The sequence below is a fragment of the Salvia hispanica genome, chromosome 1 (genome assembly GCF_029641045.1).
Source record: "Salvia hispanica isolate PSC_SH4W2 chromosome 1, Shi_PSC_v1, whole genome shotgun sequence".
In the NCBI taxonomy this organism is placed as follows: Eukaryota; Viridiplantae; Streptophyta; class Magnoliopsida; order Lamiales; family Lamiaceae; genus Salvia; species Salvia hispanica.
Window position 1 is genome coordinate 22,948,000 of NC_142692.1, and position 144,179 is coordinate 23,092,178.

At 35.3% G+C, this 144,179-nt stretch overlaps 7 protein-coding genes and 3 pseudogenes across 14 annotated transcripts; 4 read left to right on the forward strand and 6 right to left on the reverse strand.

Annotated features, from left to right (window-relative positions):
* Positions 1–8,668: 8,668 nt before the first annotated feature.
* On the reverse strand, positions 8,669–9,686 carry LOC125218139 (NDR1/HIN1-like protein 1 pseudogene; annotated as a pseudogene).
* A 6,391-nt stretch (positions 9,687–16,077) lies between these two features.
* On the reverse strand, positions 16,078–17,329 carry LOC125185164 (uncharacterized). The gene is made up of 2 exons (XM_089069071.1): positions 16,291–17,329; positions 16,078–16,202 (listed from the first exon to the last, which is right to left on the reverse strand). Exon 1 carries the CDS (start codon positions 17,285–17,287, stop codon positions 16,502–16,504), a length of 786 nt encoding a protein of 261 aa, XP_088925197.1. The 5' UTR covers positions 17,288–17,329; the 3' UTR covers positions 16,078–16,202; positions 16,291–16,501.
* Positions 17,330–19,184: 1,855 nt separating this feature from the next.
* CTF7 (protein) lies at positions 19,185–21,777 on the reverse strand. Its single transcript, XM_048127197.2, has 6 exons — positions 21,217–21,777; positions 20,752–20,974; positions 20,587–20,676; positions 20,438–20,506; positions 19,879–20,216; positions 19,185–19,610 (listed from the first exon to the last, which is right to left on the reverse strand). The coding sequence occupies exons 1-6, from the start codon at positions 21,384–21,386 to the stop codon at positions 19,472–19,474; spliced, it is 1,029 nt and encodes a 342-aa protein (XP_047983154.2). The 5' UTR covers positions 21,387–21,777; the 3' UTR covers positions 19,185–19,471.
* A 297-nt stretch (positions 21,778–22,074) lies between these two features.
* Positions 22,075–32,178, reverse strand: LOC125223651 (uncharacterized). Of its 3 annotated transcripts, none has more exons than XM_048126896.2 (19): positions 32,053–32,178; positions 31,732–31,805; positions 31,434–31,629; positions 31,046–31,215; positions 30,721–30,870; positions 28,285–28,425; positions 27,581–27,641; positions 27,074–27,390; positions 26,599–26,730; positions 26,263–26,370; positions 26,063–26,149; positions 24,812–24,934; positions 24,573–24,693; positions 24,376–24,498; positions 23,895–24,029; positions 23,607–23,746; positions 23,326–23,466; positions 22,916–23,209; positions 22,075–22,805 (listed from the first exon to the last, which is right to left on the reverse strand). In XM_048126896.2, the coding sequence occupies exons 2-19, from the start codon at positions 31,786–31,788 to the stop codon at positions 22,713–22,715; spliced, it is 2,589 nt and encodes an 862-aa protein (XP_047982853.2). In that variant the 5' UTR covers positions 31,789–31,805; positions 32,053–32,178; the 3' UTR covers positions 22,075–22,712. The 3 variants fall into 3 exon arrangements, 2 of the variants coding, with proteins under 2 accessions (XP_047982853.2, XP_047982855.2); XM_048126898.2 differs by having other exon boundaries at positions 31,732–31,812; positions 32,053–32,136; XR_007176754.2 differs by lacking the exon at positions 22,075–22,805 and having other exon boundaries at positions 23,069–23,209; positions 23,326–23,425.
* A 10,125-nt stretch (positions 32,179–42,303) lies between these two features.
* LOC148933452 (uncharacterized) lies at positions 42,304–43,709 on the forward strand (annotated as a pseudogene).
* A 2,318-nt stretch (positions 43,710–46,027) lies between these two features.
* On the forward strand, positions 46,028–46,723 carry LOC148933453 (uncharacterized). The gene is made up of 2 exons (XM_089060181.1): positions 46,028–46,166; positions 46,266–46,723. The coding sequence occupies exons 1-2, from the start codon at positions 46,028–46,030 to the stop codon at positions 46,721–46,723; spliced, it is 597 nt and encodes a 198-aa protein (XP_088916307.1).
* Positions 46,724–53,573: 6,850 nt separating this feature from the next.
* Positions 53,574–58,301, forward strand: DGD1 (UDP-Glycosyltransferase superfamily protein). Its single transcript, XM_048123684.2, has 7 exons — positions 53,574–54,346; positions 55,234–55,266; positions 55,503–55,590; positions 56,124–56,617; positions 56,736–57,002; positions 57,118–57,467; positions 57,676–58,301. Exons 1-7 carry the CDS (start codon positions 53,708–53,710, stop codon positions 58,196–58,198), a joined length of 2,394 nt encoding a protein of 797 aa, XP_047979641.2. The 5' UTR covers positions 53,574–53,707; the 3' UTR covers positions 58,199–58,301.
* A 29,876-nt stretch (positions 58,302–88,177) lies between these two features.
* LOC125219836 (BEL1-like homeodomain protein 1) lies at positions 88,178–91,858 on the forward strand. 4 transcript variants are annotated; one of them, XM_048121910.2, is made up of 6 exons: positions 88,178–88,309; positions 89,113–89,184; positions 89,339–90,139; positions 90,217–90,590; positions 90,680–90,740; positions 90,828–91,858. In XM_048121910.2, exons 3-6 carry the CDS (start codon positions 89,381–89,383, stop codon positions 91,524–91,526), a joined length of 1,893 nt encoding a protein of 630 aa, XP_047977867.1. In that variant the 5' UTR covers positions 88,178–88,309; positions 89,113–89,184; positions 89,339–89,380; the 3' UTR covers positions 91,527–91,858. The 4 variants fall into 4 exon arrangements, with proteins under 4 accessions (XP_047977867.1, XP_047977868.1, XP_047977866.1 ...); XM_048121909.2 differs by lacking the exon at positions 88,178–88,309 and adding an exon at positions 88,413–88,684; XM_089062430.1 differs by lacking the exon at positions 88,178–88,309 and adding an exon at positions 88,737–88,847.
* Positions 91,859–93,948: 2,090 nt separating this feature from the next.
* On the reverse strand, positions 93,949–108,770 carry EMB2016 (mRNA methyltransferase EMB2016). 3 transcript variants are annotated; one of them, XM_048120476.2, is made up of 30 exons: positions 108,555–108,770; positions 108,251–108,355; positions 107,114–107,202; positions 106,774–106,897; positions 105,312–105,974; positions 104,779–105,147; positions 104,451–104,555; positions 104,133–104,312; positions 103,450–103,591; positions 103,190–103,371; positions 102,928–103,013; positions 102,796–102,844; positions 102,459–102,525; positions 101,906–102,387; positions 101,724–101,823; positions 100,625–100,758; positions 100,089–100,156; positions 99,799–100,015; positions 99,464–99,679; positions 99,186–99,341; positions 99,030–99,083; positions 98,735–98,949; positions 98,566–98,635; positions 98,109–98,437; positions 97,121–97,283; positions 96,636–97,035; positions 95,653–96,524; positions 94,820–95,566; positions 94,662–94,733; positions 93,949–94,307 (listed from the first exon to the last, which is right to left on the reverse strand). In XM_048120476.2, the coding sequence occupies exons 2-30, from the start codon at positions 108,323–108,325 to the stop codon at positions 94,287–94,289; spliced, it is 6,447 nt and encodes a 2,148-aa protein (XP_047976433.2). In that variant the 5' UTR covers positions 108,326–108,355; positions 108,555–108,770; the 3' UTR covers positions 93,949–94,286. The 3 variants fall into 3 exon arrangements, with proteins under 3 accessions (XP_047976433.2, XP_047976432.2, XP_088918539.1); XM_048120475.2 differs by having other exon boundaries at positions 95,653–97,035; XM_089062413.1 differs by having other exon boundaries at positions 95,653–97,035; positions 108,251–108,376.
* Positions 108,771–117,445: 8,675 nt separating this feature from the next.
* Positions 117,446–130,644, reverse strand: LOC148933454 (uncharacterized; annotated as a pseudogene).
* Positions 130,645–144,179: the final 13,535 nt, after the last annotated feature.

Below are 144,179 nucleotides of genomic sequence, written 5' to 3' on the forward strand. Positions count from 1 at the left end.
TGCTTTGTTCTAGCATGTAGAACAGGGTTACTTGCCAATGCAATTGTACTCATATTATCTATCCAGACAATAGGAGTCTCCAAAAGTTTCACTTGAAGTTCATCAAGTAAAGACTTTATCCAGCTGATCTCACAAACTGCATGAGCAAGGCTTCTATACTCTGCTTCTGTACTTGATCTCGACACCACTGCCTGCTTCTTTGAACACCAAGATACAAGATTATTTCCGAAATATACACAATACCCTGTTACTGACCTTCTATCATCCATGTCTGCTGCCCAGTCCGAATCAGAGAAAGCCACCAATTTGAATTCTGACTTTTGCACATGAAGGCCATAGTCCATTGTTCCAGCTAGATATCGAAGTATCCTTTTTACAGCTTTCCAATGAGAATCAAGAGGAGAAGCCATGAATTGACTTACTTTGTTTACGCTGAAACTGATTTCGGGTCTGGTGATCGTAGCATATTGCAATGCTCCAACTGTGCTTCTATACAATTTTCCATCTAAGAAAGGATCTCCTTCATTCTTGGACAGTTTGAGGTTGGCCAGCATTGGTGTAGGGAATGGTTTTGAATCAAGCATTTGCACTTTTTCCAATAGCTCTCTGATATAGGATCCTTGGCTCAAGTGAAGACCTTGAGCTGTATAGACCACCTCAACACCCAAGAAATGTTTGACTTCCCCTAGATCTTTCAAAGAAAATTGTTGAAGAAATTACTTGTTTAATAGCAGATGTAGAGGAGCCTGTGATGAGCATATCATCAACATAGATTAGAAGATAGGTAACCTCTTTTCCACAAACTCTGAAAAACAAGGATGTGTCAGCTTTAGATTGGGAAAAACCAAGAACCAAAAGAGCAGCTTGTACAGTTGAAAACCAAGATCTTGATGCCTGCTTCAAGCCATACAGAACTTTATTTAATTTGCATACAAGGGTGGGATCTCCTTGCTCAAATCCTAATGGCTGCCTCATATAGATATCCTCTTTCAAATCACCATGTAAGAAGGCATTGTTAACATCAAGATGAGTAATATTCCAACCATATGAAGCAGCGATGGAAAGTATTAATCTGATGGTTGTGGGTTTAACTACCGGACTGAATGTCTCGGTAAAGTCAAAACCAGGCTCTTGAGAAAAACCTTGTGCTACCAACCTAGCTTTATGTCTTGCAATACTCCCATCTGCATGTTTTTTAATCCTGAAAATCCATGTATTTCCTATCAGATTCTTGCCAGGTGGAAGTTTAGTCAAGATCCAGGTTTTGTTTCTAAGAAGTGCAAGAAATTCTTCAAGCATAGCAGCCTTCCAAATAGGGATTAGAAGAGCAACAAGGGCTGATTTTGGGATACAATCCAGACTAATATGGAATGTTTTTGGTTTAAAAATTCCTGCTTTGCTCCTAGTAGTCATCTGATGACAAGGTTTGACAACATCAGAAACTGGATCTAAAGAAGTTGAAGGTGGATCAATGGGTAATGGGGCAGTAGATGATGAGGAAGATGGGAGGGGAGATTCAGATTGAGCACTAGGAGATCTTACAGCTGCAGATGTGAGAGAAGTATCAGGCCTGTGCAAATTTGGTGGGGATGAGGAAGAAACCGGGAGTTGTGAGGTGTGTGGTGGTATTGAAGAAAGAACCGGTGCAACTATTTGTATAGGACTGAGATCAGATGAGGGAGAAGAAGGAATTGGATTTAAGGCAGGTGTATTATGAGGAAAAATGGACTCATCAAATACAACATCTCTGGTAACAATGAGTTTACCGGTTGGAAGAAGAGTTTTGTATCCTTTGTGTGACGAACTGTATCCAAGAAAAGTTGAGGGTGCAGACCTAAAGTCAAGTTTATGCTTGTTATATGACCTGATGAAAGGATAACAGAGGCAACCAAAAGGCTTGAGTTCAAGATAATTTGGTTTTGTTTTGAAGAGTGATTCAAAAGGAGAGATAGAGTGCAACACTGGAGTTGGAAGTCTATTTATGATGAAGACTGCAGTAACAAAGGCATCATCCCAAAATGATTTTGCAAGACCTGATTGAGCTAGTAAAGCTAAGCCCATTTCAACAACGTGTCTATGCTTTCTTTCAGCAAGACCGTTCTGCTGTGGAGTATAGGGACATGATACTCTATGTATAATTCCATATTCCTGTAGAAACTTTGATAAACCTTGGAACTCTCCTCCCCAATCACTCTGCAAGATCTTCAATTTAGTGTCAAACTGAATCTCAGCCATAACTTTAAATTGTTTAAAGACTTGTTCAACTTCTCCTTTGGACTTCAACAAATATAACCAAGTATATCTACTAGCATGATCAATAAAAGTCACATAATATTTGAATCCATTTCTTGAAATAATGGGAGAAGGTCCCCACACATCACTGTGAATAAGCTCAAGAGGTTTAGAGTGTTGAGTAATGGAATCCATATATGGTAATCTATGACTTTTTGAAACTGAGCAAGGAAGACAAGTAGTAGAGTTTTTCATTGGATGAAAGGAGATATTACAATGATTAAGAGCCTTCTTAACAACATCAATAGCACAGTGACCAAACCGTTTGTGCCAAAGATCTAAGCTAGAGATGGCTGAACTAGAAACAGTAAAGGCTGAATGAAATACAGAATCAGAACATGATGAGCTAGAAGCAGGAACACTACTTTGGCTCTTATTTTGAAAAACAGGAAGATTTCTTGGACTCTTGATACTTGGAGATGTTTTCTGGAGATAAAAGTGATATAGACCACCATCAAGTGTGCCCTTGAGAATGATTTCCTTGGATACCTGATCTCTCACCAAACAAAAAGAAGAGTGAAATTCAAAGAAGACATTGTTGTCTTTGGCAAACTGAGATACACTCAACAAATTTTTGGAAATTTGAGGCACATGAAGAAGATTATGTAAGAATAAAGTCCTAGAGGCTGGATTAGAAGCAGACCTAAAGGTAGAATTACCAATCTGAGCAATATGAATTCCATTACCATCACCTAAATGTAAGAGCTTACCTCCACTGTATTCTGTAGCTGCATTCAGATTTGAGTAGTCATTGGAGATATGGTTTGTTGCTCCAGAATCAGGATACCAAGATGATGTTGAAGATGCATCAGCTCCAAACTCAGAGGGAGGATGATGAGAAGAGGTGTTCTGAAACACATGTTGTCCTCGGGTGTGTGCAACATGAGCAGCAGGGGTGTTGGAAAAATGAGACTGATTTGGTTGTGTTCTTTGCTGAGAAGGAGCATTATCATATCTATACCAACACTTATCAGCTGCATGACCTGGTTTTTGGCACAGTTGGCAGGTGAGCTTGTTGCTTCCAGATCTGCCACCTCCTCGGCCACCTCGTCCACCCCTTCCCTTGAAGCTAGAAGATCTCCCTCCATCGTTTCTGTTGCTGAAGTTTCTTCCACCATCATCTCTGAAATTAGAATCTCTCCTTTGGTTGATGGACTGAGCAAGATTTGCTGATGGGAGAGAACCATCAGAATTTGTGGTATTCGAGCTTGTGCCTTCTAACATGCTCTCAAAGCTCAAAAGGATTGAAGTAGCTTCCTGAAGTGAACAAGCCTCAGCTCTTGAGGTGATAGCCACTATCACTGGGTGATAATCAGTTCCCAACCCAGATAGGATATGCATGATATGATCATCTTGCAAAACTCTGCAACCTGCTGCACCAAGAAGATCACAACAAGTTTTAACTTTGTTGAGATATGCTCTCATGGACAAACCTTCCTTTTTAACGGTTTGAAGCTGCAGTTTATACTGCATGATTTTTGCTTTAGACTGACTTGAAAAATTTGCTTCCAAAGCTTCCCAGATGTCCTTGCTTGAGCTTAGACCTACTACTATCACCATTGTGCTTTCTGTAAGAGATGATAGAAGCCAATGGGATAGCCTATGATCTTGCATATTCCAGTTGATAAATGTTGGATTTAAGATAGCTTGAGTGGATCTGGCAGGAGTTATCATTCTGGGAGGTGGCGTCTGCTCTCCAGTTAGATAACCTTCAAGTCCATACCCTCGCACAGCGGATAAGACATGTTGTTTCCAAATGAGGTAGTTATCCTCAGACAACTTTATGGACATGGGATGATTTTGGGGAAAAACTTGCAGAGATGCAACATTAGAGCTGTTGTATAGTTGCTCTCCAGATCCAAATTCGTCGCTTTCAGCCATAAGGATATAAAAAAGAGTGAAAGAGAAAGGGAAAGAAGAGGGTGAGAGCCTAGGATCAAATCCTAGGCTCTGATACCATGATAGAAGTAGCCAATAAACTCATTAAGCTACAAAATTTAATGTAACAGGAGAATATGAGAGCTCGGAATAGAGTGCTTGACTGATGATGTTTCAGATTCCTTGAAATGAGTTTTCTTTACATCTCTATATATACTATGATTTGGAAGAGACTAGAAGCTCATCCTAAACCCTAGCTAAGCTACCAAACAAACCAGCTAAATGCCAAACTAGAGTAACTGAAAACTTAATGCAATGCAGTACAAAATGGCAGGAGCTCTTTATCTTCAAACTAGGATCCTTTAGTCAACACTTCTTTCCACGTAGGATACATTGGATGAGAATTCATTGATGACATTGCACACTCTGCCACTTCTTTGTTAGCATGAGCAATATCATGCTTCTTTTCCTTCACCTTGATCATATCTTGATTTGTATTCAAGGTTGTTGTGCTAACATATACTAAGTAATATTTACAATGATTTCATATTTTTTATAGGAATGATACATATATGCAAGCTAATGCATGTTTATTTTTATAACAAAGCTAGTACTACTTGAATATAAATAATAATATTATTTATTTTATTATAAAAAATAATATTAAATGATATTAATATTGAAAATATTAAATTTCGCCCCTCCATTTTTGGAGTCTAGATCTGCCAATGAATGCAGCCCCACCTAGCGGCCAATCCGGACGAGGCTGCATTGTCAATGCCCTCAAGATGAATTGAACTACAGTTTATTTCCTAAAATATCAACTTATTTAAAAGAGTGATGCTAAATGGCTATAATGTGGCCAGTCATAAAAATAAAATATTAATAAAAATCTGTACATTTAATGCTAATTTACTTGAAGGTAGGTCATCTTAAAAGTATCATTTTTCTAAGACTGTTTTAACCTTGTTTTAACCTTGTGCATAAATAGGGGGTAGAGTACAATTAATAAATAATCTTGGAAATATTGAATTGTGTATATGTACGTTTCTTTTGTTTCATACTATTTCTTTCGGGTTTTTCTCTTTTCTTTGTACTTTTATTTATGTTTTAATATATTATTATTTAATTTTTATATATAACTACTTTTAAATTAGAATATAAATATATTCATGATATTAAAATTCTATAACTGGTATTTAGATTCACTTACAAATGAAATAATTTAAACTATATTATATTTAACATTAATATTTAAATAACTTATAAATAAAATAAATGTAACATTATACTATAAAATTATTTTATATAAAATTAATTCAAATGTTTTGAGGAAAGATTGTTCCTATATTAAAAGTGTAACATGGTATATTGAATATATATTATTATTAAGTAATATATGGTATATTGAAAATATATTATTATTAAGTAATATAGTACTTTCTCTGTCTGCGAATAGGAGTCTCGTTTTTCCATTTTAGTCCGTCCGCGAATAGAAGTATTTATGAAATTGATGGATGGAGATTAATTGACATCTTTAAAATAAATTTGTGCAGTTAAATTTGTATTTTAAGTGTAATAAGGGGACACTTAATAAGAAAATATTTTATATATTCTTGTTAAAATATAAATAGTACAAGTAATTTGGGATGAGTCCAAAAAAATTGTAATAATATTAGACGGATGTAGCAGTAACTAGCAGTAGTAAATTGTACAATGTGAATTATCATTTCAAGGTACAAATGATACAATAAGGTCCTACAAAGCAAGGAATATCATTGTTATAAACAAACTCAATAATACAATATCATATACAATTGAATTTAATACTATAATATATTGAAATTCACAATCACAAAAATTGAATCAAAGATTAATGGTATTTCCACCTGAGATTGGAAATATAATGCAAATAAATAGTGTACAAAGCAAATTAGTTATAATGCAATCCGTGGAAATTTGCTTACAATTTATATTATAGATAGTTTATTTCTCATTATTGATAATTTATTTTGCAACATATACCGTCTATATCTATAATGTAAAAATAAATTTTATAATGCAAAATACACAGTATACAATGCAATCTACGGAAAATTCACCTACGATGCCTACTAATGCTTTGCTCAATAACATTATTATTTTGCATTGTATGTGTCCTGTGGCAGCTTGAAATTGGAAGGATGTTAATTATTTTTGAAGTATTGAATTAATTAATATTTATTATTATATAATAACTATTTTAATATTGATCTAATAATACATATATTTATTATGATACCATATTCAATATAGTTAGAAATCATATTAAACTAGATGACTATATTATAAGATAATAACAACCATAACCATACCAATAATAATAACAACTAATCAATCGGCACCTTTAATTGTTCAATTTAGTCCAAAATCAATTGAAACAATCAATTATTCAAATAAATCTATTAATACTAACTATTGATATATAATGAAGGAAAAATGATATGCTACATGCCTTGTGTAAGAATCTTATACGAACATCTTCATTGTTTAATGCACATTTAGTATTATTTGTTTTATTTTATATAATTAATTTAATTTTAATATGTTAAAAATATTATTCATATTTTCAATTCTACAAAATTTATAAAAATTAAAACCACATTTTTTTTGTTTTTTTATTCATTGATGGTTTAGTGCTTAATTTTTTAACTTTCATTAATGATACAACATTGAAAATTATACGAATTATGGTTGTTATATAAGTATATAATGAGTGTCATTAGTTAATATTGTTAAGTTGTTTTATTAAATATATGACTCACCGTATTCAAAATTGTTCGTTAAATTCTACTATGATATATTAAGACAAATATTTAACAATATAATTGTTCAATCAAAATTAATTTAATCCGAGAGATCGAATATAAGTGGAAATCAATCGATTAATATGTGTTAACGTATTTTATAATGTATAGTCTAGATTAATAATTTAATTATGTTAAAGTATGAAATAGAAATATAATGTACTATATATACCAATATATCACATTATAAGAATAAAAAAGAGCGTATTATCTTAATGAAATAATATTATTACTATTATTTACTTATATTTCTCTTTGACTGATTTTAATAAATATAATATTTTTTAAAAATTTTATTTTACTTGAGTCTAGTGATGAAATATTCACTTTATTTAATTGAGATAGGCTAGATAAACTAAAATTTAGAAGAAATGAGAAAAGGAATAAAAGCTGGGAAATTTGCTATACTTGAAAGATATGTGAGAATAGACCAGTGGAGAAGCTATTCTTTTTTATTCTTCGGCGAAGAAGTAAGGATGAATAAATGTATTAAAGATTTGTAGTTATTCAATAGTGATCGGATAAGTAAATGCATACTATAAAAATGACAATTAAGTGAAAACACTAAAGCACTCAAAACTGAACTTAATATATTTAATATTTTAGAAATTTAATTACTATTATACCCTTGTGTGGCCGGCCATGATGTGGCCAAATAGCCTTTCCCTATTTAAAATATCAACTTATTTTCCCAAAATATCAACTTATTCAAAGATTAAAATCATTAAAGCCTGGCAGGATTACACTTGTCAAGTGCCGGCCCACTAGTGAAGTAGAGCGGACTTCTACCGGGTTTAGTGGTTAGACTTAGACCATGCTCTAATTGGGCCTTTTGTAAACTTAGAATTGGCCTGGGCCCAAGCCTGACCCAGCCCAGTAGAAACCCACTGTGTGCTATGATTAATTCTGTCACAAAATATGTCTATATTTTTTTTTATCATGCGTATCTTATTTTATGAATAAAATTTAAAATGGGAGTATTTATTTATAACGTAGACTTGTGTGGAAAAATGTCTAGGAACTCGATTTTAATATTTGTCTGTTCCATCAGGATTTTAGTAGTACTACTACTATTTGTGTGTAGTAGACTTATTGAGTATAAAAAAAGAAAAGAACGAAATAAATAACCAATTCTCGTGTCCTTTAAATAAAAATGTTAATCTCTTTATTTTATTATCTTCCACATTTTATTTTAATTTCTTATTTTAGTCTTATTCTCGTTACTGTTGAAATTGAATAACAAATAGCTACGACTGCGAGCAGTTTTCAACAACTCTAAAGCACGATCACTTTATATTCAACAACCCTAAATTGATGCTAATAATTTTTTCCACACCGATGGTGATGGTATGTAGACAAACTTTAAATGGTGGAAAATCACATGGATTGGTCACATAAACAGCTCATACATGAGAGTGTTTATACATAAAAACCACCACTTGCGAATAATAACTCTAAAATTGTAAAATCACTATTTAAATCACAAGAGACTAGAGTGACGAATATTATCAAATTTCATAAACATTACTTAAATCAAAAGAGAGTAGAGTGCAGACGAAGCAAGTGCAACAGTCAATAGCGTATGCAAAGGGAAATAATAGAAAGTGCCTCCTAATTCATTAATAATTAGCTAGCCTCCACTAAACACCCACTTCCAAAGAACCAATTATTGCATAATCAACAATTAACAAAACAGAATTGTCATTACATAGATATACAGAATTTATTCACAAGCAAAATGTACAATCATGTGCTCCTCTGTAAACAAAAGCAAGAAGCGGAGAAATACAAGTAAAAGTGAAGATAAAAATCGGCGTAACATTTAATTAAATACGGCCTGTGGTTCATCATTCATCAATATGTGTGTTCAATTATAAAACATAAGTAAAATAAAATAAAAGTGATGATTGTGAGAGTCAGACACTTACACTACAGCTCTGGGAGAGCTGATACTTAACGCCGGCGCCGACGATGATGCCGTTGGCTTTGCTATTTCCAAGCGGGATATAAGCGGGGCAGGAGACGTGGAGGTGATAGCGGCCAGAGACGAAGGATCCGACCTTCCATTTAACGCGGGCGTCAAGTTTAACGGTGAGTTTGATGGCGCCGTTAGACTGGTCCTGGGCGAGGGCGAGGCCGTTGAAAGGGGCGACAGGGACGTCGTTGCCGTAGACGAAGGGAGACCAGATGTTGAGGTCCTTGTGGCCCTGGTAGACGGGAGGGATGGCGGTGTAGTAGGTGATCTGCTGGCTGTGGTAGGTGGCGAAGGCGTCGAGCTTGTCGTAGTAGACGCCGATGTTGGAGTTGGGGTTGCGGGAGAGGACGGTGATCTGGAGGGTGGTGGAGATGACGTTGGCGGCGGAGACGTTGAGGGCGAAGATGGTGGCGTCTTGGAGGAGGAAGCGGGGCTTTTTGGGCTGGAGGATGGCCCAGATGATGAGGATGATGAGGAGGAGGATGAAGTTGAAGACGAGGAAGCACGCGCACAACTTGCGCACGCGCTTCTGCCGCTTGCTCTTGTGGTGGCTGCACTTCTCCGACATGCCGATCGATGCTGATAAGATTCTTATGTGCTCTGCTAATACTACTAATATAGGATTGATATTGATATGCTGGAAACGAGTGGACGCTCTTTACGGATAATGACTTCCCCACTCTGTTTAATCGCCCTTCTACCTGTGTATTGTGTATTCGTATACGTCCATCACTTATCTTATTAAACTAACTTAATTTATAATAAATTTAAGCACAAAATTATGTAGCACCATGATTTGTTTATTTATGCATATAAATAATAATTAAAGTACTAGAAGTATCAATAGCTCTACTAGAAGGCTGGTAGCAGGTCACATCTTTTAGGAGTAGTAGTGAGTAATTTAGATGAAAAGCTGTGACTTTATTTAAGGAAAGGAAATGACTAGTCACTAATTTCTAACATTATTGAAAACTTTAAATACTCACAGCTAAAAACAATTGACTAATTGTGCTAAGGTCACATGGAACTTTAGAGGAAATAACGTTTGGAACCTAATGTCTCATGGGGCACATGTTATTCGAATTTTCTTGTTCTTAATTAATTTGTACTCTTATTAATTACATTTTGTATATTGTAACTCATTTCAGGAGTTTGCGAAGAGCTATTGATCTTTGTAGTGTTTCACTTGTAAAATTCATTTGTTATATTTTACAATTGTCGATATTGCTTCGATTTGTATTGTTTACCTTACCATTTCAATCAAAGATTACAAAAATGATATATTATCCACATATACCCGCAGGTTTAGCATTATAAAAAAACAGAAAAGTGAGAAAAGCTTTCTCCACATTCGGAGAATCTTATGGAAGAATCAAATTTAACAATAAAATAATTAATTGCAGTCATTTGGGGAACTGGCAGCCTGTATGCGTTCGATCATGGAGTATTAAATAGATTATCATGTTTATAATTTACTATAAACCTTTAGACGTGTAACTACTTTTAATTTCGTAAAATGAAATAAATAACTATATGTAGTAGTAGTATTTGGCTTAAAGATATATTAAAAATATATATTGATTACAAAAAGTACCATTTTTAAAAATTATCAATGATTATAGTATACAGTTTTCTTATTACTAGTATTATGCAGAAAATTAAATAAATTAAGGCTCGAGCTTATCCTACCGACAATGCCTTTGCATCCTCGTATGCACTAACCCCGGCCAGAATTCAGAAATACCATGAAATTGCAACGCAAATTGTACTCCACATATAGTAGTGAGTCTAGTGACTGTTTTTAATTTATTTTTACGATGTAAATGCTAGGATCATCGACTGTTATATTAGTTTGATATTGTCCGCTTTGGGTCAAGTTCACACGGACTGGTTTTGGGGTCCCTTTCATCCTGGGCCCGACTCTAACTCGAGTTTTTCAAGGCCCAACCCTAAATGGAGCTCATCCAGGCCCGACCCAAAGCCACTTGGGCTCTGATACCACTTGTTAGGACCGTCGACTACAACATTAGTTTGGTATTGTCCGCCTTGGGTTAAGCCTGCACAAATTTGTTTTTAGGTCACTCCCAAAAGACCTCAAACTAATTGGGGTTGGACAATAATTATACACATCTTTTAACTTCCCCCACTCATCCGACGTGGGATGAATTTATAACCAACAGAAAAAACTAGGAGTACAATGAAAACAAATTCAATAGAGCAAGTTTTGTGCTTGTTTAAAATATGAGGGCAGGGGATTGGGGAGTGTAAAAAACACACACAAGTTACAATATGTGTTTATTTTATTTGCACAAATGATGTTTTTTTACCACTCTTAACTATCTAGTTATAAAAGTACATTTGTTGGCTTTATATCGCACACGAAAATACACACACACACACACATGCTTAGTGAAAGAGATAAACGTATGGAATTCTTTTGTTAGTCACTACTATTGTTATTTATAGTAATTTGCTTTGCCTTTTGTCTTGCCTTTGTGGCCTACCGTTTGATCAATGTGGAATAAATAAACAGCCGTCCAAATGGACTTCGAAGTTTCGAGACGACAACGTTCGAATTTATTGTATACATGTGAAAATGTTTGTACATTTGCCGGTTACATGGCAGAGAGTCTTCGTCAATGAATATGTGACATAAAATTAGTCAACAAAAATTAAAAAGAACAAAATTGCATATATTGATATTCATTTATTTCATATAGAAGTAGTAAATTGCATTTGCTCCCACACGTTGAAAAAAATTCCATGAATAACGACGCGTGTTATTTCGTGTAGTAGGGGCCTTTAAATGAACATATAATCAGTGCACTTTTTGCTTACCTTTTTTCGAAATTTAATACTTTCTTGCATCTTATTTTGGGTAAAAAGCAAACCTAGTTTCTTTAATAATATAGAATATAGTTTCGGCTTCATAGATGATTACACGCCACTAGCATAGTGGGCTGTGATTAAATGGCGTTCCCTTTTTAGAATTAAAACGAGGTGGAAAAGCTAGTACTATAATACTAGCAAATAACAGGATTTATTTGTACTTGTTATTAATATAAAAAGTTTTTAAAAATGAGGGAAAATAAGTAATTTTTAGAAGAAAATAGAAGGAAAACGAGGTGGATAAGGAATCTAGGGAGGGGAGACACTATGCTAGGATATCCCCACAAAATGGCAGCTTCCATAATAAAATTTAACTTTAGAAAAACAAATCACAACCATAGTTTTACAAACAAACTGATCCTAAAATATCTACTATGTGTGGTATTAGTGCAGTCACATTAACATCATGCTTTCAGAATAATAGGAACTTGTGATAAACTTTGTTCAACTACTCTTCTACACTATTCCATCCAACTATTATTGTAATCTTTGAATTATAGAGCCGGTTATTATTGATTCATCACCTTAATTACTTAATTTGTTAAAGCAATCACTAATATCCAATAACATGATCTTGAATAGTATTTACTAAAATTATGTGAACATTGATGTTGGAGGTAGACTGCGCAATATTATATTAGAAGACTGTTGGTACAAACTCATCCCACATTGGATGAGTGACGAAAGTTGGAAGAAGTATATAAGCGTTGTCCAACTCCAATTAGTTTGAGGTCTTTAGGGAGCGATCCAAAAACAAATCCGTGCGGTTTTGATCCAAAGTTGACAATATCAAATTAATGTTTAGTCGACGGTCCTAACAAAGACCCCTTATTGAAGGGGCCGAAGACAGTAGTGTGAAAAGAGTTCTAAATAATTTTTATCCACTTGTATACATGCCTCCTTCACTTTAGAGAGAGATTTTGATATATTTTTGGAAAACCTCATTCGAGAGAGAGTTCCTTCACATTGTTGGATGAACTATTAGCTTCAGAATTCTATGGCAATAGTTATGATTATATTGTATATCAGTCACTTTGTAGAAATATGTTCCTAGTTTAGTAGTATTAGTTAGTAATCGAGCTTTTGTAGATGGTTTTCCATGATAAAAGTTACAAGAGTTGTCATTATCTTTGTAGAAATGAAATCGTTGGTTCCATTGAAGATTATATATTCAAACATTTCTTATCCTTCCTTGTCTTCTATAATTTCTATACTTGTTTTAAGATTTTATTGGGCTGAATCTCATATTCTTTATGTTGTTGGGCTGAGTCTTGGGCTATCTATGTCGTACAAGGATTCACTCACATAATTTTGCACATTTTCTCTTCACAAAATATTGTAATCTATGGGCCCTAATTCTCTACAATAAATATCGTTACTTTCAATCTACGGCATGGGCATTGGAGTAATGAACTTAATCTCTTTAATCTAATTTAATTAATTCATAATCTAAGTATAATTAATTAATTAAAATACCATATTTTAATGTTTTCTATAAACCTTTCATATACATATTTTTCAGTTTCTTATATCTTTGTAATCTACTATAAATCTTTCTTATACTAATTTTTTAATTTTCTGTATAATATCATTTTATCGATTACATCCTTTCTACATTTTTTTATCGATTACGACCTAATCATATAGGTGACACAGTTATAATTTGGTGGGTATGAAGTTCTGGTTGATGCATACTGTGGCAAGACTTTTAGTGTAATTGGGACTTAGGAGTCATAAAATTCAGGTGGATATTCGTAATTATACCATCTCCATCGATATACTATAAAACTCAAACCCATTTTCCAATATATATCACATCGAACAATAATTTTATTCTAATAATTTACACCAAACTCAAACTAAAAGAATATTTTATATGCACTTAATTACTTTTCATACTTTTTCAATTTAATTTAACATATTAAGTATTAACCCCACAACACTTTTTCAGTAATTTATACTCCCTCCATTCCATAGCAATGGAGACGTTTCTTTTTAGCACGGAGATTAAGAAAAATTGTGTTAGGTGAATTAAGTAAAGGGAGAGTAAAGTGGAAAATGAAAAAGGTAGATAGATGAAGAGATAATAAAGTAAGAGAGAGTAAAGTAGGTGTGAAAAAATGTGTTGACTTTTATTTAAAAGGAAATGACTCTATTACTTGGAACGTACCAAAATAGTAAAATGACTCTATTACTATGGAATGGAAGGTGTAGTATAAATTAATAATTTAATAATATTTATATATTAACAAATACTTTAAATTACCCCAGTTATTAAATGTTTAATAATTTAATTACTAAACTATCAAACATTTAAATCACCCATCTTATAATAAGAAAAACCAATTATACCAGCCCAATTTTAAAGGCCCACTTTAATCAATTCAATAAGCAAGACAGATTTTAAAGGCCCAATCGACGATGCAGGCAAGCTATTTATTAATTCTCTCCTGCCAAAAAATACAACGCAGAGTAGGGTTGGAACTTGGAACGCAATTTTTCAAAAAGGTTCTGCATTTGTGAATGGTGTATACCAAATATGGGTCTGCATTGTTAAAAAATGCAAAAAAATTGCGTTTCGTGTTGCGATTTGGGGAACGATTAGAGATGATTCTTTGCCCAAAAATGAGTTTTGGGGAATCGGATCCTCTGCTGTGCCCCTTGGCACAGCAGCAGCTGCTGTGCATTAAACGCAGCTTGCAACAAATGAAACGCAGGTATGTTTTGTTTATTCTTTTTATTTCCTTTTCCATTCTTTTACAATTTCATTCCTTTTTTCTTTTCTTTTACACAACATGATTTCGTATGAATTTATGGTAGTTGCAAGATTTAAGTTGTTGAATAATGTCTATGTCGGCAATTAATTCAGGCACAAATACCCATATTAAATCTTCATTTGTAATTTAATTAAATAAAGAAAAGCAAAAAAGAATGAAAAAGGAATGAAATTGTAAAAGAATGGATAAGGAAATAAAAAGAATGAACAAAACATACCTGCGTTTCATTTGTTGCAAGCTGTGTTTAATGCACAGCAGCTGCTGCTGTGCCAAGGGGCACAACAGAGGATCCGATTCCGAGTTTTGGTGGGAGATAATCTTACTTAAGTATTTAAGTTAAACTTAAACTCTTTTTTTTAAAAAGTATATGTCATATCAAAAATTATTTTTACTCTAATCATTTACACCAAATTTAAATTTAACACCATTTTTTAGTCTCACAAAATTTTGGCATTAGAGTGATGTTCCGTAGAAAAATGTAAAATGGATTTGAATTTGCATTATGATTGAAAAAGTTTTTGAAAAAAAAATGAGATTTGATATATGAGTGAGGTAGCCCTATGAGTTAGTATATAATCTGGACGTAGGTACTATACTGAGGTGAAATTTAGATTAATACAATTAAATAGATTTTTTCCACTATTCTATAATATGTATTTCTTTCCGTCAAAATTTAATTTTTTCCATTATTCTATAATATGTATTTCTTTCCGTCAAAACCTGACATGTTTTGTCATTTCGACGGCCCAACATTGAAGTACATTTTTTTTAAATAAGGGAACAACATATTACTTCACTAACAAATTACAACTCACATTCTATCGTTAAACTAGTAATATATAAAAATAAAATTTATACTTTACTAACTTTTTTTACTCATTTTCTTTATAAAATTAAATAATTTATTAAAATTCATGCAAGTCACAATTTATAAGGAGGTAGTAGTATTTATTTGGTCACCATTTTATCAAAGATAACCGTGGTTACATTTTTTCTAAAATATACGTTACATGTATCTCTTACAATATGCAATGTGTTTTCAATGGGAGCAAAAAATAAGTCCACTTATAGTATTTAAATATAAACGCAAAGAAGTTTTTGGAAATGTTAAGTCTTAATTTCACGATGCAAGAATTAAAAACGAGTTAATCTTTTGGCTCAAAACGAATTTCATTTAGACATGGAAATTCGTGGTAAAGATCCCACAATCGAGTAGTACTATGTTGGGTAGAATTGTCAAATAAAAATATCCATCATGTTGACATGAATCGTGGGGCCATTTAGAAAGCGCAAATCAATTTAGAATTTCCAACTTTCTAGTAACTCACTCACTCCGGCTCAATAATCAATATTAGTATTTTAATTATTTTTTAAAATTCGAAAAAGTGATGGATCGAGCAAAATGATTGGGGGAAAACGATTCAAAAAAACAAAAGGAATAAGAGAGATTTCTACCAACATCGGCCAAACGTAGGCACCAAAACGAGGGCAATGTACAGAATCCTCCTCCCTACTACTTCCTCTGTTTTCTACTAGTAATACTTTCTACAAATTGAAAAACAAGACAAGATGAGAATTAAAACCCTAATTTCATCCGAGATTCAATTCCAATTCTCGGCAAAAAACATCCAACCTTCTATGGATTTGACGAAACAATCAACAAACTCTGGCACAATTCCTTCACACATTTCTTGAATGGAGGTCACGTGTATAAACCACTCCGTGTTATGCCCAATTGAACCACAAAAATTCTTAATTCCACTTCACCCAATTCCATCTCTGAATCTGATCCTAAAACGTAAATAAAAAGAAAAACTAAATCGTGTAGTATCAGAGAACATGCCTCAAGGAGCCGGATTATTCGGCCGACAAATCGGCCCCAACGGCGCGGGCAGCCAGGTTACTACGGCGTCGTTTGCGCAGGGATGAAACGACGGCGTTTCCCCATTCTTCTCCGCGTTCACACACTCCTCACAATACACTTTACCAGTTTCAGGTTTCGTCATCATCATTGCCCAAGGATGATGGAAAGCATACCAATCATCATAATTAGGGCCAAGATCCATACCCGTCCCCGGAGGAGAGTTGTGACCCGAACTCCGGAAATAAGCAGCGTCCAAATTCCCCCTCGCCATTGCCATTTCACAATTCACTCTCTCAGATCCCAACCCCTGCAACCGCTCGTGAAACGGAACCTGCTGATTTCTCCGGAGCAATATCAGATTTTCCGGCGCCAAATGCATCGCCGGCCGGGGAAACTCGCTCCCCGGCAGTAAGTCGGCGAGGTCGAGCCCGGTCATCGCCTTCTCCCTCCGATTCCTCGACTTCCTAGACCTCTTCAGCACGACCAGGAAGCAGCACTCCTTCTGACGGCAGATTAGAGCGAAGTTGACCTTCCCCGTGATCGGAATCCGGCGGCGGTCCTCCGAGAACGGCGACTTAGGGTTCTTCCTCCGGTCGACGAGGTAGATGGAGATTTGGTTGGGGGAAATCCCGATCTTCTGGCTTAGCATGAGTTGAAACGGCTTGTACTCGAGCGTCGGATTGACTCTGACCTCTCCGATGTTCATCTCCCGCTCGCCGTCGAAAAACACCACCGGAAACGCCGGACCACCGCCGCCTTCCACCATATCGTCAGCCTGAATTAAAAAGGGGGAGAGAATTTTGATCGAGAAATGTGGATATGGAGCTTATATATAAAATGGGAGGTGGGACGCCAAGGGTATTAAAATATGGCGGTGGGGGTATTTTGGGAATAGAGAAAGAGGAAACGCAGAGTTCGTGCAGTAGCTTCGAGAGAACGAGTAGCGGAAATTCCTTGGCCTCCAAGCAATAAGTCTATTCACATTTCTCATTTTAAATATTTATTTATTTTGTTTATACTCTTTTTTATCGCAACTCTGTTGTAAGCATATGTTGATGGACGATTATGCCCACAGCCTTCAGTATTTTGACTAGAAAGTCCATGTTTTTTCAGACGCAAGTGTATTGCTAGTTTGGTACCGCTTACCACGTCTCACAAAGTTGTCTTTGGTGTTCCATTTTTCCAAAATCCACACTATAGTAGTATATTTTCATTTTGTTTGCTTATATAGCCTATAATTTCTTTATAATTATTTCATTGTTGGTTGATGGATTCGGTGGTTTTGGATATGATGTCTCCACACTATAATCTTTACGTCATGAATAATGAAATTTAAAGAGAAAATGTATTTCTCTACTATTTAGTTTTGATTTTGTATAAAAGAGTGTCTATTCAAGAATATTTAGGCAGATAAACCATTTTATTTCAATAAAGAAATATAAGATTCAGTCCTCTAATTGAGAAAAAGCTTAATAGCAAAATGATAGTGATTTCCACTATAATGATAGTATAACTGAAAGAATCAAATAAATTCTCATTTTGAGACTCATTTATCTTAATATAAAAAAAAAAATTCTTCCTATATTATTCTCATTTTCACACGAGACCAGTAGCCAAAAAATGGGGTAGAAGAACATAGGTAACTAGACAAAGGGTAACTTTACTCTAATTTTATATAAAAGTAAAATGAAAACCCAATTGAAAAAATATTGCACAGGCGATAAGGCCCTTTCTTTAGTAATGATGCAGAGATTAAATAATGGCAGTGTTATTGCTGTCAAATTTCCCCTACTGGGCTAAGGTTTTGGATTCAAAGCTGTACATTTTAGGTAAAATCTGGTAATACACAATTGCATCGAAAATGAAGTTCAGTTTCATCGTAGCTTCGCCTCATGTCGCAACTGGAGAATAGATTTTTCACAGTATATTAAGTTCCCATACTTCAGATAAAAGGAGCCTCGAAAAGTTTTTTTTTAAAACTTAAATGCTCACTTAGTATTAAAGAAAAAAAAATGACCTGTTTCAAGTTTCAACAGACAACATATTTGATTGGGGTAAATGTGTAACGCCTTTTCTTACAAACCATCCATTATCCATACAGAAAATTGCATCGAAAATGAAGCTCAATTTCATCTTAGTTTAGCCTCTAATGGTCATAAAATGGAGAATGAATTTTCACTGTATAATTAGTCCTGATATTTCAAATAAATGGAGAGCTCGAAAATATTTTTTAAATTAAATGCCCATTTATTAAAGAAAAAAATTTCACTCGTGATACATTATAAATTTACCACTACATACATTATGAATATTAGGAACACAAATTGAAACTCGAATGTAGACACAATAAAAAACAATACAAAACACTCTGCCTATAAGCCTATTGAATATTGATTTTAATTCAGATCTTAAACCCTCACATATTTGTTAATTGTAATTTGTAATATTCTATAGGTAGTAAAACGCAGCGACGATGTATCAACCAGTGGAATATTCGAAATCTTTAAATTTGCTCATTAATTTCTTTGGAATTTACTTTAGTTACAAAAAACAGGATAAGAACATGGAATCTTCCTTGACTGCATTAAACATCTAAATAGTGTTCAATTTGAGAATAAATCAGTTAAAGAATTAGTGATCTACACAGGGTAAAGTAACAAGTAAGAGGTCAAAGGAATTTATTTCTTCATTTCATTGTGAAATTATCAAGTCATTACCTGATCAAACACGACAAACTATTTCAAACAGATTTTTCTAACTATCATAAAGTTGAAACTAAGATATTTCAATTTTCAACATTCAAAGAATCTATATTCCTTGTTCAGTAAAACTGAAAAATAGGACCATATAACAAAATTGGGAAGGAAAACTTAAAAAGGGAAGTAGCAAGACTAGATTTGGAAGAAGCTTTTGAATGGATCATAACTTAAAAAGAAAATTTAAATAACCTCTAGTCCATATTAGTGGTCGTGTAGACCAAAAAAGAATTTGTTCTTGTGTAGCTGGACATCAAAGCTTTCCCAAGCGTGGTTGGTTGAGAAAATGCTAAATCTGTATGGTTGAGAACCATGCTTGTGCAGAAACTATTCCTGTGACAAAGAAAAATCAATATCAAATTATGATTCTTAAGAATCAAGAGCGATGCACAAGCAAAAGTGAAAATTAGATGGTTGATTCAAGATATTGAAGATTTGGTCATTTTATAGAGCTTTGTTGAGGTGTAAAAAGCAAAACATCACCCTTACTTTTAGTTATATAACTTGTTTTCTTTCGATAGAAACTTGAGAATTATGATATTTTTCTTTTTAACTAATCTAATGAACAATAGCATGAGAACTGAAAGAACAACAAATTTACCTTGCTGCATCAAGCAAACTTCTAGCTATGTTCTTTCTTCTGTTAGAAGGAGAGACCCAAATGGCTCTAATACCGCAAAGAGCTGGTACAGCCTCGTTCTTGCACAAAACCATTCCATCATGAGTTCCTTCGTCTGGATGTTTATAACGTTCCTTTTTTATGACTTCCCTCTGTAGACTAACAACACCAAATTGAAGGGTGGAAGAGGTGCTCTTTTTTTCCTTGACAGGAAGGTGACTTTTTTCACCCAGTGAGCTTGAGAGTAACTTGTAGGCCTTTACTATTGGCTCGGCAACTAGACATCCACATACTCTTTGCGATGAAATAAATAGATATACCTGTTATCATACAAAATGCATATGTTTCATGCTACTTGCAAACTAGATGCCAAGAAGTTATTTTGCATTACATATGAAGTTTTGAGATTCTGTTTTCAAGGAGAAGAAAATTGATAACCAAATTAACAAAAGATCCATCACTGTTCTTGATGCTTACACAATTACTAATTCTTAATATCATGAAGAATTAAGCATTGGAGAGCATAGTATATTTTGGATACCTTACTCTGCTTATTTAGTATCCACCCCTCTCCAAGCTCTGTTTCCATCATCCTCACAACATCTTCAACCTGCATTCATACCAACACAACCACTAGAGCTCCCAAAAATGAAGAGTAAATCAAACATAAGCTCTTTATCCATCCAGTACCTTTTTGAACTGAGACGGAGGATCACCATCTTGCACCAAGATTATGCGCCCCTTGTCAAGTTCATCTACAACTCTTTCATTGCGCCAACCCTTACGGTAAAATAAATACCCCATTTCATTTATAAACCAAGCAGCATATGAAAAGAAAACACAAATTACAACTACCTTAAAAGGTAACCCATGGGTGTAGTTCTTGTGAAATGTTCTGTGGACCTTTTCATCTTCTTCATCACCAGCAGCATACTGAAAACTACACACTTTACAAGTATGCAATAGAAAATCTGACTGTCCAACTTTTAAGAACATCTGTGCATAATTTCTCTTCTTATTTAGAACTTGGCTACTCTTGCCTTGCTTCAATTTGGTGTGCTTGTCCTCAAGTGTTTCTCTGCAGATAAATCGTTTTTAATCATAGTGGCCATTTGCTAACCTATTCTATAAGAGTTGTAGAAAATTTCCCCCCAAAAAAACTAAAAAACAGAGAACAAATATGCTAAAACTGCAAGAGTGCAAAACCTCATTGAATTCCCCCAAATTAAAACCCTTAGAAGGTTAACACCCACATAGATTAATCGAATGTATCTAAACGAGATAAATTCAAGTGATATGCAAACAAACGACGAGAATTACCCTTCTAGACGAGCAGAATGCGAGCGTTTACTGGAGATATCGGATTCTGTTTCTGCGGTTGATTTTCCGGCAACAGCGTCACATAAATCAACGGAAAATGGAGATGAATCCGGAGATTTCGGTGGGTAAGAAGGCGAGGGCCTGAAGAAAGCGTTGATCTTTGGCTGCATCTCCGTCGATTTAGTTTAGCTTCTTCAATTTGTTTCGATGTTAGTGTTGCAGAGCCGGTGACTATAAAGCATTATTTCATTTCGCGCCAAAATCTTTTTCGCGTTATTATTACAATAAAATCACAAAAAAAATAAAATCGTTTTTTCGCTCAAACAAATCGAACCAAAACCGAATTCACCGAAAAATAAAAAACCAAGCTAAACCCGAATTGTGTGAAATTTCAGAAAAAACGAAAAACCTAAATGAGTACTATATCAGAATACAAAAGTAATTAAGAATTCAAGTTTATGGAAATAGTATTCAATATTTGGGAGGTTGCATTTACTTCTTTTAGTAAATCTCAATGAACGGAAATGGGAGGGAGGGCGACGGCGTGGAGAGCTGGTGGTGAAGGGAGGCTCCAGCGGGCTAGAGTTGGAGACAATTCAGATTTCAGTGATATAGATTATACTATTATTCTATTTTATTTTTGTTATTACTATTTTCATTAATACATTTTATTAACTTATTTCATTCATATTTTATTATAAAATTAATAATAATATTACTACTAATATTATTTGTATACTACAGAAATTTTTAAAGATTTTTTTGGATAAATTTGAAATATCATTTAAAAAATATCATATTCAATGGAGTACTTGTCAAAAATAAATGCTAGAATCACCATCTTAAGCACCAGTTGACTAATATAAACTGAACATAATTTGAATATTGTGTAATACCATCAAATAATATATTCAGTCCTTTGATCGTATTGTCTGCTCTTTAGACTGGGTAATCTACGAATAAAAAATGGTTACAAATGACAAAAAGTGTAACCATCTCTTTATAGCATACGAACAAAATTTTCCTAAGCTTAAATTCTAGGTTGAGGAGACACTGTGACACAAACTAGCTCGGGTTAAGAAAAAAAATTAATGGCTCTATCTAAATCAAAATATGCACATTACTGGCTGATACATACGAGAGGAAAAGGTGATTTGCTAAACAATGAAAAGCATCCGAGATGTCAACTATGCGATTTGCATTCAACGACGCCTCAGTCCTTGAGGTATATGGATGGTTGGGTGTACATGTAGTTGGGCGGCCTGCAGGCTGAGGGCTTTTATCGGGCATGACTTCTCCTTGTTGATCAAGAATTCTGGGAGAGAACTACAAGAAAAAGTTCACCGAGAGACATTCACAGCAGAAACCAGCTCCCTCCTTCACGAGATTCATTCTACTGTAAATAAACAACAATTGGAGGAACGTGGCTTGGAGAACTTAGTCGAAAGATAGGAAAGATGGTACTTTCTCCCTTCTCCGGAGTGATAGCTATACTGCTACTCAGTGTTGGTGATTGCTCTCAACTGATTGTATGCCCTCTCAATGTTATACCTTTCCTCCAAAGTCATGTTTGGCCCTTCACCACAAGTCTATTCACAAGTAAAAAGAGACTTTATTGTGGTGTCATAAATAATTTAGGGCTTTGGATTGGAAAAGAAAGTATTAAAATTTGAACTGTAAATTGAAGCAACATTCGTACCAGTACGTTGAGCATATTCTGTAACACACTTGCCATCTCAATCTTGCACGATGGAAGAATCTGACGGACCTTGACGTCTTCATACATCAGAAGGAGTACTGAGGCAATGCTACATATTGTATTCGAACGATCAACTGAGGAACTAGCCTCAGATACCCAAGATCCCATCACATTTAACACAAGACTTAATAACCTTTTGCTCCCATAAATTAGATAAAAGCAAGGTAGTAAGTAATATTGTCTTCTTTTTACACTGATCACAGACATTGAATCTTCATCATTGTACCGAACATTCTGCACCGAAAAGGCATAATTGAACTTATACAAATAACTAAATAAATTGATGATGGTGAAACTAGCGGAAAAATATACCAACTTTAAAACAAAATTTTTTTAGGAAAAATACTTACAGATAACACAGAGGTCATGTATTGTGGAAGAACATGGCTCATGCTCACAACACTCAGATCCGAAAGTCTTGACGGCTTTGAGTCAAGTGTGAGAAGCAATCTGACAAAGGCGCACTTATTGTCCAAAGGTATATCCGAACACTGATAAATAATAATCGAATATAAAAAGTTATTTTCACCACTTAGTTCAAGAGAAAGTGAGATAATCTAAGAACTAAGTTAATATGATCCATGGAGGGAGTTCAAAGAAAATAATCAATATGGGAAAAGGATTAACATACAATTTGATCGACAATTATCTTCTCCAGCATCTGCAAGACAAGATTATCATCACCAATCTGTGACAAAGATGAACAGACAACTCTAGTAACATTCTTAAATGTCTTCCAGTGTGATTTCCCATCACTCTCAGTGACTGGATCTGCAAATAATGACATATAAGTAAAATAAGAAGCATATACAACAATTTAGACAAAGAAAGATAATTTATACTTTTCCCTGCAATATACTCCAGAAAATTTCAACAAAATTTCACATCCCGAAATGCTACTCCCAGAAAAATTAGTTACCTGGATAAACTTGAAACCGTGAGAGTAAAGTGACATGGATACTTATATAGTCTGCTACCAGGATATGCCCAGCTCTAAAGGAAGATTGCAGAACTTCAAAGATACGGGAAATGAATAACGGCTCAAGAACATTGCCTGGGTATGAGACAAAGCAAATCTACACATTAATTATACTCTTCAACAGTCACAGTCCCAAATTCTATAGATATATTCTTCTTTACTAAAATTCAGAGACAACATCTATATCACTTCGATGTCCTTAAGATAAATAAAGCAACAAAAAATTTTCCTTCATTTTTAACAGGATCAGCAAACAAATCTACTCCTATTAACTTGCTGTGAGATTGTTATCGGCTTTGTTCCACCTCAACCACTTTATTCAACATATCCTCCTTAAAAGAGGACTAGAGGAGAACAAGCGGGAGAGTATTAACAGCATAAAATGTGAAACAGTTACAAAATGAAGTTCAACAATACTTACATAAGCAACATGAAACAAGTGACTGCAGAAGCAGAGAGTCCATGTAAGAGAAGTAATAAAGGCAACAAATGGCAAGCTCCTTAATATCTCCTGCATGCCTTATGAAGGGACCAAAGCATTTGTCTACAAAACAGAGTATTACAGTCAGCACATGGAGAAGGATAAAGAAAGTATGAAGAATGGGTAGATGTATATACCATTTTCAACTAGTTTGCAAAAGAAATCTTTAAATCTAAACTGCAAAGTATCAAACTCTCGTGAGAATGGAGAGTCAAGTGGAGCACATTGCCCTATGTACAAAAGAAGTCGTAACACAGCCTGCGGAAAGAACAATTACTGATAAAGGATTCTGGTACTGATAATAATTATATAGCTCATCAGTAGAAGTATTCAGGAGAAAATATTAAAGCATTACATTTACATGCCAGGAAACTACCTTTGAACATGCAGGACTTTTGTCATCTAACAAAATCAGCAGTGAAGGAAGATCCTGTATCCAACTGATCTGATAGGATAACAAAGAAGGATCACTCTCATCAAGGTAAATTGAGCTCCTTCCCTGTTGCACCAATACATTTAGGCTCATTTTTTCTAGAATATAATATACTATGTTAATAATACTTCATCACAGTGAAAGTATATAATAACAAAACAAAATAGCAGTATTAAAATTAGTATACCATTTTGACACACAACAGTATTATTAGAATATAAGAGTGTTAACTTTGTTAATAATACTTCATCACAAAGTGAAAGTACTATATAATAACAAAACAAAATATACTAGTATTAAAATTAGTATACCATTTTTTGACACACATCAAGGTAAAGTGAGCTCCTCCCTGTTGCACCAATACATTTTAGCTCATATTTTTCTAGGATATATTATACTCCAGTACTTTGTTAATAATAATTCATCACAAAGTGAAAGTATATAATAACAAAACAAAATAGTACGTATTAAAATTAGTATACCATTTTGACACACATGAGTATCATTTATTTACACTTCATAGCAATCTATCATCAAGGTCTTCAAAATTAGACAGGTGAACTTTGGCTGACTGGCTGTTTTATTATACTCTCTCCGTCAGCAAATAGGAGTCCCGTTTTTTCATTTTCGTCCGTCCGCGAATAGGAGTCTCGGTTCACTTTTACCATAAATGGCAATAGAGTCCCACATTCCACTAACCCATTCCACTCACATTTCACTTAAAACTAATATATACAAGTGGGTTCCATATTCCACTAACTTTTTTCCACCCACTTTTCTTAACACTTCTTAAAACCCGTGCCGCCAAGAAATGGGACTCCTAATCGCGGACGGAGGGAGTACTATAAATCTATTTGCTTTAGGTGCAGAGTGTTGATTGTCACTGGATATCAGGACTTAGCAATCTTCATAGCAATTTAACATCAGGAGTTAACAGATATGCAAACAAACAAATTATATCAAATATACGAAAAAACAAGTGTATATATTTCTGGATAGGATATGATGCTCGAAAATTATATCAGATTAGAAATCTTAATAACATGCAATCACAATATTGTTAACAGATATACAAAGAAACAAATAAATTAAATTAATTTTAGAAGAATGTACATTCTTGAAAACCTCAGCAAAAGCATGTGATGATAAATGAGCAAGCATTCAACAGATAAACAGATAGAATTAACATCTTACAAGAGCAAGCATTTCTTCAATTGCAATAATGCAAGCTAATTTCATGGGAGACTCTGGACTGGAGTTCTTGAAAACCTCAGTAAAAGCCTGTGATGATAAATGAGGTTCAAAACTTGAGAATGGGTAATATAAAATTATAAAATAATAAAACCTCTGCCTTAACATAAAACAGCAAATATGAATATCTGACCATAACAAACCTGAAGGATACGAGGCCTCCAGCTACCAGAGATTTGCATTACTAATTTTGGTATGTATGGTATAAGTGGAACCAAGTCTTTCTCATGGACAATCTTACCTGATTGCATCTGCACAAATATTTTAATTATCGGGTAGGAAATAGAGTAGAAACCGTTTAAAAAATCAAACACAGACAATAGTTTATACAAACAGCCGTTCTGCAATTTGTCAGAAACTAACATTAATGAAACAAAAGTGATGATCAAATAAACAGATTCTAACATTACTTGGTTTTCAGGATTACCAGGTAGAGTTTAATTTATATGCAAGAGCAAATAATAGGAGTCAAAGGAAACCTTTATAGCCATTGAGCTTTCAATGAATTCCAAAAACTTATCCAACAAAACCGAAGGAGACTGGTCCCAGTTTTTCAACTGCAAAAATATTTGGGTAATTGTTGTATTCAGCATTGATATTCGTCGATAATCCTGCATGACACCAAATAAAACAAAATGAAAGGCTTAGCTCGTTAGAGATTGAGAAACATCATTTATTGGTAATTCAACCACTAAAAGGAAAGTAGGTGATCATATTCAATTCAACTATCAGATAGATGTAGGAATAAACAATAAACTGATGAAACAAAGTAATGCAGCAAAAGAGTAAAGATTTGGCAAACAATTGGTATTGAGTTGCCACACCAACTTGGGCCAACACTAAAAAGCTTTCATCTTCAAACACATCTTGCATGAACAATTTTATCCTGAAGAAAACCACATCTGACTCGGGGAAAATCTGAAACCACTAGTTTACGACAAGGAATAAGGTTACCTTTCTCGTAAGATGAACTAGGTTGAGAGGATAGGCATCCCATAACTTCTTTAATATCATCGGTGGTAGTAACTTATTGCATGCAGTCAAACCAGGCTTCCCGCACAATGGAATAATCTTTGTATCCGATTCACTTTCAGAAATCCCACCAACAAAAAGTTTGACTATGATTTCTATACTCTGAAGTAAAAACTGCATACACTCACATGATTGCAGATCTAGTTGGGAGGTGCTATGCATCAATGGTATGAAATCATGGAAACAAGCAACTAAAATAGGCAAAATATCCTTTAATTGCCTGGTAAAATCCACAAGGCCTGCCAAATATGAAAATAAAGTAAGTACTGAATAGCTTTTTCTTCAAACTAAGACATCTAATGTATATTGCCAATATAAGAGACCTTAAGTTAGATTAACACCTATACTTCTTTTAGCAGATGTAACAGACTAATAAGCTTAAAAGATAAAAAGTGAACCTGCTGGAAGTAAAATGTTTCTGAAACTCACCAATAGGTTCTATTGCAATCTCAGGCTCAAAAGCATGAAGAATTACAGGAGCTGCAATATCCTGCAAGGATTGATCAAGATTAGCTATATAAAATACAACTGAGAAAGAAAAAAAAATCCACACCGGCAAGCAGACAAAAATAATGAATATAGTTAATAGTTCAAAATATAGCCAAAAATGCTCTAAGGTGGTGGCCTTTATATATAGAGGCTACAATGATATATATTAATATTCAGCCTCACTTTTAGCACAGACTCACACACACAACATTTTATTTTCAGAGAAACAGCTTGCTCATTACGCAAAGTTGCCCAAAAAATAAGCACAAGAAACAATGCATCAGGAAGGGCTCTAAAGATCATGCTTGTGACTTTGCACACAGCATTGGTCAGAATTAATTAAAATAGATCCCCCCTCTCACCAACTAAGCACAGTTTAAATGTGGTAGAAGGAAACAATGACATTCTATGGCATTAGAATCTGGACTTGTGTAACTTGCTCGAACAGGGAAAACTGGTAAATTCTTACTAGAGATGATTTAGAAATTTAACAGCTAAAGGAATAGAGGATTGGATGAAATGCCTCTCACATGGTATAGAATAAGGCAATGGGATCATGGTATAACTTTACTTGAAAATAATAATAACATTAAGAAATTAGGAATTCCAACATTTGCTAGTAACATCTATCCACCAGAAATTACATTTTTAGCTGCCGCGTGTTCTCTGTCTTCGCATGGCAATAGTGATAAGCAACGAACCAGTCCAGATAGAATGCTCTTTAATTTGCTCTTATCCTCTAAAAACTGGTTCTTCCGTAGGAAATTTTCATAGTTTTGGAGAACCTGTAGAGATTATCAAAGATTTTATATCAGATGACCATAGGGAGTGTAAGAAAAAATCAATGATAACAATAGGAAAAAAATTGTAAGTTGGCTTGAAATTCCATCAGAGTTTAAGTGGTAATGGTGGAGCATAAAGAGACAGTTAGGTGACAAAATGACTCCACCAATATCCATTAGAACTATCTAGAATGAAGCCGATGTGGCATGTTAGTTATGCTGTTAGATAGTTAAGCTGTTGCTCTCATTTTCTGTTATGCTGTTGTAACTTACCCATGCACAGTTATATGCATGGATCACTTTATACACAGCTCTATCTATAGAGCACAATGATGATATGTATGACTAGCTTTCATTCCCTAAAACCATCTCTTCTACTATGCTTAGCTCATAGTTAACATGGTATCGATAAGTTTTTTCCGATCCTCCCCACTTTCCGCCTTGCTTGTATTCGCACTCGAGTCTATAGATCCGTGATCGCCTTTTTAGCTATCTCATGGCTACTACTCAGCAAATTCTTCCTTCAATCCATCCCGTAAGCATCAAGCTTGATCGAACAAACTATAGCTTTTGGAAAACTCAAGGTTTCACCACCCCTCGCGCCTACAGATTTGAGGATGGCATCCTACAAAATTATGCCCCACCGCAATTCACTGAAGGCGATAGTCAGAATTTTGACTATTTGATCTGGCACCACCGTGATAAATTTATTTTTGGCTGGATCCTTACTGCAATTTCGCCTTCAGTGATTGGTAATTCCGGTCAATGCACAACTTTCGCTCAGATCTGGAACACCTCTGAAACTCATTCCACTCTCAATCAAGAGCTCAATATGCAAGCTTTGGTTTCAACTCCAGATGCTAAAGAAGGGGGGAATCCCTCTATTGATGATTATGTTTTGAAATTCAAGGTATTTCTGATCAGCTCTTCAGTTTTGGTCAGGTCAACAAATCAAAACTGATCTTGTTAACTTTGTACTTGGTGGACAAGGTCCTGAGTTCAAAAGCATCAGTGTCTTTATCCAATCCAAATGTGAGGATTTGTCTCTGGAAGAGGTACAGTTTGCTCTGAAAACTAATGAGATTTCAACTGCTAAACCAGGCCTCAGCTGCTGCTGCTGGCGGTTTCTCTATTCACTCAGCAATCAAATCCTCAAGCTTATGCTGCCTACAGTCAGAATCCTGGTAATCGAGGTAAAGGTCACAGATACATCAAAACCAAACTCACAACTAGTAAACCCAACCCACCTTATGACAGTTGTCTTCTGTACAGTCTTACCTTATTTCGTAGCACCGGGAGTGCTCTTGGGTATCTCACACACTTCTGACCAGACATCTCATTCATGGTCAATAAACTAAGCCTATTTTTTCACAATCCTACTGATCTTCTACGGGAAGCATGTAAACGCCTGTTGCATAATCTCAGAAGCACTCTGAACTAATTTTGCTTTTCATCCCTCATCCTATCTTCACCTTAAAGTATTCTGTAATGCTAATTAGTAGGCTTCTGTATTTTTCTTGGTCCCAATCTTATCTCTTGTACCTCTAAGAAGTAAAATGTAATTTCTCGCAGTTCAACAGAGTCGGAGTATCATCATATCTTGGCAGATTCTGCATTTGAGGTAATCTGTATTAAATCCATGCTTCATGAAATTGGGATCAATCTTCACCATGATCCGGTTATCTGGTGTGGTAACAAGAGTGCGGCTACTATTGCGTCAAATCCGGTTCATTTTGCAAGAACTAATCATATGAGATTGATAAACATTTTGTAAGAGACAAAGTGGTCAATAAGGAGTTAGATATTCACTTGTTTTCAACAACGGAGCAGGTGGCTGATGTATTCACCAAACCAGTTACGGGGGTTCGGTTTCAGGAACTACTTTCCAATATTCCAATAGGAAATGGTTACTTCAGTTTGTATAGGGGTTGAATTAGAACTACCTAGAATCAACCCTACATGGTGCTGTTAGATAGTAAAGCTGTTGCTCTCATTTTCAGTGGTGCTGTTGTAAACTTAACAATGCATGGTTATATCTTATATGCATGGATCCCTTTGTACAAAACTCTATATATAGGGCAATGATGATCCGTATAGTTAGTTTGCACTCCCTAAACTCACCTCTTATACTATGCCTAGCTCATAGTTTAACAATATCAACTCTAGCACTAGAGATGAGATGATATTTTAGAAAGTACGTACGGAATTAAGTATGTAGAAAAATAATTTTGAAGATGCAAACACATAACAAATATACTGCAACAAGCATCCAACTGGCACTGAAAACAATAAGCTTACTTTTTCAGCATAAAAGGGGAAAGAAGAGGGGTAGAACTGGACAACAAGGTCGGAAAATTTGAAAGCCATCAAACGAACATCAAGTACTAAATGGGCCATAGCATTAAAAACATATGCCATCATCAAAGAAACAACTGGCCCTTGGTTGTCCTGCAAGAGTCAAAGCATAAAATCAACTAAAGCAACAGCTCAGCTTTAAACTTGAAAACATGGGGAAAATGTCAGTCTTACAAATAACAATCTAACGGTTATTCCATACAGATTTGATGGCACAAAATAAGTTATGAACTTCATAGATTAAATATTATGCAACAACCAGAAATACCTTTGTACCACCAGGGAAAATCACTGACTTAAAAAGTTGATAAAGTGTTTCACGGACAAACTCATCATCATCACCAATTCGTTCACGAAGTTTTTCAACAACAGAAAGTTTATGTAACTTCAGCTCATCAGGGTTGTTCAGGAGTATATCTTTGATACCATGCAATGCATCTGTAAAAAAGGCGACACACGTAAACTATAAGGCACAAAGTGAAAACAGGGACATCAAAGAGCAAGGGAAAATTTATTAACCGAACACAATGCAATAGATGTCACTTGATATCTTCATATGGAAGGAACCATCAGCAGAATTGATATATATGTATATCAATCAAATATGTCCAAGTACTACACTAAAGGAAATATTACAAATTGAGAAGTGAACATACCTTTACGGGATTTTGCATTATGATGACTTGTCTGCTGAAGAAGCTCCTTCAACGTCAACCCCCTTTTGCTGGTTGCTAAACCAGCCCTTTCAGAAGCTATACTTTGCTCTGGAAGTACTATCGCTTTAGATTTTATTTCGGTGTTGGTAGAGTTCTTCGGAGGAGGCAGTTTGCGGCCGATTTTCCGCTTAAATTTCTACAGAAAAATGAAATTTAAAAACTTGAGAATTTATTCACTACCGATCCTTTTTTACTAAGAAACATAACTTGCACATAGTAAAGAATTTCAGTTAATTACTTTGAAATCCACGCCGCCTCTTTTGGACTTCTTCGATTGGGATTTCGTTTTCACCATGGTCGACCTTCTTAAGCCTGATTTCTAACGAAGTTCAGAACCGAATTGAACGTTTTGTAACTCAGTTGGTAAACAGAAATTCTAAATTTAATAAATCATGAATCTATACTATATATAAAAGCAGAATGTTGAGAAAATTTACAACATTGGCATTTTGTGCCCATTTTTTGGTTCATTCCATATCCCAACAAAAATTTGAAAGCCGAATTACAAAAACTTTGAAACGGTCAAAAAATCAATAATTTTGCCAGAAAAATATAGCACCTGAGAGAGACCGGGTGGAGGCGAAGAGCTAGGCTGCGATGGCTCGTCGGAAAACTCGAAGCGGCAGGTCTGGATTGTGTAGGGCGTGGTTCGTCCGGTATGAGCAGACTGCAGAGAAGAAGAGAAAATTAATGGTGGGGTTTAAGGTTTAAGCAATAGGGGTTGGGAAGCAGGCCTTCTTGGCCCATTAAGACTAGCCCAATAAATGATCCAGTTAAAATAGCTCAGATTTTTTGATTTAGGTTAAGGTGTGATTTGATAAAATAAAATCATTTAATTTAAGTATTTAGTTTGTATGATTTGAATGTGATGGACACCTGTAATGGTGCAATTTTAATAATTACTTATCAACTAAAAAATTAGATTATTTATTTACTCATTTCTTTTATTATTAATTTTATCAGTCGAAGTCTATAATTTTATTTTTACATATGGTATACAATTCCCTATTACTTTTATTATTGTAATTTGGCCCCTATATTTTCTTTTATACAATCAAGATATTGCACTTATGTTGGCATTAAAATCTGGTCAATGCACTTCATATGATGAAAACAATGAGCATTATAATCTTATCATACAAAATTAAAATATACTGTATGAATTGTTATGAGCACGTGTATATAAGTTGTGGGGTGGATTATGTTTGAAGTGGAAACATATAGAAAGTGCTAAGTGAGGCCGACACGGTGCACTAAGACAAGTAATTGTGGGTTCACACTCTTGGTGCTCCACAAACAATCACTTTAAATACACCACACACAATTCCCATTCTTCCTGGAAACTTCCACCACAAATGCGTGTTTAACTTCAGCATTTCTTTCTTCATCAGATTCTATTGATCCAACAATGTTTCTTTAAAACTAAGGAAATCACATGTAACTCTAATTGTTTTCCATTTGAGTCGGCCAATCAAAGACATAGAATAAAGTATTTATTTATTTTTATTTTTAGTAAGTGAACTATATCCCCCACTAACTCATCAGAGTATTTATGGTGCGCACTAAAAAAAAGGCTCGACTCCATTTTTCAGTTGTCACGTCAGTTTTATTTTTTAGCCACAACACCTGCAATGTAGTCAGCCCCAATTTCAACCTCATTTTCAAACTCAACTCAATTTTCAATCGGCATTTAAAATGAAAAAAAGAAAAATGATTTCATATTACATAAAAATGGATAATTACATTACTTTAAATCTAAAAATGATTTCATATTACATAAAAATGGATAATTACATTACTTTAAATCTAAAAATGAATAAATGAAACTACCATTTTAAACTAATAAAACTACTGAGATCTAAAAACCATTGAATATGCATATGGTATGAATGCTTGAAAACTTGAATCAATTTCCAATATATATTAAGTTAGATGAAAAGTTGGAGGTGTGAAAAAGAGAAGTGAAGGGTGTGAAAAATGAGAAGCAAATGTGGGTATATATAGAGAAATAATATATACCGAGTATTATATTAAAAAAAATATATATATAAGTAATGAAATTGTGCAGCAGCCGCGAGCATCGCTGGGTGCAGGGGCGGACCCAGTAAGAGGTGGGGGAGGGCTTAAGCCCTTACCCAAAAAAATGTCTACCTTTTTTACTACTTCAAAAACTATCAAAATTTTCGAAAATCATCACCAGCCCTCACCAAACTAATGTTGTTGAAGACTGAATCTTCGAAAAATAAAGGATAGGGAGGGCTGAAATAACATTGGAACAAAAATTTGCAGAGGAAAAAGAAAAACAACGGCTGCAACGCGGGGAAGAAGACAATCACAATTCTAATAAAATTAATATAATATTATTAATAAATACCAAGATAAGTGAGTCATTTCCTTTTTGATATTCTCTCTCTTACTTTTTCTCTCTACTTTATTGACTCTCTTACTTTATTCATTTTCCACTTTACTAACAAAATCATATTTCCTTAAATCTCGTGCCAAAAAGTTTGTACTCACTTATCTTGGGACGGAGGAAGTATAAAAGGAGAGTTTTGAGAATAATTACATGAATACTCCGGATAATATAAAACGATTTTTCTAATATACTTACTATATTATCTATACAAAATATATAAAAATTTATCTATATGAATTTGGAGGCGGTTTTTGGGTCCTTTTTTTTGGAAATAAAAATTTGTATATCCAATATTGGAAACGGTTTTTAAGGCCTATATATTAGGGGTATTTTAAATATAATTGTAGAATTTTGGAAAGTTAGATCCAAATTCTAAATGCAAGGTAATTTAATTTGACCACTAAGTGTTAAATTTAATAAATTGGTATAATCTATTCCAAATGAAAATATAGGGAATCTTGGTAATCAAACTATTAATACAAAATGGAGCCACTAAATTAAATGGAGTGAGTGGAAGTGGGAGGTTTTACAAGGATTATGTGCATAATATTTTAGCATATAAATATGTCATTTAAAGACTAGGTATCCACACATAGGGGTGACAAATCGTGCGTGTTGTGTCGACACGATAACGACACGACATGATAACAAAAAACACGAACACGACCCGTTAAAAACTACAAACACGAACACGAACACGACCTACTACCCTCATACACGAACACGACACGAACCCATTAACGACACGAACCACTTCGGGTCAACACGACACGATAACAACAAATATATGACACGACACAATAATGACACTATAATAATAATATTATAATATATAAATATTATTTCTTATATTAAATTTTAAATTTTAATTTTAAAATTTTAAACTAAATAAAAAAATAATATTATTATAATATATTAATATTATTTCTTAACGTGTAACACGAACACGACACAAAGTTTTCGTGTCGTTATCGTGTCGACACGATAAGGACAAGAACCCAATAAGCCTTGACACATACCCATTAATTTCGTGCGGGTTTGTGCCGTGTTATCGTGTCATGCCAAAAATTATCAGCCCTATCCACACATACCTACTTACCTTATAGAACTCAAGCATATCATTTTTGCTCTTGTCATAGAAGGAAAGCTTGACGCGATGGAACCATTCCACACCATACTCAATGAGCTTGAGGCTTACTCAATTTCTTTGGTTATCAAAGTATGATGCATTCGTGTTTTTGAGACAACCGTTGTTGAAGACAAAACCATTGTTATCAGCAAACAGTGTGTTTTACAAGATCGTGCGGTACGTTATTTTGTTGGTCGTCGAATGTTTATTTGCAAAGTAATAGTAAATCATAAATTCTGGAATTTTCCTACAGGGCGTTAAAATCCAGGCTACTTTTCCACGAGCTTTGCACGCGCGGTTTGGTGAAATACTGAAGGAAGATGGGATTTTCCGTATACGCAATTTTCTTGTGAAGGAAAATAGTCCTCGCAATCCCCTAACAAAAATCATGCATTTCGGTTGGTTATGTTTTCAAAGACACAAATGTTTGAAGTGAATGAACCACAATTTACAAAGATGGTGTTTCAGTTTAAGTCATTTGAGGAAATTAGTCAGATTGCCAATGTAGCGGACGAACCACTTTTTGGTAACTTCAGCATTTTTAATTTTGGCGTTAATTTGCATTCATATTTCTCCCTTGCTGCTTACTTCTTACTTTTACAGATATTATTGGTGTGATTGTCAATTGTGGCCTGATTGTGACACGCTCTACATCTAGACTCATTGAAATACAACTATCAGATCCACAGTAGGAGTTGAATTATTGTTTAGTTTGCTCATTTGTTGAATGTATTATAAACACCTCTTGCCTCAGGCATAACATCCTCTATGCACATTGTGGGTAGATATTGTAGACTCCTGTCTTGAACAAATGGAAAGAGTTAAAAGACAGATTTCTATTGACATTGTCCAATTCTGCAAGCCTACTTTATTTCGAGGTGGGGATGATTTTTAATTATTTATTTTTGTTGGGGTTTGTATACTAAAAGATGCTTCGAGCGTACAAGCCTTTGTACAGTCAGCTTGTGCATGTATACGAGAAACGCCGCATCCACTTGTTTACCTAATTATGAGAATAAATAATATAATATAATGGTTTATTATTGAAATATGATAAACAAGTCTAAGGCTTTTTACTAAGAAGGTCAAGTAGGGAAATTCGATGAATCTCCTCATGAGTTTTCCAGTTTTCCAGTAGGGGACTTGGCCAGATCTAGTAAGAAGAAAAACGTATTCACAACCTAGATAGGCTTTGGCTACCTATTGGTACGGTTGCGGTGTTTGTGATAATTCTCTCTTACCTAAGAAGAGATTAGTAACACCGGTGTGGTAAAGCACTGAAAGGATCTAATCCGAAATGTATTCTTTATTGATATCTACTGAAAGAATATATTTAAGAAAGTTTAGTATTTTCTAGTCTATGATATTAATATCAATATTGTTTATTCAATCAAACGCCACTTTGACTTATCAATATGTGAGAGTTTGTACGTAACTCAAGTTCATGATATCTTGGGTGGTAGTAATTGAATAACATGAAGGTATTGGAATATTATTTCATAGAATTCGCGTGCCCAGTGTGGTATGATTAAATCCCTAAGGGGCGATCCCCAAGAGGTGTTTGAAAAAGGAATTTATTATTCAGAAAACTGCGCAGTTGGAATTTATTCCACGAATAATAAATAAAGTTTCAAACTAGAAAAACTCTTTGGAGAATTAATTTAATTCTAGTCACATAGCAGACAAAAGAATTAAATTGATGGATCAAGATAATCTTAAACGCGGGAAATATTATAAAATAAAATGGACCCAAGTTATTTGTAATTTGGTGATTTAAGTGGGAGTGCAATATTATTCTTTAGTGGAACAAAATAATATTTCATTGATAATATATTAAATCATGGATCATTTGATTTAATTAGTAATTTATCTAATGGGTGAGCCCAACACTTAAGTCATTCCATGGATCCCCATCCTAGCCCAACAAGTCCATGCTTATAAATAGTGTAGAGATGGGAAACCCTAAAAAGCACTCCACACATCACAAACCCTAACCCTAGCCGCCATAACCGGCGCTCTCTCTCTCCCCTCTTGCCTCGGTTTTTGTGCCTTTGCACGAGGGAGATTAGGGTTTTGGTTTTTGTTCTTGTTCTATCCTAATTCATAGGATTAGATCAAGACAATTTCGTGTTTGTGTTGGTTTTCCCTAGATCTCATATCACTTTTATTTGGTTCTTCGAGATCCGCCCACACGGATGGAGAATCAAGGACAAGGGAATAGGTTGGAAGATTCGTGGTCGATAAACCAAGGATCTCCGGGTGGTGCAGCTAGCAACGTCAATCCAATGATGGATTATGAGGTAACAATCGAATCTACATCGAATATGCATGATTGTGTGTTTATTTGATGTTATATCTATAGATCTATGTTTATTGCATGAAATTGGAATCGAATGCATAATCACCTAAATAGATCCGGTCAAGGACCTGTTTGGTTTCCGTGTCTTCCGTTGCTGTAGTCCCAACAATTTTTGGAATGTATTTACTTTACAGTGTTGTTGCCCAGAATAACTTATAAATTTAAAATTTCAGGCGCTGTTCGTGCGAGCACGCATTTTAGTGCATCTAAGGTACACATTAATGCAAATAATGATGAAATTTCCAAATTGAAGGAAATGTTTGTTTTTGCCCCTTACATGTTTGCTCTTACATAAAATCATTATAAGATTTAAGCTCATTTGACTGTTTGATATCTTACCATGGAAGTTCTATCTTGATAGAATTACTGGCGACGACTCTTTTGCGTGTCATGAATTGACTATTCCTTTTACATATGATGAATTTGATGCTTTTGATGTTAAATCTCTAGGGGATGTGCTCCACCTAAAGGCATTTTTCCCCTTTTATTTGATGGTTTTCATTGCTAAGTTTTATTTAGCTCACAATTATTTATTGTGATGCATAGGATGGTTCTTACTGGCTATGTGGGAGAATTGAAAATGTCGAGTGTCACTATGGCCAATGGTTCTATATGGCATGCAAACAGTGTGTCAGAAAAGTTTCGAAGCTCGGCATCATCACAAATCTTGTCCAAATACAACCTGTCCGTCAAGTTATTGCTACTATGGGTGCTGGGTTCACGAGCATCTTACTGTTAGCAATTTCCATGGCTATTTTAAAGAATTCGTACACCAAGTGGAAGGAAAAGAAAGTGCAGCATGAAGATTGGACAATCACTGATCGAATCTTTTGCGTTTTTCATTGGCTTCAACTATAATTCTAAGAAGACCATATTTAAGAAAGACTTAGGAAGACCAGCGCTGCCACGTCCTGCTCGAGATTAAAAGGCTCAGTTAGTTTCTTTGTTGCACGTTCCCTAATGCAAAAGTATTATCATCTTATTTAAGTAGTTGTAAGCGTTTTTGACATTTTATCAGACAATTAGTACTAATAGATTATTTATCTTTCTTTATCTTTCTGAAGTATTAGTAACTTGAATCATTTCTCATCCTCAAATTGCAACATAGCATACAAATACTTGACAAAAAGATAAAGAAAGATCAATAATCTATTAGTACTAATTGTCTGATAAAATGTCACAAACGCTTACAACTACTTAAATAAGATGATAATACTTCTGCATTAGGGAACGTGCAACAAAGAAACTAACTGAGCCTTTTAATCTCAAGCAGGACGTGGCAACGCTGGTCTTCCTAAGTCTTTCTTAAACATGGTCTTCTTAGAATTATAGTTGAAGCCGATAAAAAATGCAAAAGATTCGAATCACTATCCAATCTTCATGCTGCACTTTATGTTCCTTCCACTGGGCGTACGAATTCTTTAAAGCAGCCATGACAAATGTTAACAGTAAGAAGCCCATGAACCCAACACCTACAATAGCAATAACTTGACTAACAGATTGTGTTTCAACAGGATTTGAATGATCATGACAATTACATAACTTAGTGCAATAGCTCCTATCGCCACCATCATTGTAAACAATATGGCCATCGTGTAAATAAATGATATCTTCGGCGCACTGATGGTGATGAGAAAGATCACCAGGAGAAATGAAATGAAAGCAGTGTTGTTAGCACGATAAAATATTTTGTATAGTTTGAGATGAGTAGATGCCACCACTGGTTTGCCGGCTTTGTGTGAAAGCGTGTCGTCTTGCCACAAGCCGCCCGGGGGGCTGAGGCTTGCCTGGTGTGCCATCGTAGCTATCAAACCCACCACTACCTTGGTCATTCCCGTTACATCTCTGACAATGGCAGTGATGGGCCTGAATGCACCGTGCCCAGACAAATATACTCTGATCTGAGATTTTGATGCAATAGTTTAAGTAAATAATAGAGTTAATGTTACGAAATACAAACATACGATGATGCAAAATCAAATGCTAGTAACCAACTTAATTTTAATGTCTAATTAATAGTCGGAAACTACAATAAGTATAGACCAATTTAGTTCTTTAGTCTTACTATCAACCTTTGTGAGTAGACAATTTCTAGAGTCAAGTATTGTGCCAAAATGAAAATCTATGTGGCATGTCCAATAACAACTTTAATTTTTAAATAATGTGAAGATGACATAACAAATTCGGTGTTGAAATGTCAAGTTAACACATCAAACCAAAACGTATATTTTGGTTGTGCTAAAAACAAGAATTAGCCTATAATTAATTGATGAATAATGTACTATATGTGAATAGATTAGTTTAAATGTCAATTGGATATATCTATATCAATTTCTATTAGTAACACTTTCAAATCAAATTATTAAATGTACATTGGCAAATAATGTACTATACGTGAATTATTAGTTTAAATGGATTAATTAAGCCATTAGTCTTATAGCTCTACAAGTCAATCCTCAAATATCCAATCATCTCCCAAAATATTTATCAAAATTCCAAAAAAATTCATTTATAGTCTATAAAGTTAGGTGAGACACAACAAAACGAACCATAAAAGGCCACTCTTCTTAGTGCCAACACATAATATGTATCACAAAATTAGAAATGATGATGTTAAGATCTTGCCTTTATGGGAAAATAATTGCAACTTTGACTGTGTCACTGCTATATCCACTTATAGAATATGCAATTAATTTTCATGTTCAGGCATGAGAAAATGACTTTGAACACACTAGCTCTCTGTAAAACACACAAGAAAGCAAGTTGTGTCCAGTTTAGCCATTTCCTTTTTCTCTCAAAATTTCCCCACTCAAGTAATTTGTAGATGCATCTTGATATACACGCATGTACACAAATATGGAATGGAGATTGTGAAAATTACTTTTAATTGATACAATCAAACATGTGACTGGCAATTACAACGTATAACTGAGGTAGAGATGGGAGAACTTATAACCTTCCTTCTGTGCCTGAGGTTATTGTTCTTATTGTGGGAGATTTAGATGAAGCTTTGGGTGATAGAGACATTATAATAGAACATAAGTCTTGGCAATTACAACGTATAACTGAGCTCCATCCTTCTTATCTTCCACTTCAATATCCTCTTTTATTCCAATATGGTGAGGATGGTTATACAGATGACATTGCATTTTCAAAATCTACTGGACATCATTCTACAAGTCGTAGGAGTCGAATTAGTCCAAAAGAGTATTTTGCATATTAGTTACACGAGCGAGTTAATGAGTGTTCTATGATTCTTTTCTCACGCTGATTATTTCAACAATTTATTGTTGATGCATATACTATGATTGAGGCAGGCTGCTTAAGATTTGTACGCGCCCAACAAAAAAAATTGCGTGCTGAGATGTACAAGGGATTGACCGATGCAGTTTTGAGAGGAGAGACAGATGGGTCAAAACATGGAAAACACATTATTTTGTCTTTCGGTTTTGTTGGTGGCGCTAGATATATGATTCAGAACTATCAAGATGCTATGACTATATGTAGATGGGTAGGGTATCACAATTTATTTATTACTTTTACTTGTAACCCAAATTGGCCAGAATTTATAGATTCATTGACCCCAAAGGATTGCGTCCAGTTGATCGGCCTTATATTGTATGCCGAGTTTTAAAAATCAAATTGGATAATTTTATTAGAGAGCTTAGGAGTAAGAGACTTTTTGGAGCTGTGAAAGGAGGTACATTTGAGTAAATTGTTTATCTTTTAAAAATGTATTTTTTATATATATTTATGCTTTAAAAATTTTACTGTGCAGTTGTTTACACCATCGAGTTTCAAAAGCGTGGCTTACCTCATGCGCATATTTTGCTTTTCCTAAGCAAAAAGGATAAACAACCTGATTCTCAACCTATTGATGAGATAATTTCTGCTAAAATACCCGATGCCCACAATGATCCATACTATTATATGAATGTCAAAGAATTTATGGTCCATGGTCCTTGTGGTAGTGTTAGACAATCGTCTCCATGTATGGCTAATGGTAGATGTACGAAATACTTCCCTAAGAAGTATATTGCATAAACCTGTTTTGATGATGATGGTTATCCTATTTACCAGCTTATAGATAATGGTCGTGTTGTCTTGAAGGATGTCGTGCCTTTGGATAATCGATTTTTAGTTCCACATAATCGTTTTCTTCTTATGAAGTATGGATGTCATATTAATGTGGAATAGTGCAATCAAGCCCGATCAATCAAGTACTCCCTCCGTCCCACCTCAAGTGAGGCACTTCTTTTGGGCACGGGATTTTAGGCAGTGTTGTTTAGTGTGGTAAGAGGGATTGACAATAAAGTAGATTCAGTGATGTGATGGATTCTTTTTATACTTTTATTTTACTCCACATATTGGTTCATTTAAATTTATAGTGAGTAATTTTAATTTTAATAATTTAATTTAAAAATTTGAATGCTCTAAATTTACTGATTATAAATCCAAACTTAATTATACCACTTAGCACTCAAACTCAAAATAATCATATGAAATGATGAATTACTTGCAATATTTTAAATTCAACTGTATTGTTTTTATGCAACCTATACTCCAAAACTCAAAATAAAAAATGGAATGATGGATAACAATATTTTTAAAACTCAAAATAAAAAATGGAATGATGAATAACAATATTTTTAAATGAGCTGCATGGTTTTTATAGAGCCTATACTCCAAAACTCAAATTAAACAAATTGGCGGCAGATTTGAATTTATTTACGGCAAAATGGGCGCCACTTTCCCCTCCAAGTTTTCATCAGCTATAAATACATAGTCAAGCAATCCCATATCAGTTTTCAGTTTACAAATCCACAACACAACTAGTCCTAAACATCCACAAAGTAGAATGAAAGTTTCTGCAAATTTCTCCTCTCAGACACAGCAACAGGTTGTGCAGTTCATCGTTCGAAGATGTGTTAACGGCGTTCCACCAAGAAGCACAATGAAGGCTGCGCAGCTAAAGTTCAACATTTCGCGGGCTACCTGCACAAGATATTGGTCAGCAACCAAAAAGCAACGAGATAGAGGTGAAACAATGCAAATTGTGAACGGTAAGAAGAGGGTTGTACGTATGAAAGTTGTGCATCTTGATATAACTTTACTTAAGAGTTTGCATTACACTAAGAGGTGCAACATTAGAGCCCTTGCTATTGGCTTAAGCTGTAGCAAGTCCACAGTTGGGAGATGGGTTAAAGCAGGCCTTATTCGATCTCATACATCAGCAATAAGGCCTAATTTAACAGCTCCAAATAAACTATTGAGGCTAAGATTCACTCTAGATGCATTTGAACTTGATAGGGTGTTGAATATACTCAAATTCAAAGATATGCATAATACAATCCACATTGATGAAAAGTGGTTCTATATCACAAGAGGTTCACAAAGATATTATTTGGCTCCGGATGAGGAGGAGCCAAATAGAACTTGCAAAAACAAGAAGTATATTTCAAAAATCATGTTCATGTGTGCTGTTGCAAGACCATTGTTTGGAAAGAATGGGGAGGTTTTGTTCGATGGTAAGATTGGAATATTTCCATTCATAAACAAGGTCCCAGCACAAAGGAAAAGCAAAAATAGGCCTGCAGGAACTATAGAGACCAAGCCAATTGAGAGCATCACAAAGAATGTGATAAAAGAGTGCTTAATCAATCAGGTAATGCTTCTTTAAATCAACATTTAGTCGATGTATGATTTCAAGCAATGCATTCAATTTATATTGAAAATTGAATGCAATTAAGTGTTGTATATTGCTGACTTGACTGCAATAATTTGTTTTAATGCATGACTTGAATGTAATGAAACAGATTATTCCGGCAATCATGGATAAATGGCCAGAGGGAGCAGATAAGCATATCAATATACAAAAAGACAATGCTAGGCCACATATTACTGATGAGGATGAAGATTTCAAGAGGGCTGCAAATCAGAATGGATTCAAAATGAAGATAGTACAACAACCCCCCAACTCTCCTGATTGTAATATCAATGACTTGGGGTGGTTTAGGGCAATTTAATCACTACAACTACAAACTCCATGCAACACATTGGATGACCTACTAAGTGCAGTGGAAAAATCATTTCAGGATCTCAGTCTAATAACTTTGGACAATGTATTCATGTCACTCCAAGGCTGCATGATTGAGATTATGAAGTCAAAGGGTGAAAACAGTTACAAGCTTCCTCATATGGGAAAAAAATGCTTTGAGAAGAGTGGATCAACTGCCTGAGAACTTACAAGTTCCTGATGAACTGGCCATTGATTGCATTTCCTATATGACAGCAAAAAGTTTAGGAATTTAGTCTTGCTATATAAAGTCTTTTGGATCAGTTGGTAAGGGATCGACTTGGAAGTCTTTTTTGGACTAGGTTGCAAAGGCTAAGCTTCAAAGCCTTTTTTGTGTTAAATAGGGCAGAAAAATGTTTAGAAGCTTATCAGGTTTTATGCGTAGGTAAATGACTATTTTATGCCTTTTTGTAATGGTTATCTTTATGTAAAAAAACATTATGTAACTGACTGTTTTATGCATATGTAATGGCTATTTTCTTACCTATGATTCACAATAGAAAATTAGCACACTTTAACAGATTCACACAGATAGTGCAGCAACAACAATTAGGGACTATGTAGAGCAATCCAAGATTCACAAGTTACAAATGTTGAACTAAAGAAGAAGCTTACAACAGAAGATTTCATGATAGATTGGCTGCCACTGCAGATAGGGTGTTTGGGTGCATTTCTACAACTAATCTTCAATTCTACACAATTCCATTCGAGAGACATCAAGATCCAACATCACTACAAAACATCATTTACAATATCTCTATAAAACATGCACATTCCGACTATCACAACTATCCTCACAATGTAAACAGTGGATAAAAATTAAATCATCTCTCATTATTTTTAAGGCAAGCAAAACGAAATCCCCAAAATTAATTTTAAATCGAAACCCTAGATTTAACAAAATCAAAATTATAGATTTTTAATCGGAAACAAACTGCACCTCAGTATTCGAGAACTGTAGCGAGATAAACAGCAGCTCGAGCACAGTTCACGGCGTTCATCGCTACACATCGTTTTTGTCGGGTTTTTCCGGAACTCAGATCTGGTTTGAATTCAGGCACAACCTGCCCGCTTTTGCTGGAAATTGGTAGCTCAGCCCACCCGTCTGGGTGTGGTCGCCGGAGTGAGGGAGATTGTGGGTTTATCCACCCACCTTCGGTGTGGTCGCCGGAAAATATGAAGATAGATGAGAGAGAAGGGTTGAGGTGGGGGTGGTCGCCGGAAAATATGGAAGAAAGATGAGAGAGAAGGGTTGGGTTGGGGTTCCGAGAGAGAGAAGGGTTAAGGTGCGAAGAGAGAGAGTGGGAAGAGAGAGAGACGGTTGATTGAAATTAAAGTTAATGGTAATAAGGGGGTAATTAGATTTGTAATTAGGTGGTCTAATTTAATGCTTAAAATCTCTAATTTTATCCATAAAAGGAAATGAATCATGTTAGTTGGGACAACCCAAAAAGGAATGTGAATCACTTGAGATGGGACGGAGGGAGTATTTGTGTAAGTACATAAACAAGGGCTATGATCGTGTGACGACATCTTTTTTTGAAACCGGTTCTGATAGTGTGGAAAAAATTGTGGATGAGGTTAGTTTGTTTTATGATTGTAGAAACATATCGTCCTGTGAAGCCGCTTGAAGAATATTTGGATACGACATTCAATATAAGGATCCGACTATTGAAAGATTGAGTTTTCATCTACCAAATGAACAATAGATAGTTTTTGAAGAATTTGAGCCATTGGAACGTGTCTTGAATCGCAAAACAGTGCGTGAGAGCCAATTTTTGGCCTGGATGGAAGCAAATAAGAAATATGTGGAAGGCAGAGATCTCACTTACGCAAAATTCCCCATGAAGTTTGTATGGAACACAGATAATTGGACACTTAGAAAACAAAGATATTATATCGGGAGATTGTTTTATGTTTCTCCTGGTTCTGGTGATATGTATTACTTGAGATGTTTACTGAATGTTGTTCGTGGTGCTTCATCGTTTGCAGCCATTAAGTGTGTTAATGGTATTCAGTATGCTACATTTCGAGATGTTTGCTATGCATTGGGGTTGTTGGATGATGATAGAGAGCACATCGATGGCATTACTGAGGCTTCTTTTTGGGCTTCAGCACATTCAATACAATTGTTGTTTGTGAGCCTATAAATATCAGAAACCATTACACGACCAGATATTGTGTGGACAAGCTGTTGGAAATATTTATGTGAAGATGTTCTTCATAAAAAGCGGAAACTCTTACGTCATCCAGGTTTTTTTTATAACCATAGGTTTTATATGCACTCATTATAATGTTTTTTAAATTACATACACTTTTTAAATTATTGTAGATTTGATGTTGGATGACGATGATATTCAAAATTTGGGATTGCTTGAAACTGAAAAATTGTTACTTAATGGAGGAAGAACTTTGCATGAATTTCATTCTATGCTATATCCGAAAACACAATATTTGGGAAGTTCTAATAATAGATCGGGAAGCCTTGGCAAGAGATCATTTAATCTTTGTCTCGAAGTTCAGTGATGAACAATGTCATGTGTATGGTACGATAATGTCTACTGTCGACTCTTATGACGGTGGATTATTTTTGGTTTATGGGTATGGAGGCACTGGAAAAACTTTCATTTGGAAGACATTGTCAGCGGCTATTCGTTCAAAAGGTGATATTGTTTTGAACGTGACTTCCAGTGGTATTGCTGCGTTATTGTTACCTGGTGGGAGAAAAGCTCATTCTCGGTTTAAAATTCCTATCAATCCTAATGAAGATTCATTATGCAATATAAAATAAGGTAGTGCATTAGCTGGGTTGATTGTGAGAGCGAAACTTATTATATGGGACGAAGCTCCTATAGTTCACAAACATTGTTTGGAAGCTGTTGATCTGAGTTTGCGTGACCTTATGAGAGTATACAATGAGTTGAGCATGGAGATGCCATTTGGTGGGAAAACGGTTGTTTTGGGGGGTGATTTTAGACAGATTTTACCAGTTGTGCCTAAGGGTAGTCGACAAGATATTGTAAATTCTACTATTAACTCATCATATATTTGGAGTAGTTGCAAAGTTTTGAGGTTGACTAACAATATGAGACTTCTTAGTATTAAATCTGGTGAGGAAGCGTCGAAATTGAAGGACTATTCTGAGTGGGTGGCATCAATTGGAGATGGGGTTATTAGGGCTCCTAATGATGGTGAAGTCAATATTGATCTTCCTACTGATATTGTATTGTGTATTGGTCGAGAGTGGTGATCCTCTACAAAACATTGTTAAATCTATTTATCCTTCATATATGGACAACCAAGATTTGAGCTGCCATTTGTATGATCGAGCTATACTTGTTCCAATATTGGATGTGGTTGACTTGGTTAATCAATATATGATTTCTTTGGATCAATCGGATAGTCGTGTTTATTTGAGCTCAGATAGCATATCTAAGTCTAATCAAACCTCTAATGGTTTTGCGGAGATACATTCAGTAGAATTTTTGAATAATCTTAAGTGCTCTGATACACCAAATCATGAGTTGTTGTTGACGGTTGGTACTCATGTTATGTTGTTAAGAAACATAGATCCTGCTAACGAATTGTGTAATGGAACACGATTGATCATTGCGCGTGTAGGTGATCATGTTTTAGAAGCCAAAGTCTTGAGTGTTGATAATCAAGGTTGTAAAGTATTGATTCCTCGGATGTCAGTCACGCCTTCTGATACTCCCTCCGTTCCATAGTAATAGAGGCATTTCATTTTGCGTACTCATTTTGAAAAAATAATTATAAATAGTTAAAGTCGAGAAAAAGTAAAGTAAGAGAGAGAATATTGTAGATATGACTCTTCTCTACATTATTTTCTCTCTTACTTTACTCTCTATCCACTTTAACTATTTAATATCATTTTTTCAAAATGAGTGTAGAAAATGAAATGTCTCTATTACTGTAGAACGGAGGGAGTACTAGGTTGCCATTCAAATTTCAACGTCGACAATTTCCTTTGTCGGTGTCATATGCTATGACAATTAACAAGAGCCAAGGTCAATCTCTTGCGCATGTGGGGTTATTTTTTTAAAAATCTGTCTTCAGCCACGACCAATTGTATGTTGTTGTGTCTAGAGTTACAAGTCGCGCAGGATTGAAGATTTTAGTTTGGGATGGTGAACTTAATAGTACTGTGTCTTCTACTGTAAATGTTGTTTACAAAGAAGTTTTTCAGAACATATGATTTACTTTTTTGTAATTTAATCTACAGTAATATATTTATATTTACCAATTTTGTTTTACTGTTTAACTATATATAACTTTTTTTCCTCTTGTTGTCAATGTGTGTTCATAATTTATTTATTACAGATCCAATAAATTTTACCAACAACTTATGCATAAGCTTTAGTAAATAATTAGGAATTTTACCCACCATGTTATATTTTTTAAATAGTTCAATGTTACCTGCATAGCACGGGTGAGATATTAATTATAATAAAAGCTTTCTTTATTGTCTTGGGAGTTGTCGTGTCGTACTTTTTAAATGTGGCTTTGGTTAATAATGGAAAAATAAATGTGCTGCATTATTTTAGTGAAAGAAAAGTAAAATGTACTATGTAGTATGTATGTTAATTTAGGTTTTTGTTTAGTGGACATAAAATTTCAAATTGATTACCTAGCTTCAAAAATTTTCATGTATAGTAATACAGGGGAGTGATCAATTGCTAACTAATTAGTAATTCCAAATTAAGACTAAATTTTAGCCATTAGATTAGAAGATCTAGTGGTTGAAATAATATCACATGGATTATATTTTTAATTAAGAAAATTAATAAATAAAATTAGAGGGTATTAATGTCAATTCTCTCTCATTAAAGTCATCTTAAAACTTTATATTTACGTAACTCTCTCGATTTAAATTATTTTTTCGCAAAAAATATATCAAATTAAAGATAATTTTATAAGGATTCCAACGAGATCTCAATTGTATATGTTCTGACGACGTTCGGATGATGAAATTTGATATTTTTTATTTTAGTTTTCATAAATGTTGATAACCAGATTTTTATCAACAAATACATCAAAAAATTTCAATATAATGAACATAAAATCTCAATAAAGCCATGTAAAAATCTCAATAAATATGTGTTGATATTTTCTTGTACTAGTGTTGATATTCTTATGTCATATTGTTGATATTTGTTATACACTATGTTGATATAAAAAAGCATTCACGAATATTATCATATGATAACATAATGATGATATTACCCTTTTGTAGATATTTTGTCTACTATTTATTGAAATTCAAAAGGTTCAATCTCATCCATTCATTTTAAAATTTAAGGGTGGAGATTTGGTCTTGATTTTGGATTAGGATGCTATAAGCAATAGAAGATGACCCTAGTAGTATATTATTATTATTATTATTATTATTATTATTATTATTATTATTATTATTATTATTATTATTATTATTATTATTATTATTATTATTTGAAATTAAGAATGAAAATATGAAAAATGTGCATTAAAATTGTAACTAAATTTATATAGGATCGATATTGTGATTATATAGAATTAATTTTACCTACTACTTTACGGTAGTATTTTGATTAATGTATTGAACTAGTTTTATATATAAAATTGTAACTAAATTTATATAGGAGGACATAGGGATGGCAAATCGTGCGTGTTTTGTTGTTATCGTGTCGACACGAAAACGACACGACACGACACGATAACAACTAACACGAACATGACCCGTTAAGAAAACTCCAAACACGAACACGAACACGACCCGCTACCCTCAGACACGAACACGACACGAACCCATTAACGACATGAACCACTTCGGGTCAACACGATACGATAACAACATGTATATGACACGACACAATAACAACACCATAATAATAATATTATAATATATTAATATTATTTCTAATAATAAATTTTAATTTTTAATTTTAAAATTTTAAAATAAATAAAAAAATAACAATATTATAATATGTTAATATTATTTCTTAACGTGTAACACGAACACGACACGAAGTTTTCGTGTTGATACGATAAGGACATGAATCCAGTAAGCTTTGACACATACCCATTAATTTCGTGCGGGTTCGTGTCGTGCCAAAAATTGCCAGCCCTGGGAGGACATATTACCTTCGTTTTTGAAAAATTGAATTTTGAAACCGCACATGTTTTATTGAACAATTAAAGTAAAGAAAAGATAAAATGAAAAAATGATTGAAGTATTCTTACTAGAAAATGAGTTCTACTTCATTAGAGAGAAATAAAATATCTTAGAATAGAATAAAAGAGCAATATAGCATTACCAAAATAGAAATATTTCTATTTTTAAAAGACGGAGATAGTATAATGAAGCCCCTACAACTAAAATTTTCTGCGTCCGCGCCTGGCTGGGTGGCTGAAGATTCAACCGAGAGGGGGGCGGTTTGTCGGACGGCTGTGTGGGGAAGAGGATATGCAATGCAGCCCCGCCGGCGCGGGCTGTCGCCCCAGACGGAGATGCATTGTGAATGTCCTTAATTACACTCATATTCTACTATAATAATAAAATTGAACTTATATTCTATTAATTTTTTTTATTATTCTTTTAATAAAGTTAAATAATTTTTTCAAAATTTTTGTTGAATTTTTAAATAGAAAAGGACGAAGTACGATTAGGCGTATATAGTGCTCAATCACATATGCTCCATGTGTACAATTTAACTGTCTGAAACATAAAACTTAACCTAAACGACAATTTATTTTATTTATGCGTAATACAATTATATAATATTTTTTAATCTATTTCCAACTTTTTGTGTGGTTGTGACTTGTGGTGAACAAAATACCCTACAACTGCCTTCGCTTTACTCACGTCGCATGTTATTGATGAATACTCCATCCGTCCCATAATAATTGTCACTCTTTTCCATTTCGATCTGTCCCATAATAATTGTCACACTTTATTTTTATCTTAAATGGTAAGTAGGTCTCATATTCCACTAACTCATTTCACTCGCATTTTATTATAAAATCAATATAAAAAGTGGGTCTCATATTCCACTAACTTTTTCAATCAACTTTTCTTAAAACCCGTGACCACAATAAGAGTGACAATTATTATGGTACGGAGAGAGTATTAAACTAATGTTGTGGAGAGTTACATTTTCCAAGCTAACACTGAGCTTCAAGAGTAACAATAATTCAACTTCATTACTCTATATTGATGGGTGGTAATTGGTAAAGTATGTCCAATTAAATAGTCTTAATATTAACTGGTCAAAGTTCAACATTGAATTTAAAAGAAAAGTTTATTAAAAACGTGGTTTGACTCTCAAATAATGCTGGAGTATATGTATTTTTTATTTTTAGAAGACCAACAATATTTTGAATAATTGAACTTTGGTTTTCACCAAATTAGATAAGAGTTGGCAGGATCGTACCTATTCAAATTGGTAAAGTATAAAATTATATCAAGATAGATTTTGTCTTCGGACTTGATTTCCAAAGGTTATCAACAAAGTGATCAATGACACATAATTACACAACAAGTCAACAAAGATTGAGAACATCGAAACTCCTAAGTTTTCGATTTGTTGAATTAGATTTACTTTGTAAATAGGTATTGGGACAAATGATCAACTTTGTGGTATAATACTTTGGTATTGTAAGCACGTCTTAACCATACAGTTCGCGTATTAATATGTTCCAAGAATTACACCACTTTCATATACTTTATACACATACAGATCTTAATTCCTTTTCTTTTCTTCACGTCAAACAAAAAAAGAAATTTTGAAGTTACGATGTCTAGGAGTCAAACTTGGGAAGTATATATACTCTATATTCTTACTAGTCTCATAATTCATATAGTCGGTTAGTTGAATAAGAAATAATCAAGCTTATCCAAAACATTATTTATTAAAATATCGCTAATACAATGGGGCTTACTCTTACCTGAAAATTACTAGCGAGGATGACTTTTGTTTTCTGATATACGAAAGCATTTCCGTCCGACGGTCCGAGTTGATGAAATATCTAGGTTCGGATATAATATATTTTTATTTATTTAATCTTTTTATGGCGTATAGTTGTATAATATTAATACAGTTGAATAAAACAACACTAGTATAAGATGACTTAATTTCGTTTATTATCAAAGCTTTAGTATTGATTAATAAATCATGTATTTTTTGTTTATAAGGTTACTACTTTCTGTTAGTATATAAGTTATACGATTAGTATAATTAATGGAGTTTCTCCAACGAGAATTTGAATTAATCCCTAGCTCATAATGCGTTGGAAAATATTCGTAATAGGATAAATAATAACAGTAGTAGTTTTTTGGAGACGAAGACTCATTATAAATACTAACGGATGGAGTACTATAATTTGACATGCGGTTCACTGTATTAAAACCGTTTTAGGTTACTGGATTATTCTACTCCTATTATCCAAGCAATAAGTATATTCTTCCTTGGTCCTGGATATTCTACAATCTTCATCCGCCATTTATCACAGGCCAACACACTTGTAATACAAAAATAAGATTCACTCCTCTCCGCTATTAATTGACCTAGTATAACTTGATTAGCATATCAAGACATGTAATAAAAATTTATGGAAAAATAAATGGACAAATTGAAAATTACTATAGAACACAAAGAGTAAGTAATAATCAAATTTATTATCAGTCACAAAGATGCATGTTACGGCCTTACGGGGTTTGTGTAGAACGCCAAACCCGATAAAAGCCTACTTATGCTTTAAAAGCACTATTTGATATATAAATTGTTAATGAGATTTACTATAATAATTTACAACTTGACTTTCATCACGAAATCATAAAATGTGATGACCATGCTACTTTGAAAATCTATGCAGTAAGTTAGGCCATATAAACTTCCGTTATCAATATGCATAAAAAATAACAGTATTCTCATAAATCTATTACTACTACTTAGTAGGCTAGGTTATCGACTGGTATTTCATTTTCCTAAGCTCTTAAACAGAGTCAGTGGTGCTTAAAAAAAAAGTCAATGGTGCTTATATGCAAATAAAAGAACCACCGATTTTTTCTTATTTCTGATTTCCTCTAATCAGAAATTCAAAATGATTATACTGAATTAATCTGTATATATTGTTTCGGTAGGTTTCCAGGTAACTATGAGTATTTTTTGTTATAATTTATACTTGTTGTATTGTTATTATATCGACAAGTTACAATATAAGATCATATTCAAACAAAATTCATGAATAATATACTTGACCTAAATACTAACGTAACACAAAAAAGGAGTATATACTAATACTATCATGATTTCATTTAAGTAAATACGTAAATACAGTAATTAAAATTTAATTTGGTATTAGAAAATCATAATGTTATAATCGATTTATATTAGTGAATAGTGACATATATAGGCGCAGTCGGGTGGAGTTTACCGACCCTCCACTATCTGTCATGGCTTTTGAGTGAAGACACTATTTATTGGCTCGCCGACCCAAGCAGCTTCAAGTAGCTCCGATTCCGACCTCACAGTAGCTCCGCCTATGATTTCGTCCAACCATTCTGATTTTCATTAATTATTTTTTAAGAGATGGGAACAATATTTCAACAACAAATTATTATTGTACTCATGGTGAAGTCGTTTTATAGATTTGCAAAATTAGAAATTTTCAAATTTGATTGACAAATAGTAGTAGTTTTATTGTTCAACTATAGGATTCGAATTTGTTCGTCTTCATTTTCGATATTCATGTTTATTTTCTACGTTTATAGCAAAAAAGTATACAGAGTTTTCCTTTTTTCAATTTTTATTTTTATTTATTGCTTGAATTTATTTAATTTTGTATAAAGACGATGGAGCTCTTAGATCAGGAAATGAGTTTTGAATTGAAAAGAGTTAAAATAGTATTCGCATTTTCACCGGAATATTCACATAACAAATTAATCAACACTCCACGATGGACAAGCTGAGCTCCAATCAAGCAACACAAGTGTAATCCCACGTGTCAGCATACCTTCCTCGAAATTTACCCATTAAAATTTGCATAATCTTTATATTCATCAAAAAACAAAATCAATAATAAAACATACCGCAATCTTAGCCGTTAAAAATCCTGATACACGACACACACAGCACACACCTCCATCCTTCTCCATTCACACTCTCTTCGCTCATCGCAAATTTCAGTTAACCTAAATTTCACTCACAATTGTTGTAAAAGGAGGCGAATTCAAGCAATGAATTTCAAGCCGCCGGAGCCGCGGTCGGCCTCGAAGACGGTGAGGCCGTCCGGCTCAATCGTGACGGCGGAGAAGGCCTTCTCCTTCATATCCAAGGGCTGGCGCGAGGTCCGCTCCTCAGCCGACGCCGATCTCCAGCTCCTTAAAAACCGCGCTAACTCCTTCAAAAACCTAGCCGACAAGGAGCTCGAGAATTTCCTCAACTCCGCCTCGAGGACGCCCTTCAGTGTCCCCACAATTACCGCCTCCGCCACTCTCAATCCGCCTCCGCCGGCGGAGATCGATTTCGTGAAGAAGCTCCAGCCGAAGCTTTCGGAATTCCGGAGGGCGTATTCGTCGCCGGATTTCAAGTTCTACTCCAAGCCGCAGATTAAGATCAATCTGTCCGCGATTAAGAACGCGATTGTGGCGGAGGTGGGGGAAGAAGAGGATGAGGAGGACGAGAGGGAGTCGTTGAGGAAGTGGCGGGGTGTGAGGTTTAAGGAGAAGGAGAGGGAGGAGGGGCAATTTGGGGAATTCTGGGAACCGATAAGGACGTTCAAGTCGAGGCTGAGGGAACTGGAGCATAAAAGCTCCGCTGAGATTTTGGAGGGAATTAAGAACAGTGAGTTCGTCGAGAAGTTCAAGTCGAGCCTGGTACGAGTTTCCTGTTTCTTTTCTGTCAAAATTTTGTTTATGAATTTCTGCCTGGGTTAGTTTAATTCCAGTACCTGTGCAGTTTGTCCTAAGTTATAGTTTGTGCACAATAATATAATACCGTGAAGGATTGATGTATTCTCTTTTTTCTTGATTAAGAATGTGTAGTTGAGAGAAACTAGATTTTGGGGATTCAGTTATAATTTAGTTTTGTGATGCGTATTTCTCCATAAATGAAGTAAAGTAACTGGTTATAAAATCTAGATCGTTTAAATACTTGTCCTACAGTATGATGGGTCACCCTTATTATGGTCGTTACTCGGTGTAGTCGAATGATATGTCAAGAAGAAGAATATGGTCTGGAATTTTTCTGGGTTTGAATGAGGTATTGTTTCACTGCAATTTATCGGGTGTAGGCTGTGTAGCAGAGTTTAACTATGGTAATGAAATCTTGTTGTTTAAAGAGCATGGAAATGCTGTTTCTAATAAGTATAAAAAGCATATGTGCTATCATACATAGAGAAAGAAAGCGAAAAATGCAAAACGGAATATTAGCCGAATATGATAACCAATTCCATTGAATTAAGAGAGCAAATCAACAAAATTGAAATTCCTAACATGCTCTGCGTTATTGTGGTGTGCATGCAAACAGTCTTGATTGTCCAAAATTTCCTCTAAGAATCCTGGACGCGGTCATCTCTTTAAACAACATGTTTGTATAGTCAAGTTTTACGTGGACACTTTAAGGAATGTTGTTCGCATCTCCTGTTGTAGTTTCCTACCTATGACACTGGCTAGTAACTGGCACTTGGCATTTAGTTACTTAGATTCAGCATGGTGGTTTTCCATTAATGTCTCTTCCATTTGTTTTTTTTGTTTTTTTGCAGAAATCAATATGCAAGGATCCCCACGAATCAAAGGTTTGTGTTGTAATCTCCATGTGCATGAAATTTCGAGACACATATGAATTATGACTTGTCGCCATGCTAGCTGAGTTATCTGAAGGAATGAATCTAAAACAAGTTACAACTGAAAAAATGAAGTTTAGCATGAAATCTACAAGTCAAGATAGACTCGACCTATATCTATGTCTTAGCAGCTAAAGTAATATGCCATTCACTGAATACATTGTAATTTTCATTTTGTTTGGATTTAGGAAGTCCCACCCCTTGATGTACCGGAGCTGCTCGCATGCCTAGTGAGGCAGTCTAGCCCCTTTCTGGATCAACTGGGCATTGGTAGAGGTATGTGGATCCTATGAAAACATTCTTGTCTTCCCTTACTTTTACTATACAGAGTCTGTTCTTGTTGAGCTACCGGTTTAACTGATTTACTTTGCACATATAGTTCGTCATCTGTTGCTAATAAATTAATAGACCCCAGGAGCATCTTTGAGATTTAGTGCTTTGAATTTTCATGGACAATAGTAATAGTCCACTGACTGATACCAGATTACCAGGTAGCTAGGGATGCACCATATGAATTACCTTTTTAATAGATCATTGTCACTTGCACATAGAAATCCCTTTAAGGGAGTAGGGATTTATGTTTTCCCTCCCGTACCTTGTTTGTAGAATATTTTAGTTTCTCCTTAAAATAAGCTGTGGAACCTTAAATTTCTTTCTGTCCCCTGATTTTATATCACCAGTGTAACCTACTGTCAGTATATCACTTATATAATGAGGTCATTAACAAGGTTTGAATTTGTCCAGTTGTTGTTCAAGATTACGTGTAAGTACAGCCAACTGACTTTATAATAATTGTTATTGGCGTTTAGGCATATCAGACAAGATAGTGGAGAGTTTATGCAGCAAACGGAAAAACCATCTTATGCTACGCTCATTATCTGATGGAGAGTCATCGATTGTTGAAAGTGACAACATTACTGATGAGTTAGACTTGAGGGTAGCCAGTGTACTCCAAAGTACAGGACATCATTATGATGGTGGCTTTTGGAGTGATATTGGAAAAAATGACGTGTCAGAGTTGTCAGACAAAAAGAGGCATGTGGCTATTGTCACCACCGCCAGCCTTCCTTGGATGACAGGAACAGCTGTAAATCCATTGTTCCGAGCAGCATATCTTGCAAAATCTGCTAAACAGAATGTTACACTTTTGGTTCCATGGCTTTGTCAATCTGATCAAGAGCTTGTTTATCCCAACAATATAACATTTAGCTCGCCTGAGGAACAGGAGAGTTATATACGTAGTTGGCTTGAGGAAAGGATTGGCTTCAAGGCCGACTTCAAGATATCATTTTATCCCGGAAAGGTAGTGATATCAACTGATCTTGTATCATATTTATTTGCTCTGATTTCATTTTTAAATAAGTGAGATATGTTTGATACTTGACTCACCATTTTCACTTTTCTTTTTTTCTGCTTCTTAGTTCTCGAAGGCAAGGCGGAGTATCATGCCAGCTGGAGATACGTCTCGCTTTATTTCATCCAAGGATGCTGACATTGCAATCCTGGAAGAACCTGAACACCTGACCTGGTACCATCATGGAAAAAGGTGGACTGATAAGTTCAACCATGTTGTTGGTATTGTTCACACAAACTACTTGGAATACATCAAGAGGGAGAGAAATGGTGCTCTGCAAGCTTTTTTTGTCAAGCACATAAATAATTGGGTTGTGAGAGCATACTGTCACAAGGTATTGGTCTTCTCTGAATGATTTTATCATGGAATCTGTCATAATGGAAATTTATTAATACTCATTGCTGCTTTTAATATCTTAAGAAAATTTATAAAACTTAATTCTTTGTTAGGTCTTGCGACTCTCTGCTGCCACTCAGGATTTACCTAAGTCCATCATCTGCAACGTTCATGGTGTAAATCCCAAGTTCATAGAGATTGGTGAAAAAGTGGCTGCAGAAAAGGAGCGTGGAGAGCAAACTTTTTCAAAAGGAGCATATTTCCTAGGCAAGATGGTATGGGCAAAAGGTTATAAGGAGCTCATAGATTTATTAGCAAAGCAGAAAAAGGATCTTGATGGCTTCAACTTGGATGTGTATGGAAATGGAGAGGATGCTCATGATGTTCAAAACACTGCCAAACGACTAAATTTAAATGTCAACTTCATGAAAGGCAGAGACCATGCAGATGATTCCCTGCAAGGGTAAGTTTCGCTCGACTTCTTTGCAGGGTGGGATAATGCATATCAAACATGACATTCCACTCTTAATTTGAAGTCTTAGATTTTTTGAAACGCATAATTCCTATAAGCTAATTCATGTGGTTCTATTGAATTATAGTTCTGCCGTTTGACTTGGAATGTCTCTCTTAACTAAAGGGAATTGTTTTGACAAATGCTTATTTGTTTGCAGTTACAAAATCTTCATAAATCCCAGTGTCAGCGATGTGCTATGTACTGCTACAGCTGAGGCCCTTGCGATGGGAAAATTTGTTGTCTGTTCCGACCACCCTTCAAATGATTTCTTCAGGGCATTCCCCAACTGTTTGACATACAAGACACCAGAAGACTTTGTTGCTAAAGTAAAAGAAGCTATGGCCAATGAACCCCTGCCTCTCACCCCCGAGCAAAGATACAGTCTCTCGTGGGAGGCTGCTACCCAGAGATTCATGGAATATTCCGAGCTTGACAAGGTTCTGAATAATCCGGGTGGGAGCAGTAGAAGTAACAACAGTTTGACAAAGTCGAGCTCAATGCCCAACTTGAACGAAGTGGTTGATGGAGGACTAGCGTTTGCGCATTACTGCCTCACTGGCAATGAGTTCCTGAGGCTGTGCACGGGAGCAACCCCGGGAACTAGGGAATACGACAACCAGCAGTGCAAGGATCTTCATCTGTTGCCTCCGCAGGTGGAGAACCCGATTTATGGGTGGTAGATGGGTAAGAAAGCCAACTTGTAAATCGTTATTTATCATAATGTAAGATAGATACGTGAAGTAAGTTGTTAGGGTATATATGAAAGCGTAAGCTTGGACTTGATGTCTTGATAGTCCTAGCACTATCCAGTTTTGTTTTATTTTGCCATATGTTGCTGCTGTCTGTAGCTGTGAAGACGAATATTATCAACTGTGCCACACCTTGAAAGGTGAATGTAAATACAGCATAACCCAGATTCTACCACTTAAACCTAAATGTTAATTTAACAAGCTATGTCCAGCATTTGGTGAACAACACCTGAATTGTGTATGATGCCAATAACTTGGCTAGTTCTCAGAATCTCAACTCCTGAGCTGCAGCTTTGGAAGTTTGTAAATGGATTTGAACAGCGAATGGTGAGAATCTCATTTCACAATTCTCTGAGTGGCTTGCTTGCTTGTATGCTCATTTACACGCATAATGGTCGTATCTTCTGCTGTAATCCGCATACTATCTGTAATCATAAATCAAATATTAGGAAAAACAATTACATGTTGATTTTTTTTATAAACTAATTGTATAAGTATACAGTACTTCCTCTGTCCCAAGGTAGTTGAGACATTTTTTTTTTGGCACGAGTTTTATGAAATTGATGTGTAAAAGATTAAAGTGGAGAGAGTAAAGTAAGAGAGATAAAGAAAGATAAAGTTTTTTCTGAAAAAAGAAATGACTCAACTATCTTGGACAATTAAAAAAAAAATACAACTCAACTATCTTGGGATGGAGGGAGAATATTTATTTTTCAGCAACACATATTTGCCTTATGCTATGTGACCAACATTCTGCTATTTAATTGGCTGCAAAATGCTTGCAGACAAAAAAAAAAGAAATCAATTAATTCCAATATTAGGGATCTGGACACAATCATCTGCCATTTTTTAAGGGCCAGTTTCATATATTTCGGCCTTTAAACTGATCAGTTCTAATAAAAAGGGCCCATTAATACAACAATCCCGAATGAAAAGGCCCAATCATGAAGCCCAAATTGGCCCGCTTTTATTTCTTTATATTAGTATGTAATTTACTGTCTTTTGAGTCTTTGACTAGTTTGATGCACTAAATTCAGTCATTAATTTATTTGAAACATTAAGTGTTTTTAATTAGTAAGTGTCAATTCATAATGAGCTGTTAATTTTACACATATACTTACTTGGTAATGAAAAGAGAAAGCGAGTGATTTGAAAGATACATGCACTGAAATGATTTTTTTAAGCGCATGCACTACAATGATGCTAATGGTGCATCACACACACACATACACGCACTAATTATACATTTGAGATAATAAAGATTAATATAGTATCTCCAATTTGTCCAAACTTTCCGAGGCATAAAACCCCCAATAACCCTGCCATGAATCCCACCACCCAAAAACCAACATCATTTAACCATAGATTAATCATTATAAAGCAATAATACTAATTAACATTTCTTGTATGAAAGAGGACTAACAAGATTGAGTGTGTGTTTTAATTTCTAATGGTTCCACTTTTCAAAACTATGTATTACTATTATTTAATTTCTCTTTAAATGTGATGTTCCATAATGAGATCTATAAAAGTGGCCCTATGATTTGCAAACTAACAAATTAATGATGAAAGATATCTTCCTAACAAATAGAAATATGTAACCAAATTGATTAGAGACGGGACGAATTGCAGAAACTACCATTGAAGTTTTACATAGCCATGAAAGAATAAATATATTCTACTATCTTAATATTGTTTTTCATTCTGTTTTGACGTTGAACTATTATTAGTTCTTCACTATCTCTTTTTTTTTATAATAAATAATGGGTCAAGACCAAATGATGGATTTTTCTTTTCTTGTGTGCTTGATGTGTAAATAAGTGATATGACTCTCACTATTTGTGAACATTTCTCATAAGTACTGTTTGCATAAGAATAAGTTGGCAAGACTTGCGTCTATTTGAAATTAGAAAAAAATGATTTCCCCTTCACAACAGGCCAAATGATTGACAATTTGAGATATTGATATAAAATAGTATTACTATCCAAGAAAAAGAAAATAACAATATGGATTAAATATCAATATTGTTGCAAAAGATCCTCACAAATGATGAGCAACATTAATTTCCCCCCTTCAAATATTTAATTTTTATATATGCACATATATATGTTGGAGGGTGTGGGCATGCCAAAGACTTAATTATGTTGATTTTGTAGTTTGATTGGCTTTAGTGACTAGGGATGTAATGGTAGTGCTTGCTATCTTTTCATGAGATAATAATTTGTCTAGCTAAAGTATGATCATAGGATAACATCTTTAAGGTCACAATCCATTTCTTTTAGAGGTAGAAAATATAGTGCCCTCTTCTTTATTAGATACCAATTTGCTAGCCCCATCATTCCTACTCTTCTTTGTCTACACAACACTGTATAATTATTTATTTGGCTGCCTAAACTTAAAAGTGCATCATTAAAAAATTAATTTAAAAGATCAACATCTTAACTGATCTTGCATCTAAAAAGTATTGCAATGGTTCATTCCTGCCCATTATTATTAATAGCTCATATTCAATTCTTTGTCTTCCTTTCGTTATCCACGTCCAAGAATATAGATCTTGATCTTATAAGTTAGTTTTGATTTAGTCAAAATGGACAGCACAAGAAGAACAAAAAATCAAATATGAATAAATTGAAAACATATATTGTGTCGTATGGTTGATGGACACATTTAGTTAAATCAACCACCTGAAAACATTGTTGTCACTAGAACATGTCAATTGATTGAAATTTTCGTGACATGGAAATATATTTAGGGGGCATGTACATATATTTATATATTATCTTATTATTTAGTAATTAAAATTTAACCTTCATTAATACTAATCTTTTTATGATTTACCCACATCATAAAAAGAAGTATTAATATTAAAAAAATAATTCATTTCATACTAGTGGTATTTTAAAGATATTGAATCTAATTAATTAATATTTGTAGGATTGGAATTATATTTATACTTTTTTATTGATAATAATCTTTATCTTAGATTACCTCTATCCATCCCTATATACATACGCGTGTGTATATATATAATTCGTGCCTACCTAACATACCAAGTTTTTTGGCATTGTTTGGATGTAGATAGGCCACGTTTAAACTATTACAAAAGTGTGCAAGATTTCAATATCTAAGCGCACAAGTTGCCACTTTTAAATTTGATATTTGCATGAAAATCAAGTTACATCATGACACGTCTTGCAAAAACGAGACCACCAAAGCACAAATGTTCATATTATTTCTACAACTAATTAATAGAAGATGATAGTAGAATAGTAAATGGCGTCTTTTACAATATATAATGAATTGTTTTTATATAGCAATTATTATAAGATCGCCATCATTGAATAGTCTTAGACAAGGTTTTGTCCTTGTAACAGAATGACTTCTGAAATAGTCCAAATGCAATTTCGACCCCAGTAATTTAGTTACACATGTCTTGCAGTTTAGAATTTAGATGATACAACCATCAAAACTAGGGCATGCCAATCTTCAAACTCAAAAGGTCCACCATCCAAAATCGGCCAATCTTCAAACTCTAAAAGATATACCTATTCTTTTACTCACATGTTCGTATTTATTCGTCCATTAAAGTTAATCGTTATTAAATTTCTATCTCTGTAATTTGTAACATTTATCAATTTTCTACTGATAATATTTTAACAATTTTTTCTCTTGAGATATCTCTTAATTTTCTAGTTTTGCGTTAAAATTCATATCGTCCACTATCAAGATTAATTTTTATGAACAGAGATAGTATATTTACATATACATACATATAAATATATATATATCAATCCCTATATATATATATAGAGTATGGTTTAAGTGAATTCAAATTTGATATCAAAACTAATACTACCAGTTATGGTCCATTAGATTAAGAAATGAATAGTAATCTAGGTTTTTCCGTGTTCATAGGACATTAGGATGTAGAATGGTCCGAGTCATGACTTTATATATACATATATAATTAAAAAAATACACACATTTGTCCAACGCTGCACTTGGATCATTTAACCACTGTAACAGACTTCATCAAACCTTGACATTATATACATTGAACTTAGTTCGTTATGTATATCAACCTAGAGCATCATACCAATAAAAATGAAGAACATTATAATATACTCAAGGTCATTAGATATATAAAAATTACATTTTTTTCGTTCAAATTTCTTCGTATGCACATATATAATTGGGATTTTTTCATTAAAATCCCCATAAAATTACCTTTATTTTGGTATATGGTATTTAAAAAAATTTAAATCAAGAGAATTAAATACAACTCAATACGGAGAGCACTTTTAGTCTGCGTTGGTTAGTAGAATCCCCCCTATCAAGCAAGAAGAAAGCGGCTCTAACTACACATCGAGTTCATTCTTTATGTTAAACTACAACATTATTTAAATGCATCTACTTCACATTGATTATTCCAAAACTATAAAAAGATTTCTTATGAACAAAATTCATAGTATGTCTCAAGACAGGATGGACCGGGTTCAGATTGAGTACACTTTCTTAGAGCCCACACATGAGTGCAGGTCATTCAACATTTTAATTCAAGAATAACTAAGAAACCGTCATATATTGTTCAATATTTCTTATATAACTCAAGCATGCAGTGTATGAGAATTATTTATACTTGATCAGGATTTCAATATATCTGAACTGATTCTTATAAATATTACCTTCTCAGAATATCATTAACTGAAAATTGATCCAAATTAGGAGTGCCAAAATTAAGAATCTAATTATTCCCATATAATGACAGATTAGGATTTATTTGTACATATAGCTTCATTGAACTAGAAAGAGATCATCTATAGAGAGATCAAGATTCAAAATCTTAGAATTATCACCACTAAACTTCTCATCATATTCAATGTAGATTACAGCCAAGTAATTCCTAAGTGATAATTGGAATAGAATTCGGTGTTTGCGATTCTAATTCGATATATATATATGAAAATATCACTATCCTATTTTTGTTTTTCTAGGATACCGTGTTTACATCATCAATAAATTCGAGATGATCACATGATATTGATTAGGATTAATAATGACGGATCTGTAACATCATCACAAATAGCATGTACTTTGTCTAGTTAAATATCCCACTAAAAGTTATAAAAATATTAAATGAGTTCTTACCATATATAGTTGATGACTCCTAAAACACGGAAATACTATCTTATACTCTATGCATGAATATTTAAAATAGAAATAATTACAATAACATATATTTATATATAATTAAAAAATAAATAATACTAGTACTAATTTATAACCATGCATATATATGCATGTCTACATTTTTTTTCCACGGTAAAAGACTACATCTCTTTTTTGACTTAATGAGAAGAAAATAGTACTCCAAATCAACAAATCAAAAGGGAAGAAAGGTGGAAGAGATCTATAAATTCCGACGTACTATATTAGAAATGAGCCACTCGCCCCTCCTCATAAGGGAGGGGGGGGGGGGTTATCCATCCTTATATAGAAGAGATAGGATCATCACCAAGCCGATGTGGGACAAGATATTAGAATTTTAACACGCCCCCTCACGTGTGGGCCGGAATGACACATCGGACTTCCATCACGTGGGTAGGCAAGAGAAGAGATAAAGAGATAAACCATCATCGACTTGGGCCCTGCTCTGATACCATATTAGAAATGGGCCACTCATCCCTTAAAAAACCTCATAAGGGGGAGGATTATCCATCCTTATATAGAAGAGATAGGATCATCACCAAGCCGATGTGAGACAAGATATTAGAATTTTAACATACTAACTAAACAATATAGTCATTCATATGATCAACGTAACAGCCGTAATTAAAAATGTAGTCACATTAAAAGTTCATAAGTAACAGGGGACTCTAAAATTGAGGTGACAAGAGGTAAAAACAAAGAATTTCAACAACTTACTTGCAAAACATTAATTGGGATTGCAGTTGAATACTGACAGTTATTTCTCTTTAATGATCCATCACTTGCCTCCATTCATCAACCATCATTATTGATTTAGGCCATTACATAATAGGGCTGATAAATCCGCCGTATGCAATCGGCAGTTTTATCGGCCCTATTGCAAGCCAACGGATGATGAAACCGCCGACGAATCCGCCCTATGTACCGGGTGTGCCGATCATTGATGGATTTCACGGGTGGAGGGATGGGCGCTATTGCAACGCGTTCGGAGATAAAACCGCTGATCTCTTTCTTAAATATTTAAAAGAAATAAGAATATATTCAAAGTTTATACATTTAAACTTTGATATTACTTTATTATTATATTGAACTTATTAGAAATGTTATTACAGATGTTTTTGATATGGAGATGAAAAAATTTCTTTCTTATTACAAATATATGAAATTGAGATTTCATTATAATCCTCATAAAATTACTTTTATTTTGATATATATAGTATATGGAAAAATAATTTAAATAGCAAGAATGAGTTGAAAATCTCTTAAATCTGGTCCACATCGTCCACATCGACTTGGTAATGATCATGTCTCATGTACATAAGTGTAAATAAACCTCCCTCTAAAGGGCAATGACCAATTTCTAATAGTAAAAACAAGTTAAATTATATTTTTTCCCCTTTTAAATTAATTTATTAATTAAACATTTTTACTTGACTTAATTATAGTCCTTAAATTTGACTATCCAATAATCTACAATTAGGAGTATCTACTATGAATAAATATGGAATTATAAAACAAATATTGGCATGAGTTTATATTGACATGAGCTATGAGTCGTTTCAATAATTCCGGCATTCTAATTCATTTATCTTTGGGAAAAATTTGTTCTCAAAGCAACGTGTTTTACCGAACGATCGACATGCTTATAAAATTATGAATTGATTTCTCAAAGCTAACAAAATCTTAGTATCTTAAATAAGCATATGGAGTATTACTATTGGCCATAGAATACTAATTAATAAGCTCGATGCTGGGTTATGTCACAGCATCCGCAATGGTGCTTAGGCCAGCCATAGGCCAGCCATTCTCTTCCCCCCAGCCGTGACCTCGCGATCTCTAAATCAGCACGCATGCCTCGAGCATCTCGTAAAGAAACCTCTTCTCCGTGGGGTCAGTGGCGTTCTTCCACTCTCGGAAGACCTTTAACATCTGAGCCCGCGTTTGGTTACGCGAATGGAGAGTGTACTCGAGTGGGGCGGCTGGGAGGGCGGAGGACTGGACCTCGCGGGGCGATAGGGGGGATCCGCCCCTCGCAGCCCGTTGCGCCCGCTTCTGTCCAACCGGGCGGGGGCGACCAGTAAATGAAGGAGGGGATGGAAACTCCTCAGCATCCGGGGGGAGGTCGTGGCATTCGCCGCTGCTGCCGCTGTAGTCGCCGCTATAGTTAAGTCGCTGCTTCTTCGGCCACCCAGCATCGCACCCCGCCCGGAACTTCTCGGAGTCCTTCAACAACAAGAAGCACTCCCAGAAGGTGAACTCCTTATACTTCCCCTCCAAGGGGAACTGACTCGCGGCTATCCTCCGGGCGTCGTCCTCAGTCTGCCCACTTCTGAGCTGACGGAGGGCGTTGGCGTACAAATTCGCAAAACGGCCAACCGCGGCCCTGGTGCGCTCCCACCCCTTCCGAACCTCCTCGTTGCTGAAGTCCTTCCCGTGCGGGCAGTGCCTCTTATAGGCAGCACTGATCTTCGCCCACATGTTGACGACCCGCTGGTTGTTCGCAACCAGTGGATCGTTGCACACCTCCAACCACCCCTTGGCCACCCCGGCGTACTCATCCTCCGTCCACTTCCTCCGGCCAGTGGCAGCGGGCTGCGATGACTCGCCGACCGCCTTGCCCTTCCCCTTCCCCCTCGTCTTCTTCTTCGGCGCGGCCGGCGTCGCTGGAACGGGAGTATCATCGTCCCCGAGATCGATCCCCATATCATGCAATGACAGAAGGTCATCGCCAGAGAACTGCGTCACCGGGGTCGACGTGTGAGACGAAGCCGTCAAAAAATCAAGCGAGGGCCGATATACCGCGTCCCCTCCCGGTGACCCCTGCACCCCCCCCGGCATCCCGGGATGCATACCGTGCGGCATCCCCCCGGCATCCCCCCCTGCCACATCATCCCCATCATCTGCTGCAGCATCATCTGCTGCTGCATCTGGGGCATACCCCCCCACCCGGGCGCTGACTGCCCGCCGCCCGGCATCCCCCACGGCATACCCCCCTGTTTCCCCCCCATCGCCCCTCCCCCCCCCCCCGGCGCACCAGCCATCATCCCCATCATCTGATTCCAAGGGATGTTAAACCCCGGGCCCATCTGCCCCCATCCAGATCCCACGGGTACTGTGGGATTCTGAGATCCGCTCGTCGCCGGACTGGACTCGTTGTTGTGATCCATCACTCGATGATGCTCTTGTACATAAAGTTAGAGAGAGAGAAAACTCGTTAAAACAAGTGGTGCAAATGAAAATGAAACGAAAATCGCGTTTATATATGATTTAAAAAAAAAAAATTGAAAATCGGCGCTGGCCGATCGCTGGCCGATCGGGCCTCCACAATGGCGGCTAGCCGATCGGCTAGCGCTTCGGCCAGCGACGAGCGATCGGCCAGCCCACGCCGATCCGCTCGCCGAAATCGCCCTCGCCGATTGCAATGGTTCGGCTAGCCGATCGGCTAGCGCGACGAATCGGCTAGCCGGTCACTAGCCGACCATTGCGGATGCTCTGAAGGGTTGTATGAAAAAACTTATCGATTATATTATCCATTATAAATGTACAGAATAGCGACATATTACTTGATTGCATTTCGAGGATAAATGTCATATCAATAATTTTTATCAAGATTATTATAGTATTGTAGAGTAAGAACATAGAAGCAATAAAGGCCCTGCAATTATTGATTCCCTTGAACAAATTTCAACATATGGGTGAATGCATTAACTTTAGGGTTTGAAAAACGTACACATTTGAAATTGTGAGCATTTTGTAGGGCCCTTAGCAATGAATATAATAATCCCATTTCAAACTATTTCAAATTTAATGTTTAATTATGTATCTTTGAAGACTTTTCTTGAAATTCTACGCTTTCACTATTTCTTTTTTAAATTGTTGAAAATGGACAATAGATAGTAGTTTAATCGTAGTAGAAATATGGGTTCAATATTTTATCACATTGATCAGGATATTTTACTACCTCTAATTAATAATGGTGAACACCGTTATAAAAAATCTCAACATATCTATATCATTTATATTCTTCCATTTTAGTGGAGAGTGGAGAATATCTAAATAGAATTCAAATCTGAACCCTGAATATCAAATTTGACTTCTTGTAATAGTCACCGGCGCGCAGTAATGCTCTACATTGGTAAATCTATAGATTTAAGCAATGTATAATTGAGAATTTGACAATAAGTTTTAAATTTAATTTTACCGCAACTAGTGTTGTTACTGTCTTAATTACTCTAGTGAGAAAACTGAAAATCTTAAATATACTCATGTATATACTATAATTTTAAGTAAATGGAGTGGTTTTGTTGGATCACAGTTACGTGTACAATCACACTTATTTAGTATAACTGGATAAATATACCGAAAAAACGGTATATCGATCGTATCGTACTGAAAAATATCAAAAATTATCGAATCTTCGGTATACCGAAATTTTCGGTACGATACAATATCATATCGTAAGTTTTCGATATTATAAGGATATGGATTTTCTTATACCGCGGTATACCGTCCGTTTTATATCGAATATACGATATATATCGATATTATCGGTATACCGAAAATCAATATGTATTGAATTATCGATATATACCATTTATACTGATTATAATAATATATAATTTTTTTTAAGATTAAAAGTTTAAAATCATAAATAGATATCCATTTAATTTATTTATATATTCAAAAAATATTTGTTGGAAACCCTAAAATCATAAATAGATATCCATTTAATTTCGATATACCATTTAGAACGGTACACCGAAGTTTGGTGCGATATACCGAAATTTTGATACAGTAACGGTATAGATATTATCCATACCGAAATTTCGGTATACCGAAACTTTCGATACGGTAACGATATGAAATTATTTCATATATTTTCGATACGATAACGATACAAAATTCGGTACAATATACCTAAAATGGGTGACGGTGCAGAAAGATGTCTTTTGTCGAGTATAGCTACGTCAGAAATGGAAGATTTGAGAACAGTAGAGACTAGATAGTAAGGGACGGAGAGGCGGAGATTGAAGAAGAGTGGAGATTAGAGTCTCATACATCCCTTGACAGCTTAACTCCCTATAGTTTACAAATAATCCTATAATTAGTGTAGATTTCTTGAGCTATATTATGATTGTTGGTTATAATCTACACCAATATTTTTTTTTGAGTTTTCATGTAATGTTTGCTCAAAACTTCTAGATTCCATGATTTCATTTTTTGTTGAAAAAATTTTTTGTTGAAAAATTTATGAATGTGTGGTGATATTACTTTTAGGTGGTGTTCGGTTTATAGATAAAATAATACCAAGATATAATCTAGGACTAGATAAAACAATACCAAGATATAATTAGGATTGAGTTGTGAGATTATTTTAGAAATAAGAATTAGTTATGGCTAATTATCCCATGATTATCTATCTAGTATTGAGTAATCTCACGAATAAAATACACTACACATTTAATCTTGGGATACAAACTTCAAAACAAACACCCACTCATGGTATTAAAGAAGTCCGTAATCTTATTTGCACTCAGTATCTTTTTAACTTTTGTAGCGAAATCCATTAATTTTCTATTATGATAATGTATGTTTGTCAATATATTTTTACTATACGTCTGTCATTATTTATAGTGGCTTAAAACCTTCCCAATTGATATAGAAAACACATAAGGTAACAATAAAGGTGATTATCATTAATCAATTATAGCCGTGTCAAAATGTACTTTTTTTAATGGTAATAATTTTGATGTTAGAATATTATAACTCGTGGATTAACTATTTCGTTTACAAAAATTATTTGTGTTTTTTTAGTATAAAAATGTAAAAGTTTGTTAAAGGTATTTTTCATAAGTGCCCAGACTTGATATACTCTCTTCATTGCTGTAACATCCCACTTTTTCGAACCCTAAATTTTGAGACGTGAAATTTTTTGCATTAAATGCTTTTAATGCTATGACATATGTGGATTAAATGATGAGTAATTAATTGCAATATTCTTTGTGACCTAATTGCGATATGAAGTTGAGTTTGAGTTGAATAGTCAAACTTGTTGAATATGTGACGTGGCTATTGAATAGTCAATATTGTGGAAAGTATGACGTGGCCGTGGAATGGTCAAAGTCGTTGGAAAATGTGAAGTGGAGGTGAAATTCGAATATGTGAATATTTTGATGCGGGGTGAAATAATAATTGTTGTGAATTATTTTCCTAAGGGATGAGTGAGAATTAAATAGGAGCATTATTTAATCATGTGGAATTTTCGACCCCTCCTATTTATTGGAAAGAAATCCTATTTTTCTTGGATTTAATTATTGCTTGGGATAATTATCCGAATTAAATCCAAAGTCCGAATATCCCTAATTTGTTCCATGAATTTTCGGCCCCTATGATTTCTTTAAAGAGATTTTCGAAAATCTCTTATTATGGGAGAATGGATTATTTTTATGTATATTATTTGATCCCTTGTTTATTCTCTTCCATAAATAAATTCAACTATCCTAGCATATCTTGCCAAATCCAAAGAGATCTTACCATATCCTAATTTAAATAGGATTTTAATTAAATCCCTTTCGAGGAATTGAAACTACACGCCACTTTCCATATATTTTGGGGAGATTTATTATTATTTTTCTTGCTCCGTGATATTTTATTCTACTCCGTGAAATATTCAAATTAAATCATAGGTTAATTAAATAGCCTAGAAATTCGAAATTCCCTATTTCCTCAACCAAATTAACGCCACTTCTTTTCCGTATCTCTTCCAAATCTTTAATTTATTTAATTAAAGATATTATATCTTGCACTCTATAAATATAAGAGTGAGAACCTAACCCTAGCACACCAAAATCACGCCCCCACTCCCAAAATCACGTCTCTCTCTTTCTCCCCACTCTCTCAAATTTATCTTCTACTTTCTCCATTAATTCTTCATCTTTTGGAGAAGAATTGAAGTTGCAATTCAAGGATTTGTTGAAGAATCAAGATCCTACTTGTTTCCTACCGATTGTTCTATTGAAAAGGTATTTTTATTTTGATCTTCTCTTCTTCTACCGATCAATCGGTGTTCTTGAGTCCACATGCATTTAGATCGAGTGAAGGGGGAAATTAATCGGTGATTTTGGATGCATGTGTGGTGTGTGCATTTGTTGTGACCGTGTGTGTGTGTGTGCACACCTCGGTAGGCGTGCACATGTGTGGTGTGTGTGTGCTTGTGTTGTGTGTGAAAAACACTCATGCGTGACATGATTTGATGTTAAATCTAGAGTTGTGGTGTGAATAAAAACGATATGATAATCGTACTTTGATTTTTGAATGGGAATATTGAAAATAATCGATGGGAAAGGAAAACGTGAGAACATGCATGATTTTGATCCATGATTGAGACTTATTTGAAATACATGAACTAAAGGTGATAGCTCGCGTTCCCGGTGCGATAACAAGAAGAAGTACGTATTTGAAATCGAAGGAAATCGAGGTGGGCTTTATTCTTAAACTCTCTTCTATGTTGCAAATTTATGATGTTGGAGAAATAAGGGTGGATTAAACTGTTATGTCATGCCTATGATTATTTTTGGATATTGTGTGTGCCTGATGCCTAGTTTGCGAGTGCGCTCCATTAGGCTATAGGGCTATATAAACGAACTCGGGTCTGAGTAGGGCCGCAAACCCTATCAGGCTAGTGTACACTGGAGATCGAGAGCCGTCCTTGCTAGTCGGCCGATCTCGTGGGCGAAAGTGTTGCCACACTTCGTCGCACCATATGAATTGTTGGTTGATGATAAAATGGGAGGTACTATTTGACTGGCCAGTCCATGAAATATTTTGTCATACTCGATGTTATTCTTTAAATAAATGCTAAACCTCTAGTTCACTATGGTAAGGGTGGCATAACTATAAAATGTTTTGGCATGAGTCCACTGAGTATGCTTAAAATACTCAGCCCTGCATGTGTTTTCCCTATGTGCAGGTTGAGCGGCGATGGGCGGTCGGTGGTGTTGAGACAGTTGAATCGAATAATATGGATGGTTGGGATTTTGAGTGTAGTCGTGTCTTCATACATGGCTTCGCTTTCTCTTGGAATGCTTCCGCTGAATATTTTGAAACTCATTATCTTTGGTTGTTTGAAACTTATTTCTTTGATTTGGAATATTGGGAAATATTGCGTTTTGATGGAGTTACAGTAAACCCTTGACTTTTGAGCTTAGCCTATGTTATCTATTAAATCTTGATTTTCGTATTTAAGCCGTTGACTTATTGCCTTGATCTTCTTAAACACTTGGTCAAATCTCTTTAAATGAAACCCTAGTCTACATTTTTGTCGCCTTAAGTTCGCCTAGTTAACAGTCGCCGTATTTATTATACACTAGAAATGCCGGGTTGTTACAATTGCAGTCCACGTTTGGGTCTGTTTTAGTTTCATTTTAAGTTTATTTAACTTTATGTCTATACAATATATTGTTATTCTAGGGTCGCGTTAAAATAAAACCAACCTTCTAATCCAGAACCCAAAACTATCTCAATATTATGTATTAAAATTATCAACACAAAGACAAAACTTTCTCAATAGAATTGTGTTGATAAAATTATATCTTTGTGTTGAGATTTAAATTTACATGTTATGTTGATAAAGTTATATCTATATGTTGAGAAATATCCAACATAATATTGAAGTTTTGGATTCTGGATTGGGAATTAGTTAGCATTTGATTACCCCATGTTATTCTATATATATTTATAATTTTAAATCTTGTATTTAAATTGTTCGTCATCCACTTTACTAATCGACAATATAAATATATGAATATAAAAATAAATCGCTTTGTGCATCGTATGAGTTTGATTAAAATGAAGTTATTTAAAAAAAATCATTGTTTAAATCAATAGAAATACAATATTTTTCTAAATTTTTTTGTGTTAATTATATTTGTATTATGTTTCTATTTCATGAACGAAAAACTATCGATTTCTTGATTTGTTTATTTATTTGTATTTGTAAATTGCAATTGTAAAGCCAACAATTATGTGTGTTGATATAGTGATAATTTTTTTTAAATGTGAAAAATTTCTTTGAATTAAATTTTCTTCGAATTAGGGTTTAGGGTTTAGTTTTGAGGGACCCTAAACCTTAAACCCTAAAGTTCACATTTTCTTCGAATTAAATTTTTAGTTTTGAGTGAACTACATAAATGGTAGTACCTGATTTTTCAGTTTCGCACATAAATAGTACCCGATCTTTACTTTATATACCTATAAATCACATTTTTGGTACCTAATGCCATTTTCACCCCAAAATATACATTTCTCCATTTGTATCGTAGAGGATATTTTGGGCATATACAAAACTAGTACCAAAAGTGATATTATAATAACTTGTCTCATTCTCCTCACTCTTGATACTATTATTATTATTTTGATGTTATAAATTAATAATTAATTAATATCATTCAAATATACTTAATTATAATTATAGTTATAATTATATTTAATTATTATAATAATATTATTTTTATAATACTAAAAACTAGTAGTAACCGATAAATAGTTATAGTATAATTATTTAAATTATGAACCATATAATTTTATATAATAATAATAATAATAATAATAATAATTATTATTATTATTATTTTATACTATTAAATTAATAGTTATTTAATATAGTTTTAATAAAAATTTAAAATTGTGAATTGCATTCATAAGGATATAAAGAGTATAATATTTTTAGTTAAGTGCTTCAACCCTAAAATCAGTATAAAATAATTTAATAAAAAATATACAATTGATTTAATTATTTTAAATGATTAGTTTAATCAGATGTTTTTTTTCTTGATTTATATTATGAATTCAATTAGATGTATGTATAAAACACTGAAAAGAAAGAAAGAAGAAGAAGAAGAAGAAGAAGAAGAAGAAGAAGAAGAAGAGCAGAAAAAAGAGGAAACATAAACCCAGGAGAAAAAAGAAAGAAGAAAGGAAGATACAATACTAAAAAGAAAGAAGAAAATGAAGAACAAAGAAAGAAGAATAAACTAAAGAAGAAAAAAGGAAAAGAAATAAGAAAGGGAGAAAAAAAATAACATGGTTGGTAGTATTGTTTAATTGAAATTTCCAAAAATATCCTTCATAACAAAAAATTATATGTTTGGTACCTAGGGTTATTTTTGTCACGGGGTACCAAAAACGATATAAAATAAAGATCAGGTACCATTTATGTGCGAAAGTGAAAGGTCATACACCATTTATGTAGTTCACTCTTTAGTTTTACCTATGTTGAAATCATATTGTTATATTTAGTCCCAACTTTTGTGGAGTATAACTTCACTTTTTCCGCCCCAGCGCATATATTTTTTCGGATTTCTTTCATTTAACATATGTAATCGACATGTTTGTCGTTAATCTTTTTGTGTGCAGTTTTTTGTTTTGCAATACATTTGATCATATGTGTTTTTATTTGCATAATAGTCCATATTAATATTGTATACGTTAGTTAGCTTATAACTTGATATAATGATATTTTTCTCTTTGAAAAATGTGAACTCACAATTCGAATTAGTTCGATCAGACAATTAACGGAGTCGTGCATCATACAGGTGTGATACTAGTGTATATAAAATCGGAGGTCAAGTAGGTGGTGAGAAAATTGAGTAGATGTAGTTGACCCCTTAATCCTAATTAGTTATTTCCGCATCTTATGAGTGAGATTAAGAAGTAAAATTTATTAAATGAAACAATATAGTTACCGATAGATATAACTAAAATTTAGTGGTTGATTATGTATAGAGTATTAAACTAATTATTTTGTTTATAAAAACATATAATTAAATACAAATATATGGTAAATGCTAGCATAAAGTTTAAAGTAAATATCTTTTCAAGTTGTTTGTAACGGAGTGGTTTATGTAAATAATATTAAAAACCAATTAATTAGTTTATAAAAATATATAATCAAATACAATTATAATGGCCGCCACAACGTCCACCTCCAGAATTTGTTACGAGAGTCAGGTGCTTTTCTTTAATTCTTTTACCGAGGGTAATTGGCTACATAAATCCAGTGTAATAGCTCAAATCAAATATATCTCATCTGAAACTTCTTCATGGCTAATCCCAACGAAACCATGAGAACCTGGTATGCCGAATTTGCACTTGAGAGCGCTCCACGGAAGCACGGGTCGGGTTGAAGTGCCGGATGTCGGTTCTAATTTTGAACACATGTCCAGTAATAACTAAATCCATCTCCCTTGTTATTCATCATGCAACTTAAGAAAAAAAAGCCAGGTGGTGATTCATATTAGGGCTGGGTAAATATACCGAAAAAAACTGTATATCGATTGTATCGTACTGAAAAATATAAAAAAATATTGTATCTTCGGTATACCGAAATTTTCGGTACATACAATACTATATCGTAAGTTTTTGATACGATAACGATATAGATTTTCGTATACTGCGATATACTGTTTTATATCGAATATACGATATATATCGATATTATCGGTATACCGAAATATACCGAAAATCAATACCGTATTGAATTATCGATACATACCGTTTATACTGATTATAATAATAACATAATTTTTTGTTTAAGATTAAAAGTTTAAAATCATAAATAGATATCCATTTAATTTATTTATATATTCAAAAAGTATTTATTGGAAACCCTAAAATCATAAATAGATAATCATTTAATTATGTTATACCGTTTAGAACGGTATACCAAAATTCGGTATGATATACTGAAATTTCGTTACGATAACGATATAGATATTATCCATACCGAAATTTCGATAGGGTAACGATATAAATTATTTCATATCGATATTTTCAATACGATAATGATACAAAAATTTTAGTACAATATACCGTATCGACCCAGTCCTAATCGTACCAAAACAATCCACACCTAAAGATTGACAATATGTTCACAAATATAGTCACAGTAAGCAAAAAACAGTAGGCACAAGGTCCTCACCAATTCTACCAAAACAATCCACACCTAAATAGTATAATACTAGTATATGTTTAATTTTTGAGTACTCTAAACATGTCGACTACGTCTATTATAGTCGAGAGGACCCGCACTTTATATTTCCTTTTCCTACCATTAGAGTCGCTGGCGTAGAACACGGAACCATATTTCGTCCACAATTGTTTTTTTTTTACGATAAACGCGTCAACCGATTGTAGAGCCAAATGCGACCCCTGAAATAAGTAGTAGAAAAAACATATAACTAATATTAAAAAATTAAAACAACCGGTAAATACATAATAAATGCTTATTTTTTAATAAAATAAGTTCTTACTTCTTTATAGTTGTAGTCTTCAAATGCCTTGATAAGATAATCACGTATAAGATCTGACTTCTGTTTATAATCAGAACTGGTGTCGAATCATTTGCCAACATCATAGGTATCTCATTTGGAAATCCTATGAACCTTGTCAGGGATTTGTGTCCATTTGATAATATTAGAAACTGGTGTAGTCTCCAAACTGTAACTAGACGCCCGCCTAATTCTTCCATATCCTTTGGCACCGATAAAAATTTACACCGTTCTCGTTAGTGTCATACCCAGTAAAAACAATTGTATGGTAGTTGTATTTGTCAAAAAACATTCAATCACTCTCTTACTTTATTCCATCACATACTCTCTTTTTTTTTGGTACAAATGACATCACATACTTTATTCTCTTTTCTACTTTATTATTTTTTCCTACTTCTTAACACAATTTCTCAATCTCCGTACCCAAAAGTTTTGGCTCAATTAAGTTGGAACGGAGGGAGTATTATTTTATACAATTTGTGTAAATTGAGGTCAATTTTTTTGTAGTTAATAAATGATGGATGGTGTTGTATATGCATTTGTATAATATCGTAGATGAAATGTACTCTTTTCGTCCGACATTAGGACTTAGGAGCCCGGTTGAGTTTGATAGAGGTTTTAAGAATTAGTATAAAGGAAAGTGGGTGGAAATGGATAGAGGAATGTGTGATCTATTTTTATATATTCCTTCCGTCCCACAAAAGATGTCACATTTTCTCTTTTGAAAAAAGTTCATTCTCACATCAATTATAAAATTATATTTTCTCTCACCACTTAACATACAAAATTACATCTCTTAAAATCCCGTGTCATTTCCCAAGTGTGACATCTTCTCTGGGACGGGGAGAGTATTAGTTTTATAATCAAATGTAAATGGAATGAGTCAGTGAAATATTTGGCATATTTACTATTTAGTGGAGTAGTAAAAGTGAACCGAAACTCTTCATTACCAATGGACCAAAACGGCAAATTAGGACTCCTAATAGCAAACAAATGGAGTGTAGATAATAAAGTTGATGTAGTTTTTCATAATGATACAAGCTTTTCGACTTAATGTGTCACGTGTCACTTTCAACGACATTTGACGATTCTTAAATATCTCAAAATTTAAATTTTATATAGCTCTCGTCTGGAATTACTTTTTCACATATTAGTATTATATCAAATTTTATATTACTTTTTTACATATTAGTCATTTTTATTATTGGCAAAAAAAATAACCATCTCCCATACTTTATTCACTATTCAATGAACATACTGCTATTTCTTAATCCTCGTGCCGAAAAAAAGACGAATGGAGTAGTATAAACCAGGAATTCAGTTTTCTCTCGTAAAGAAATGGAATATTTGCGTTGATTTATGGCTTCTATGTTTAATAAGTGATATTGGATAGAATAAAGAAAGAATAAACATTTTAATTTGTTTTGCAATTAGATAAAAAATGAAGTCGAACTTAATACATTCGTCAAGTTAAATCCTTAATACAAAATGGTGTTCAAATGTTGCTTTTGATGCTTGGAATATCTTCATGTGTGTTTTAAAATTTTATAACCGTGCACTATTTATAAGTTGCACTAAGATAAAAATATCTCAAATTGAAATATTCCTTCTATTCATAAAAAAATAGATTAATTTTGTCATTTTAGGCAAAATAAGGCTAATTCTAAAAATAAAAAAAGTTTTAAAACAATACTACTTATATATATGTGGACCCCACAATCTACTAACACATTCTCTTTTTATTGTGCATTAAAACTCTAACACATTTATAACTTTTTCTAATTAAGAGAGAATTAAGAGAGTCATTTGAGTATCCAAATTTTAACATAGCTTTACATCAGCACTACTTGAGAGAGAATATGATACGGCAGGCAGCAAATCTCGATAAATATTAGGGTTAAATAGGAAAATTTAAATGTAATGTCCATTATATACAAAGTGACAAGAAGAAGTCACATTTGAAGAAATACATATAATATGGAGATATTAAGTAGACATATGTCCTGTGTCCAAATAGGCAGATAGGGATTATGTAATGAGTAATCTCTCTCCCCACTTAAAATGTCCATATTTTTTAGTGACATCAAATTTTATAAAAAATTACTCTCTCTGTCCCACAAAGATCGTCCTATTTTCTCATTTCCATCCGTCCCATAAAGTTTATCTCATTTCACTTTTACTATTTTTGATAGTGGACCACATATTCCACCAACTCATTCCTCCTCACATTTTATTATAAAATTAATACTTTAAAAGTAGGTCCCACATCCCACCAACTTTTTCAACTCATTTTTCATTACATTTCTTAAAATTCGTGCCGAGTAAAAGTGGGACTATCTTTGTGGGTTGAAGAGAGTAGTAAATAAAATGTATAAAATAAAAAATAATTAAATATTTTAATGAGAAAGATAATAAAAGAAATGTGTTTCTAAATATTTTATCTAAACCCTAAAGATTCAGATAAAAAGTAAAAAGAAAATGTGAATATTTTAAATAACAAAACTGAGCAATATTTAAATAAAGATTTAACTGAGAAAACTGACGAAGAGGAATGACATGGCGCCGACGTAAGAGAGGGAGGGGGCTGAAAGATAGGGCAGCGATGGGCGACACGTGTCCTGCCGACAGCGACCGTGGGGGCCGGAGATAATAAATAGGAAAGCAGTTGCCGATGGCCACACGTCTGCGCTCTCATTGGCCAATTTCTTGACTTTGTATCCACCTCTTCGTGGATTACACGGCTCTCCTACAAAAAAATCCAAATTAGATTGATTGGACCAGAGGGCCCCACCCTCCTCGAATCTTCTGCTTTTGGTTGACGCGTGTACAGTTCCCGCGGGCCCAGCCTCCGCTAAATGCCAAAACCCAGTGGAAATGTAAGGAAATTTTCCATCCACCTGGCACCACTTGCTAGGTTATAACTCTAAACTTAAATTTTGATTTCCTCGATTAATCAATAGTCTTATTAATTTATATTTATGGCAGAGATTCATTCGTTTATTGGAAAATTGTTGAATAAATTATAGCTCATTACGTTTAGAACCTTGAATTATATTTTACATTTTTTTTTTCAATGAAACCAGTAACGAAGTAGCAACCTAATTTCACAATTATCTCACCATTGTTCTTAGGTAAATCGCACGACGTCTTTATACGCAACAACCGTTTGTCCACGTAGACAAATCTGGTGATCACATTATCGCCAATTTCAACTTAAACACGATAAATGCATATTTGCACAATTTCAAAACTCGATGATTTATCGTTAGTTACAGTTTTTAAAAGTATGAGACAAACCAGAATTTGATTGTTTTTTTACAATTTATTCAACAATTTGACCTAAAGAAACTTATTTTGGTTCAATTCAGTATTAAATATGTATGAATAATAATGCATAAATATTATGAATGATTTAGCTTGAGCATTTATATATTTTCATGATTGATTAACGTTTAAAGTTTTACGGTGTAATGGAACTTAAACCATTATATTACATGTTTATAGGGTAGTGATAAAATGCAATCTCTATATTTCTAAACTCCTCAACACATTGTAAAATTTTAAGATTTTGATGTCAAAACAACATCAATCGTTGACGCTATGTTGACATTTTTATTGCTGTTATTTTGTTATTTGTTAACATTTTCTAACTGTCTATATCATCATAGTTTAGAGTTCGTACAATATTTAGAGTTTGCATTTGATTAGCTCCCTGTGTTTATGTTTGTTGATAGATTGTTGAATAACATAATTTAAACTGAACAGATGTTTATCCATATATCTACAAATAGAAAGAAAGCATAATAGATAAATAAAAATCGTCGCCAAATATATTTTGTTATACTGATCTACACAGGCTTTCAAAAGTATTACTACTATTATAAGGAAAATTTATGGATATCTTGTTGATTATGACTCTACTATTACTATTATATTAAATGTTTGGAGGGAAAAAGAATTCAAACTGCTATATTATCTTTAGAGAGGATGATATAAATGTTTGGAGGGAATAAGAATTCAAACCGCAATATTATCTTTAGAGATGATGATATTATGAAACCACATTGCTATGGGCGAGTCTAATGTTGAGTAGTGGACTATGCTATGATGACTATTGTTCAACTATTAGACATATTCAAGATTTGTCAAATAGCTAATATTGCATTAATACATAATATTGAGTAATATTTTAAGAGACTCGTGTAGAGTGGAACATTTTTTGAAATATTATATAATGGAACCCATCAGTGAGTTGACGAAGCTATTAATTTACGATTCATCTGGTCAATCGATTAAACTATTGATCAAACTGAAAACTCTATTTAAATAATTCATCTATATCATAAAAATACATTTTGTTAGTCCATTTTGGTCTTTCTAATAAAATTAGTCGACTTATATTTTTGATAAGTTTTTTATCTCTTATGTAATACTCCCTTCGTTCCATAATAATGGAGTCATTTTATCATTTTGGTACATTCCATAGTAGTGGATTCATTTCTCATTCTAGTAAAAGACAACACATTCCTTCTCAATTATTGTACAAATCGCGTGCCGAAAATAAACGTCTCCCCTAACGCGGAGCGGAGGGAGTAGGTCATTCTCCACTAGCAATACTTTAGTCACTTTTTTCATTAACAATACTTCAATCTCTCTATCTCCATCATACATTACAAATTTCGTGTTAAAACTCGTGTCATCACAAAATTTTAAAATTTTTATTGGACAAATTAAGTACATATTCCCTCCGTCCCATATAAATAAGTTGAATTTTATTTTTTGTCCATTAGAAATAATCAATATCCATCTATGGAGCATTGTATCCTTCTCTTTTACTTTATCATTTATGGACTCCACCGTCCACTAAATTATGTCAACTATTTTTTCTTCTTCTCTCTCACTTTACTAATTACAAATTAAACTTGAGTCGTCCCGAGTTACTATACTTTTATGAGATGAAGAGAATATTATCTACTACTCCATAAAATATAAAATATAATGTAAATTTAATGAATGTTAAATATTACTATATGTATATTTTAAACAAAATACTAAAGTTTGTAACACGAATTTGAAATGAAAAAAAAAAGAAAAGAATGTGCCTATCAAGAGAGAGGATTCATTTGATCTATAAATCCCACACGAATTGCTTCACAGTAGAGTTCGAACTCATTCTCGTTGGTCACGACTAGCTTCTTTTTACCGGTACACTATGGCACGGGCCACCACTTCGAGTTGACTCCAAACAATCTTGTCGGTCACGAGCATGTTGGTCATGGCTAGCTCCCTTTCTAGAACACCACTCCGAGTCATTGTTATTCCAATGTAAGTATCAGGGTCATTGATAAAATATGAAAACTCATCTCAAATACTAATCTATGAGGATTAATGAAGCATTTGGTCTATAAAACTCACATCAATTATCTTACACAACTGATGTCTTACATAACTTTATGAACAAATTAAAAAAATTTAACTTCGTAATTCAACATTCAATTATAAAAAGTATACGATGGAGTACCAAACTTCGCTTTTAGTGATAACTAGTATCACACTGTGCATGATACATTTTATTTTGTTTGCACTAAAATTAATTGTTAATTAGATAAAACTAAATTAGTTTTGATATAAAATAATACAAATACTCATATTGATCGATATTGGATTTCTATTAGAAATAAAGTGGTCTTGCATAAATAACATATATATATATATATATATATTTTATTTTAAAAATTATAGTCCGTTCATTTGGGAAAAGTATGAACATTTAATAAGACACGAATTTTAATGTATAATTGGTAAAATGAGAGAGATAAAAGATAGTGTAGGTATTGTTAGTGGAGAGTGTTCTCCATATAATCAGCGGTGTAGTGCAATCATATAATTTGTAAATAAAATAATGAGTATGGATAATGTGTTGTTTAACCATTCCAAAATTAAAAAATTCAAAACTTATCTGGAACGAACTAATAAGCAAATGGTTTAGACATTGAGGGAGTAATTAAATTTTTTAAACAAAATTAAGGATATAAAAATAATAATTATTTCAACTGTGTTATACATGTTAAAAGCTAAGCCACCTAATTTATAGAACTTAAAATTTTGCACAAACAAAATTTAAGTTGAAATATACTCCCTTCGTCCTAATAAATAAGGAATATTTACATTTGGTTTCTGGCACGGGATTTTGTGGAGTATTGTTTTGTAAGTTAAAGAATGAGGGGTTTAGGAAATGTTTCATTTTAATGGGACAACCTATTTTTAATGATTTTTAATGAAACAGAACGAGTATTTTTTTAAATGAACCAAATTTAATATTCAAATTTGATTAAGCCCGACTATCCAAATTTCAATATTTTTTTTTTATCATCAATCAATGCTTTAATTTAATTTTACATTGTAAATCTGTAAAAATTCAACAACACATGGAGTAACTCAAAAACATCCATCCTCTCTCCGGCCAACTTTCTTGTCACATCCTCGTCTCCTTCCACCTAATCCCTTCCTCTTCAGCGTCGACAACTACCTCTTCTAGGTTTCTTGGCCTGCTGGTTGTGAAGGCGATGTGTCGAATGTAGATGGTGACGTGAAGTGACTAAACATTTTTCTTCTAAAAATTTTTAGGCGATGAAACTACTTATCTCCTATCTAATAGAAGCACCCCAAGCACGTAGACACTGGCAGACTTAACATCGAATCGAGAACCAAGCAACACAATGCTCCTAAAATGTTGTGAATGTTGTGATGTGAAAATCATCTAAACCTCAATGCTTTTTTATAAACACAAGTTGGGAATATGAAAAATTATGAAATTAAACCACTCTTAAACAACCATTAAGCTAATGAAAGTCATGGAAAATGGAAAGTCAAAAGGTATCAATTATTTTGTTTTAATTCATATTAAACTAATTCAATGTAACAAATTATTATTCAACATATTTTTGAGAAAATACATTATAAACAAACGCACCGTTTAATTACATAAATAGTAGAGTATTTATCACTAATAATTTACTAATTCATTTCGATTTACCACAGAGCATAATGATTCAAATTAAAGCACAAAATTATTAAATCTTCTCGTAATTTTGCTTTAAAAAATTTAATTTAAATTATTAACTCAATGTTCGATAAATTTTACTATATAGGTTATAGTGGCATTATAAAAACAGTTGGACTTCTATCACATTCACATACGTTTTATCAAATGTAACATTATTTCTTCCCTCGTTATAATTAATGATAATTTTCAATTTTGTAGTTAATGCAGACAATTGATCTCATCATAATGGTTCAATGATGTACAATTTTATATTATAAACACTTTTTTCTAATTAATGGAGAACGTTTCAATAATTATTCATAAAAATTGGTTACATCTTATTTGATCAGCGTCTTCTAAAATACTAGTGATCAATGTAATAATTTGTTACTCACATTTATCATTAGCACATTTATTATTATGTATAGTATTTACAAATAAATTGATAGTCATTCTCCATTAATTCAAATTTTTAATAATGAGTTTTATTTTAATTTTTTAATAATTTTTTTATAGCGTGTCGAACATGTTAGGAGAAAAGCGCGTGGGTTAGAGAGTGAAATGAGTGGTGGAGTCCACAAGAGACATAAGTCATTAAGTCATGCAATTGGATTAAAAAGAAATAACTTTTCTTTTTGGTGGGGTTTGATATTCTTTTAACTATAAACCTAATGATCATAATTAGTGTTACGTATTTGGATGAGTTTGTAGCAAAAGAAAGAATCGCATAACAGAGAAAAGGACCATCCTTTGTTGTGTCTATTAAAGAGAGTTGGACCCCTTTTATCATATACTTCTCATTTCTCTAAATTTTCAAAAGATTACAAATTCTTTACCTCTCGAATAGGGACTCTCCATATTATGCCACTTTTTCAAAAATATCAGCATGGATCGAATTTTAACCTGTAAACTTTGTTGCTACACAACATATCCTTTTTGCATGCATCTTCTATGTGTGCACAATGTTGGAAGAAATATTAATATACCCAAGTTAATATATAAGGGTTATGAGCACATAATATCATGAAACATAACAAAATATTATTTTTCATTCAAACTTTAAAGTTGGTAAATAATATCATGGACTCACTTTCAGTTGTCAAATAAACTTCAGCAACGGATTCCGACTGAATTAAACTAAATGATGTGAAAGATTATATTTGATATGAAGATGACACTTTAAACGTTATAATTAAATTCCTAGAATTAAAATATTTTATGTTTATTTGAAGGAGTAGAGGAATGTATGTGAGAACTTTAAAATAAACTGCATGATATATCTATACGGCTATGATGGTATGATTTATCCTTCTCCAAAGCAATTATCAAATTTAATACTCATAATCTGGATGGTTGTGCATCTATGGTATGCTATTAATTTTAGCTCTCCTCCTAACTCATCCCACCAACTCCATGATTATAAATGAGAAAATTTATTACTAATAAACACTTAGCCATTAATTGTATTTGACTAATTGTAAATTGTAACAGTTTGATTCCCTTTATTTCAAGAAATTGTTCACCAACTCCAGTTGATTCATCAAAAGTGGGTCCTAAAAATTTTCAATCCCATGACTATAATAAAAGCCAAATGTTGAAAGTTCTACATTTGAATTAAAATATAAGAGAGACATTATTTTTCTGTGTTTTATATATACTACTATATTATATCTCAGCCTCAGTTGTAAGGAAATAGGATTATCATTAATCATCTGCAAATACAAGTAATTTTGCATATACAAAGGTTTGACCAATTTAACTTTTCATCTTTTCAAGTCCTATATATGCTACAACGTGTAGAACACCATTCTTTGATTGGAGCTTGTTCTTAAAATTAGTTTCAACTAAATTAAACAAACTTAATAAATAGTAGTACTATATTTTTAGTGGTATTATAAGGGAGTGTTCGGTTAGCAAGATTGTATCTGGGATTAAATTTGTAGTGCGTTTGGTTCATGAGATTCAACCCCACAACTCAATCTTAGATGGATAATAATGGGATAATTAGTCATAGCTAACCCCCTATAACTAAAATAATCTCACAACTCAATCATAGACTGTATCTTGGTATTATTTTATCTTGGAAATAGAACACCACCTAAGTGTATACAAAGCTGGATATTGTAACTTAAACTCGATAAATAAATTATTAAAAAAAAACCATGGTCTGTGGCCTCTCGAGATGTTATGGTGGTCGGTGAACTTTTTAATTATTTAAGTGAGTTGATCGAGTAGTGACCAATGGTGAATACAGTAAAAAACACTTGATCTTTGCCCTCTCGAGATGTTGGTGAACTAGTATTTTTTTTACCATTTTCTAATTTTTTCTTTGCTTCTCAAGTTATAAATTTTATGTTCAATTCTTCTTTGAAATCTCTCTCCAGTTATTTGATAATCAATGCCTATTACTTTTGCCATTTCTTCTCTTTGAATATTTTTTAATGTTAAAAGTGTTGGTCTTTTGAAGGTGAAGCGCAATTCCAACAATAATTAAGAAAAGGGTTCAAATAAATGCAGAATGTGAATTCTAAAGAAAGCATGGCCAATAATAGTGTGTACTCCAATGAAGCAATGTATCATTTTATTTTGGGACGATTCAAAGGAAAGAATGGTCTGTAAGAGATACAATAAATTGGCTATAAATTCCAAAATATTTTGACCACAAACAACTCTCTTAGTATTCGATCTGATAGGTCTCTTTTAAGGTTTTACTTTTAGCATGTCTTGATACTATCGCAGACTGATTGTACAAAGAAATTCATTATCACATCTCTGTGTAGGTATGTGAGAATATGATTGTTGGGGTTTTTTTTCTCTTTTCTTTTTATTGTTTTGTAAAACCCAAATTGACCCAAATCTTATAAACAATTGTTATTTAATTTAGCAACAGTTCCGAAAACAATGCTTCTGATTTGACTGTTTATTTCAAAATCTGACACAAGGGATATTTAAAAAAATTACACTTTAAACTCAAAAGGGACCTGTGCACGTGAATGCAGTATTTTGAAGATGTGATGGCTACTACTTATATTCTTGAAAATTAATCATATAATGGCCACTAAAGGGACATATAGAAATAATTAAATATAAATTGTACGGGTTTGTACAATTTATTTACTGCAGGTAATATTTTGTCAGTAATCATACCTGTACTAACTTCTTTTTGTCAGTATTTTATTCATACCAAGTCAATTTTAATTGTTTTAGTAGTACTATATTTAATGTAGTCATAAAATTATATTCTAAAATCAAATGTGTTAATAGAAGGAGTAATCAAATGTGGAATATCGTTTATATTGTTTATTATTGTGTCATTTGTTAAAACTCTCTCAAATCTCATAAGATGAACATTGTAAATGTTGAAATTTTCAAATTGGGTTGGACCAGTCCTCTATTGAACTGACCCAAATTTAAAGCTAAAATGTATTGTTGGGTCAGACATTTTTTTCAATTTTAGTCAAAATGTATTGTTAGATCAATTAAACTTTACTCGCAATTATCGATCAGCTAAGATACCATGATAGAAGTCCATCCATTAAGGCATCATTATCATTAACACACCACTGTCAACATTGTTTCATTTTCTCCTTTTTGCTTCTTGACAACTCAAACTGCAAAACATCCTAGATTCAAAAGAAGAAAATGACTCAAGTCATATAATACAGGTTACCAACTTTTTTCAGGACCCAGACGATAGTACCTTCATAGTACACTTAATTACATATGGAAAACCGCAACACTTTTAGAAGTGCAGTTACAAATCGATCAAGAATATTGGGATCAGTAACTTGGTACAAAGGGTTGGTATTTACTTTGAAAAGTAGTGTCAATGTTTGCATAGATAATGGGATAGATACAGGTTTGTGTGTCTTTTAGTACTAATAAAATACACAAAATTAAATAAATGGGGTATGTAGCCCACAAGCTGGAGGACAAAGAAACAAGAAAAAGAGATGGACACTGTAGACCTTTAAGGGAGAATCTTAGGAAGTGAGGGTTTTATTGGGATATAAAAACAAACTTTGATATTGATATGATCGGAGAATGACAGTTGATCACGCTATCCCAATTTATTTAATTACATTACCACTTTCTTAATTTATTACTACTACATACTCTATATAGTATTACTCCTACAATCCTTTATCCTTCCCTTCTTTCATTCAACCCCAATATATATATATATATATATATATATATATATACAATGTCCTACTATAATATATAGTAGTCCAAACTAGTGAATTACAAACCCACAAGTTTATAAATATACGCACATGCTTTCTATTAGCACTATCTATGATTTGACGAGTTAAGTCATAAGTACTAAATATATAATTTTTGTTTCAAAAATATTTCTAGTGAACCACACGTACTATACGTGTCATGTATGTTTGAATCACACATATGGACTTTTGTAATAATGAGAAAATGGAAAGATGAATAAAATAGTAGTGAGTATATATAATTTATAATTTAAATAAAAAAGAAGGGGCGAGAAATTCTTCAAAAATCAAAGCATTTTCCATGCGTTAATGGTTTGCCCAGGACCACATTGCCCTCTTTAGATTTAAAAGCCATTGACCAATGAACATGCCATGGGGTCCTCAACCAGCCTAATTAATTTTCTTAACTTTAAACTATGAAAATATTAAACCACCTAAAATATGTGTAACGTTGTCAAATTTCTTGAATTTGTATACAAACCATGGTTTAACACTTGTTAAGGGGGTTAGGTTTCGTCTCAAATATAGTATTCAAATTTCCAAATTTTCTACCTAAGAGGCTTTGCCAGCTTGAGATATTTTGTCCCATTTTTAAACTATATTGATTGAATAGAATAAAATAAAATTGTGGAAAAAAGAGATGAGATGACAATACAATAGCTTTTTGAGCAATAAGTAGGTGTTATGGTAGTTGGTCCCGCGTTCCTTGGGCATTTAAATTGCTTTATCTTCAAACTCTATCTTCCACCACATAAATATAAACCATATATTATACTAGTTGAAAAAATAAAATCTAGCACAAAGGGACAAAGGAAAATTCAATTATGAAACCAGGGGACCCCCTCCTTACCCATCCGACACTCCATTCACAAAAAGATAAAAAAAAATTAAATTAATATAATATATGATGGGTTTTATCATCATCATAATCATAATCATCTACTTAATTTGTTAATTATTAGTAATTGTTAATTGCTAATCCAAAATCCTTAGTGGGAAGGGGACGTTACCTCAGCTGTATGTATCTTCTGACATAATAGCATATATAACGAACTCACAAACATCGACATCTTTTTTTTATATATCTGTCTAAAAAGTTTGATTTCTTTGTGCAGAGAGATGCATCAAATGATTTGGAAAGGAGAGTCAAATCAGTGAGGTTGTTTGATCAATTACTCAAAGAGAGAGAAAGAAAAGAGAAGGATATTTAGAGAGAGAAAGAAGCATCGATCCATGGTAGTATTAGTAGTATTTGTTTCATACTTTTCTTGAAGAATCCGTTTCCTCCTATTTTTAATGTATTTTTTTTTGTTTTAATTATTTATGTGTGAAAGGAAAAAGAGCCACAAATTGTGTGGATAAGTGAGTGAATAAAGATGGGCATCTTTTTCCAAGTCTTTTTAGCACCTCCCTCTCTCTTCACTTGTTTGTTTTTCTTTATCTTAGTGAGGGAGAGAGAGTTGCAGACAGCCATGGATATTGTGTCCGATCACATATTATTAGACTGAAGAAGAAATCACACACACAATTTCACAAAACATGCACCACAGTCTATATCTATGCCCACTACTCTCTTCATACATAAATTCAAATTACTTGAATTAAATCCTGGTGAGTATATATATATATATATATGTGTGTTAGATCGCTCTTCTTCTTCTTCTTCTTCTTCTTCTTGTTTGGGTTGCAAAAGAAACACAAAGAGTGTGCTTGTGTGGGTTGATTATATAGAAATAGATGGAACACGTGCACACAGAAATCTTGGTCAGACGAGGTAGAGCAATAGTGTTAACCTAACCAATCCCTTTCTCCCCCACTCAATCTCTCTTTCCCTAATAATCTATCTCTTTTTCTGTTTCTTCTATCACCCTATCTCTATTTGGGAAATCATATTATAGACTGGTCACACCACACCAGATTGTTTCTCTTCTTCACCTTTTTCATCCTTCAAATCTATATTATATTTACTTTTTTTTTATTTATTGTTGGTGGTTTAATTGATTATACATATAATTGATTCAATTTGATTGGAATTTCAGGGCTCTTCCGATCACTGATATTACTAGGTTATAGTCAACCACAACAGTTTTCATCACTCATCTCTTTTACAGGTACAATTACAAGCCCATATATGTATATATATTTATAATTTTATAATATGTGTGTGTGTGTCTCTCTCTCTCTCTTGATTTCTGTGTGTGTCGGGAGTGAAAAGTAAGTTGGATTGGATGTTGAAGTGAAAGCTAACGTAGTCTCTTTTCGCAGCGTGTTTTCATAAAATATAAGCTCCGATCATCATCATCATCGATGGCGACTTACTACCACGGCAATTCTGAAATCCAAGCCGGCGGCGGAGGCGACGGTCTACAGACGCTGATTCTCATGAATCCCGCCTACGTCGGATACTCCGACAACCCCCAACCCAGCAGCAACTTCGTATTCCTCAATTCCAACCCTTCCTCCCTCCACCACGCGCCGCCGCCGCCGCAGCAACATTTTGTCGGCGTCCCCCTCAACACCACCACCACCGTCGCTGCCACCACCTCCGCCCCCGCTCAGGACCACTTCCTCCCCCGCGTCCCCTACAACCTCTACAACCTCCCCATGGAGGCGCGTGACGTCACACGCGCCGCCCCTCAGGGTCTCTCCCTGAGCCTCTCCTCCCAGCAGCCCCAGTACGCGTCCTTCACCTCCAGGGAGGTCCCGAGCCAGCCCCTAGTCACCGCCGTGTCCTCGCCGCCGCGCTGCGACGACGTGAGGGTGTCCGGCGGGTCGCCGTCGTCGGCGTCGGGGGTTTCCAACGGCGTGCAGAGCGTTTTACTCAGCTCTAAGTATCTCAAGGCCGCGCAGGAGATTCTCGATGAAGTGGTTAACGTCGGTAAGGGAGGCAAGGCCGCCGCCGCGGAATCGTCCAAGCCGGCGAAGAGCAGCGGTGATTCAGCGGCCGCGAGCGGAGACGGACAGAGCGGAGGAGATAGCTCCGCGAAACGTGGTGCGGAGCTGAGCACAGCGGAGAGACAAGAAATTCAGATGAAAAAGGCGAAGCTGGTTAACATGCTCGATGAGGTAATTAAGCCGGAAACCAAGTCTATTGAGTGACTCAAACTTTAAAATTTGTATCTAAAATTGATTGGTAATTGTAGGTGGAGCAGAGGTACCGACAGTACCACCAGCAGATGCAGATGGTGATCTCGTGGTTCGAGCAGGCGGCCGGAATGGGGTCGGCGAAGACATACACAGCTCTGGCGCTGGAGACCATATCGAAGCAGTTCCGGTGCTTGAAAGATGCGATTCTAGGACAGATTCGAGGGGCGAGTAAGAGCTTAGGCGAAGAAGAGAGTTTGGAAGGGAAGATGGAAGGTTCTAGACTCAAATACGTGGACAACCAAATCAGGCAACAGAGAGCCTTGCAGCAATTGGGAATGATCCAGCACAATGCTTGGAGACCCCAGCGAGGCTTGCCCGAGCGATCTGTTTCCGTCCTCCGCGCCTGGCTCTTCGAGCACTTCCTCCACCCGTAACTCTCTTCCCTTCTCACACTTCATTCCACCATCATCTCTTCACTCCAATCATCTTAACCAAACTCTGTCTTTATCTCCTCTGCAGCTATCCAAAGGACTCGGATAAGCTCATGCTTGCCAAACAGACCGGCCTCACCCGAAGCCAGGTATCCATTTCTTTTTCTTTTTCTTTTTAAATTAGGCAAATGAACATAAATTTAAAAGTCGCTAACATGAGCTCATTTATTATCCAGGTGTCAAATTGGTTCATCAACGCCCGAGTCAGGCTATGGAAGCCTATGGTAGAGGAAATGTACATGGAGGAAATCAAGGAGCAGGACAAGGCGAACGGAACCTCCGAGGACAAGGCCGACCAAGAAAAATCCCAACAGCACAACAATAACATCTCCACGTCTCCGACCGCCACAGCCATGGTGGCCGGGGGATTCAACCTCTCCGAAATCGACTCCATCACTCAAGGAGCCAGCCCCAAGAAGCAAAGAATGGCCGACACCGACACAAAGCCCCCTCCCGACGTGGACAGCGACGCCATGACCATCAAATTCGGGGACAGGCAGGGCAGAGACGGGACGGGGTTCACCCTGATGGGCGCCCCCACCAACTTCATAGGCGGGTTCGGGTCGTACCCGATGGGAGAGCTGGGGAGGTTCGGAGCGGAGCAGTTCCAAACGACGCCGTATTCAGGGAACGGAGTGTCGCTGACGCTGGGGCTGCCGCACTGCGACAACATATCGATGTCCGGGGCGCACCAGAGCTTCCTGCCTAATAATCAGTCGATGCAGTTAGGCAGAGGAGTGGAGATGGGAGAGGCCAATGATTTCGTGGGGATGAACGCGGCGGCAGCGGCGGCCAATGGGAATGTGTACGACAACATCAACATACAGAACCGGAAGCGGTTCGCGGCGCAGCTGCTGCCGGACTTTGTGGCTTGAATTTGAAATTCATACATACGCAATTTCCCTAAAAGGTAAAAGGTTTAGGTTGATCTACACCATTGTTATTGCTAGTGTAGACAATGAAACAAAGGTTTTAGATAGTACTCCATATTTTATACTAATATAGTTTTATCTATCTACTTATAATATATATGTATGTATACATTTTCAAGAACAGCGTTAGGATCTTAGAGAGATCATGTGGTTGGTTGGGGATTGTATATTAATTTTGTTTCCTGCAGATAAATAGATGATGATTGTGATAATGTAATGTGGAGAAACTTGTTTATTTTGGATGGTATACAAACAATAAAGAGTGGTTTCACATTTTTCCTGATTTTGTAATATGTATTTATATAGTACTGCTATTTCCTTGTTCTAACTTCTAGGCAAATTAATAAATGAGTCTGTTCTTGCAGCATCTGCAGCCGATCCAATGATTCTATACTTTGGAGTAGCATTGATAAAATCGAAAGATGGATAAGATCATGGGAAGAATAAAGATCCCAAAGTTATAAATATTTAAAATTACCAATGAAAACAACAAGGCCACTAGCTTAAGACAAAGATTAGAGCTCAAAAATCTTTTCTTTTTTACATGGCTATTTGTGCAGCTGACAGCGGCACTAAAGCTAAAATGCCCCATTATGAGATAGAGCAATTGTTAAAAGGAATGATGGATGATTGTTACATTTATCTTTATTTAGACCTTTGCTTCTATGGTAGAAAGTCTTGACAGACTAGCTTCCCATTTCATTTTATTATTTAAATATAATTATTGTCATGATCATATATGATGAATTGGGATGGACCACCTTAGTTTCAAGACACTTATCCTTGACTGACTCGTGCTTTTTTGAAATGGCTAAGGATGATGTTTATGATAGTGACTGTGTCCTTTACATTTGAATTATTACAGAATAATTATCTTTATCAATTAAAGTTCAGGGTTTTTTCTCCTTCATTTCTACACAAATCTTACTTCATCAGGGTAATTACGTCCAAATAGGTGTTGCATCTAATGACTTTTATGACAAGGAAATTATAGAAATCGTAGAAATAAAGCTTTAATCTTGAACAGACCAAATAAAGGGACGTGAAGAAATGAAAGTGTATGCAGCTCAAAATCCAATCTAACTTAATTAGATATTTGTTGGGATTTTATACATTGCTAATTTTAAATTAAATAGATACTTGTAGAGGCTCAAAATTCGGAAGCTTTTTTTAACTTTTTATTTAGTGTCTTGCCATGTTTGGATATTCACTTCCGTTAATTTATATATAACCAACTTCACACGTATGTAGCATGACATAAACGAACGAGCACCTTTGAAATTGTTAAATACAAATGTTGGAAATTCATGTGTTTACCTAGAGTATTATATATATGTGAGTATTGTATACCACACAAACCTGCCATAATACAATGAACTACAATGTTATGCATTATTGAAGTAGTACATTAATACAGTATATTGTGCTCTTCGTATTTAAGAAAGTGTCTTATTTAGCATTTTTTTCTTGTTAGCTGTTACCAAGTGTCACATTCAAAACTTAAGAGTATAATTATAATATGTTTTCCATTTTATCCCTTATTTAATGTTTTTCCAATTTGATATGTAGTTGTATAGTTTGTATTTATAATAATAAATTATAAAAAAGGGTTAAAATATAAATTAATTTTTTAATATGCGTAATTTGACGGTTGGGGACATAATAAAAAACGAATGGAGCATGCTACAATAAAAGAAAACTGGTATCAGTAATATCACAATATAATCACATGGTGGATATCTACAATACTATAGTTTGTATATATAATAGGGTAAAGGATTTAATTTTATCCCATTATTTTATTTGGGGTGTTTTCAAAAAATAGTATCGTACTGTTTAGGTAGCGTAAATTAAAAAAAATAGTACAGTAGTATAAAAATGCTAGCAGGTAATATACGTGTTCAGATTTAGAATTTCCTTAATAGATTGTGTTTGAATTTGTTCTTAACAGGTTGGATTGTACTGTATCAAATCAATCCGAAAGCAATCCAATCCGCATGATTTGTCTCCCCTACACTCGAAAGTTCGAACAATAAATATACCCAAAACTTGGTCCTAAAGCATGTGGGCCAAACAATATGAGTACTTTTTGAAAGCTCATATTTTTGTAATATGCAAAGCAATTCAATTATGGCAGACGCAATGCAATTCGATTATGGCAGATGCAATGCATTTAAAGGTGCTAATAAATGTGGAACCTTTCTAATGACTTTGAAATCCAGATTTGGGCGCGAATTTAATTTGTGAGTTAATACAATAGCTATTTCCATGATCATCCATGAAATATTTTAGAATTAGTTTTTGAGTATTTCATTTATTTTTGCTGAAAATAAAAACATAATGGAGGTGAACAGGGGGCGCGAGATGCATGTCTCTTTTGGATATTGCTATATACTTCTACTATAAAGAGCTCTAAAAATGCCACACATGATCGTTATGTCATTTTTTGTCCTTACAACATACAAGGAGCTTAAAATGCCAAACGGTTCATCATCTTGTAAGCTCATTCTATCCAAACACTTTGACAAGCTTAAAACATCTTTTAAGCTCTTGAAACAGTTTAAAGCAATTCCAAACATCCCCTTACTAAATGATGATAATGATGATGCTACATCCCGATAATTCAATAAAAAAATGTAAAGCAATGTACAAACATATCTTCAAAATCAGGAGCCTTTATAAGATACAACCGCCAGAAATTTCCTACAATGGACCCAATCGCTCCTGGTAAACCATGGCAAAACATGATCAGAAATAGTACTATTAAATTTGAAACTGTCTAAAATAAAATACGACTGACGATACAGAATAGCAAGGCAGGTTGTGAGACATAAGCACCAATGAAACAACAAAAGGTCACTCCAGGAATTGCAGTAATATTATCTAGAGACTAGATGTCAATGTGCAAAATAGTAAACAACTTGTTTACTGAAGCTCTATGGCCTTCTGAACCTAAAGATATTTTAGATGACCAACAACATGCCAAGACAATGAACATATGCAACAAGCAAGAAAACAGTTTCAGGTATGAAATGTCAATAACATAAGTGGGAGCAGCAATTTTATATAACGTCAAACCTGAAGCATCTGCATTAACTTAGGATGCTGCTCCAGGAGCTGACAAAGCTTATCCCGGTCACTCAGAAGAGACTGCAATCAAGTTGAGTCAAACGATCAATTCATAACCCTATAATCAACTGAAGTCTGTAATTATATTAGTCTCGAGCTTTTAGTACCTGAATGGCTTCAGGGGATTTAAAGAACTCTTGTAGAGACATCCCAGAATCTAGTTGCTGAGATGTTTCTCCTGGTTGCTGCAAAACTCTTTGCTGCGGCGGCGCCGCCTGTGATGTAGTCTCCTGTTGTTGCGCCTGATAATACACTTGACCAGGGGATAGTTGCTGCTGCTGCAGCATCTGGGATGGATGAGCAGGAATCTGTAAGGAACCATGCAACATTGGTACTGCCAGCTCAGACTGTGGGGAAGATGCAACAGACGGTCTAAGATGCGGAGGTGGAGGACGGGGGATTTGTGGTGGCTGTAATGGCTGCAACTGTGTAGGTGTAGGTATGGGTTGGGCTGAAGGCATAGAGATGGTTAGATTATGTGATACATTCGCCATGTTGTCTCCATGTTGTTGGACTAAATTGTTTACATAGAGATTTACAGGCATGGAACCAGGCCTGAAAAGTAATGGCTGCATCGATGGCGCGGGGTAAGAGTTTAGCATTGAGTGTGATGCTGGGAGGTTAATCAGAGGTGCGCCAGAATTTTGCTGCATGTCGGGCTGAAAATAATGTGGTGATTGAGAAGTAGAATTTGTCATTGAAGGATTGCCAGAATAAGGAGGTGGTGTAGGAGGAAGTGGTGGAGGAGGTCTTGTAGATCCCGCAGGAGAGGAGTGAGATGTCCTTCCGAATTTTGAATTTTGCTTTGAGGCAGATGTGGAGTTTCCAGCCTCAGACATATAATCTGACTGAACCTGCAAATCGGAGGAAGAGTGAGAAACTACACGCAAGTAAGAAAAATGCAGAAACCAGTTTAAACAGCAAGTAGATCTTCACATACATTGTAGCCTTGAGGACCCTGAGTCTGAACATCTTGTGCAGACTTTACAAAAGATGAAGACTGACCCACACCAGGTAGCATATTTTGAGACGGCACGGATGAGAATGTTGATGGAGGTGGCATCAAAGGGAGAGGAGGCTGATTCATAGGAAATTTCTGGTCATAGAAAGCTTGCAACCCAGGACCACTTTGTTGTAGAGGTGGTTTAGAATATAAATGAGGTTGCATCCTGGAATCAGGAGGAAATCGTGCCGCAGATGAGGGAACCTTCATGTAGCTAGAAGCAGCACCTCCTGAAGTACTTGCTACTGCAGGGGGTTCAGTTGCATGAAGAGGAGTTCTGATTGGTAAACCCTTTGAGACATCTGGCTCAGGGAACTTCTTATCAGAGGAAATGCTTGGTTCTCGAGTCAAGGGCATCTCTGGGCGAGATGCAGAAATCCTTGATGAATACTCACTCAGTGTGTTTTCATCCATGTTTGATACAGATGGAGTAGCCAAGTGAGAGAACTGGTTGCTCTCATTCACATCACTCTCGGTCTCCTCTACTATTGAATGAGGAGGAGAATGTGGTTCAATAACAGATGCAGGTTGTGGCAGATTATCATCCGGTTGTGGAAAGGGCAATTTATCATCCGGCTCAGCTTCTTCAGCATCAAAAACAATATCAATTCCCTGAAGATCATCTTCGAGATCCGATTTCAACTGCTGAGGTTTGCTGGACTTGTCTCCATCTAAGTTGTCATCTGGGGCTGTCATTTTCGCAAGGGTTGCAACTTCATTAACTGCTACCCCCGCGACATTTTGGCGCTCCCTTTGCCTGGCCATAAAGACGTCCACATGAACTGACGGTGGTCTCCCGCTAGCAGATCCTATCCGTGGGACAGCAATTACATTAGAACTGTTAGTACCATCAGCATTTCGTTCTCTCGCAACATAGTCATCCACATGCATAGAAGGAGGCCTGCTAGTGTTTGGCTTACGCTGTCTGAAGGTATCACGGCGTGTAGGGGCAGGTGGGGTAGTGACGGGTACCATCCCCCTAGAGAATGTACTCTGTGAAGCAGCCTCTACAACTGAGTTCTCCCCTCTGCCATGCCTATTTGGCCCCTCGAGAGAGGAGATCTTTCTTTTTGTAGAAAGACCTGTCTGTGTCATTCTATTACGCATATTCTCCGGACACTCCCAAGAGAACATTGTTCCGAATTCATCCAAGCCGTAATCTTCAATCAGCTCCATACTTCTATCCGCAAATCTATGCACCCTTGAAGGAACTGGAGGAGTAAGCAATGAAGTGCAACGGCGGGCAATTTCAGCATCAGCTTCCTCCGTGCCAGATGTTTTTTGCATTAAAAGCATTAATAAGCTTGCAATCTCCTTGATCTAAACAACCATGAAAAAGAATGAAAAACAGAATAAGAAAGAACCCCTCATCAACAAGAAGAATTAGAAGGAGAGTGATAAAAACCTGATGAGGCATAGGATGATTCTCAGATGCTGATTTATAGCTCGCCTCTGCTTCCAACAAACTGATAAGCTCCTCAATTTGCTTCACTTCATAAAAATCTTCCAAAGAGTCCTCTCTCACTCCGAACAGGAACTTGATTGCAGAAACCCTTTCTCTATTCAGGCTGATTACAAAGAAAACATGTGAAATATTTGACATAAGCATTTCAACTCTCATAAAACTAGAATGTGTTCATAAAAGAATCATTGCAGTAAAGATCAAATTTTCTGTGATTTTGTTACTGTTATGTGAACTGTCACCACCTAAAAGTCCCACAATCAAGATACTTCAAGATTTCACATGGTGCCTGCTACTGATAAGGAAATCTGGAATAGTAAGAGCACAGAGAAGTAGTCCACAACTATGAAGACAGAAAACCTTTTAAAATGCAAGCTTTTACATCCATGTGTCACACTGTTAGTAAAATAGTCTACTTTCCATTAATCAACTCTATGGCTACGCTTTACAAGAATAGTTAACTGTCTAGCTGTAGGAGTAGAGTCCATTGACCATGAATACGAAGTCAACAAACACATATTTTCCTCACTAAATGGGAGATCACAGTCATGCCCATCAATACGCAAAGTTCATTCACTCCTTCCTCTAAAAAAGTTTCACTCACTCCTTTCTCTACAGGATTTGCCAACAGATAACACCCTCAAACGACTCTAAATATCATTTGGAACACCAAAAATGAACAAATTAAGGGCTAAAAAAGTTCATTGTGCCCATAGATACACTCTCTAAAAAAATCATTTCCCCAGCAATGCAGAACATTATGACACCTTGCATTTAATTAAACACCCCACAAATGACTTTGATAATCAGACAGCCAATTCATATTTTCAGAATATGTTCTAGCATAACAAATTGAAATTCAAGTTGGCTTAAATATAAATAATTTTAAGTATCAAGAGAAAAAAAAAAGTACGAAGAACAATTTGCTTACCTTTCCCCATCAATGCAAAAGCCTAAAGCACCTGAGGCTAATGTGTAAATTGCTGAAGTAACCTGTGCTGCAGGAACATCCTTAGAATCAATAGACTTTAACAAAGTGGTCCAGCAGCACAATAATGGAGGATTCTCCTTCAATTCAGTTGCATAAATTATGCCACAGCTTGTATTGCTCTCATGTTTGATTTGATTCTCAGAATCCTCTACAACAGAGGGCATAGCGTGCTTCACAATAGAAAGTAAAGCATTCCGGCCTTCAGCAGAGGAAGCCATCTCTTTGAAGGCAGACAGACAAGTAACCAATTCTGTTGCAACGGGCAAGACCTACGATATGAACTTATTGTGTTTATATAGAGGCAGGGATGATATAGTATAAAACTGACAAGGAGATAATCGCATGATATTTTAGTTATAGATTTGTATGCAGATAACAGTATTAAAAAGGAACATACCATGCAGAACCTTAGGATATATATCCAAAATGTGGAACATTCTTCAACAGTAAAACAATAAGGGTTACTCCTGGAACAACCAGCGAATATTTATGACATGTCAATGTCTATCCAGGTAAGTGTTATGAAAAGAAGGTCCCATCTACATACACAAATGGAAAATCCTGACCTTTCATGTACTCCAGGATACTGCAGGGATGTACGCCCATCGCTAATCAACGATAAACACTGAAACACTGGTATACACCAACTAAGAACTGGAAATTCATATTTTGCCAGATTTATGTTCCCGGGGAACTGCTTTACATCAAAATTGGCACCTCCTATACACCTCTCTAGCACTTCTGTTAGCATCTGAAATCCACCTTCTTTCAGCAATAGTGGCTGTCATGGAATAACAGAATTAGACAAACTACCTATTTGATGGAAAAAGGAACAAGTTAGTTTTGAAATATGAAAAGTACCTTAGCATTTGGATGCTCCAATAAGATAGCAAGAAATTTAAGTAGGCGGTTAACCTGCAATTTAAGAGGGAAAACAAAAATATATTAATGAAGTGAGAACAACTTAGGAGTACAGCAACAAAAAGGTATAACATTAAAGCTAGTCTTGCTGATAACCTTGTAAGCGTCCACATCAGACAACACAGACTGCTCTAAGAGGCGATGGGAGATCCATGAAACTATTGGTTTCACCAATTGTGAAGCATAATCAATATTGAGACATGCAATCCGAATAACAAAGACACGTAGAACTTCTTGCACAATGACTGATATCTGGCATGTTACAGAACTGTAGTAAGATAAACAGATAAAGCATAAAGAGCAAGTTGAACTTGGGGACTAACCCACCATGCCACACAATTTTAGCTTGACAAAACATATACATGGACACTTACACTAGCAGCACAATGCAATATAATATCGCCAAGTTTCAGAAGTTGGGGAGACAATTGAGCTATTAGCTTTTCAGAGTTGCCAGGCCTTAGATACCAATTCACTTGTTTCTCCTTTGGTGGACCAAGTAATGTCCCAACAGCCATTGCTCTTAGAGGGCTCAGAATTGGCATTCCATTCTTCCACAGCCAGTAACTTTCATCTGGTAACAAATCATTCTTGAAAGACATAAAATTGGAAGAATTAGTCATACTGACATTCTATTATTATGCAAAATGGATTACAAGATTCACCAAACGCTTGAAATATAATCAATGTAATCTTAAGATTCGCTTACTAGTAGACAAAGCAAGCTGCAAGTTTCCTTAGGACCCAGTGCCAATAGTGAAGTTGCATGAAGACTATCAAGGACAAAGCGAAAAAGGCCAGGAGTCCAACTGTACACTGGCCAACAGGCTAGTGCTGATGCTATAAGATGGCAAACAGCACCAAAACCAAGCACGACTTCTGGGCAAGAACTGTACAACTCTGCTCCACAAGCAGCTAACTTGGGGCTACAAAGAAGCAGTATCAACTATAGTGGCACATAAATCTGTAGAGAATATTAAAAGATAATTTTTGCAATACCTCACTTCTCGATGCAACTGTAAGAGTACATTCATTAGTTTGGTGTTCCGGTGTTGCTCCTTCGATTCCTGAATATAGCAAGAAAAACTCATACACTGACTGAAGTTGGAACCATTCACCATTATCAAAAAATAGAAAGTAGTAATGTGCTAGTGGATCTACAAGTGTACTCCGCATTCCCTTTCATGGAACCATTCACCATTATCAAAAAATAGAAAGTAGTAATGTGCTAGTGGATCTACAAGTGTACTCCGCATTCCCTTTCATGTGGGCATAAAAGGTAGTAGAACTTCCTACTCAGATTTTATCTAAAATTCCCTGTACAACCTTAATCTGGAAACTCCATGAGAAAAACGACACATATCCAAAATCATTAAAGTTAATATGAGCAATCTTTTGATTGTGTCACAACTAGGACTGGACCAATATAAACTAAATAATTCCAGAGCAAAATAACATTTAAATGACATCAAAGTCTGGATTTGCACTGGGAGCTAGTGTAAACTGTAAAATAAGAAAGAATTGTCACCACGAACCTGTAACTCCTGCAACAGATTGATCAGCAGGACCAGCGAAGGAATAAGCAGATCAAACATGCTTTTCTCACGATTGCGTTCTATAAGTAAATCAGAAGTTGAATTTCCCTCTGCACCCTCATCAACAAGATAATCTGCTCAAGACAGTTAGTCATGCATTAAGTTCCTGAATCCTAAGCACTCAAAAGGTATAAAATGTAGTAAGAAAACTAAGATTCAGCAACCATAACAGGTTATGATTTTCTATTCACTCATTTACTCTGTAGAAGGCTAAGGGATAAAATGTAGTAAGAAACTAAGATTCAGCAACCATAACAGGTTATGATTTTCTATTCACTCATTTACTCCCTACCCAACAGGCTTTATAGCTTAGTGAGACACCTATGATCATTGACTTAGTATAGCTGTTTTAGATACTTTTAACTTTTGGATGGGAATGTCTAGCCATGTAGGCGGGTAAGTGTATCTAAGTACTTCTATAGTACACAACTTAATAGGTGTATTATTCTATTTTTATTTGGATTTGACAATGTCCAACATACATAATAAATTAGCAGTAATGCCTCCAGAAAGAAAGAAAAAAAGCAAAAAACTATGGTTATGGGCTCTTTAGAACATCATCTTGTTCTGATAATGGTTATGGTTGCTTCACTATCAAGTGAGATGAATATCACCTCTTCTGTAACTTGAACCATCCATATCAGTAGGACCGAAGAAAAGGAGACAAATTAAACTCCAAAAGTGGTTAGCATGTACAGTTTACATTCCCGAAATAAAAGGTGAGTCCAATCCATGTCTAACAGGAGTCAGCTATATACTATACTATTATAAAAGGACAGGGTAAGCATGAAATTTACCCATAAATATAGTATGCAATGCAGCTGTAAACAAAACAAATCATTGAGAATAAAAAGCTCCTAATCGATGAATACATTCAGGTAGCAGTTTTGTGAGAAAAATTAACATACGACAACAAATCACTCAGCAGTCGGCAGATATCCAAATTATGCCAAGTTCACTAACAAACATTTATTCTTGTTAGAATATAGCAATGTTGTCAATGTGCTCAAGGACCTTCAACACAGGAATGAATACTGACCATAAATATTAGATGACCTCTCAAGCATGAGTTTGCAATTGATCATAATAGCATGGATAACCATCACAGCACCTTCATTGTAGAGAGCAGTAGCAGCAACCTTATATTAAACATAGAGGACTTGGTTAGTACAAGTCTGTTACTAGAAAGTGCCAGGAATGAAACTAACAAGAGCATCATACCGAATTTTCTGAAATAAACGCCAAAATACGAATTGCTGTAGTGAGCTGAGCAATAGAGGTATCGCGGAGAATAACACCTGGAAAATCCTTCTCTGTAATCCGTTTTCCTAAAAGATTATCAACAATGTTGCCATCAGAACTAGTGGAAGAATCTCCAACTACATTATCAACATCCATCATGTCAGATGCTAAAACACTGTCTGAAGCCATGTGAACGTCTCCTCCAGAAGCCAAAACAGCAGCATAACGTAGGAGTCCAATTGCTCCTTTTTTATGGTAAACTACACCGGCATCTATCCATTCCAATAGTCGTGCAGGAGCATCTTTCTTGTTGGAACCTGGGTTGGAAGAGTGTAATGCAGCATGCATTTCCTTTGCATGGTCTATCCAAGATGTCAAAGAAGTGGCAGTAGAATCAGTAACAACGACTTCCAGAATCTCAGCGGTTGAGTAAAATATGGCAAGATTCAAAGGTGAAACTCCTGCAAGTTAAAGATTGCCACTTATAAGTATATTAGAAAACTGTGAAACCCCATTCAAATAACTGGCTTACCTGTATTCGGTGAAACAGGTTCAAGCTCCTTTCCAGAATGCAAAGCAGGAATCAGAACTTTGAACGCCTACAGTGCAAAAGAGCAAAGATCCACATTAAGTGGAAGCGACAAATAGAGCCATGCTCCAGACATCAAAACTTGAAGGGAAGAGAAATATATGCACCTCACCGCCCTCCAGAACAAATTTGATCAATTGTGATGATTTCAGAACAAATGCAACTAACCAAAATTACAAGGCATAATATGGATGATGTTCATATATTTCAAGGACCATACAGAATAAAATGGGAATACTTGGCCACTCATAAATGTAGTAGAAGAGTATAAATTTGCTACCTCTGGGAAATTTACCAAGACCAACAGAGCCTGGCGTCCACACTCTGACCTGAAATAGACGACCCCAAATCCTTAAGCCAGTTAGAAACATGAATAAGTGTTCACCTTAGAGAACCTACAAGCATACTCTACCTGGAGAGACGACAAATATCCCAAAGCACCCATAAAAATTCTTCAGTATTTGGAGTCAACTTGCATAACCTATCCACAGCAACAACCTGGAAAATATTAACCAGAAAATGCAAGAAGTTCTTAACAAGAAGTTCAAAGCAAATAAATATTATTAATCAGAGTTATAAGAAAACAATCAACCTCAAGAACTTGAACCGGGCCGTATCGAGTAAGCAAATATCTGAAATGACATAAAAAACATAAAGAGATAAAAAGTACTTACTGCCCTCATGTGCATCTCAACAATCATGCCAACATCCCTGGGACGAACAAAGAAGCCTCTAGACAATAACACAGACGCATAGCGAAGTGAAATAAAGTCCCCATTCTGAATGCCATGGATACCCCGCAAAGCACGGATGACAATTAAGGAGACTTCCTGGTCCCGTAGAAGAAAATCTAATCCTGAAAGAAAAATTTGATAACATTAATACAACAATATCTTAAAGCTTGATTAGGTGTGGAGGTAGCAGGAAATCTAACCTGAGCGACAAAACAGGAGAGAAAGAATTATAGCTTCAACATTCAAGACAATGTCCAAGAACAAGTGCATTGCATCCCCTGTTTCAGATCGCAAGAGAGAAGATGATAACAATGCAGCTGCCAGAGGAAGGAATCCTCTTTCCTGTCAAGAATAACGGAATTAATTAAGTAGCACTAGGGGAAAGAGGAAAACATCACATAAATTTGCAAAAGTATAAAGTACACAGTAATGGTTCGAGTAATCATTCAACAGCATACCAAAGATATCCGATTAAATATGAAAATGATACTACACTCTGTCAGCTTAAGCTTTTAGATGAAGTAATCAACGCCATATCAAAGCCAGGCCATAACAAAAGATCGTGTGTTCAATTCTCGTGGTTAGCCATTCAGAAAAAACTCTGCATGCAAGGGTTTGGTAAATTGTGAAAGAAATATTAAGTACACAGGGATGAGGAGTCCTAATCAGGGTTATTGAGACAAACTACAGGAAATAACTCAACGACTAGAAGTGTCACACAAGGAAAGCATATAACAGGCCGAAAAGAGCCCAATGCAAAAACAAAGAGCAAAGAATAAAATCATAATGTCAACAATGCATATTATGGAAAGCAAACTATGCATCATTTCAAGATTGAAACACAGGGAATGCAAATAGAGAGAATCATGGGAAAAGAGCATACTTTTAAGATGGAAAGTAAATGTGAGTCAATGTCACAATTCAAAAAGCGACAACTAGATTGATTGATCAAGCTACTTGTTGCTTTATATGCTAATGACCCAGCATCACCAAGGATAAGAGATCTGCTTGCAGCAGCCATTGGAGAAGGATCCTCAACAGGACCACTCAACTTCATTAAATTCTGCAACAATGTTAGTTGACAAATTTCACTTAGGGAAAAGTATGTTTATGAGCTAGACAACTAGTTCTAAGAACAAGAGCACTGAATAACATAGCAAAATAAGCAGGCAATACAATGAATAATACAAATAAAACTAACCAAGAGTTTCTTGAGTTGCACTTTAGCAATGACAAGCAAGTCCGAGGTATAGTTAGTAACACGGCCATCAGTTGGTATGCCCCTAAGTACTGATAATACTGCACACTGCAGACAAGCGATCGTATAATTACGAACTCTAACAAAATGAAATCATCTGTAGTCACAATATAAGGTGAAAATGGTTCTCATATAATGTTTTATCATCTGTGAGTTCATATTTATCTGCCTGTATTTGCATGTGTCAGTTTACTTCATTCAAACACAAGATCGTACATATGTACTTCAAGACATAGCTATCACATATACAGTTCCCATGTGTGGAATGTACCTCATATCTGCAAGCAACTTCATAAAACCGGATGCGCTGAAGTACAGAAGTTGCAAGGGATGCAACATCATGCCTCTGGTTATTCAGCAACAAGTTCAGTATTTGGTTGTAGCCATCACTAGTGCCAGCTGGTATATTTTCATCCTCCCGAGGCCACCATCCTAGGAAAGCTTCACAACCCACAGAATGCATAGTAGCCTGCTCAATAACTCCTAGCAGCAGTAATGTAAGACTGGTAGAATTGTGGATTCGATGTGTTAAGATATATACCAGCTGCTTCATGCCACCAGAATTAACGAAATGAAAGCAGTTCTCTCTAGTAGAACACAATAAAAGAGCCACTGTGGACCATAGGATTGCATTCTTATTCTGGAGACAAAACGAAGAAGTAAAATCAGCTTCTGAAGGCACATTACATGGTACAGAGGATGCATGAAACAGAAAGAGAGGAAAATTTGTGATGTGATCCTACAGAAATTTCAAGGATGTGTGACAGATGTCATGTTTTTTCTGAGGATGCAGATTACACCTACCTGTGAAAGATATTTATATCCCACATTATGAGTGCTGCTACAGAAGTCAAAACGGCACTGGAGAGTATCCATCAACTCTTTGGAAGTAGAGCCTTCCTCAGATTCAAGAAACAAGAATTCTCCAGAAGCTTCCGCAGACGGATCTCTTGATTCATTCTCAATCATTTTATAAAGGTCCAAAAGTTCCTTTTCTGCGTCACTAAGAGTTTGATTAGTATCTCCACCACTTTTAACTCCATCAAAGCCCAATTGATTTTGATCAATATTATTATGAGAGGAGCCAGTTATTCTATAGGTTGAAGCCACTGAAAGTAAGGAACTAATAACATTATCAGCTGCTGCTAACCCAACATTCTGAGAATCTAAAATTCTGAATACTAGTAACAGAAACTTCCTTAATTCAAGCGGAATATCTGATTTTACAGCTGCCTGAGATAAAATTTTCAAGGGAGATACAAGTTCCTCCATTGTCAGCATAGTGGAATGGAAGGCAGGTGGTAAATCTTCTACGTTTCCCTCAACAGTACTAATAGTATCCGTCAAGGAGCTATCTAAATCCACTCCTATGTTGAACTGGCCTAGATCTTCTGCTGTATTCCCATATATCACCATGCTTAGGCTGCGATAGCTGCCTCTAACAACCAAATGATTAGTAACCACGGCCTACAAAAAGATGATGCAGTGGTAAGTTTTCTGGGTGGAGATACACAAAAGATGAAGTGCTATGAAAATCCAGTCAGAAAAAAATAGAAACTTTTTACATATTCAGCACATATCACGAGCTTACTAACCTAGTCAATTTTGCAAAACATAATCAACTAGTATAACATAAAATCCAATGTAAATTAGTGAGCCAATGATACCATTGTACGCATTAAACATTAAACATTAATCAAATACAGTAAGAATCAAATGCATTGACTAGAATTTCTTACATGAAAAGTGGTTCCTAAAAAGTTGTTGGTGGCCCCACTATAGAAACTTAAGCATATATAAATAACAGATTGCCACATACATGCCTAGTGAGATATGAAAGTGGGGCAGAAAGAATTTTGCAAAGCAATCAACTTCAACTATTGATCAACTTAGATTAGTGAGACAGTAATTTCACTGTATGACATTAATCAAATACAGTGAGAATCGAATGCATTGACTAGATCCTACATGAAAAGGGGTTCCTAAGAAACTGTTGATGGGCCCACTATGTAAGCTTAAGCATATATAGGTAACAGGTTGCCACATGCACGAGCAGTGAGATACGAAAGTGGGGTGGAAAGAATTTTGGGTAAAAACATTCAAGATCAGGCATGATGAGGACCCACCAAAATCTTCTTCATAACATAAAGAAAAAGTCAGACACAAAAGAAGATTAACAAATTCACTCACAAGAGGTAACAATAGCTATTATGTAGAAATAGCTCATCTTGAATTAAAGTAAACATCATGAATTGATAGTATATACCTCAACCTCGAGAACAGTTGATGAAGAGTGTGAATACAAACAAGGAAGGCATAACCGCCTAAATCTTGCCTCTCCTTCACATTGAACAAAAACCTCCAGAGCAAATGATGGGGGTGAAGTAGCCCTATAAAAAATGTGATATAATGTTTAGCATCCTAAACGGAATGTTAAAAATTTATAAAACAAAAAAATATTGCATGAAAAATTGAATTAATAATTAGATATTTTCAAAAATATTCTCTTGCGTGTGTTTATTTCCAGAAGTGGTTGAGATGCTGTATTATCAACTTAAATAGCATCCAGTCGATATTAATTTACAAATAAATGACATCCATAATACCCCATAAGCTTCACTGCAGGGCAAATTGACGAAGCATTCTGCTCAAGGAACTCACAAGCAGAGATGATAACAGGCTCCGAAAATATCACCTGATATAAAAAAAAACTTAAGTCGCACTATAATACATAATTCAGAATGGTGATGAAGCAGAACTAGGGGGGAAAGTAATACAAAATCTCACATAAAATGGGCATAAACATGCATCAGGTATTTATAAATGTTCGTAAGTGCATACATTAGCATACCAGTAAACAGCATAAGTGAAACAATCCACATTATCCCCTAAAGAGATAGGGTCATGATGAAGTTGGTATAAGCTACATTTTTTAAAAAAAAACTTATATATGAAGGAGGAAATTACAAATTAAGGAAAATTACAACTGATGTCAAGATGGCTCGAACTCGACATCTCATACAATAATGTCTAAGCTCCTTGCCACTAGGACAAAGGCTCTAGACGAAGTTGGTCTAAGCTAGATGGAACATAATGGAATGTAAGAAAAACACCAATACATAAGTATCTAAGGAACCCCCAACTAAGGAACCCCGTGCCCCCCAATCTTAGGAGATGGATTAGAGATTCATCTAGCGAGTTCACAACTATGTCAGTCTGTCAGAACAAAGAACCAAATTGTTGGGCGTATCAAGGAACAAATTCTGCCCCTAACAACTGCATTCTAATTTATACTTCAAGCGAAATTCAATTCTACACAAAACTTTAAATATGCTAACTAGATTATACAACAGTTCACCACGTAATAGCAAAGGAAAATCTTTTCATCGAAACCAAGGAAGTAAATCAAGAAAGCATAATCCACAGTTTACATGAGAAAAAGAAAGGGAAACAAACTGCCTCACTAGCAAAGCTGTGATCTAATTAAAAAGACAGGGGAAGTTTGCGGTGCATGAAACACTGAATATGACTCCACATATCGAGTAAGAACCTATTATAAGGTAATACACAGTCCAACTAAGTCAAGCAAAAACTCTATTCAAGCAAGCATATATATACATATATCAGTTTGAGTGAAAAATAAAAGGAAAAATCTTGCAGGGCTCGCAAGGCTCTAACCAAAAATTGCTCCCGACGGCATTAAGCAAAATAACCAGAAACAGAGAATCAAGTCACAGCAATACCTCATCGACGTATTCATCGAGATGGGGGTGAACGAATGTGTGAGCATAGAGCACGCCGGGGTCAGGACGGCCCATTGCTATTTCTGGTAGGCCGAAACAAACGACCTGCGCAGGAAGGAAGCAGACCTGTGTTTAGGGCTTTAGTGGTTTTGGTGCAGAGAGAGTTTTGGGACTATTTTCATAAATACCAAACAAGTTTTAAATATCTTATACATAGCATAAGAAAAAAGAAGAGGAGCTCAATCTAGAATAAAAACAAAATCAATACAAACAGAAACAAAATAAAATTATAAGATCAGAATACCTGAATCGAACTAAATCAACCAAGAAATGAGAAGCAAATCAAGAACTGCTACAACACACCAGCGAAGCAGGCAGGGCAGGCGAAGCTATCGGGCGGAAAGGTGAGCGCGGCGGCACGGCGGTGAGGCCGGCGGGGGAGGAGAAAGAAGGAAATAAAAGATGCCACTTTCAGTAGGGTTGGAGGGAATTCCACTTGATAGCATATCACTGCGATTTTAATTAGTTTGGGAATTGGGATTTTGGTAAAATACATGTCTTGGTTTTTTATTGTTGGATTTTATATGTATAAATATAAATTTTAAAATATTAATTCATGTTATTAAAGTAAATAGATAAATGTAAGTATAAATTAATTTAGTAAACCTTTTTTATTTAATTTATTAATTCATTTTTTGGTATATTTATTTTATTTATTTAAGATTTTTATATATAAATTAATTTAATTATTTAAATACAATATTCAAGCTATATAATCTATTTAAATCACTAAATGTAGTATACATAATTAGAATTAAGTTTATTTTGATTTATTATATGAGATAATATATTGATGTTCAAGACATTTGTTTTTAGCACGAGTTTTATGAAAACAATAATAAATAGTTAAATTTGATGGAAATTAAATTAAGAAAGAAACTAAATTAAATCCTACATCGTTTTCTCTTTTAATTACTTTTACTATTTATTATTGTTCTATCATTTTTATAAAATATATTAAAGAAAATAAATGTGTCACTTAAACTAGGACAGATGGACCATTTCTTCTTCTTTTTTTTTTATATTCTCAAAATACTTGAATCGTTCATTTCATAGTAACAGGGACCAGCCCCACATCTAATATGCTATTATCCTCTGCTTCAAACATAACACTCATAATAAAATTAATTATTTTATTGACTCATTTTATTATTTTATTATTTATGTTTTATTTTTCATTTTATAATTCAAAAACTAATAAAATTACAATTATAAAGAAAATGTACATCCCCACGTCGCATTAAAATGAAAAGTTTTCATTTTTTGAGTTGTCCCACTAAAAATGAAACGTTTCCTAAAATGGAAATAATATTATCACTACTTTTTCTCTTTTAGTTTATTGTTTCTCTACTTAACTCACGAAACAACACTACATAAAATATGACGCTGAAAAGCAAATGTTGAATATTTAATGGGACGGATACATCATTTTATTGAAATTCATCCATACTGAAAAACATGTCTCAAGTACTTGCACGATTCTAACTGATGTATACAAGAAACTATGTATCCAATTTTCACCGGATGTGAGAATAGTAATTTTATCACATCATGTTTTACTTATTGACATGTGTTATGAAAACCTACCTAAGCAAACAAACCTAAGTCTTCCGCATTGTAGAGACAACGAAGCTCGATTCAGTTGGTAAGACGCTTCCCCTCCAATTAATAGGTCGAGGGTTCGAGTCATCACGACGGTAGACGGTGAACCATTATTGATACTTTTTATAAAATTACAAAAATAAAATAATAAAATAAGTCTTACGCATTGTAGACTGAATAGTAAAACGATACATCGCAGTAGGTGACTGACTCAGGTCCAAAATTAAACAATTATCCACATTTACGCATTACGCGGGAATGAGAAGAGTTATTTTGGAAAAGATTTTTGGATCCTGTTTTTTTCAGCCTTGAAATCCGAGATTGGTGAGAACCAATTATAATTACCAACGAATTCCTAAATTACCCCTTACAGTGACATGAAACGTGGACTAGATGATATAGGTATGATAAATGGTGAATTAAATCTTGGACGTTTATTTTTAGATCTAATTGTTTATATATAGTGTGCTTGATTTTGCATTAGGGGATTGCTTTTTCATAAAGCACATCTCTCTCTTTCTATAATAGGGAAATGATATGTTACATGTCAAGTTTGATGGTTAAATCAAAGCTCGAATTGTTTGCTTCTCAATAACTTCAAAATAACTCAATAAATCACAAATTGAATTGATTTTTATGCTTCTCAATAACTTCAAAATAACTCAATAAATCACAAATTGAATTGATTTTTAAAAATTTTGTAAGATTAAAAATGTCAATATCATTTTTTAATATATCATAATCAAACTAAATATAGAAGCAAACAACGCTAAATGTGCATCAAACGAAAGTGGTGCTCACATAAGGTATGTAGTATCATTTTCCACGTACTGGCAAAAAACTAGCTATAAAAGTTGTAGTATGCAATCACATCGATTAATGTCCACTTAAAAGCTAATAAGTTGTTCATATTTAACATTTATATTGTGGAGTGTGTGAAATTAATACTGGTGGTTCATATTCTGAAAATTAGAGCATCTACATCTATGCTCTTGCCAAGAGCACAGATATGGGCCCGGACCCACCTTTATTCATTTTTAATTCCCTGCTACAAGAGCACAACATCCACATCCATGCTCTTCCGCAACTCAAGGGTCCCACCATTCTATTATTCAATTTAAATACTTCAATTACTAAAAACATTTCCACAATATTAAAATGCATTAAAGATACCTGAAATACTGTTAAAAATTACTGAAAATTAATGATTACATGATTAAAATCCTAAAAATAAAAAATTACATAATTAAATTAATAATAAAAAATTTGAAGTATGAATAAGAGATAATTTGATGTAAAGAATGGATGATGAATATGGGTACCTATAGATGATTTTGGGATAAATTTTTTTTAAAAAAATCAAAAAAATTTGAAAAAAAATGGTGAAAAACAACTATATTTTTGGGAATCCGAAATTTGTTTTTCTTTTTTTTTTTCTGGATTATTTTTGATTTTTTATGAATTTAAAAAAGATAAAGATTAACTGAACAAAAACGAGCCTAATCAGGAGGCGCCACGCATGCCTGCTCTTCGGCATGACGGTGCTCTTGCTATCGAGCACGTCCGTGCTATTGACAACAGCACAGCGACGAACATGGCACTCGTTGTGCCTACGACATGGCGGTTGCTCTTCCGAAGAGCACTGCTGCAGAAGCTCTTAAAGTCAACTTATATCAACTAATGTGAAGTGCAATAAATTGGTCTATCTGTGCAATAAATGCCATCAATGTTGAGCAATGTGAAAGGAAATTCTAGAGCATTATAAATGGCAAATTCATCAATCCAGCCATGTCCTTTACAACCTAAATAAATTATAAATACGATATATAAGTTAGAATATCAAATAATCCATCTCAACAATTGAAACACGGATTTTGAATGTTTTTAAGACCTTGACTTGGCTAGTTTTGATTATTCATGCAAAATATGTTTGTACTTTGTACTAGTATTTGGTATTTTGACGTGTTTTGTGAAAAATGTGCAAAGTAGACATAGGAAATGGCAGAAAAAAGGTCGAAATTGAAGTCCGAATGAGCTGGACCAACTCAACGGTCCGGTGACCCAAAGTCAACTGTCGCCGAGAAGTCCAGCGGTTGATGGAGATCCAGCGGCGTGTTGCGAAAATCAAGTGAGCTGATATCCTGAGTTCCCGACCAGCAACCGCCGAGATGAAGTCAGCACACACTCCCACCCCGAGTTCGATGCCAAGGAGTCCAGACGCAATTCGGGGACCCACTGAGATTAGAGAATGCAAGAAGAGAAGATTGACGACTTCAAGATTTAATCCTTGGGTTTTAGCTTTTATGTTTTTAATTTTTTCATACTTGATTATGGATTTTGTTACCTCGTCTATGAGTAACTAATTTGTTGACTTCTAGGGATTTAAGAGTAACTCTTTGTGATTATTTAATTCATATTTTTTATGTCCATGACTTATATTTACTTCGATTAAAATCCTGTTCAATAATGATTCTAATTGTGTGACACAATCTATGCAGATCAAATGGCATGTGGGGAAATTGAGAGAGGATCAGGTACGGATCTAATATATGTTTAAATGGGGCAAATGCCTCACCTCAATTTCCAGTATATATATACATATAGGGTAGTGATGTGGACTCAATTTCCACTTTTTAAGCTGAAAAGTGGACTCATTTTGATACATTGTAGGACAAAAGACCAAGCTCTATGAGAGAGAGAAGAAAGTAAAAAAGGTTTGAATCTGATTAGTAATCAGCCCTTCAAGATTAATTTAAAATGCTTCTACAAGTCCACCATTGCATTCACCTTTGAAAGAGCTTCGTGTGGATACCTCGTACGCCTCAATCGGAGCCCGGTAGAAGAAGATACGGTTGTTTTACGAAGACTGTGCAATGCAGTGCAAAACGCGCGACCGGACGTTTTCTAAGTCGCAGATCGCCCGACCGGGCAAATGTTACTGGGCCTGTTTTTGAGTCCTAACTATTTAAATAGCTAGGGCACAAATTCCAAGGCATCTTTGGCGGCTGGGGACGAATTTTGAAGAGCATTTAGAGCTTGGGAGCCATTTTTGGAAGGAGAGAGAAGATCAAGCTCCCTTCCACCTTAAATCAAGCCTAATATGGTAGCATTTACTCATCTTCTTCTATTGTTGCCTACTATAAATAGCTAGATTTTAGGGATCATTCTACTTTATTAGGGGAGCTTGTAAATATGAATTCATGACTTTGTTTTGATAGATTTCCATGTTTTGGTTCTTATCTATGTTTTTATCTCTATCCGTATTGGGTTTTGCTAGCAAACCGGTAAAGACCTTAACCTCAACGTCTCTTTAACTTGGAGTAGGGAACTAACATAGATAAGGAACCCTAGGCTAAAACTGATCATGGGATAGCCCGGGGTGGAACTTGTGTGTTGAATGTTTTTAGAAGCCAAACTCGAGCTTACTATGCGACTGTAGGAATGCGGGGTTGGTGAGTAGAGCCTAGGAGACGTGATCAGCTTATCCTAGGTGTAATATTTCACGATCAGTGATCAGCTGCGTGAGAGCGTGAAATCAACACGATCCCGATAAATAATGGAAAGTAACTAGACTTTAGGGTTCATGTGAACAAGTGACCCAAACAAGCTAGAAGTAGTCTTTCTTCTCTATTGTGTTTCTCTTGCATTTTGTGCCTTCTCGTTTAGTACTTCAATCGCCTCTTGATAAAAAAAAAACCCAAAATTAACCTATTTTATGTTTTTATGTTAGGTTTAATCGTTTTAGAAATTAACCTCCTCCATGTGAGTTCGACACCTTTTATACTGCATTGCACGTCTGTATACTTGCAAAAGTAGTATTTTTAGGGATTTATTACTGGTTTTGTGTACTAAAATTGCACCCTAAAAATCACAACAGGTAGTGATAAAACACAAACTGGAAATATTATACAAACTCCAAACTATGATTTAGACTGTTAAAAAATGTCAACGGACGACAAAATAACAGCAACAAGAAATGTCAACGCAGTGTCAACACAGTATCAACCGTTGACACCGTGTTGACGTTTTATGTTGCTATTATTTTGTCATTTGTTAATATTTTTTAATGGTCCAAATTATAGTTTGAAGTTTGTACAATATTTATAGTTTGCATTTGATTATATTTCTATACATATATCCATTATGTTAATCTAATCCTAACATATTCACGATAATTTACCCCCCTTCATTTAATAAAATAAAAATTTACTTTCCCCTCACTTATGAAAAACACCGCTTGCACCATCACACATAACAAAATATAAGAGACCCAATACCCAAATTAAAATATATAAATATAAATTTAAAAAAATAATAATTAAAAAAAAAACCTAAAATGTTTGTGTTCCTTTTGAAAACAACCGCATTAACAATGGTCTTCCCCCAACACCCAAATGTTTTCTCTTATTATTACTCCCTAATAAATTTTTATATTTATTTATAGGTTAATTTTTTTTTCCCTTTCCTGGCTCCGTCCATGGAGAGGGTCCATATGTTAGATTATGATTGATGATACTAGGCCATGTTTGTTCGGCATGAAAATAAAGTTATCAGGGAAAATAATTTCTAGCATTATGATTTGTAGGACTATGATTTTATGATTTCTAAGATTTATGATTCTTGGAATATGATTCCAAGAAATATGATTCCTTATAAATATGAGAATATTGTGTTTGGAAATATGCTAGAACTATGAAACTATAATTTTCATTTACTTATAAAAATCTATGTAATAAATAATTATTAAATAAACTATTATTTTAATTATATTAGATATGGAGTAATAAATATAAAATTATGTAAGAATTAATTGAATTCCATCGTTGCAACCATTTGGTTCACTAGTATCAAACTAATATTAACCCTCGCGCTATGCACGACTTAAATATTTTCGTTTTATTATTTTGATATTGTAAATAAACTAAATAAAATAAGAAATAATATCATTATATAAGATTAAAATTAAAATATATTGTATATATATCTCACTTTTATGACCGATGTAGCATTCTGTATTGTAGATCATATAAGGAATGTGAATTCCATAATGAACAAAAAATATTTATGGAAGAAAATCCAATAATGAAAAGAGATAGCCAATGAAAAAGTGGATAGAAACTACCAAATGAGAGCTCGTTGTTGATATCAACATCTTTTTTTTAGTCCCACTCACTCATTATTTACAGCCCCAGCCCCTTATCCTCCGTCTCTCCAATGATGGTGCCCTAGCTGCCAATGATCCGATTTGTTAAAATCGCAGCTTAATTCTTTGCTTAAAATCTGTGTTCTCAACTCTTACATAGATCCGATGAGTTAAGGTAGGCGTACGACTCTGCAAATATGATAGCATGTTCCTAGTGGCGAAACTAGAAGTTTAATATTGGGGGGGCCAATTTACCATTCAGTTGTGAGGTAATTTTGGTTTCGTCGTCGCCAAAAGCTGATACGACCTAAGTAAGGACTACGAGAAAGATGGATAATATGTGCGAAATAATTATTTCACTTTTCCATTTATTCATAACTGTATAAGTACTATATTTCGCTAATTTTTGTCTTCATAATATTGCTTCATGATGAAATTTTGTTTAACTGATAAATAAAGTACATTAAAAATAATTTTTTTGAGATATATATTGGATAACTTGAAAAACAAATTTAGTGATATTATATGATTAATTACACATTTATTGAACAAAATCTAAAACTGAACATTATGTATGAAACTAAAATACAAAATGTATACTCAAACAAACACTAATAGGATTTGGACTCCATACCTGATGGAGGAAAGGTAGACTAAGCAGCCATCTGCGCCAAGTATACTAAATTGTGAAATTGGTGGGGGACCAACCCCCTCCCCCCCTCCCAAGTAGCTTCGCCACTGCATGTTCCCCGTCCATGAGGTCTTTACATCAACTTAAAAGAGAAGTACCTCTCTTTCCCATTTCTTTCTTCTTTTGCAAATAAATTCCAATTCTGGAGACTGCATTCTCACGGTCACGGATGTCAGTATTTATAGACCAAAATTTATGTATTTTAACTTAAATTTTTTTAAATTAAATTTGAATTAAATTAATACACTTTTAAAAGCTCTTTGAATAAGATTAAAAAGCATCGGTTTTAAAACTTGATTTATTTCAAATTCTAACTTAAAACCTGAATAGAAAAAAAACATAACTACAGTTACAAACCACATTTATAATCCAATAAATTTATATATTAGGAATATAATTGACAATAAATTTAATAAATCGTTATAATCATATTTAGGACACAAATAACCTTCTTCTCATGAAATACCACTCCATTTGTATATTACTAATGATTAATAATCATGATAAATGACCCGTTACAAATCATATTCTGTATGATTTCAGTTTTGTATAAGAATACAAATTTAAAATGTACGCATGATTCATAAATATTTACATTTTGCCCCAAAACTCGGCTTTTATATATGTATAGGTTCAAGTATGCACTCCTGTATAAACTAAGAACAACAAATTGATGGATTGAATGAGTGGTCAATTCCAAGATCCAATTTTGATTTCAATTTCATAGGCAAAATTAAAATCAAAGTGATACTCTTAATTGAGAACTGGGTTCCACCCCAAATCCGCAGACGATTGTAATGACTGATGATAATGGAGATGCAGATTGGCGCTTTGGGAGAAAGGCTAATCTGAAAACACTTTGATAAAAGAGGTCAAGTTATATATATTTATATAACAATAGCATTCTTAAATTTAAATGTTAGAGCAATTTTTAATCATAGCATCATTTGTTAGTATCGTCGACTGCAACATTAGTCTGATATTGTCCGCTTTGGGTCAAGCCCTCACGGATTTGATTTTGGGTCACTCCCAAAAGGCCTCAAACTAATTAGGTATGGATAGCACTTATATAGTAATCCAACTTCCCTCATTCATCCGATGTGGGATAGGTTTGCACCCAACAAACCTCCCCTCAAACCGAGACCACATCGGGAACATATAGTCGATACATTGAGATATTACGGGCCCGACTCAAACTAGAGTCATCCAGCGCCCCACTCGATCATGGGTCATCCAGGCCCGACCCTTTGGTCACACAGGGCCCAACCCAAAGCCACCTTGGCTCTAATACCAGTTGTTGGGAAATAAACACAGGCAATCACGAATATAAAGGAGAATGAACACAATGAATTGTTTACCCAGTTCGATATAATGTGTATCTACGTCTGGGCGATGCCAAGCCAGGTATTTCACTATATAATTTCAGGATGATTTTACAATGAGGGGGCACCTCTATTTATAAGTAGAATAGAGAGCCCTAATTCTAGTCAAACTAGGAAACATATTCCATAAGGAAATATCTTCTATGGAATAAATCTATCACAAGGAAATATACTTCTAGGAAACAAATCCTAAATATGTTAGGAGATATTTTTGGCTCCATAATTAACAATCTCCCACTTGGAGACTAACAACTCCTACGCCACCATATCCTCGTGATCTCATCCCTGCATCCGCTTAGCATCGCCTAACCTTCTCATCAAGTTCCAAGGCCAATTGAAGCTATGCATAGCTTCAATTTCTCTAAGGTCACCACCTTAGTAAACATGTCTGCTGGATTCTCACTTCCAAGTATCTTCTCAAGTTGCAGGATTTTCATCTCCACTAGATGTTGAATGTAATGATACTTCAACTCCACATGCTTTGTCCTAGAATGAAACGCTGGATTCTTTGCCAAGAAAATAGCACTCTGACTATCACTGTAGAGTATGATACTTTTGTTCTCCTTCCCAAGTTCATCTAAGAAACTCTGCAACCACACCATCTCCTTGCTTGCCTTCGTCGCAACTTGAAGATCGGTTGTTCAGACTGTGTGCACAGAAAAGAATAACAAGATTCCTAGGTCCAGCAAATCCACTAGATCACAAGGTCTAGGAGCTCACTGGTCGTTGGAAAATCTCGGTCGTCGGACACACAGAATACTTCTTCAAAAACCCTCAACCACTTATACTAAAACTTAGCACAGGGAAGTAGGGATCGATCCCATAGAGATGGATGCGTAATGAACATGCTCAAGGATTTGAAAATTATTTTTGGGTTGGCTGCTGCCACGCATTTTTTTTGGGTTGAGGAAATTAGACTAAACTTGGAATTGAAATCTACTACGCTAACAGCTAGATCTAGGCAGAACAGAAATCATGCATGTAAACTGAAATCGAGGCAATCACTAGATCCAAAAAACTATTCTAAATTACCTAGACCTGGGAAATAAACTGACGGTGGGGACCATGACTGAAAAAGCAGAGTACGGACGAAAAGTTTGAAAAACAACTAACTAAGGTACTAACTAACAGCGACATCATCTTCTCCAACCAATTTGCATAAAAACTCAGAAGAAACAGGTATGAGCGTAATCGGAAATCGAGCAGACTGGATTTAAGCAATTTAACGAAAAAAAAACAATTACGAACTAAGCAGATCTACGGCTACTAGACGAAGTAAAACAGAAAGTAAACAGAAAACTCAAAATCCATGCACAACTCGACTTCCCCTGTTCAGATCCAACCTCGGATGCTAAATCCACTCCGGATCCAAGCATCCGACACAAACTCCGGCCAAAAACATTCCATAACTACAAAATCACCAACAACCTCCGATCAACAACAATACCACAGATCTACCGCCAAATTCCCCAGATCAAGCACCAAAGTGACAAAAACAGAGATTAACATGCAACTTGCCGAAATAAAACTTCAAACAACAGGATCAACGTAGATCAACACGAGATAACACAAATATAACAGAAACTAAAGGAATGCATAGATAATCAGTAACAACAACAACTAAATCGACTTCCAAAAGTGAAGTTCGAACGAAATAAAGTGCAAAAGAACCGAAAGTAAATAGATTGTATCTTCGCCCTCACGCGGACGGTGTTACGACGGACTTCCTCTGAAGATGAGACCCTTAAAACCCTAAACTACCCCAGAACTCCCATTTCCCAAGTGTGTGTGTTGTGTGTGAGCTAAGAGCGAAAAATCGTATCCTCCTTTGTGTGTTGCATGCTCCTTTATTTATAGGCGTTGAAGTGGGCCCAGCGAGGTATAGATAGACTTTGTTGCCCTCAGCTATTGACTCCCTTCTTCTAGCCTCCTTTTCCTTCAATTCTGCTTACTTTTCCTTCATTCCTTCGCTAGTCCGTTTCCTCCAGCTCCTCCTGGATCTAGCGATTCTGTCACACACCTGGCTTAAAAACTGTGTTAGACCTAGTAAAATATAGTGTTTTCACCATATAACCGATGCATGAAATTAGCCTTATCAAATTGCTCACACTTAAACCATACTTGTCCTCAAGTATAAAGACAAGAAAAAGAATAAGGCGAATTTCAAAGCAAGGTTATCCCCTGACCGACTCTTTAGACTCTAGACAGACTCCTAGACCTAGACACAACTTGAAACTAAAACACTTAAAGAAAAACACATAAACACATATGCATGAGCTAGCTTCAACTTTTTGAAAACCGTCCCCACAAGATTAAGGTCAATCCAACAGGCTGCACTCCTCCAAATAGGCCCTTTCCCTTCCTCTACCTAGCCAATCTGTCAGTTCGTCAAGATAGCCTCTAACTTACCCAATTGTTGGATTCACTCGATCACTCATTCCTCACCAGGGATGTTAGGATCGATTCTCTCTTAAGTTATTGCCACACCACTGAAGCGTCGGGTTATGTGAGTTTCCTCCTCTTTTCCTAGGTCAGGTTATTATTGTCCCTGCCCTTAGACACCTTCCCCCTGGACTTCGTCCAGCTTATACCTCCTTCTTTTTTATTTTCATTTTTTTTCCTTTTCTCCTTTTTCTATTTTTTTCTCTTTTTTTTTCCTCTGGACTTCGTCCAGCTTATAACTCCTTACCCTGGACTTCGTCCAGCTTATACCTTCATAACCCAATTCCCCTATTTTTTCTCCTTCATGACTCTTCTCCCTAAGCATTCAGTGGCGGCCCATTTATATGTGTTAGCTCAAAGTTATTAAAGGCTTATAACTCACTCTTAAAGTAGGGCTTCACAACTAAGTAAGTAAAGGCATCCTCTATCGTTCTTGCTTCATTCAGATTGACTTGGCTTATTAAAGGAAAAAGGCTTCTAAGTTGAAATATCTCCTATTTTCAATTACTTTTACCAAGGAGATCATGCCGTATTATATTCACTGGCTCATGTGACACAAACAAAAAACTAGACCTAAAGACTCTTATCATGCTGACGATTACATGCATTGACTCCTCTCCCCCTCCCACTTCACTCAAGCTTGTCCCCAAGCCATCGTCGTGAAGGGGGGAAACAGAGAGATCAATGCAACACACAACAACAGTTTGTGAAATTAAAAACTTCTCACACTTAGACCGAACAACGGGCTAAGTGGGAGAAGACTCAACAAAACAGAAAATATAAACTTCTCACACTTAGACCAAGCATTGGGCTAAGTGGGAGAAGACACAACAAAACAGATAGCATTTAACAAATGGACAACAAATACAAAGACAGATAACTGAAAGCAAAAATTAAAAGTTACTTGGTCATGGGGGTGATTCACTTCTGGGGCTGGCTCCCTCGAGAGCCAGACTGGGGTGGGATTCCGGGTCGTGTCATCTTTACTTTCTTTTTCGCCGGCTGCTCCGGCTCCACTTCTTCCTGTACTGGCTGGTCGGATACTGGCTTCTCCATCAGAGACTTTGATTTTGTTGGGATTGACACTTGCTTGGGGACGGGTGGGGAGACCATCTACTTGAGCGGTTGTGGTGGTCGCTGGACGGAGGGGCTGCTCTGGACGGGTTGCTTGACTTCACTGCTGGACCAGGAGTTACCTTCGACTGGGTCAAGGGGAGTGTCTTCTGCAACCATTTCATCATCTTCATTACAAGGTCCACCGCCTCCGTCATGCGCTCGTTCTGTTTGGCAGATTTCAACGCCAAATCTGCAATATTGCCCCTCAGGGTCTTCACCTCTTCTCGGCTCCCGTTCAATTCTTTTCTTATCCCCCCAAGTTCCTTCACCATTTCCTTCCGCATTACCTGCATCTCTTTTCTCACATCCTGAACATTCTTCCGCAGCTCTTCAACTTCTTCACTCGGCATGGCCTCTGCAACCTCCTCTGTCTCCGCCTTCACCTTTTCTCCTACCGTGTAGAAGAAGGTCTGTTTTTCGTGCGCTTGAAGCAACCCCTTATTGATAAAGTATTCAACACTGAAAACCTCAGGGGGTTTGCACATTACGACTAAAGGTGCGGCTTTGGCTATCTTCATTTCAACGTTCCGCTGGAGGTAGGCGCCTAGGAGGTGGCAGGTATACATATGTCGAGCAGGGTTGCTGGTCATTTGATGACATGCTTGAGCCAGCCAATAACCCAGATGTACCTTAACGCCCTTTTCCATGCACCAAGTGAAGTAAAGGTCGGTAGTTGTAAGAGCTGAATTAGCAGTTCCCATTAAGTTGTAGCTAATAAATGTCTGAGCAAAACGGAGGATTCTGTCCTCGATGTGAGAAGCCTTGGAGTAGCTTGACTTGAATGTCCCTGCCTTGGAGTGAATGATTAGTTCCCATGCTGCTTGTACTCTGAATCCCGGCGTATTCTTTGGCACACCGATCATCCTCTCGTTCCATATTCCTTCATCATCCTCAGCCTTGGTGAACAGCCCCATCCTCAAGGACCATTCCCGAATGCTCATCTCGTGTTCCTCATTAAAGAGCCTGAAAGTTATGGAGTCCGCATCAAGGTCAGAGGTGTTCTTCAGTCGGAATGTGGAGAAAAACTCCCGTGCTAGGTCCACCGGTACTTTCTCCTGGCTGTGCTTTAGCAACCACTCGAACCTTATTGAATAGATACATGCGCAGAAATCTTCATCGCATGCGATCATCCGAAGTTCTTTGGAGCTGTACTGCTTCCCAGACTTAGCCATTTTTCATGCACTGCATCGTTCCTTGTAAACTATGGCCCATTTCTGATCGTCGAACTGCCTCATCGACTCTAGCAGTTCCTTAGTCAGCCAAATCTCTGGTCGTCCAGGGACAAATTCCTCTTCAGATTCCCCAAGTTCAGAGTCGGACTCATGAGTAGGCTTGTCTTGTTCCTCGGCAGAGGGATCTTCGGTCACTGGGGAAAGGGTCTCCTCAACCTCCTGGACGGAGGGAGCTTTCCTTGACCGTGTAGACGTGGTCGCCGCTGCCTTTCCTTTTCTCGCTCTCTCCTTGACTAGACGACGTTCCTCTGCCTCCTCAGCATCTGGAACTAAGTCATCAACTTCGTCGAGCAGACTTCTCCTGGCTCGTCTCCTTTATGTCCTCTTATCCACTTAGGGTTCATCCTCTTCCTGGTCATCCACCAGGTCCACGATCAAATTCAGCCCTTCCTCAACGGGCTCCGGTACTTCAGTAACATATAGATCTGTTTCTTCCACAAATTTTTTCGGGGTTTCCCCCACATCATCCACCATCGGGGTTGCCCCCTCAATATAAACGGGGGTTTCCCCCCTGACATCACTTGGGGTTGCCCCCTCTTCCATGGGTTCAGGGGTCGCACCCCTAAAATCCGTAAGGGTTTCATCCTCAGTTTCCATAGGGGTTTCCCCCTCAGCCATCGATTCTTGAACAGGGGTTTCCCCCTCCGCAACTTCTACCACAACTGGGGTTTCCTGTTGGAACTGGCAGCGGAAGCGCTCACATAAATCAATCACATAATAATCAGATCAATTTAGCAGATTATTTAGACAAAACCTATTCGCATAATTATCACATGTATCATGCTCATAACTTGAATTAATCATGCTTTAAGAATATTGAAACCTAAAACATGCTTTTCTACGAAGCAGAAAAATACCTAATTAATTCTCCAAAGAATTGAAGATGGCTAGCTTCTTCTCCACGTGATGCTTTGAGTACTAGACCACAAATATTCTCTCTGCTTCCCGAACTGTATCCCAATATCAGTGTGGGATGATCTTACTAGAATACTAGGACTTAAATAAAGAAGACAGAAGAAATCCTTTTGGGAATAGGAGAGGAATTCGAAAATCTCCTCAGCTGGGGAAGGGAATTTTCGAAAATTACAATAATGAAAATTGTGTTATTTCTGTCTCCTTTATTCTCCTATTTATATTAAGTTCCTTTTGGGCCCAGACAGGGATCTATGGAAGGGTTTGGATATGGGCTCATCCAATTTACTTTTTACTAATTAAATTGAACCCACAATTTAATATAAGTTATAATTGGAATATTACGAGCAGCCACTACAGAAGTAATATTGAACTCTCCCCATCCAAATCCGAAATTACAAGTAATCCGGGTTTCCGTTTAACTTTTATTTTCCGTGCTTAAGATTAAAATGTCCATTAATTAATTAATGTCTGCTATTGACTTAATTAATTAACTTCTTATTAATTCCAAGAGTGGACTTAGCATGAAACGCTTATTTATTATTCATAGAGTAATCAAACTCCAACTAGCTAGGTTCCGAATAATAAAACCTTGTTTCGCGCTCCTCTTGAGGACATTATCAAACGAGACTCAGCTCGTGCATGATTCAATATAATAGCAATCCTAGCACCGCTAGATATTGATCACCACTACCCAATATATCAGGATAATTGGGTTACGAAAAACCCGCACCATTTGATAAGTCAAAGTAGTGCATAATCAATACCGTATGCTCAATGCTAACCTACATTGATTAAGAAATAAATATTTATCAAGACCTCGCCTTTCAGTAGATAGCCCAAGAGCAAGTCTTGCTGTTAGATCCGTTCAGTGCTATACCACACCAATGTCATCTTATTTCAGTAAGGCTTAGAAATATGCGGACTGACATTGCAACCTTTCTCGATGGATAGTCAAATTCCAACTAGGTTGTGAAATTCATCTTTTTCTTTGTTTAGAACTGACCGTGTTACCTTAAAGTGGACGACGACGCTCACAACCGGTCTACTAAAACAAAGACTTAGACTTTGTGAAGTTAACTTATACATTTAAACATGCATTAACATCCATTAAATGTAAAACATAACAACATTATGACAAAAACAATCTGTTTTATTTATTAGAAAATAAAATAAGAGTTTTACAGTATTCAATCACTCGAAACGTGATTTCTAGTATACAAACTCTAACAATCTCCCACTTATACTCAAAACACTTTCGAGTATACAAACAAATGTGCTAACATCTAATTCTCCCACTTATACTGAAAGCGGATTTAGGTCTTGAATTAGTCGAACTCCCATTCCTTCAACATGGCTTTCATACGGCTTTACCGCTAATGCCTTCGTGAAAGGATCTGCCAGGTTGTTTTCTGACTCAATCTTGACCACTTGTATGTCTCCTCTCTGCACTATATCTCGAATGATATGATACTTCCTCTCTATGTGCTTGTTCGCCTTATGAGCCCGTGGTTCCCTCGAATTTGCCACAGCACCAGAATTATCAAAATAAATGGTGATGCTCTTGGGCATATTCGCAACCACACCTAAGTCCGGAAGGAAGTTCTTAAGCCATACAGCCTCTTTTGCAGCCTCCGAAGCGGCCACATACTCAGCTTCCATGGTAGAGTCTGCAATGCATTTCTGCTTTACACTCTTCCAAATTACAGCTCCACCTCCTAAGGTAAACACATATCCGGAAGTTGATTTTCTCGAAACTACATCAGCTTGAAAATCTGAATCTGTATATCCTAAAGGACAGAGCTCGGCTGCATTGTAAACTAGAACATAGTCTTTGGTGCTGACACGAGTCTGTCTTTGAGCAACTAAAATGCCTTCTTGCACCCTTCGTCAAAGACGAATTCCACCTCGTTGTGCAACAAATAAGTGAGCGGTTGCGCGATTTTCGCGAAATCCTTGATAAACCTCCTATGAAAACCTGCGTGACCTAGGAAGCCTCTGACCCCTTTTTGGTTCGTGGGGTATGGTAACTTTGATATCACATCTACCTTTGCTTTGTCTACCTGTATTCCTCTCTCAGAAACCACGTGACCCAGGACAATGCCTTCCGTCACCATGAAGTGGCATTTTTTGAAATTCAACACTAAATGCTTCTCTTGGCATCTCTTCAGCACTAGATCAAGGCTGGCCAAACAAGTATCGAACGAGTTTCTGTATACAGTAAAATCGTCCATGAATATCTCAATGCATACTTCCAGCAGATCCGATAAAATACTCATCATACACCGCTGGAATGTCCCTGGTGCATTACACAACCCAAACGACATTCTTCGGTATGCATACGTACCAAAGGGGCACGTGAACGTGGTTTTCCCTTGGTCCTCTGGGTTAACGTAGATCTGGAAGTAGTCACTGTATCCATCAAGGAAACAAAAATACTGTTTGCCAGCCAATCTTTCTAACATCTGATCAATGAAAGGTAGGGGGAAATGATCTTTTTTTGTGGCCTCGTTCAACTTCCTGTAGTCGATGCACATCCTCCACCCCGTTACCAGCCTAGTGGGTACCAATTCGTTCTTTTCATTCTTGACAACCTGTATTCCAAACTTTTTAGGCACCATATGGACAGGACTGACCCACTCGCTGTCTGGAATGGAGTAGATGATCCCTAGAGAGAGCAATTTCAACACCTCTTTCAAAACTTCTTCTCGCATGTTCGGATTCAGTTTCCGTTGTGCATCTCGGTGAGCCTTTGCACCTTCTTCTAGACGGATGTGGTGCATACAGAGATCAGGGCTGATTCCCACTAAATCCGAGAGAGTCCACCCTATTGCTTTCTTGTTTCGCCTGATTACTTCCAACAATTCCTCCTCCTGCTCCTTGGTCAGGCCGCTGTTGACTATTACTGGGAATGCCTCATTTTCTTCCAAGTAAGCATACTTGAGACCTGGTGGAAGTGTCTTCAGTTCCTTCTTTGTTGCATTCGTCTCCTGGGGCAAGGGATTTTTTCCTGCAATATCCGGTAATGCCTCCTTCCCAGACCCAGGAGAATTCTCCAGACTAGCCACGTGAGCTGATCCCCTTGATCTAGCTGACTCAGGATTTTTGCAAAACTCCATGATGGCCTCTGTGAGTTCCTCATCTGTTAACTCCGTTGTGTTCATTGCTGCACACCACCCTACAACTTCTCTGTCAATTAAATGACTCAACTCCGAGTTGTCAATTTGTTCCTGTATCAATTCCGTCTCAAGATATTCTTGGACCAGGAGGTTAATAACATCAATAGCATACAGATTCTCAACATCTAATGGCCTTTTCATCCCCTCATCTATGCTAAATGTATATTTTTCCCCATTATAATCTAAACAAATTGTTCCATCGAAGACATCGATAATGGTCTTAGCAGTACGCAAAAATGGTCTACCTAAAAGTACGCCACTAGACTCAGCAGACTCATTATCATTCATCTTGATCACATAGAAATCAGCACGATATAGAAAATCATGCACTTTAACTATGACATTTTCCAACACACCTTCAGGACAAATGCAAGTTCTATCTGCTAACTTGATTACCACTTTGGTAGCAACCATCCTAACTCCTGTCAATATCTTGTAGATCGAAAGCGGTAAAACATTGATCGACGCCCCTAAATCACACATAGCATGCTTGACCTTGATGTCCCCTAGAGAGATGGGTAATGTGAACATACCTGGGTCTGTGCATTTCGAGGGCATCCTTCTCTTTTGTATCACAGCAGACACATTCTCCCCGATCACAATCTTCCCGTCTGGTTTGGTCTTCCCTACAATGAATTCCTTGATGAACTTGCTTAAGGCAGGCATTTTCAGGGCTTGCAAGAATGACAGGTTGATTTCCAGCTTGCTAAAAATCTCCATGAGATCCTCTGTATCATCCTTCTTTTTCTTCGCTTCCCCCCGGTATGGAAATGGTTTTGCTCGCTTTACTGCATTTGTGGAACTCCCAGCTTGGGTTTCACCAACTTTCCTGCTTCCTTCCTTGCTTACTACCTCGGGTTCTGGATCTAGGAAAAATGGGTCACTTGGTCGAGGCAGAGATCCCCCTAAATCTCCCTTATGGAGGTCATCCTGAACAAGGACTTCTCTGGGTCTAGGGCTATCCCCTTGAAACACTTGACCTTCTTTCCCTTCACTAGCCTGTATGGGTACCTCCTCGTCAATCTCCAAGGTCGGTCCTTCATAGCCCCGCCCGGATCTCAAGGTGATTTGACTAATGTTTGCTCGGTCCGGTGGTTTGACCGTGGCAGGAAGTTTCCCTTCATTTCCCCGCATCTCATTCAGGGAAACTGCGATCTGGGACAGTTGCTTCGCCATCATATCCATGGCGGCTTTATGTTCTGTCTGAGCGTCTTGCAATTTGTGCACCACGTCATTGTTGTAATGCAAGTTGTTCTGCATGAACTGCTGTGAATTCACTAGGTCGTGGACCATGTCATCCAAACTCCTTTGTGGCCTGGAGTTGAATTGATTAAAATTTGATCCTTGACTTTGGTTCTGCCGATAGTTCCCTTGATTTCCTTGATGGTTATTGTACTGGTTGCTAGTCCCTTGATTTCCTTGATTTCCTTGATGATTCGGTTGGAAATTCTGATAGTTCCCCTGGTTATTTCTCTGGTGAGGTGGCACATAAGAGCTCCCTGGGTTGTTCTGATTCCTGTTTCCCCAATTAGTATGGTCTTGATTCCTGTATTCCAGTTGCAATTGCCCCTCTTGACTTTTCCCTGACCAGTTGGACTGCCTCTCCGGAGGGTGTGCATAATTCGTGATCTGCAGTGGAGGTGGTTGACTTTGATCGTTGTCAGTCCATCTAAAATTGGGGTGAGTCCTCCATGGGGTATCCCTTTGTCTTCCTTGGTTCCAACTTCCATCCGGATTCCAGCTCCCCATCGAATTTGCTGGAGCTTGGCATTCCCCTTCACAGGGCTGACTGTAATAAGGCTGAAGTTGCCTTTCTTCTGGACCAGGGGGTTTCTCATTTTCTGCTAGAGCATGAGGGTTGCATTTCTCAATTGCATTCAGCAGTGCTTTCTCCAATTTATTTATCCTGTCTTCCACCTTCTTGTCATCTTGTTCCGTTACTGCATTGGCTGACCCCCTCCTCAATATGCTTCGCGGGTTATCATAGGCCTTCTTCGCCTCAATCAGCCTTCCCAAAGTCTCTCTGGCTTCACTTGCTTTATTCTTGGTTAAATTTCCCCCGCTCGAGGAATTCATCAAGTCCTTTGACTCAGGGTTTGCTCCTTCGTAAAACAGATAGTAAGTCTCCGCTTCAATCATCCTGTGGTTCGGACAAGCATCCAACAGTCTCCTTCTTCAAGGCATTCGTCTTGTTGGAAGGGAAAAGATAATCCAAAAACTCCAGCTTGAAATCTTTCCATGTGTTAATCGAGTCTGGTGGAAGCCTCAGCATCCAAGTATTAGCCTCCCCCTTGAGGGCAAATGGGACTGCACGCAAACGGTAGTCCTCCTCAGTCGCCTCGTTGGGGCGCTTTTGAATGCTACACAGCTTACTAAACTCGTTCAAGAATTCGTAAGGACATTCGTTCCTTCGTCCAGAGAATGTGGGCAAAACTCCGAGCACATTTGTCTTGATATCAATAGACCTCCAACGCGGGTTTGAGACTATAGCATGGGCGGGTTCACCGTCGAGATGTGCGGTGAGTGACCCTATCTCCGGATCGGGATCTACTAAATGAGCCATATTTGGGTCTTCCTCCTCCTCAGTCTCGGAATGCTCTGTTTCTGTTGACGACTTCGGGTCTTCTTCTCCTGACGAATTCCACTCCTTCTCACTTTCTGATTCGAACGGAAATGGGTCCACCGTCCTTAAACCTGATCTGGTGGTGATAGTGGACATAGACTCTTTGACTTGCCACTTGTATCGGCCGCTCCTTGACCCAGATGAACTAGCCCAACTTCCAGAATGGAAGCCCGTGTTCATAAATTGTCAAGAAAAACAAAATAACAGAAATTAAACTATTTACACCAAATCTTCAAACGCAATAACAATAAACGCCATCCATCCCCGGCAACAGCACCATTTGAAGATCGGTTGTTCAGACTGTGTGCACAGAAAAGAATAACAAGATTCCTAGGTCCAGCAAATCCACTAGATCACAAGGTCTAGGAGCTCACTGGTCGTTGGAAAATCTCGGTCGTCGGACACACATAATACTTCTTCAAAAACCCTCAACCACTTATACTAAAACTTAGCACAGGGAAGTAGGGATCGATCCCACAGAGATGGATGCGTAATGAACATGCTCAAGGATTTGGAAATTATTTTTGGGTTGGCTGCTGCCACGCATTTTTTTTGGGTTGAGGAAATTAGACTAAACTTGGAATTGAAATCTACTACGCTAACAGCTAGATCTAGGCAGAACAGAAATCATGCATGTAAACTGAAATCGAGACAATCACTAGATCTAAGAAACTATTCTAAATTACCTAGACCTGGGAAATAAACTGAAGGTGGGGACCATGACTGAAAAAGCAGAGTACGGACGAAAAGTTGGAAAAACAACTAACTAAGGTACTAACTAACAGCGGCATCATCTTCTCCAACCAATTTGCATAAAAACACAGAAGAAACAGGTATGAGCGTAATCGGAAATCGAGCAGACTGGATTTAAGCAATTTAACGAAAAAAAACAATTACGAACTAAGCAGATCTACGGCTACTAGACGAAGTAAAACAGAAAGTAAACAGAAAACTCAAAATCCATGCACAACTCGACTTCCCCTGTTCAGATCCAACGTCGGATGCTAAATCCACTCCAGATCCAAGCATCCGACACAAACTCCGACCAAAAACATTCCATAACTACAAAATCACCAACAACCTCCGATCAACAACAACACAACAGATCTACCGCCAAATTTCCCAGATCAAGCACCAAAGTGACAAAAACAGAGATTAACATGCAACTTGCCGAAATAAAACTTCAAACAACAAGATCAACATAGATCAACACGAGATAACACAAATATAACAGAAACTAAAGGAATGCATAGATAATCAGTAAAAGCAACAACCAAATCGACTTCCAAAAGTGAAGTTCGAATGAAATAAAGTGCAAAAGAACCGAAAGTAAATAGATTGTATCTTCGCCCTCACGCAGACGGTGTTACGACGGACTTCCTCTGAAGATGAGACCCTTAAAACCCTAAACTACCCCAGAACTCCCATTTCCCAAGTGTGTGTGTTGTGTGTGAGCTAAGAGCGAAAAATCATATCCTCCTTTGTGTGTTGCATGCTCCTTTATTTATAGGTGTTGAAGTGGGCCCAGCGAGGTATAGATAGACTTTGTAGCCCTCAGCTATTGACTCCCTTCTTCTATCCTCCTTGTCACGCTCGATTCTCATGCCCAAAATTTGATTAGCCTCTCCAAGATCTTTCATGGAGAATCGTTCAGACAATTGTCTTTTCAACTTATCCATCTCCTTTTGATCACCTCCTGCGATCAACATATCATCAACATATAATAACATAATAAGATAGCTCTTATCAAACCTCTTATAGTAACAACAATGGTCAGCGTAGCATCTTTTATAGCCGATCTCCATCATGAACCCATCAAACTTCTTGTACCACTGCTTTGGAGCTTGCTTAAAACCATACAAGATCTTCTTCAACTTGCACATAAGATTTTCCTTTCCTTTTACTACGAATCCCTCATGCTGTGTCATGTACAACTCATCCTCCAAATCACCATGAAGGAATGTCGTCTTTACATCCATCTGATGTAACAATAGATTTTCTGCAACTACCATACTCAACACTAAACGAATAGTAGTCAGTTTCACAACAGGAGTGAAAACATCTGTATAATCAATACCATATCGTTGCTCAAATCCCTTGACAACCAGCCTAGCCTTGTAACGTTTGCTACCATCAGTTTCACCTTTGATTCGATAAACCCACTTGCAATGCAATGCCTTTTTCCCTTATGGAAGTTCCACAAGCTCCCATGTGCCATTCAGGAGAAGAGAGGCAAACTCGTCATCCATGGCAATTTTCCACCTTCGTTTATCAGGGCCATCTCCTGCCTCTGCATAACACTCAGGTTCACCACCATTAGTAAGTAATAAATAGAAATTAGAGGGCGAGTACCTATCAGGTGCACGTCGCTCTCTAGTCTGTTTAGGCAGCGGAATCATCGGTGGTGGAGTGCTTGGTTCTTCTTCAAGCACCTCTTCAGCATTCTGACTCTCCTTGCTCTCACTCGAGTTTGAGATGTCTAACTTGACTACTTGGGGCTCAGAATTGCTGGAACTCGACGCCTCCAATCTATCCTTGTATAATACCTGTTCATTGAAAACGACATCTCTACTGTGAATAACCTTACGGTTCTGCTCATCCCAGAGTCTATAACTGAACTCATCGTCTCCATAACCAATGAACGTACACTTAATAGATTTGGCATCCAACTTACTTCTCTCAACAGAACTAACATGAGCATAAGCAACACAACCAAAGATACGTAGGTAAGATAGATTCACCTCTTTTCCTGTCCGAAACTCCAACGGAACTGATGGACCTCTGTTGATTAGGAACGCAGCTGTGTTGACTGCATCTGGCCAAAAATTCTTTGGCAATCCACTTTCCAACCTCATGCATCTTGCTCGCTCATTCAACGTTCTGTTCATGCGCTCCGCGATTCCATTCTGTTGTGGAGTTCCTTTCACAGTCTTCTCCATGCAAATTCCATTCTCTGCGGAAAACTCCTTGAACTCTGCAAGTTCATATTCTCCTCCATTATCGAATCTTAGACACTTCACCTTCAGCCCGGTTTCAGTTTCAACAAGGGCTTTCCACTTCCTGAAAGTATCAAACGCATCAGATTCACTCTTCAGAAAATAAACCCATACGTTTCAAGTGGAGTCGTCGATGAATGTCATATAATATTCATAGCCTCCCAGGGACTTCACAGGTGCTGGTCCCCATAGATCACTATGGACCAACTCCAACTTCTCTCTCTTCAATTTTCTGCCTCCTCTTGAGAAACTCACCCTTTTCTGTTTCCCAAACACGCAATCCTCGCATAGGCCAACTTCAACTGTTTTCAGGCCCGGCAGTAAACCTTTTGAGCACATTTTCTTCATCCCTTTCTCGCTCATGTGGCCAAGACGACAATGCCACAAATCTGCATTACTTGCTTCACTTGCAAGATCAATGCCATCTTTGGAGTTAGTTGTGGTATACAACATACCCTCCTTCTTACCTCGAGCTACTATCATAGCTCCCTTGGTAATCTTCCAATTGCTGCAGCCAAATGTTACCGTGTACCCTTCTGCATCAAGCTGCCCATTCGAAATCAAGTTTCTCTGTAATCCAGGAATGTGTCTGACTCCATTCAGTTTTATTACAGATCCATTGGATGTCACTACCTTCACGTTTCTCTTTCCCACGATATCTAAGGGCTCGTCATCAGCTAGATATACTTTCCCTAAATCACTAAAAACGTAGTTTTCCATTACCTCCACATTGCTGCATGAATGGAACGACGCTCCAGAATCCAATACCCACGATTCCATCGGACTACTCACACTTAGGACCAACGTCTCGCCATCATCATCTGACTTGGTAGCGTTTGCTATATTCTTCTCTTTCTGATCCTTATTCTTATATTTCTTCGGTGCCTCACACTGATTTCTAAAGTGCCCAAACTCATCACAATTTCAGCATTTAACTCGATCCAAATCCTTCCTGGATTGGCTCCTTCCTCTGGAGTTTGATCTTCCATGATTTTGCCTTCCCTTCGATCTGCCTCTCTGTTCTGTACTCAATATTGAACCAGAAGTAGAAGATCCTGATTCTTTCCGGCGAACTTCCTCACCAATCATCACATCTCTTACTCTGTCAACTGTCAAGTTTGTCTCTGCAGCAGTAACTGCTATCACTGTGCCAGCCCAACTCTCAGGCAGGGACGATAGCAAAATTAGGTTACGAATTTCATCAGCGAATTTAATATCAACAGAGTTCAGTTGCGAAGTAATCATGTTGAACTCGTTGAGATGTTGTTGCACCTCCTTTCCCTCTTGCATTCTAAAATTAAACAATCATCTAATCAGATGTACCTTATTTGCCGTTGATGGTTTCTGATACATATCCTCCAAGATCTTCATCATTTCCTTCGTCGACTTTGCTGCAGTCGTGCGATAAGCCACCTCCTTGGACAACGATAACCTAATCGCGCTCATCGCTTTTCTGTCCAGCAGCTCCCACTCCTCCGGTTCCATCTTTTCGGGTTTGGCTTTTAAAGGTTTCCTCAGATCTTTACCGTACAAGTAATCCTCAATCTGCATTTTCCAAAATCCGAAATCAGACCCGTCGAACTTCTCTACAACAATCTTCCCATCGATCCCCATCGTGATATCTGTCTCTTAAACTCTAGGCTCTGATACCACTTGTTAGGATCGTCGACTGCAACATTAGTCTGATATTGTCCGCTTTGGGTCAAGCCCGCACGGATTTGTTTTTGGGTCATTCCCAAAAGGCCTCAAACTAATTAGGGATGAATAGCACTTATATACTAATCCAACTTCCCTCATTCATCCGATGTGGGATAGGTTTGCACCTAACATCATTGATTCTCGAATGTAATATAATGAAAATTCTACATGCAAATCATCAGATTGTATTTTTTTCTTTTATATTTCGACACTTAATTTTATATATTTAGATAATGAATATAATATGTCTATACATATATAAAAGACGAGTTTTGGCCTTAATATTGAATATTTAGTAGTTAATTTTTGGACATAAATTTAAATATTGTGACGCCCCGGAATTTCGTTCCCTTCTTTCGAGATAAATCGAATTTAGTAGCTTAATTAATTTCATTTTGAAGATGTGTAATCGTACATTCCTCGTTGTATTTCGACTTTGGAGTAATTTAAGTATTCTCGTTGGAGGAAATAAAATGCAAGGAAATTGAGTTTCAAGAATAAAAGTGGAGAAAATACTTTTATTAGAGAAATGTGAAAATGCTTGGAGAAATAGAAATGCATGGGATGTAATTGAGAATAAACTATTTAAGTACATACATCTTTATTTGGTACAAGAATGAATAGTGACAGCTACTACTATCCAAATGGTCTCAAGACCTAAGACTTTGGCTCCAAGCTAGAAGTAAGAATGAGAATGCAGGCATAGTGGGGATAAGATTCTCTCTTCTTCTTCTTCCCCATCCTTCTCGATTTTCAGCCCATAAGACTCCAAAGTTCCAGCCATGTACCTGCCAACTTAGCACAAGAATAGGGGTTAGAAAAAGAACACATAAGTAAAGGAGAAAGAGAGGCAAGCTAAGTAAGAGAGCTAGAGGAGTAGGCTGATTGGGACAGCCATAGAGCTGCCAACTAAGGCTAAGAGATCAGCTTAGTTGGCTAAGAGATCAGCCAAGTTGTCTCTAATCCATTTTTCACCAAAGAGGAAATAAAACAAATATCCACAGTGAGCTCTTCTTACTGCACCAGCCAAGATAAGCAAGAAGATCAGATTCTCCCTCAAAGATAGAGAAAGATATTGGACCAAAGATCCATTCCATGAGACTTTACACCAAAGTAGTAAGAATAACATAAACATCAAGCTCAAAAGAGGTAGAGCTGGCAGCCCCAAAATAGGAGTCTTTGTCTCCAAGTCTCAAGCACAAACAACCAAGGATAGAGCACTATATAAGCAGCCTCATCTCCCTTCTCCTCCCCACAAAATCGACACCCCAAACTCACATAAAGTCAAGGAATACAGCAAGTAAGGGGGGAGGAGCAAGGAGGAGGTTCTGAGGCAGGACATCGGTCCCATCCGAGAGGATTCATCAAAGTGAGGTAACAACCTCAACACCCCATAACCTTTGCATCATGTAGAGCAACAACCATGATAGAACCAGAACTTAGAAATTTCCATAGAAATTTCTAAAGGCTCATTTCAGAGAATAGAATCACCACAGTAGACTTCCTATGCAATAAGGCATCAATAGCAAGAAAATTCACAATTTGGTTTGGAGCTAAGAATAATGGCAGAGTGGCCAAAATTAAGGACTCTTTCCAGTAGCCAAACTCTTTCTCAAGATCACAACATTAGAACAACATAATCAAATTCCCAGTTACCAAATAGTTCTAAAACAATTTCGCAAAGCAAGGAAATAAGTTTAAGGAAAAGGGGGAAGGAGACTTAGCTTTAGAGTGAGGAGTATTTGGTAGAGCTACCGGCGACGAGCAGGCGCCGATGCGGGGCCGACGGCGCAGGCAGGCAGCGGTTCTGCTCGCCGAGGCCGACGGTGTGAGATGGCGGGCTGGAGCGTCTGTTGCCTTAACGCGCCGCCTGCTGGGCTGGAGACGAAGACGGAGCCGGAGAATCTCCGTCGAGCTGAGTGGACGGTGAATCCGACGAGGAAGAGAAAGGACGGAGAGAAAAGCGTGACGGAGGGCCGCATAGGCGGGACTCCGGGATTCCATCGAAATAGCGGCGATTTCGCCGGAGAGGAAAGACGCCGCCTCTGATTTTGATTTAGGGATTTTGAATTTGATTTAGGGATTTTGTTTTGGAATTAAGAGATGAAAGGAGAAAAGGTTTAGGGGAAGAAGGAGAGAGCTCCGACGACGCCGAAGATGGCGATCACCGGAGAGGTCGTGTGGAAGAGGCGGAGGCGGCTGAAGTACCGCCGAGAGAGAAAGAGAGAGAAGGGGATGAAATGCCTTGAGTTCCAACTTATTTTAATTGATGGAAGAATATTGAGAAGTGCCGATAGCACTTAAGGAGAATTGGGTTGGTGCCTTGTTTCTTTTAAATTAATTGGGCCTCCCATTATTTTAATTGGAGATTTGGGCCATAAAACAAATTAAATGGATGAGTGGGCTGCTTGAGTTGATTTAATTAGTGGGCCAAGAGATTTATTGGTTGGGCCAAGAGGATTAATTGTTTTGGGCTGAGGATTATTGATGTTGGATCGAAATTTATTTAATCACTTGAGTTGGAGCTCAATTAATTCATTCCCGAATAAATTACTAAGTTCTCAAAGATAGAAAATAATGGAGTTGGAGAAGCGAGGGCCGACCGGCTTCGCCCCGCGCGGCCTTAAGAGAAATCCGAAGGAAAAGATTTAAGAAAGGATTTTCCATAAATCCATATTTTATTAAATAAGTTCCCAAACATTTATTCTAGATCCAAGGTTAGTAAAGAGAATAATAAACTTTGCAGAGTAGTGAAGCCGAGGTAGGATTAAGAAAAATCCTATAAGACAAGACTGAGATATAGGTGCTATCCAATAGGATACATGCATTCTTTCTAAAGAAAAATAATTCAAGTATTAATTAGCGTGTTACGCTATTTATTTTCAAGGGATAAATTGCTCAAGGGCGAGTGAGGCCAAAGCGAGTATTTGAGTTGAGACATAAGCATATTAGGTGGGCTTTCTTTTAATATCCAGCACTATAGTGTGGATATAAAGTAAATACTTTGAAGTTATGAAAAATCATTTTTCTCAAAATGGAGCATTGATTATTTTAAAGTTGTTGTCATATAAAATGTTTGTTTTGAGACCTATCTGTTGAGGTTGTAGCCTGCAGGGTTTGGCGATGCCATACCTAGTTTAACGAATTTGGTTCCCAATAGGACCGCAAATCCTGTTCGGAGTAATGTGCACGAGGGCCATGAGCCATCAGCGGTTGGCTGGCGATGTGTCCGCTGAAGGTGGCCACCTTCACGGTACACGATGCACAGATTTGGAGAGTGTTTCGAAAGAACTTAGACTAATCAGTTAGACTTTTAGCTCACAAAAGAATTTAGTATGCTCGGGCCTTTTAAGAAAAACCCCCGTGCGATACTGTAGATGGATGACAACTATATATTGTATGTTTTGTTTTCAGCATGTGTCCACTGAGTACTCCTGTACTCAGCCCTGCATGTATTTATAAATATGCAGGTTGAACGTCAAGAGGATGGAGAAATGATTGGAGTCGATGCTACTAAATAATCCAGTGGATCTTTTCACGATTTGTGTCTTCATACACGAAGTCGTCTAGTATGGACTTATTCCGCTGCTCTTTTGTGAAGTGAGACATCTTAGAAACTCACCTTCGAACTTTGATTTATTGATGTAATATTCATTCTAGTTCTAAGTCCATGAAATGGTACATTTGACTTCTATTCTATGAAATGATCGACTTGGCCTTTGGGCATATTCACAAGTTCTTTCCCCTTTTCTTCCCTGTTTCTTTAATCGCTCTCATTAGTCGTGGTTTACCCGTTTTCGCTATCCTTAGCAAAGTGCGGCCGTGACAAATATTTAGAACTTTTGGAAAAAACTAAATATTTGTAGTTAACTATAATAAATATAACGTGTAATAAATCTCATGAAATAATTTAGGCATAGCAGTTACTACAAATATTTAATTTTTAGTTTAAATATTAGGAGTATGAATATTGTGTCAGTAATTAAATCATAATGTAATACTTTTTCTAGGCGTTTCTTCTATAAACTATTTATGCATTTTTAAAAACTATGGCCAATTTCACTAAATAATGATTTATGATTTAGCCGTTTTTCCAAAACCACTTAGGCGTTTCCTAGGGTTGCTAATTAAATTTTAAATTAATACTATTTGTATTAATTGCTATGGATTAACTATATAAATGAGGCATTTTTTTGTGATGTGTGATGCAATTTGAAAGGTTTAAGAGATTGATGTTGTCTTTAGTTTGTATCTATAAATGCATGTTCTTTAGTCGTGGAATTATCTTTTCAGTGTGGTTCTGTGTTTATTTTGTTTGCGTTTCTTGACTGCAATTTGTATTAGAGAAGGAGGTAGAAGGGTCGTAGACGATGGTCGATGATGTGGTGGGATTTCTGTGTAGTATCATTTTCTGCCGACAGCCACATGGCCAATTTGCATATTTATTATTATTAGTCAGTTTAATTGTATATTAGATTTATTCTATGTTTGAGATTAAATGTGTAATATGTAAATAGTTGTAAACTACGAATGTTAATCTTAGCTGCTAGAAGAATATTGATAGAGACAACATTTACATATATTGTTTTCTCTGCTGGTGTTTGGTTGAAAATAATACCAAAAGCAACACATTGACAGAACCCGTAATATTTTGCATATTTTCCAAGCAATAGCATTGTTCATGCTTTTCCAAGCAATATTTACATGCTTATTTTTTTCTTTTTAATTATGTTTTCGTTCCTTTTCATTTATTTAATAATATTTTTCGTTTCTTAACATTCTCTTAATTATATTTTATGTTTTTTTCAGTTTGTTTTTACGTAGCAATTTTGATACAACATCGTACGTATTTATTTTTAATATTATATGAACTTATGGGTATTTTTTTTAGTTATATTTTTCGTCCCTTTCCATCCGTTTATATTCATTATTATGTTTTTCTCTTTTAGATTGATGTTACCACCATTTTCTTTCATTTTGTATTTTAATTTTTAATAGTTATAATTTATTTCCAATAGTAATGATAGATTTTTAGTCTATTTATGTTATTTTATAGTTGATCCATGTTAAAAAAATATGTGGAAATTATAATTAGCTAATTTTTTTATACATATCTATCATTAGGTTGGGTTATTTAAAATTTTTATTCCTATTAAGTTATATGAAAGTATTGTTCCTATTGGTAAATTAAATGCATAATTTAATTTTTCTTTAATTTTATTGAAAACTATACAAATTGTTAGACGAAACTAGCTATGCATATTGATTGTTTATTTTGTGTATTGCAAATTAATTTTGCTCCTTTTCAATGTTATGGCAAACAAGTTATATTAACTATGAGTTCTGTTGGAGAGTGACGAGTTGTGAAGAATTGAAGGTTTTAGTTTATAACGACGAGATTGATTTTAATTATAAAGTTAATGCAGTGTATGAAGAAGTTTTTAAAAATGATGCGTAATTATCATTTCTATTTAATTCTTTATTGTGATAAATTCTTAATTCTTTATTTTTTGTGATTTGTTTCAAATTTATTACGCTTCAATGTTGATTTGTATAGATTTTTAATTATCATATAACTAAATATGTTACTCATATTGTTCATTGTTAATATTAATTTTAATTTTATTTAATAAATTTAAAATAACAAATTAAAATTTTAAAAATATACTATATTAATTTGTGGTTGTGATACTAGTTACTCTTTAAAAGACAGGATTAATTCCTTAGTTTTTGTTCATAAACATTATTGTTACTATTTGCGATATCACATGCATAAATACATCACTACCCCTTCCTTTTATGAATATTTATGTCTTTCTAATAAGAGTAGTGATTTAGAGACATAATGTCTCCAAGCCATAATAACATTGTGACTAATTTACCCTAACATTAAAGTATTAAATAGATATATACCTAATTAAGGAAAATTTAACCAAATTAATTATCTTATCTAAATGCATATATGTTAATTGGAGATAAACTTAATCATGCAACTAGAGTAATGAATTTAAAATTTTTTCAATCAAAACCATTCTTGTCGTGTAAATTTTTAAAACAATTAATTAAAAAATCAGTAATTTAGATTACCAGTATTAATTAACACACTACATAACTAAATTATTATATTTAATTGTAAAATAATTTGATTACTTAAATAGCATCATATGCTTTTTCAAATAGATTTTACGTTGTGCTATTCTTTCATAACTTATTTTTTCCGTTAAATTTTCTGAAACATTTTGTCAATATAGTAACAATGAAATCATTCATTTAATAGTATATGAAAAAATATGTAAAAAATTAAACATTTATCTTATTCAAATTGGTTTATATAATAAAATAATATACTATTTTTTCATTATCTTTTCAATTTTTTTGTTATTTTTCTTTGCTTTAACTAAATTTAATATTTTTTATTTAATTAAGCTAGGGCGTCTAATATTTTAATATAACTATTTAGTTTTAAAATATTAAATAGATGAGTTAAGAAAATACAACTAATTTTTATTCAGATTCAAATCTATCGTTTTAAATGTTAAAAATCAAAGAAATTATTAATTTAATACAAAAATAATTGGATGAATCTACTTTTCTCATTTTAGATTATTTTAATATACCACATGTCAACTACTACTAATTGATTAATAATTAAAAGTAATAAGAATCATAAACTCTGCTAATATTATAAGATAGTGCGGAGTATTATTTGTTTATAGTTAGGAATTCTAATATTTGCAAAAAAAAGAGTGAGGGAATATTAAATATGTAGCTTTAAAATGTTAAATATATAAGTTAAGAACATGCGATTATTTATTGATCACTGTTAAACATAATCTTTCAAAAATTATAAATTAAAGAAATTATAATTTTGTAAAATAAAGAATTAAACTTAAAATCATAAACACTAGACTCAATTAGCATTCGTACACCATGTATCAAATTTAATTTATTGCATGTTATAGTTAAATATTTTAATATATTTAAAATATGAAATAAATGATATAAGAACATATGATTTTATCGAGGTTCAACTATAATGGTCCAAGATTTAAGAATTTAAAAAAATCAAAATAAAAAAATAAAAATTTAGAACTAGAGAATTCTTAAAATCAAAACCATATACTCACTTAATTAGTAGTATTAATATATAATATAGTATTATCAAATTTTAATGTGTTGGGTGTTATATAAAGTGAGCTAAAAAATTTATTATTTTTTAAAGATTATTGTGAATAAAAAGTGATTAAAAGAATAACTTATCAATATTGAAGATTATAGTATTATAATTACAAAGTAATTATTTTTTGTCACATGTTATAGTAACTCTAAGTATTTACAGTTCAAAAATATTAGATAACTAATTATTTATATTTTATAGCGCTAATTATTTGTTAAAAATTATTTAAATTCACATTTATAAAGACTAATTCATTAAGAAGTCTGAAATTATTTGTTTGTTGATAAATCTTATTTTATTTGTAGACAAAATGTACACTAAATATATAAAGCTAATAAAATTAATATTTAAAATTTTAAAGAAATATCTTTAAGTAAATGCATTAAAATGGGCATATATAAAAAAAGTTATCAAATCATGTTTTAAACAATTAGATGATTGCAACATGTTATTAAATGCATGCATAATCTATGCATAATCAAAATTTATATCCTTAAATAGGTGTATTTAGTAAACAAATTAATGTAGGGGTAATAAAGTACATATACAAAATATAAATTTAATTAAAAATATGATATAATATATACTTACCATTTTAAGTATTATGGCTTGGAGACATTATGTCTCCAAAACATTTTCCTTCTAATAATTGTTTGATTATATTACTATCACATATTTTTGAGAGATTTCAGAATATGGGTCTCAATTCGCTGGCCTTTCGACGATTTAGGATTAAATTAGCTTACCTTTCAGAATATGGGATCAGAGCATGTGATTTTTTTGAAAAAGAAGATTTTTTCTTTAAATATTTTTTTTTTCTTCTTTTTCTTATTATTTCTCTCCCAATATTTATCAATTGACCAAAACACCCACTTTAACTTTTGTCTTATTATTTCTCTTCTTTTTTCTTATTATTTTCTAATCTCATGTTGTTTCCGCCTACTTCTAAAATCTTTATTCTTCCTCAATTCAACTCCTCCATTCTTTCTTACCCCAAATCCAATACTCCTAAAATCTTTATTCTCCCTCAATTCTTTCTTGCCCCAGATCAATACTCGTATAAATAAAGCTTGATACATTTCCGCTTTGTTACTAATCAAGAAATAATTGATTAATTCTTTATTCGAAAATGGCAAATGCATCTGGCCTGTTTAATCTGAATATAATTGATTTATTCTCACTTTTTATATTGTGTTCCGTAAATAAGAGAGAGAGAATAGAAAGCAAGAATAAAAAAAGAAGAGAAAAAATGAGGTGGGGTAGTTTGGTCTATTGATAAATGTTGGAAGAGAAATAATAAGAAGAAAAAAAAAAGAGAAAAAAATTTTAAAGCAAAAATCTTCTTTTCCGAAAAATTCACATGTCTTGATCCCACATTCTGAAAGGTAAGCTAATTTAATCCCAAATCTCGAAAGGTCAACGAATTGAGACCCATATTCTGTAATCTCTCCACATATTTTGATCTAACGATATTATTTTCTATTGAAGCGAAAAACAAGAATAAGAAGTTGTGAATTTATTTATAGATAAAGATGAAAAGAAATAAAAAGTTTGTAACACAATTAGTCGAACCAAATAAGAATTTCATACCCTTGTCCCCAATTTTCACTATCGTACATAACATATGTAAATTGATTATGTTTCGCTGCCCGCTTGTATGTAGACCGTTTCAAATATGTCCTCAGTATAGCAACTTGGCTTAATACATTTTTTTGAGTAACATCACCATTGACCCTTCTTACTGCTGCATATCTAGATTTAGGTAGTGTCACTTGCACTATATCAGGATCGAAAGGTTCAGGGATACTACCATCTTGATATTGACTAGGTACATAATAATAAACCTTGTATGTATTTTTTAAAACATCCAACATTAATACTGGACCTCTATTACTCGCCATAATGTCAACTCCAGCATCATTATTGGTAAAGTAGTAATTATACAAACTGCACACAACAAATTAGAACATTAGGTGAAATAGAGAAAACTAATCGGATTTCTAATACTAATAAATGAACCAAATATGTAAAGATGTCGAATTCGATTGTGAATTCTTAAAATAGATGCAAATTATATAAGTTTATCTGAATTAAAAAATATCTAGTTTATATATTTACTTTCTAATGTTCTTATAAAAACTAAAAAAATTGAATTTGATAGAGAAAAAACTTACATTTCTCCACCTTTATCAGCACCGCCTTCGATTGAGGATTGTACGACAGTAGGACCGGTCACCCATAAAGATTTTTTGTATTTTCTTATTTCAAATTCTTTTTCACTGCGAACAACAGTAAATGTTGGACAATCAATTTTGTTACATTGAACTGGACGACCATTTCCTCCATATCCTTTAGTTATACGACCATTGCATTTTTGTACAACAATACAATGAAAAAAGATCAACAAACAAAGTGTCTTTGTTGACATTGGTAGAACTTAATTGATAATGTTGCCGTAGATCAATTTGAGATGAGTATATATAGTAAAAAAATATACTATAATAATGTTCATTTATTAGGCATTAATTTTGTTTTAATAATAAAACATAGATGACAAGTATTAATTGTGTTACGTTACTATAATACTCCCTCCGTCCCGCTTTAGCAGTCCCATTAACTTTTATGCCTTCTTTTTGTAAAAATGATAAAAAATAGTTAAAGAGGTGAAATGGTAAATTAAGAGAGAGAATAATATAGAGAAGAGTCTTATCTACATTATTGTGTCTCTTACTTTACCATTTCTCCACTTTAACTATTTTTTATTATTTTTATAAAAAGATGGCAGAAAAGTCAATGGGACTGCTAAAGCGGGACGGAGGAGGGAGTACAATTCTAGAATTGAATGGTATGTTTTAACATATAAAATCACTGACTAGGATAGAATGCAATCGCGTTTCATTCTCATGGAATGATATAACAAATTTTTGCAAAGTACTCCTTATAATATGGTTAGTTCGAAATTTTGTGTAATATTGGTTCATTACATTGACTATGGAAGAGAAATTATTTATGATTTTCATTTTAATCATGATTCTTTTATTCTTTTTGAATAAAAAAGAGAATTATGTAGTCTTTGGAAAAGTATGTGAATAGTATTAAAAATTTGCTATTTTGAATACTTTAATAAGAAAATTAGTGATTGTATATTATGAAATGAATTTTTGTTGTGTTTGTGATATGAACTTTAAATCAAATTTTATAATTGAGATGTTGATGGATGCCTCATTAGGGCTGAGACTTTAACCTAGAATCGATTGCACGCATAAGAAAGAATATAATGAACGAGAAATTAATGCAAAGGTGTGAGAGTGGCGAGGCAAAGAGTATTTTTGTTTGAAAATAGTGAAAACAACCTAACAACGTGATTACATTTTAGTTTAGGAACATCTTAATATACTACTATATTTTTATATGGTCAGTTAGAGTGAGAGTGTCACATAGTTTTATAACTAATTTTGAAGTGTCTTATAATAAGAAAATACATTTAATATACTATGGTAGTATATTTTTGTATGTATATATTCAATTTTATTTCTATTTGTTTCTCCACATGGTATCTCAATTCATTATAATTAAATAAGACTATTTTAATGAAAGAAATTGGTAATTTAATTCAAATCAAAATGAAAAAAATATACTCTAATTAACTATATTTCTATTAAAACATTATTATAAT

Coding starts and splice junctions, on each gene's coding strand:
- LOC125185164 (XM_089069071.1), bottom strand. CDS start 17,287: ATGGTGGAAGGCGGCGGTGGTCCGGCGTTTCCGGTGGTGTTTTTCGAC.
- CTF7 (XM_048127197.2), bottom strand. CDS start 21,386: ATGCAGCCAAAGATCAACGCTTTCTTCAGGCCCTCGCCTTCTTACCCA. Junction 20,507..20,586: donor CTCCGTCTCAGTTCAAAAAG/GTACTGGATGGA, acceptor GTATGAATGCAG/GTTGAAGATGTTGTGAGGAT. Junction 20,217..20,437: donor TACTAAATAAGCAGAGTAAG/GTATCCAAAATA, acceptor GTATGATAACAG/GTATATCTATTTATTTCATC.
- LOC125223651 (XM_048126896.2), bottom strand. CDS start 31,788: ATGGTGAAAACGAAATCCCAATCGAAGAAGTCCAAAAGAGGCGGCGTG. Junction 26,150..26,262: donor GGAGGCCTCGTATCCTTCAG/GTTTGTTATGGT, acceptor TTATCATCACAG/GCTTTTACTGAGGTTTTCAA. Junction 22,806..22,915: donor AGAATATGCTCAACGTACTG/GTACGAATGTTG, acceptor ACTTGTGAATAG/ACTTGTGGTGAAGGGCCAAA.
- LOC148933453 (XM_089060181.1), top strand. CDS start 46,028: ATGTCTACTGTCGACTCTTATGACGGTGGATTATTTTTGGTTTATGGG. Junction 46,167..46,265: donor TTTGAACGTGACTTCCAGTG/GTATTGCTGCGT, acceptor ATATAAAATAAG/GTAGTGCATTAGCTGGGTTG.
- DGD1 (XM_048123684.2), top strand. CDS start 53,708: ATGAATTTCAAGCCGCCGGAGCCGCGGTCGGCCTCGAAGACGGTGAGG. Junction 55,591..56,123: donor TCAACTGGGCATTGGTAGAG/GTATGTGGATCC, acceptor ATTGGCGTTTAG/GCATATCAGACAAGATAGTG. Junction 56,618..56,735: donor TATCATTTTATCCCGGAAAG/GTAGTGATATCA, acceptor TCTGCTTCTTAG/TTCTCGAAGGCAAGGCGGAG.
- LOC125219836 (XM_048121910.2), top strand. CDS start 89,381: ATGGCGACTTACTACCACGGCAATTCTGAAATCCAAGCCGGCGGCGGA. Junction 90,140..90,216: donor TGGTTAACATGCTCGATGAG/GTAATTAAGCCG, acceptor TGGTAATTGTAG/GTGGAGCAGAGGTACCGACA. Junction 90,741..90,827: donor CCGGCCTCACCCGAAGCCAG/GTATCCATTTCT, acceptor TTTATTATCCAG/GTGTCAAATTGGTTCATCAA.
- EMB2016 (XM_048120475.2), bottom strand. CDS start 108,325: ATGGGCCGTCCTGACCCCGGCGTGCTCTATGCTCACACATTCGTTCAC. Junction 99,084..99,185: donor CTGATGTGGACGCTTACAAG/GTTATCAGCAAG, acceptor CTTAAATTGCAG/GTTAACCGCCTACTTAAATT. Junction 94,734..94,819: donor AATCCCCTGAAGCCATTCAG/GTACTAAAAGCT, acceptor ACTTGATTGCAG/TCTCTTCTGAGTGACCGGGA.